The sequence below is a fragment of the Triturus cristatus genome, chromosome 4_1, assembly GCF_964204655.1.
Source record: "Triturus cristatus chromosome 4_1, aTriCri1.1, whole genome shotgun sequence".
NCBI classification, from domain to species: domain Eukaryota; kingdom Metazoa; phylum Chordata; class Amphibia; order Caudata; family Salamandridae; genus Triturus; species Triturus cristatus.
In genome coordinates this window covers 1,000,144,189-1,000,288,367 of record NC_140585.1, presented here as the reverse complement: position 1 = coordinate 1,000,288,367, position 144,179 = coordinate 1,000,144,189, and positions in this window count along the sequence as shown.

The following is a 144,179-nucleotide window of genomic DNA, read 5'->3' as shown; positions in this document are numbered from 1 at the left end:
TGACTGAGAAAATATTAGGGGGTATTCCACCCCTTCCATCACCCCCCTGAAGATATGCCCCTGGTCAAAGTGTAGAACTCATGGTAGTATCTGTCATGGATGACCGACAGAGGGCGATGGATGCCAGAAGTCCTAGAGCCTGGGTTCTCCTGGACCTCTCGTCTCATTTCCTATATCTGACCATAAGATCGTATTTGAAAAGACTATCTGAATTGGAGCTCCGAGGTCCTGTCATTCCTACACAATAAAACACAACCTCTCTCTTCCTCATTTTTTATCTTTAGTTAAATAAGCTTGTTATGCTACAGGGCTTGATCTTATCCCAATTGGTTTCCAACATTGATGTGCACTCTGTCACCACATTACTGCACCATCTGAGTATGACACACACATCTGATCTTTAGACTGTCTCCAGAAACAAATGAATCTAATTCATTAATTGCGATCTTGGAAGCTACCAGATGGTGGATGTCTACAAATTACGCAAAATGAAACCCTGATAAATACTAAATATTTTAAAGGTCATCTAAAATTGGCATCAGGGACTTGAATTGGCCAACTACAATGGTGCAATCACCTGTACCACCTTCTCCTGTAGATGGATTAGGAATCTACCTTGATTCTAACTTTAGCCATTCTACTCAGGTAGCTAATGTGAAAATGTCCTAGTTTTTTATCTTAAATCACTTCAACTCCTCTTACCGGTTTTAGATAAGGAGTTAAGATTGCCCATCATCAATGCATTCATCTAGATATTGTGTCTTGTAAGCCGGATGAGGCAAGCAAGTACCTGGATGTGAGAATCCAGTAACAGGCACACGTTTGAAAGGTGCTCATTATTCATGTGGGACTTCCTCCATTAAGTGAACTGTCAGCAGTTCTACAAATACCGACTGATTACAGGTGATTATGGTACTTCTGCATCTCCACTAACAATCGTTGGTATTGCAAATCCCACTTCAACCTCAGGAAACCCCTGATGCATAATGTTGGGATATCCATGACAACCAGCTATATCTATGCTGCTGTGTTATAGGACAGAGTGCACAGGGTCTCCTATGCTGCTCTACCATACCAAGGAGGTGGGCATTTCTGTGGCAATAGTTGTATACAAAGGTTATAAACTTAGGCAGCTGGCATGGGGCTGCGGCATGTTTAACAGCTTAACTCAGTGCTGGCTTCCATTGAACTGACTTTGCGTGCTGGGACTTGTTTAAAATACATAAGGGGTTTAAAAATCCCATAGTTTTGGGTGTGGGTGGTATACCTGTCAGGTTTCAAGGTCCGTGAGTGATGTGTTGCTCCAGTCCAGGATTTTGCCTTTGAATTTTGGGACTTGTAGTCCTGCTTAATATTAGAATAAACAATAGTATAGGTCCCAGTATTCAAAGATTAAAACCTAGGGCCAGATATACGACCCTTTTTTGTGGCCACAAATGGGAAATTCTCTCGTTTGCGACTGCTAGAAAGGGTAAGGGCATATAGAAATGCTATTTTGCGAGTCACTGACTCTCAAAATAGCATTTGCGACTCCCGCTATTAGGAAGGGGCATCCCTTCCTAATAGCGAGTCACCATGTTATGTACAATAGTTTTGTGACCGCATTTGACCCCTTACCCTTTGTGAATATGGAGAAAACATTTTTAAGAGCAGGCAGTGGTCTCAGGGACCACTGCCTGCCCTTAAAAAAACGAAACTGAAAAGTTTTCTTTTTCTTTTTTATATGCATCCCGTTTTCCTTTAAGGAAAACAGGCTGCATGTTTTTTTTTAAAAGACTGTTTTATTTACAAGCTGTCCCAGACATGGTGGTCTGCTGCCGCAGCAGGCCACCATCCCTGGGAGTGCTAGCCATTCCTAATGGTGTCGCAAATTGTGCCTGCCTCTTTTATATTCATGAGACATGCAATTTGCGACCGCATTAGGAATCGCACACAATGTCTGAGACACTGTTATACATCCCAATTTGCAAGACGAGACACAACTTGGTGGGTCGTACATCTGGCCCCTAGACTGGTGCTTAACATCACGCATAGACCTGAGAAACGTGTAAAGGCTGGGGTGGATAGAAAGTCAGCACTGACTTAGAGTGTCACACATAAAATAATGGTCTCTTGACATATATGGCAGTTAAGAAGGTTTTAACAGTGCTCTTGAACCTGGTTTGTGAATCACTTTCCAAACTCTGTTCCGTCATCCAAGAAATTCTTACTTGTGCATTCTTTCACTGCTTTGACTACAACCCATGTCCGTGCTGTTGCAATGAAGACTTCAATGTCAAACCTCTTATGTGGTGCTCTGATTACAGATTGCTGCCAATGACCACGATTAATTCTGTGTTACTCAGAAACAAGTCACTCCTGATGCATTCTGGTAATGTTATGGCTTCTAGACATGTTGACGCTGCTGTCATAAATACTGCATTTCCCAAGCTCCCTTGAGTGCTTCGCCTCCACTCCTGAAATGCCACAAAGTAGGAGTCACGTGTTTAATGGTAAAAAACCACCCGTCGCTGCAGTCGGTAGGCAAACAGAGAAGCAGCTACTTAGGATGATAATAGGGTTGCAAACATGGTTTGTTGACCTTTTCCGGATGGGTGCACAAAGTAGATCTTGAGATTTAGTGGACGTGGACATCCTAATGTCAAAGGGAGGGGAACTCTTTGCTATCAATCTGGAGAAGCCATTAAAGAAACAGAGAAAACAATCTGATAATCTACGGGATCTGCTTCCTTGGCCAGTTAGGAAGAAGGACCCCGAGTTCATCCACACTGCGGGATCAGTACGCACTTTTCTGATAAGCACACTCATGATTTACTGTTGCAAGGAAATAATGGTTGTGGTTCTCTGACCCTGTAACACTGGAAGACTGAAGGACTGATTATGTTTCTCTTATACTACAGCTTTATAGCCAGTACATATAAAAATTAGCTCTGAAATGATTTGTTTGCCCTCAATGAATATAACATTCTAAAAAATGCTGTGGTTCCTAAACAAAAGCTTCCCTAGGCTGCTTGATCCCATTCGGAAAGGGCAAGCTAGTCCATAGCTGCCAAGTTTCCCTGGTGCACGCATGAGGTGTTCAATCAGTCCCGGGTACGTTTTAGCATTCTGGGACTTGAAGTTCTGCTTGTTTCCTAGGCTACGTTTCTAAGTAGTTATTTATTAATTGTTATTTATTTATTTAGTGCATTTTTATAAAGCGCGGACATTACCCGAAGGTGTCAGAGCACTGTACAATAGAACCAATCATCCACAAATCCACCCTCCACCTGAGCACACTCCCCGATGAGCCCACAGACCTGATGGAACACCTTCACTTCAAGATGCTAGCCAGCCCCACCTCCACCCTCAGAGGAACCCTCATCTACCGACCCCCTGGACCCCGCATATGTTTCGCCAACTCCATCAAGGACATCATCTCACTGCATGCCATCGTGTCCACCAACTTCACCCTACTGGGAGACCTCAACTTCCACCTCGACAACCAACTGGACCCCAGCACAACATCCCTCCTGGACAACCTCCACAACATTGGACTCTGCCAAATCATGACCGAACCCATGCACTCAGCAGGACACACCCTCGACCCCCTCTTCACAACAGGAAACTCCATCACCTTCAGCCACACCACCGAACTCCCATGGACTGACCATTGATGCGTCTACTTCACCTTCAGAACACCCATCATCCACAGACACCAGCACCTGCTCCCACGATGAAACTGGACCAGAATCACCGACGACCAGCCAACCTCATCACTCAGCAACTCCACCCCAACCATCGCGGAAAACGAGGACGCCAACACCGCAGCCCGAACAATACACAGATGGATCTCCAACAGTGCCAACACCATAGCCCCCCTCAAGAAAAACAACAACACCCACGCCAAGAAATCTAGATGGTTCACCACCGACCTTCGAGAGTCCAGGTGCACTTGCTGCCGCCTCGAAAAGGCCTGGAGGAACACCTAGTCCACAGAAGCCCACAGCAACTTCAGAGCCGCCACCAACGCCCACCACCAACTCATCAGAAAATCGAGAAAAAAAGCGATTGAAGACAGAATCTCCACTCATGCACACAACAGCAAAGAACTCTTCAACATCATCATGGAGTTCGCCCAACCCACCGGCGAGTCCACCGACATCCCTCCCTCACAAGACCTCTGCGAGAAACTCAGCACATTTTTCCACCTCAAAATCAAGAGCATCTACGACAACTTCGACAAAGACAACCAACAAACTGAACCCTCACCAACCACCCCAGACACCCTGAAGCCAGAAATCGACAACTGGACAGCCCTCACCACCGAAGACACACTGAAGACGATTAAGTCAATCCACTCCGGGGTACCCATGGACCCCTGCCCCACCACATTTTCAACAGAGCCGCCGACACCATCGCACCCATGCTCTGCCACACCATCAACCGCTCCCTGGGAACCGCCTCGTTCCCAGATGACTGGAAACTCGCTGAGATCAACCCCCTCCTGAAGAAGCCCTCGGTGGACCCCACCATCCTCAAAAACAACAGACCCATCTCCTTGCTCCCGTTCCCAGTGAAAGTCATCGAGAAAGCCATCAACAGCCAACTCGCCACATTCATCGAAGAGCACAACATCCTCGACTCCTCCCAATCGGGCTCCAGTAAAAAACACAGTACGGAAACCGCCCTCCTCGCCGCAACAGACGACACCCGTACCTTACTGGACAAAGGAGAAACAGCAGCCCTCATCCTCCTCGACCTCTCAGTGGCGTTCGACACAGTCTCTCACCGCACCCTAATACGCAGACTCCATGACGCAGGGATCCAAGACAAGGTCCTCGACTGGATCCGCTCCTTCCTCTCCGGCAGAACGCAGCGGGTCATACTCCCCCCTTTCCTCTCGGACCCTACACCTACCACCTGCGGAGTCCCACAGAGGTCCTCCCTCAACCCTACGCTCTTCAACATCTACATGGCTCCGCTCGCCCCCATCGTCAGAACCTACAGACTCCACATTGTGTCATACGCAGACGACAACCAACTCATCCTCTCCCTAGCCAACGAACCCAATACCGCCAGACACAACTTTCGAGAAGGCATGTAAGCCGTCGCCAAATGGATGAAATACAGCTGCCTACAACTAAACACCAACAAAACGGAAATACTCATCATGGGCCCAAACCCAGACGCCTGGAACGACACCTGGTGGCCCCCCGCCCTCGGAAGCCCGCCCACCCCTACGGACCACACACGCAACCTGGGAATCATCCTGGACTCAGAGCTCAAAATGGACTGCCAGATCAACTCTGTCTCATCCTCCTGCTTCCATACACTCCGCCTCCTACGTAAGACCTTCAAATGGATCCCCCTCGATCATAGAAAGACCGTCATTCACGCCCTGGTCATCAGCAGGCTCGACTACGGCAACGCACTCTATGCCGGAATAAACAAAAACCTCACCTGCAAGCTACAGAACATCCAAAACTCCGCCGCAAGACTGGTCCTCAACCTGCCAAGACACTGCCACATCTCCCAGGCCCTGCACACACTCCACTGGCTCCCCATCAAAGCTAGAGTCACCTTCAAGATGCTAACCCACGCTCACAAGGCCCTCCACGACACCGGACCAGCATACCTGAATAGCTGACTTAAATTCCATGCACCCGAAAGGACCCTACGATCAGCCCCGCTCTCCTACGCCGTGGTCCCCTGCACCAGAAAGACCACATCCGGAGGCCGCTCTTTCTCCTTCCACGCGGCCAGAGCCTGGAACGACCTTCCGCTCCACCTCAGACAGATAACATCACTCCCCATCTTTGCAAGAAACCTCACAACCTGGCTCTTCGACAGACCCCCTCCTTGATGGACTGGAACCTGTGAACCCCCCCCACACCCCCTAGCACCTTGAGACCCTTACGGGTGAGTAGTCACGCTTAACAAACACCTGAATTGATCTGAACCAGTTACGTTAGCTTAACAAACACCTGAATTGATCTGAACCAGTTACGTTACAAGAGAAAAGTGTTACACAATAGAACATAACAAAGATAAACAGGAGACCTAAAAGGAAGGGTACACAAACACAAAATCCAACACAGCACACAAGGGTGAGGAATGCACAAGAAAAAATACAATTTACAATGATGAGCAAATTTCCTTGAGGGGCCAGAGAATGAACGTATTACTTCTGAAAGTGTCTTTGGAAGAGAAAAGATTTGAGGTCAGCTTTGAAGATCCGGGTAGAGGAGGTGGCACGGAGCAATGGGGGAAGCGAGTTCTGGCCCTGGGAAAGTTGGTAAAGGTAGCCGTCTCATAGGACAGTTTCACCTTTGTAGATTAGACACACCCCAGTTTGAAACCCAATAAACTCAATTCATTGCACTCTTGCATTTTGTTGTCGTGAAGAAGGTGAATTTGTGGATCAATGGATCTGTGACTGTGACACATCGGTGCAAAGGTGCTTCAGAATTTGTCTATTTGTGAGTGTGATGTTGGCAGTCACATACTTGCCATTATAAGCTGGCTTTTAAATGTTTAACCATTCTGTTCCCTAAGAATTTCAAAACTTGTAAAAATCATCACCGTCCAAATGTATGTTTCAATTCTTATTTCATTAGAAGCCGTTTTCTGTTGCAAACCACGCTTTTTGTAAATTGTGACTGCGGCGTTCAAGGGCAGTTTTGAAACTCACATTTGAACAACCATCGCAGCGTCCGCAAGAGCAATGTCTGTTTTAGTACCAAAACGCTAGTTTTATCATGTAAATAGATGGTTGAATTCGGTCGGTCATGAAAACAAATCGTTTCTGTTAAAAATGAATATTCGACCAGTTTAAAAAAAAAAAAAAATAACACCTCGTGGTTGTAGTCTTTTTAGCAATCTCCGAATTGGGCAGAGGTATAACATCGGTAAACAGACATTTGATTCTAGCATCAGTTGGTGTAAAAAACCCAATGGAACTGAGAAGTTGAATTGTGGTATTTTGTTGTTAATGCTTTGCTGGCACTGTTCATAGCTGTTCTCAAAAACTCGCTGAAAGTGTAGGACGTGGTGAATGACTAATACCTCAGCTGATGTCAACGGAGTGTTTTCAACACGTCCCTATCGGCAGTTCTCGTTAAAATCAGGAGGCAACTCGCATATTATAAGGATCGAAAACATTATCATGAGGTTACTTTCGAAAAATGATTCCAGTTTGTTTTTCTTACATTCAGTCGACGTCTGTGCATTAGATCATAGGCGCTGAAAGTAGGAGCGTGAGGGTGCCGCACCACCTCCAAAATAACCATGCTGGAATTCCGAGGGCGAAAGAGAAATACAGATTGCTTCATTTTTTTGGGATGTCGTCTTGCTGTGCGTTCGAAAACAGAAATCAAATATCCGTCTGTGTCATCAGTCTAATTGCTGCTTACTCCTTTGAAAATGAGAGTGATATTTACTTTCTCTCACTGAGTGAATGTTATAATGTGTACTATGTGACAGTTCTGCTGGGTTACGGGGAGTGGTCGAAGTGCATTAAAAATGCATGGGGACTATGATGCTGCGTGCAAGGGGGTAGGTGAGCGTGTGGGCGTGGCTAGTAAACAAAATACTCTGTAACTTTTTTCAGTGTTTCACCGTTCAGTACCTATAAAATATCGCACAGCTCAAATAAAAACTAAATTCGAGCTATGTTAGTCAGTGTGAAATCCACTATTGTGCATTATGAAACCTCTGTTAGTTAACGTACTGTCCCAGAATTTAATCCTGGTTAGTTCAGTGGAGAATAGTGACTTGTCTATGTTTAGTGCTTTGAGCTCCCAGTCTGTGACAAGAAACACTGTGAACATGTAGGCGTTATTTTGAACTTGCATTACACATAGTATAATTTAGGCTGCTGCAAAATGCGCAACGAGGTTTAAGAAAAAAAGTGTTTATAGAATATAGATTTTTTGCAGACTGCAGGTAGTGCATTTTTTTTATATAACTGTCTTTTAAAAGCACACACTTCACAGCTTATCTGTCAATAACTCTCAAAAAGGATAAAGGCCTGATTATGGTTTAGGTGGTCAATCGGACTGCTGAATCCGTGGTGGTGGTCCCTGGACAGACTGGCCGTCCACCCGCCATACTATGAATACGGTTATGGGACCACCACAGACCCACTGCAATCACGGATCCTGCAGCGGTGAGAGGCTCTAATAAGCTGGCACCACAGAGCATATTAAGAGCTTCCTCACCACAACAGTTTTTATGGTGGTGAGGCCGCCATGAAAACTTTGGGGTGAGGAAATAAAAGGGGACATGCAGGGAGCCCTATCACCTCAGGGCCATTGTGTGCCTGCAGGGGGACCAACATTATGCCCCCCTGTGTGCAATCACCCAGTTTCCTGCATGGCATGGACTTTACAGTCCATGCCATGCAGGAACGGGGTTTGGCGTTCTCATTGCGGTGCTTTTTTATTCGACACCGGTGTGGGAACGCCAAAGGACTGCCCACCAGTCCACGAGATTACTCGTAATCTGGCGGGTGGCCAGGGGTCGAGTGTGCCAGTCTTCGAGCAGGGCGCTGGCATTGCGGCCCGCTCCAGGACCACTAAACTCTTAATCATGCCCTTAATGTGTGTCATCAGTAAGCTTCAAGGGATTCCATCAATTAAGGCCAATACCAGTTTCAAGGCACCCTTTACATTTGCAGATTAACCATTTGCCATGTTTACATTTCTTCCAGAGAAGCAGGATTCCTGACAGAAGGCTTCTTTATCTGTCTGCTTCTCTCTCGGTCACACAGTGCAGGATACTCCCTGCCTTATATTTCAGCTGAAGCTTTTCCTCTGTCAGAATTACCTTCCCCAGGACGGTTGTCTTTTGACAAATGTAGAGAAACTGTTTTTCTAAAATTAAAAAATGTGGGAGCCTCGTGCAACTCCCATCCCCCCCCACTTCAACCAGTGGTTACAGGACATGTGAAAGGAAAGGCTATAGCACATCAATGAAATATTTCAAAATATATCAACCATAAGGAAAGCACACAAAAAGAACATTTGTTTTGTAACTTTTAAGTGTGAAGGAAAAAAGGATAGTTTTTAAATAGGATCAATGTATAGTTTTGTCACCAAAATTGCATGTCTCTGCAGATTTAGCGACCATTTAAATGGAAAGTGTATTGTCTGTAAATTGCATTGTGCTACCACATTATGCTTTAGTGGTATGTTTGCACAGTAGGCTCCAAAATGCACCACTGGTTACATACCAAACCTATTCTACTGTGATGGTAGCAATTCCACTCTGAAAATTGTTCCAGCACCACTGTTAGAAATAGCTCGAGAAGGCTGGGAATGACTAGTGATAATGTACATATACATGCCGGATAAATGCTATTGTCTGTCAGGATTACATCAGTGCATGTCAAATCCACTTGACTTATTTACTCAAGTTATGAAGGACTGCAATCATTTTCATCATTTTGGTCAATGTTTGGTAAAATTAACTCTTACAAGCTCTCAGCAACTGCAAAGTGTTTGAACTGCCAGAAATCTTCTCACATACCTCACAAGAGAGTTCAAGCCACTGATCATAAAATAAATAGGACAATGACAGGAACTTGGTTCCTAATTAAAGTATATCACTTTACCCTTAGTGTATTGAACTTGCAAGGCTGACATTTTGCTACTTTTACTGCCAAGGAAATTAATTTCAAACAACAACAAAATTCCGACCTTTACAAACAGAGCTCCCAATTTTCATGTCATTTGTAAGTAGGTTACCCTTAATCTTTGCTGCCACTTGCCAGTATTCCGCGGGGGGAGCGGGACAGGACCACACAACCCAGGATCCTCAGCGGCTCCAGCCACCATCGACGCTGATCCCACGCGTCCGGAGGTGCCTTAATACACCAGGAGGGCTCCTGCAGGGCGGGAAGCCCTTAATCTTTGCTGCCACTTGCTGGTATTCCGCGGGGGAGCAGGACAGGACCACACGTCCCAGGCTCCTCAGCGGCTCCAGCAGCCACCGACACTGATTCCCCGCGCCCGGAGGCACCTTAAAACACCAGGAGGGCTCCCGCACCATGAGAAGCGCTGGGGCGTGCCCGGGCCATGCCCGGGCCAAGGGCGGGCCCGTCTGCACCCATCAGCAGCCGAAAGAGGCTGGACTGGGCCAGGCCCTTTGACCTTTTCCATCGGATCAATCTACTCTCGGGTATATCGCCTGGCCGGAGTGACTTATCAAGGGCAAGATCAAGGTACTGTGTGTGCTTCCTTTGTTTAGGGGACTGACGTCTTATTATTGTATTAAAACCCCGGCTTATATATCTGGTCACTTTACATTGAATCAGGAAGTTACTCATGTGTCCGCCTTTTTGACCCCTCATCCCTGAAGAGTCTGTTATCTTGTACTTCAAACCCCACAGGAAAAGCATCTTTTGATCACTTAGTTATTAGCTATGGGTAAAAGTAAACTGGCCATCAGACAAAGGGGCCTGCAAGGGTTTAATGTAGCGGGTTCAGCTGGGACAATAGACTCCTTCTTAACTAAAGCAGCTAATGTTATTACAAAAGAAATAGCCCTAACTGGGAAAAGGCTGTCCTTGGAGTCTGAGCAATTAGCTCTGGCATCAGTAAGGGAGGGTGACATGACAAGAGTTATGAGGGAACTGGCAGGAGAAGGGCTTCTCCCTATGTCTCTAATACCATCGATAGCAGGACAAAGTGAGGAGGTGGAAGCACCAATCTGCATCCCTGCACCTGCTATGACTTTGGTTGAGGATTTAGGCTGCCCACCCACCAAAAGAAAGAGAACTGGCGGCAAGGGAGCACTGAGGAAATCACTGTGGCCAAAAATCACTACACCTCCTGCTAACTGTAATATTGAACTGTTGTTGGACAATCTTGCAGCAAGGCTAGAGAGCCTGACTAAAGATTTCTTAGCACCCATATTTTTAAAATTGGATGAGATTGAGCAGAAAATGAATTCTATTGTTTCCTTGCCCACAATTTGCCCCTCTGGAAGTAACAGAAGCGTCCCCAAACCTATAACCTCCTGCCCGCAAAATCTTCCCTCACATATGATTATTGAAACCTCTGCAAGGGCCCACTACATTGGTCGACTTAGCCTCCCCAGTAGGCTACCAGCACCTTCCATCAGAATCGCTCCCATATCATCTGCCTCCTGCCCACCAGAACTGCCTTCTTTTAGGGATAATGATCGACTTAACCTCACAACTAAGCTATCAGCACATTCCATCAGAATCGCTCCCATACAACTGGCCCCCTGCCCGCAAGAACTTCCCTCTAATAGGAATATTGATACTCTCCACCGCAGAGCTACCGAACTCACCCTGAGCATCCACAACTCCATTCTGGATCTAAAGAACCTCCTGCACCTCACCGAACTCTCCTTCTCGAATCTCAGGCTCTCACAGAACACTACCCCCTTACACCGAGCCCCTCCTTCACCCATTTCTGCTATCCCTGAGACACCTGCGACCCCGTAAGCAATCTTGCCACCTCCCAGAGGAGGAAGCTCTAGCCCTCCGCCATGCCTACAAACCTACCCCTGTCAAGCCTAGCCCTCTAGACCTCATGGAGGAAGAAATTGTAGACCTCCTCATTAGCTACGAATCTGCCTTGACAACCTCAAGCCCCTCAGACCTGAGTGACAAACACCCTAACCGCACGGTTGAAACCAACCCAAACAGATCAGCCACCCTCCGTGACAGAGGAGTGGTCAGTAGCAACCTAGCGCTAGTAACCATCTCTGCCCCTACCCACGACATTCACTCCGACCTCCCTCTAGCCTGCCTTCTAATTAACTGCCACTCAGCAGTAAAGCATGCCTCTAATGTTGCAGATATCATCTTGAGCCAAAAATCGGACTTAGCGGTCTTGACTGAATCTTGGCTCAATGAATCCTCATCGCCCTGCCAGGACCTCTTAGTCCCACCCAATTACAACATCGTAAGGCTGGACAGGCATTAAAAAAAAAAGGGGGAGGCATTGCCTGCATCTACCACTCTAACCTCCATGTTACTGAACTTCTGGATGACCCTACAGACTCCTGCAAATACCTTACACTCTCCATTTGAAACAACACCTCCCAACTGTGCAGACTACACATCTTTTACCACCCCACAGGCAAGAATGACACCTTCACTGACCACCTCATGGAAATCATCACAGCCAAGGCTTCCCCCAACTCTAACGTCATTTTCCTTGGCAACTTCAACTTGCACTGGAACAATCCCAAGGACCCTCAGGTCAAAGCCATCAGAGACTTCTTGGCCGACCAAGCCCTTACCGAAGCCTGCTCACTCCCTACTCACTCGAAAGGTGCCACCCTAGACTGGATCATCACTAAGGAATCTGTGGTCAAACTTATCTCTATTGACCCATGTGATTGGTCCGATTACCACGCTATCACCTTCCTCCTGCCGGGCACCCACAAGACATGGACACCACAACCCGTGATTCCCAAATGATGGGTTAGAGACACTAAGAACCTTGATCATGGGAAATTGGCTGCGCGCTGTGAGACCGCCATCCCCCCCCCAGTGCACTTTGGTTAACAACCTCATGGATCATTATTCCTCAACTATGTCCGACATTCTTGATGACCTTGCTCTGCTAAAACTAAAAAGAACCCAGATCAAAGATAGGAATCCCTGGTTCAACTGATCTCTCAACAAGGGGAAGAGATCCCTTCGGCTGACTGAACGTAACTGGAAACAACACCCGTCAGCAGCCCATCTAAAACTTCTCCGCCAGGTCAGAAATGCCTACAATAGGAAAATCCTCAACTCAAAAAAAGAATTCTTCAGAACAGAACTAGAGACCGCCAAGAATAGACCTCGCAAGCTATTTATTTTGGTCAAACACCAATCAAACAAACTAGCAAAAACATCCAAAGAAACCCCTAAAGCCCTAATATCATGCAAGGAATTTCCCTCCTTCTGCGACAAAATCGCTGCGCTAGGAAACTAACTTAAATTTGCAACTTACTCTCAAACTCCGTCGGCTCTACCTCTTTTCTCCGCACTGCCCTCCCAGACTTCACCCAAACACCAAGCACACTGGTCCAACTTTGAAGTCTATGATGAACACTCTATCTTGAAAATTCTAGCCTCCTTAAACCCGAACAATTACTTCAATGATCCTCTCCCCTCTAACTGCCTAGCCGCCACCTCTCAGGCTGTCATCCCTTCCTGGACTGCAATAATCAACGCTTCCCTCCTACAGGGTTTGATACCGGACTATCTTAAAGCCGGCCAAGTTGTCCCCATATTAATAATACCTATGCTGGATCCTGCTTCTGCCAACAACTATAGACCTATATCAAACATCCCACTCCTAGCCCAAATTCTGGGGAAATGTGTGCAACAGCAGCTAAGCCTACACATCACCAACTTCAACCTACTAGATGACTTCCAATCCGGGTTCAGACCTGAACACAGCACTGAAATCACCCTCCTCCACATCGTGGATGATGCCCTCCAAGCCCTTGACCAAGGCAAAACCTGTATCCTAATCCTCCTAGACCTATCCTCGGTGTTCGATACAGTTAACCACGAAACACTCCTTGAACGCCTCAAACTCAGGATGTGTTTGGATGGCATCGTCCTTGAATGGTTTAGGTCCTTCCTCCAGAATCGCTCACAGAGAGTCCTGATCAACGGTAACCTATCCGCTCCCTTTCTGATCATGGTTGGAGTCCCCCAAGGGTCAACCCTGTCCCCTACCCTCTTCAATCTTTACCTTGAGCCGCTCACAGAGGTGCTACGCACTGCCAATATCTCCTACCACATGTATGCCGACGACAGACAGATCTACATTAAAATTTCTTCCCCTGATGACATTCGCTCCCTTAATGAAGCCTTGAAGCTGACTGTTCACTGGCTCACCTCTAACCAGCTCAAACATAATGCAAATAAAGCTGAGTTTCTTCTAATCTCCCCACCCAGAACAAATCTAGACGTCTAGGAATGGATCAAGGCCATCACAGCGCTAGACTGTCTTCCTACCATTGTGGACTCTGCACAATCCCTTGGAATAACCCTAGATGGCAGCTTGAACATGCGGGCCATACCAACTCGATGGCCAAAACTGCCAGATTTCACCTGAGTTACCTAAGAAACATGAAACCCTTCCTCTACACTTCCGACCTAAAAACTGCAATCCAGGCACTAGTCATCTCCAGACTAGAATGTGGATGCTCTACTCTGGCAGGTCTACCCAAGAACTCTGTGGCCCCATTGCAAGCCTGCTTCAACGCTGCAGCCAGACTCCTAACAGGCTCAAAGAAATTCGACCACATCCCTCCCTACCTTAAAGCTCTGAACTGGCTTCCTCTCGAGGTCAAAATCCAACTTAAGCTGGCCTGCATTACTCACAATGCTCTATACTCCGATTCCCCTGCATTTCTCACCCAGAAACTCATGATATCCGGAGGAGCCAGAAACTCCCGATCTGCCAGAGACCTTTTGCTCCAACCAGCACACTTCCAACAAAAAAAACCATACAATCAGGCCTTCTCTGGGGCCTCTGCAAGAATATGGAACTCTCTCCCGCCTGCCATCAGAAGACTTCCGTCTTTGGCCTGCTTTAAAAAGGAGAACAAAACTTTCCTATTGGGCAAATTCCTCGCCTAACGATCACATTAAAATCACCTCAGCGACCTGTTCTACCCACCATTTCGTCATTATCCTTGGGTTTTCCGGATGATACCTTCCCGGCACTTCTGGGCATCCCATCCAAGAGTTGAGACTGTGTGTTGTTTTGTATAATGTATCTACCTGTTTTTATCCCAAATGTATCCGGGACCTGAGAATGCTTATTTTTCCTTGTATAATGTATCTGCCTGTTTTTATCCCAATGGTATCCTCCCCTCCTAAGTCTTTTGTATACAACCCATCAATCCTGTAAAGCGCTCTGATACCCTCACAGGTCTGTTTCGTGCTCTATAAAACTTTAAAATAACTAAATACTACAGCCAGGGGGAGGGGGGACTCCTGCCTGGGTTCTGGTGGTGTGATCCAAGTTCCGCAGACGAGCACTTCCCAAGAAGTGACAGCACTATCTTTAACTAGTAAATCTAATACTAATCACATCAACTACACTCCTGGGGAACCGATCATTGTACCCCTGATGGCCCACATGGCAGGACAGGAAAATTCTAGATTCTGCTGCTAAAATATTGGGGAAAGTAATTCTGGAACAAGATATCTTGATCAGGTTAACATCATTTCTGATCTGCAATATGGCTTCAGGCAGGGGAAAGGGACCCTGGACCAGTGTCTTAACTTGCATTTAGTTATCGGGAAGTACACCATCGCCAAGAGGGGAGTCTTACTTTTGGCTTTCATGGACTTAACCTTGGCTTTTGACTTTGTCAACAGGTCTATGCTATGGCTGGTGCTACATGATCTGAGGATAGAAGCGGAGCTGGTCTCTTTTTTACAAACTGCCCATGAAAACACCACAGCAACTGCAAGGTACAACACAGACGGCAGCTTGACAAGTTCTTGAGAAGTAAAAAGGGGTTTTCGCTAAAAGACTGGGGTCAAAGCCACTTCCCGCACTATTAAAAGTCTATAATGCAAAATGTATCCCGATGGCACGTACGGGAGTGATATTTGGGGTTATAAGGATGTGAAGGGGATTCAGGTGGCCAAGAATAATTTTATGCGAAAACTCCTTGCGGTCCCCACTGCAACCCCTGTTTTTAATTTGCATGAAGAATTGGGAGTGAGTTATATATCAGACCAGATTGCGGTTGCCCCACTGCTGTGCTGGCTCAGAGTTTGGGGCAAGCCCGACCCCAAATCTAAATCAACTCATAATTACTGACTGCATTGCAATGGAGGGAGCACTATCTATTCCCTGGCTGAAATACATAATGGAACAGACCAGATGGCTCGTCCGTCCTGATCTGTTCCCGAGCCCAGAGGTCTTGGTCAAGTCTGCCATTAGAGATTTTAAAAAGCAGTTTCTGGATAAGCTGCAGAGTCTAAGGGAGGATGCGGAATTAACTAAACCGTCTGTGAGAACATTTGCTATATTGAGCCTGGGCCCACAGATGCAGCTGACTTCAGGGAAGGTGCTGAACAAAAGGCAGGGGACATATTTTTATTCTACCTCCAGTCAAGGCTAACCACAGGGAATGTGCTGAATAGTGATAACCACAGGAAAATTAATATGAATGTTCTCTACTCCTCATAGCAAAAGTACCCTTGAGTCCTGTGAAATATGGACAATCGCTGGAACTTTCAAATCTACTTCACATCCATTTGCCCAAATATACACAATGCAGCTTTTATTTCTAATACTACTGTGCCACTAATGTATGCATTGCTGCCTGACAAACATTCAGGAAAAAAGTCCTTGGAAATGTGCAGTTGACTGATATCCTACTATCCAAATTTAAGGCAGTTTTTATCACTTTTCTCAGGCCTATTGGCATAACATTTCAAAAATAATCTTAGTACAAGAGTATATCTCAAACAGTAAAATGAAATTTGAGCTTAAACAACTAACACCTTTGTGCTTTTTCCCACCTGAAAGTGTAGATGCCTACTACACTTTTATTTTGCCATCAGATTACCTTATGCAAAACAAGGAAAAAATGTCCCCTTTTTTACTAAATAATTTTGAAAAATGTGGATTGGGTATCTGAACAGGTCTAGTTGTAGAAGGAAACCACATCTTCCGAAACAGTGGTGGAACTGCTACACTATCTAATTGGAAGGAGGGTCAAACACAAATATTGACATTGAGGGTTGACATAACTCTTTCAATGATGCAATTGGAAAAAGTTACCCCAACTTGTACCATTCATTGAAAAATTTGAAAGAAAAGAGGCATGCACAATCTTTGGCAGGTAGCCTAAAGCCTCGAATATCTAAAAGAAGCAAAACAATGTCTCAAAGCATTTTATTAGAATTACAAGATGTTTAGTTTCTGGGGGCAGACTACCTAGAAAATATTGGGGCAGATTTATGGTAGACTTGTGCCACTTTTACGCCGCCGTTGCGTCACTTTTGTGACGCAGTGGCGGCGTAAACCATGCGCCATGTTGCGCCTTATTTACAACGTGACGCATCTAGGGAGATGCGTCATGTTGTAAAGCCCTACGCTACATTAAACCTGCGTCAGGTTTAATGTATGCAGGGTGGGCGTTCCATCGGAAAAAGCCTCGGAAAAGTGACGCAGTGCAATCTACAAGATTTCACTCAGTCACTTTTCCGACGCTGCTGCGTCAAAACCTTGTGCCTGCTTGAAGCAGGCGTAAGGCATGACGCAGCATGTTAGGTATGGGCAGCCCCTAAACATTGCTGGAGTTGCGTCGTGCTTGCGACGCGACTCCAGTAATGCGCCGCCCTTACGCCATCAGATGCGTCACGCATCTGTTTATCCTTGCGCCACGATGCGCTGCATTGTAAATGCGGCGCATCTGTGGTGGCGCAAGGGTAAACTTGCGTGACGCATCTTTCCTGGCGCATCCCTGCTGATTTGCAGGGATGCGCCAGGAAACATAAATCTGCCCCATTATATACATTTCACACAACTAACTCCAAATAATCTTTTGATATACTTTGCTGTATTACTAACCATAATACAATCTAAATTGGTTTCTTTTTTTAAAAGTAAACATTACATTTACGAAACTTTTACTTGCCCACAGTTTTCTTCTTTTTCAATTCTTGGTAATATTCTTACAAAGTAGTATCACCAAGAATCACATGGTCCAATAATCCAGATTAAAATAAATCCAATTATCTTTATTTGAAAAATAATATTTCCAACAAAAAATTATGTTTATTTCTGAAAAATAAAGCATCTTTCCTGCCTAATCTTCATATAAAATCTTGTTTCAATCTTCTTTTCATCTTTCTTTTATTTTTCTTTGACTCATCTCTGGTTCACTTTTTTATTTTAAATGTGATCCCCCCAAAAAATGTTGTAATATGCAAATAAAAAAAACAATCTCGATCAATAAATCAAGGATTTATAAAGCTCTGCAAATCACCCATTACGGACTTGTGGAGCTGGAGCTGCTAACTGCTCTGTCCCTTCTTTTTAATGAGGAGAAAGCAAGGAGAAGGTACTCAAAAATGGGGGAAGAAAACAAGGAGAAAGCAGTAAAATGAAGGGAATGTAAGGAGAAGGCACCCAAAAGAGGGCAAAAGCAAGGAGAAAGCAGTGAAATCGAGGGGAAAGATAGAAGGGGCTAAAAAAATGGGAAAAAGCAAGCTGAAGCAAAAAGCAAGAGCAATGCAGCAGCATGGGGAGAGCTGGGCCTGGTGCCTTCTCAATGGGGTCATGCTGCGACCTCCATTAAGTAGGGCCTGGAAGGAGGGAGGGTGCTGGAGGTGGTGGGCGAGGCTAGACAGAAGTGGGAAAAGGCAGCAGGCAAGATCAGCAATAAGGGAAAAAACAAGAAGAAAGCAATGAAAACAAGGGGGAAGCATGGTGAAGGCGTTTAATAACCAGGGGTAAAACAAAGAGAAAGCAATGAAAATGAAAAGAAAGCAAAGAGAAGGCAATCAAAAAAGGGGGAAAAGCAAGGAGAAAGCAGTAAAAATGAGGGAAAAGCAAGGAGAAGGCACTCATAAAACTGGGGGGAAAGCAAGGAGAAAGCAGTAAAAATTAGGGAAAATCAAGGAGAAGTCACTCAAAAAGCAGAGAGAAGAAAGGAGCAAGAGCAATGCAGCAGCACGGGGAGATCTATATATTTAGGTCAAGTTGTAATGTTTATTCTTATCTTACATTGCTTTGTTTCATTTTCATTTTGTTTTTAAAAAAACATGACCAAGACATTGTGCAAATACTACAGTAAGAATAATTTTCAAGTTATCACACATCAAAATATACAGAACTTTTCTAATTGGCTTTACTCTACCTCCCTCCCTCTCTCTTTGCAGTTAAAGAAAGTTGAGTATTTATTAAAAGTATAAAGACTTACCTGACCACAGCTATGGCTTCCGTCAGTTCTCCTTTGGAGCACTGCACCAGCTATAGATGCATAACTATGTTCCATGTTTCTATGAAAAAAGCAAAAGGACACCTTTTAACATTGAACTGAATCAAAAACTGTGAAACAATGGGTACAGCAGTTTTCTAATACTTCTCATTGTTTAAAAATTAAAACAAATATTTAAAAAGTAAATTATTGTAATGTACTTTTTATTCTTTTAAATTAAATACATTCTTTTGTTGAAAATATTTTTAAAACTTGTTTTTCTGTGTCTTTTCAGATTGTAAATTATAATCATTGGTTGTATGTGTTTATTAAAAAAATGATTTCATTATATTTTAAAAGTGATGATTTTTTTATTCTTTAATATATTGGTATGATTTGTTTCTAATATTCTTTTCACTTTAAAGGTTTTCTATAGTGGAAATCATGTTTTATTTTAATGTAATGACTATTTAAGTATATAAATTAGTATCTGTGTAATAATACACTTACCCACCCTTAGTCTCGATATCCCAGGCATCCCATCCTATTAGTTGAGTGCTGCAAGACCAAAACATGATAAAATAATTTTACAATTAATTTCTCATAGTGTCACAAATATATTAAAAAGTAATACTCTGGTATTTGAGTTAATACCTGTGTATTAAATCACTTATGCACCGATAGACACTATTTACCATGCATCCCATCCCAGTTAGATTGTGTTGCAAAGCCATTAACATGTCATTTATTTTTACAACTAAAACTCAGATATAAAAATTTAAAAATGATTACTACACTTCCCCACCTATAATCCCTATATCCCAATTCTAATGGCATTACCTACATTTACCTTAATGCGTGGTAAGGCATGCATAGAAAAGGTATATGGATTGTCACAACTTTGTTCTAAATGTCAGTTGTGATAATAGCTTGATTGAAAAGGCTGTTTACCGAGCACTCAGTTGATGATAGCCAGCTAACCAACACAGCTGAATGAGCTCTCATCTGAGTTTGATACTAGATGGTGGATGATGCACGACCAGCTCTGCTTGGCAAATATTTACCAAATCCCTGCACATTTTTTGTACCACCCCACCTGCAGAGTGGCTGAGTTTATAAGGCCAAGCGGGGAGTGGGATGTGCAAAGAATTTAAGATGGTCTGGACATTTGTAGTGTTTATTCTATCACATTTGGAGGGTAAAGCTTTTAGGAAAGGATTGTATCAACCAAGTAACAAAGGAATGACAAAAAATTGGTGCAAGTAAATTTAATCATATTACTTTATGTGGACATTTGGTGCCTGGTGATGACTGATTCTGAATAGAATGCAAAAGACACACAACTGGAACAGCATGGTGAGCAAACAAACGATGGATTTAGGCCCAGATCTATGTACTGGGGTGAATGCATGACATTGTTCTGCATTCTGTCCATCAACTGTTGATTTTGCATTTGTCACCCCGAGTGGGAAGGGTATGCCCAGACGAGGACCTGGCTTGGCAGTTTGGGCTGGACTGTTCCCATGAGGCACAGGGTCAAGACTGATTTGCATATAGCTGGGTTCAAACTGGAACGGCATGCATGGTGAGCAAAAAAACAATGGATTTAGGCCCAAATCTCTGTACTGGGGTGAATGTATGACATTGTTCTGCATTCTGTCCATCAACTGTTGTTTTTGCATTTGTCACCCCAAGTGGGAAGGGTATGCCCAGACATGGGTCCCGTGCTCTCCATGCCACTGGAATCAAGCTATCCTGGCTGAAGAGGGGTGAAACCCCGAAACCGGTCCTAGAATGCCTGTTTCCAGTCCAGGGAGGACCTGGCTTGGCAGTTCGGGCTGGACTGTTCCCATGAGGCACAGGGTCAAGACTGATTTGCATATAACTGGGTTCAAACTGGAACAGCATGGTGAGCAAAAAAACGATGGATTTAGGCCCAGATCTCTGTACTGGGATGAATGTATGACATTGTTCTGCATTCTGTCCATCAATGTTGTTTTTGCATTCTGACTAGAATAGCAGTTTAAAGCCTCACTCTGTGGCACCTGGGATGGGCTGGGAATGATAACCTATGCTTATAAAACCTAATAGAATGCTAGCCTCTTCCTAGATATTCAGAGATTTGTTTGTTGAGTACACTAATTTAGAACAAAAATATATTTCAAACTTCAGAAGTATAATACCATCAAAAATAGCCAGCCTGTAATAAGTGCTCACTCCTTGGTGTAAATATTATTGCTTTAAATATTTTTTACGTTAGGGGAATTTGCATACATAAGGAACCCATCTAAACTTATATGCAGAGATGTGCAGCGCAACAAAGAAAGGAAAAGAACAAGTACACCATGACATTCATAGATCATGCCTACATTTATATACTCCTAAAATGTTGAAATCTTCTGCCTCAGTATAAAATATTGATGCAGATTCTCTGCCATAAGGCATGCCACACAATTGTTTATCTAACTGAGGCCAAATATTGAACCAATTTACATATGTCATTTACATGTAGAGAAAGACATTTTTTGAAAAAAATATGCAGCTCAACAAATAACACTACTCAATAATTGTATACTTAAGGGTATGAAACAAAAAAAAAATTGATTAATATTCTCAGATGTCCTTTGTAATGAGTAGGTCCCATTTTCTTAAGAAAAGTCTTCTTCCTTGTCCATATTTGGCTGATTGTAATGCTGCGTCTTGTTTTTACTTGTGATGAATTAGGTTTAGCCATTTTTCAATGCTAGGGGAGCAAATATTAATCAACTCTAGGAAAATAACTAGTCTAGCCACAGCATTAAAATGAGTAGAGCATTGTGGTAAATATAACCAAAAAAACGGTTGCAATAGTGATATCTTGGTAAAGTAGATCCAAAATAGCACATGCTGCTTTAGTCCAATATTTGGTTAGGCACTTACATTGTACAAACATAAACTCTTAGAACAATGGAGAATAGGCATTTTAAAAATAGCAACAACAACTAAATACAATTATCTGGGGGTTTGGATCATGAGTAATGGCAAGCCCACAGCACACACTGCATCCATAGAATCAAAAGCTAAGACGGTGAAGTACGCCCTATGCAAATTGAACTCCAAACTGTGCAGCACGACAACTAAGCCTGTCTGAAAGGTCTTTAGAGCCAAGTTACTTCCTTCAATTACATATGGCCAACTAGTATTTCCTGCGGTATTAATTAACACCATGGAGCTTGCCAACTGCTGAGCATTCAAATAGAGCTTTCAGATACCCGCCCATGCCCGGAACTCTTTGTTACAGCTGTAATTTGGGTTAAACAAACAATCTTATGAACATTGCGCATTGATTGTTCGGTACTATCGGGGGCCCCGCGCAGCACCACCAAATACAATGAAAGCAAGTTTAAAGGAAATGTTCGCGAAAGGTAAAAATTTCTTACTGCCTGCACTGAGCTGCACCTTGACCTTTCCAACTGGCAGGATGTTATCCACCAACCTGGAATTTTAAAATCCATTTTAAAGAACCAAGTTAGACTATTATCTAAGGAAGATGACATGAAGGTAATCGAGTCCTCCAGTAGTAATATAGGGCTCTTAGCTAGTTCCTTCCAGGGTAAACTGAGACAGCCATACCTTTAATCAGCCTTAAATAAAACAATTTTAAAGCAAATTCTGTCAGTCTGACTTATGGTACTGCCAATAAAAAATATAAATACTCGTTGGAGGCAGTCACCACCGCCAGACTGTTTCGTCAGCACTAGGAATCTATTGCTCACTTGGTTTGCATCTGCCACCGATTGAATCATGCACGTCGCACTTTACTGAAACCTCTGTTTTCAAAATACTGCACTCGTGCCTGCACAGATGCAATAACACTTCTCTTCAATTTGGAGATTCCAATAGAACTGGCCAGACTAGTGAGATTTGCATACCAGCTGTAAGAACTTATAAGTAAAGACTCTGCCAAAGAACTAGAGGCCGAATACAGCTTTAAATCAGTGAAAATATATCTAATTTTATTTGTCACTTAATGTTGTGCATTGTGATTATTAGACTTGCCAAATGAAATGATATAATTAAGTTTTATTCATGATAGCAAAAGGTTCGCGGATGGAGACACCTTGCCCAGTCTTTTTGTAACAATTTTAATGAATTGAAACAATAAATTCATTCATTCATTTATTGTACAAAAATAGGTAGTTCATCAACTTCTTCTGTGTAACATCTTAAGAATTTTGAATCGTCATGACAGTCCCATTTAAAAAGATTTCTTTTGAGAATGATAAATTATATTAGGATATATACTGGCGGACCTGAATGTAACAAATCCCACTGTTGGTGATTTTATGAACTCATTAATGATTTCTTGGACAAATTTGGGCAACCATTTCAAGAGAGGTTTCCTAAGTCATCATCAGTGAAGAATATGAAGATATTATAAAGGTCTTGAATCTTAACTTTACTGTGACTGCTATATAATGATTCCAATAATTGATTTTTAGCATTACAAATATTACCAATACTGTGGAGAAAATAATCGTGCACCTGTAAACACTTAAAACATTTGTATTTTGATAACCAAGATAAATATTGTAGATCTGAAAAATTCCAAAAACAGTTGCTCAAATATAGTAAGGGCGGATTTGGCCCATTGTGTTATAGTGCAATCTAGAAATATGCTAGGATGAATATATAACATTACAACGCATACCATTACAATGCTTACTTTTATAACGCAGTTTTTACAACACGACTACCATTTCTTTGCATGTTTTTACAACGCATGTCATTACAACGCATGTAGATAGGGATACATTGAAACTACCATTACAACACCTACCATAACTGCACATGCTAGCTCAATGCATGCCATTACAATGCATAATGAAAAGCAATTTACAACATTAATATTGGTTTTTCTTTTGTCGCCCACCCTCTGGAATGGGATGCAAGGGAAACAGGGGTTTTGGGTGGGGGAGTGTATTAATAATTGGGTATTAATTGTAATACTCATGTATTAATTGTAATACTTGGATATTAATTATTATATATTTTTTATGTATTCACTTAGCCCCCAAAATATTTCACCTTGATGTAGATATACAATACAGCACCATACCCATATAAGCAATACACGGTATGCAAAGCAAGACAAAATTGGTGTCCTTCGACTATTTCCGCTACAGCAACCAAGCCATCCTCTTCTCAAAATGGCTGCAATTCTAAGATTAAACGTAAACACTAAACCTTCACACACATTCTAAAAATACATTCTATCAGGTTCTGAATCACGAGGAATAATCATTTTTGAAATATATTTTGTTTTAAATTTTCATTTACTCCTACCAAACGTGTATATTAAGCCGACCACCATTTTGTACTCAGTGGTGCTCAGACTTTCCTGGTAACCACATGCATCTGGAGTTGCAGGAGAAAACTGCCACTTTTGACTTGAAACACTGCCATCTATTGACTAAAGTTAATGTATGTTAAGCATGAAGCACAATTAGTTAGAAAACAATTGATTGGCAAACCTAAAATAAAACCATGATTTTTTATTTTTTCGCAGATCATGGAAAACATCCAGCGACAAATTTCCCCTTAACTAACTAAAGTAAGTGAATATTACAAATAAATCTGATTTTAAACTAAAAGGAAAAAATGTAAAAGTCTAATTTAAGATTTGTAAATTCTTAAACGATTTTTATTATAATATGTTATAAAAATGTTGTATTCCCAAAAAATCATTTTTATTAATGTTTTAACAACAAATAAACTTGGTTAGGTGAATGAAAAATAAGAAAACATGCACATGAAGCTGGTCAGTGGTAGGGGCAAAATTATTATTCTTACTCTGCAGGGTGCTTGCCTCACAGAAGGTGCAAGTCAGTGGTGAGTCGCAAAATTATTATTCCAACTGCGCACGGTGCTTGCCTCAGGGAAGGTGCTGGTCAGTGTTGGGGGCAAAATTGCTATTCTAACTCCACAGGGTGCATGCTTCAGAGAAGGTGCTGTTCAGTGGTGGGGGCAAAATGAGTATTCCAACTCCATAGGGTGCTTTGCTCAGGGAAGGTGCTGGTCAGTTGCTCTATGAATTGCAATCAATTAAAAAAAACACATAAAGTCCTTATACTTTTTTTCACAGCTGAATTAAAATATCATATAAAAGCATTGCATTCAAAACCATCAACTGGACAGCAAACCATCATACAAACAGAGGTTTAACAAACAGAAGGCCTATCACAGGTATAATAGTTCCACAACCTTACATGAAACCAAAACAAAGCAAAAGATTTCCTCTCACCAAGCAGGATCGCAAATAAACAATAATTTGCAACTGAAATCCTAATAACATTTGTCAAATTGAAGCAAAAATGAGAATGTTTTTTAAAACATCTGTGTAAAAATCCACTTTACTTTTTAGACCTACCCAACCTCACACAGAAGAGAAGGAGGTAAAACAGCTGCATCACTTGACGAAAAAAAAATCAAAACCAGCAAAAGAACAAACAAGTAAACCAAGCAAGTTTACTAAGGTGAGGCAAACTACATTTACTATTATAAATGCCAATTTCTCTTTTCAAAGGAACCAACTACAAACCACAGCAAACAATCAAACCTTGAAAACTTAAAATCAAGGCAGAAAATAATCAGCATGTTCTTAATACAGTCAATAGGCAACCTACAAAATTATTAACCATTTTCTTCACAGGTTGTAATCTATAAACAATGCCAAACTTGATAAGCACATAACAACAGCAACAGAATAAAAAAATATTTTCAGAAATGTCAACAACCAAACGTAAAAATAGCAACATTGTCTTTGCTGGTTAAAAAAACAATTAAAAAGCAATAACACAGAAACTCTTTTTCAATCATTTTTTTCCAGAAAACAACATAATGGCATCAAGAAGACAAGCCAGCTATTTTATGTCCCAAAGGGGAAATCGTCTTCTAAAGTATGGTGGCTATCTTCATTTACTGAGCCCAGGAGTCATTGGAGATGTGTGCAATATTACTCATCCCATTGAACAGGCAGAGCGGTTACTCTTGGAGATACTATTGAAAGGACCACAGAGCATAACCGCTCTGCCTCTGCAGTGGAGATAGAGGTTAGAGAAAACATTGCATTGCATGCACCTAAAATGAACCACGTGGCTCAGTTTTGATGGAGGTATCCAAAAACATTCCATTGCAGTTGCTAGTTCTATGCCCACAATCCCTAATTTAAGAAGAATTATTCACAGGAAAAAACAGGTAAGTAACCCCCAACATGTAACATCCCAAACATACTCTGATATTAACATTCCTCCTGTACTAACTGTCACTGTTACTAATGTAACTTTTCTTTTGCACGACAACAAAAACCATCAAAAACGAATACTAATCATTAGCACACCCCGTAACCTTCTAAAATTTGAGAGTAGTGATATTTGGATGATAGATAGGACGTTTAAATCCACACTCCATCCATTTAGCCAAATGTACACTATTCATGCCTACTTTCATAACACTGTAGTTCTCTTAGTGTATAGTTTACTCCCTGATAAACAAACCTCAACATACACTGAACTTTTAACAGTGCTAAAATCTAACAGCATTGTGCTTTGTTCCTCCTGACTGTGTGGATGAATACTACACATCGATTACTGAATTAGACTATTTTACTACAAATGAAGACAAAATGAGCACCCTACTAACTTACTTCAAAAACACATGGATTGGCCATCTAAGCAGGTCAGGTCGCAGAAGGAATCGGAGGTTTCCTGTCAAGTGGGGGAACTGTTACACAACCTGCTTAGAGGGAGGAGCAAAGACTAATAATGCTTTAGAGGGATGGCACAACTTCAATAAATCGATTGGAAAACCACAACCCTAACTTTTATAATTTGGGGGAAATGTTAAATAAGTTTCCAAGAAATGAGAATAGCGCAATCATTGACTGGTAGTCTGAACCCATGAATTACAAAAAGAACAAAATAAATGTCCGAGGGACTATTGGGTCGAATCCAACAGTTTTCATTGATGGTGGCTTCAGACTGCCTAGACAATATTGCACACATACTACATTTCTAATTATCACTAACACCTATTCTATCTTACTTTCCTGTTAAGCGATTTATGAAATTAAATTGGATTTTTTCCCAAAAACACATTTTTACAAATATTCAAAAAACAGGATCCTACCTTCAGTTGTCTCCCTTCTTCAACTCTTGTTCCTCCATAAAAATACAAAGTCCAGCAAGAGTCTGCAGCTCCCTAAATTTCCAAACTGTTTAATTATAATCCACAATCCATTTAAAAGCACGTGCATAACTATAAAAAAAACTCACAGATTGGCATGGACATATTTATTTGCACATCAAGTAAATCTATGTTAACGAAGAACAAAGCATCCCCAAAAAGAATCCCAAAAAAGAAATAATGATTGGCAAAAACAGAGCCAACAAATCCAGCATTGCAATCCTCCTTCCATCCATTTTCTTTCCACGGTGTGTAAGAAATCAAAACCCAACATTTAAATGCTTCAAAAACAGTTTTATAGCAAAAAAAGAATTCAGGCGAACCATCCTATCTGCGTAGTCATTTTATAATTAGAAAGCTAATCATTTTTTCTATTTCACAATATATCACATTTTTTGTAGGTTCCATGTTCACCGGGGACACGATGCACGTTTTTTTAAATACAATTTGATGTTCCATATAAAAAAACTGTTGCGATTACAAACATTGTGTGGTATATGGTCTTTTCTTCTCTTTTGGACATCTACGTAACCCTTTCCTATTGCCACAGAGACTTTGGGGCAGTGGTGTATCTGACCAAAACTATGGCAGCAGCGGCTCAGGCCCATGCCTCATGCGCTGCCTCCCTGAAGCCCCCCAGGGCCTCTTGCGGAGTGCACCCAACTCCTCTCCTGGCAATAGAGGATACCCTTGAGCAGTCCCTGGGTGTTGCCAAAGGAGCAAGCAGAACCGGGGCTTGAATGGGGCCCCTGGTGAGTGAAAGGACGCACCGGAATAGTGCCAGTGGGCAAGTGTTTTGCGCACTCTGCAGTCTCCAGAACCCTGACTCAGCCCATCTACCAGACAGCGTGAAGTTGGAGGGTGCTGCTTAAGCATCCTCAGCGTGCAATCCTTTGCCTAGGTGTTCTGCATGGACTTTGGAGCAGCCGAGCCCCCGAATGCCATTGCATAGAAAATGACTTGATTTCCTCACAGGCATTAACTGAAGACCCTCTGGTGAGAGTAAGAACTTCTCCAATGAGCCTTTGGCCCGTGGAAAAGTATTGGAGTGACTCCTGTTCAAAAGCAACTGGACCGTCAGACCCCATGACCCAATTGGGCCCCTTGTGAGTCACAGGGGGCCCCAAGATCACTGGCACCTGCCCAGCCTGCCTAACAAATTGCAGGGGGTGTCTTAGATGCATGGGGCCCTGAGAGAGAGGTGAACTGTAGACTGCTATGCTGGAGTGAAGACTACTTGCACATGATCAGGCCGAGAGGCCTTGCTTATCTTATAATTGACTCAAACTGGCCTGGTGCACAGCACAATGGCAATGTTGAACCATATGGAGGCCCTACCTTATTGATTGGCAAAACTGCAGAGACACTGCCAGCCTCATTGTGTGACGCCTTGGGCCTTCGGTGCTGATAAGCCCTCTGGGAAATCTGGGCCTTCTCTTATTTTATCCGTCTCCCTCCCCACAACTCCTGAAGAAGTCTGAACTGAATGGGGGAGTGGCGACCTGCAACACCTTTTCGACTGTGTGTTGGCAAGCTTTCTGCCCTATTACACAGTATGTCTCATTGGGCCCTACGCTTGACACAGGACACCTGGAGAACCATGGTGGAAAACCTGACAGGCCACAGGGAGGTATCCCCTTGATGAACACTCACTGGCTGGCAGCAGTGAGTACCTCTGTGAGGACCCTGCCTCATTTCCTCTTGGACATGGGCGTTGCTGCTCCTCATCACCGATGACTGGGGGTTGAGGCATCTGAGCTGCCCATCCGACTAAACTTGATAAATTCAGACGTGCCCACATGGGCACTGGCGGACCAAGAAAGGAGAACTCACCTAGCCCTGTGGAAAAGGCCTCATCCGAAAATGAGACACTCATGCTTAATGTCAGTATGGTGTTGATTCAGGGAATCTCTTGATCCCTGGAAACCAAAATAGACACTTTGTCCATGAAAGTCACACTGGTGTGGGCAGATCTCCGCAACATGGGTGCCTGGTTTAAGGAAGCGGAGGACTCCCTTACACCCTCAACATGTAAACTACCACTGGGAAAGTCAAAGAGCTGTGCTCCACAGTGGTGGTCCCGGGGAGCAAAGCTTGAGGATTTTGAGAGTCACCCGGGGAGAAAAAATGTAATTTAGTCAGGGCTCCAGGGAAGGCAGGGGGTCCAGGAGTCAACCTCTTCATTGAAAATCTCATTTTAAAATTCCTCCAGCCTTTTGGACTATCTAATTATTTCTATGTTGTGCGGGCCCATAGAATTATTGGCACCGTGCCCAAACCAGGAGCACCACCCTGCTCGATAATCACCCACATCTTCAACTTCAGGGATCATGGCGTCATTTTGCAAGCAGAGCAAATGTTCCCTCCAGGTAAACACGAGAATGCAACCATCAGTTTCTTTCCAGACTTAACGCTCCAAGTCGAATGGCTGCGCTGTAGCAGTTCTAGAAGTGAAATGTGCCCTACAAGACCAGGGTTTAAAATACGGTATGCAGTTCCTGGTGCAAACACCAGTGGTGACAAAGGGGAAGACCTGGCATTTCATAACCCCTGAAGATGCATGGGACTGGTTTGATGGTTGGAGGCCAGCCGGTGGTGCAAGTCCAAGCAACCAGTCCAGACGACAGCAACATGATCTTGACACCTCGCACCCAAGGGATGACTTGAGAGACAGGCAAAGTGAGCAGCGGTCACAGCAAAATCAAGCCATGAGAGTGGAGCCTCAACACAAATTGCACAATGATGGACCGATGGCATAGGTTGAAAAAAGAGCCACTGAGACCTGTATCAAAGCAGTGACTTGGAGCGAGGGCTCTTGCCCCTTGTTCCCCTTCTTCTTTTTTCCCCCTTTTCTCTATAGGACACTGGCCCAACTGCTGATGTCACCAGAGCCAATCAAGTTATTCATGCAGACAGATAACGTTTGGTAACATTAGAGCACTCTGAATCGGGGGTGGATGGGTGGATTGTTGTTGGTGGTCACCACTGTTTCAGTACTAGCTTGGGGTGACAGGCAATCTGCAATATTGGTGGGCAGTTCCAAGTCCTCTATGCAGGGAGGCAGGGAAGGTGCTATAATTCAGGGGCTTTGTTCACAATTTAGGGGCTGATTATGATGGCAGTCGGACCTGAGTCCAGGAGGGAACGAGGCCTGTTAGGGACCCCCAGTCACTTTCTGCCTGCCTTTTCATGGTGAGTTAACTGCCATGAAACAGCCGGCTGAAAGGGACAATGTAATCCCTATGTCAGTGCCTGAGCAGGCACCTCCACTATTGTAGGGATTGCTGTCCCTTCGACAGCCCAACGGGTTCCTTAAGCCCATTGGAGGCATGGTGGTCAGTCTCTTTGCCATCCCTCCATCCATCCACCATAGGAATGCAGTGGGCGGCCCTACAGGGTCCGACGGCGTTGGGACCACCAACGACTGCCTGACGGTGGTGGTCCAACCCCCATCGTAATCAGGCCCTCGTTTTTTTGTTTTTGACTGTGAAGCTATTGTATGATTTACTAGAACGAAAAGACACACATATTACTGCACGTCTCCCTGAGCACTAAGGCGTAGAGGTAGGGAAGCTGGACAGTTGAGGCCTCCTGATCTCATACATGCATGGGTGACCCATCAAATACATCTAAACTAAAACTTCTCTTCCCGAATGTAAACGGCGTGGGAGACAAAATAAATGTGATGCAGTATATTAAACATCATACACCCAATATTAATTTCCTCCAGGAGAGCCACATGCTGGACAACACATATTTTGGACTGGATAGATGTGGATATAGGATGGCCATACATGTGGGATAGACTACTGGTTCCAGGGGAGAGGGGGTTCTCATATGGAAGTTACTCCCGCTAATCAGCCACCAAGCCTGGTTAAATAGTGTGATGATCAATGTATGCTTGGTTTATGTCTTGCCACGCCTCCACAACTTACTATTGCTGATTTAAGCCTCCTATTGCTCCAAATTCCGGAGGGTAAATTGCTGTTGGAGGAGACTTTAACGTAGTCCTGTGTGAAGAGCAAGATCACTTGCCTCTGAGACATGCAGGTTCCTCCCACTGCCCATTATCAGATTTTTCTACAATCCTCAGTTTAACTGATCTTTGGCACACAACACTTCACTTTTCACTCGGGGTGCATGGCAGCCTCTTCCAGATTGATCATTTCTTCACCCTCACACATTAACTCTATCATTTTTCAGACATAAAACATCTAGTATGAGGTAGTTTGAATCACTCCCTGATTTGGGTGGCCTTTATTCTCCACAGGGACCCGAACATCGTGAAATATCGCTCAGTCCCTGGTACTTCAAAGTGCCATGTATTAAAGAGGACATTCTAGAGGCAACAGAACACTATTTCAGCTAAAATAAGGGCTTGGTTGACTTACCACAGACCCTATTGGTGGTTTATTAGACAGTCATTAATGGCAGGGCATCTCCCTGATAGTAAGCCACAAAAGAGACTAACAGGCTAAACTTGAAACACTTGAAAAAGATTTGCAGTAGTTAGAGAGGGATCTTCTGATATGAAACTCAACTGACACTCTACATGCTTTGCAACTAAACAAAATAGAAGATAAAGACAAGGCCACTGATGCTTCCAAAGCTAGTCATAGAGCAATACAGCACCACCCTGTATGAGGTTAGTAACAAGGCAGGCAACTCCTAGCCTGGTTAGAGAAGAGGGAACAGGCAAGCCGCTGGTCACAGAGTTGCAGACAGGCCCTGGAACCACCAGGTGTAGCTAATGCCTTCACCACTTACTACACCCAGAAATACTTCCTGGCAGCTACAGCCATGGAGGACAAATCCAGGGAGCTCCTCACCAGCATCCACCTCTCAACCCATGAGCAGTTTGACAGGGATCTCTTAGAAGAAGAGTTAACTGAAGCTGAAATAATGCAAGCAATATGTGATCTTAATCTGGGCAAGGCCATTGGCCCTATCGGAGTGACAATAGAGCTTTACAAGCTAATGGCTTCCAGACTATCCCCTTACTTGCTTTGTATGTTCAAGGAGTGTTGGTATCTTGGATTGCTGCCCAGGGACCAATGACTAGCAACAATAGTGATTTATAATACAATTTAAAAAGTGTATGGTTACTCCGAAATGGAGTGTCCCTGCGCTAGGGAACTGACACAAATGCCCTAAAACCCAGATGAAGGGGGTATTTACTCTGAACAAAAGAACCAGGTTTTTAGTTTCAGGAAGGGCATTCCATGCTTTAGGAACCAGCTAGGCAAAAGAACTCCCTCCTGCTTTCACCCTTTTGAATTTTAGAACAGTGGCAAATGTGGCTGCCCCTGATCTCAGATTTCTGTAGGGCACATAGAAGTTCACCATGGACTGACTGCAGTCAGGGCTTTAAGAAAAGAGAGCCCTAAAGAAATTACAAAGTGCTTTAAAAAGGACCGTACAGTTATTATTAAGTGCCTGATTGAGCTTCTCAGACATCACTTATGACCAGCTCAAGTGCCAAAATGAAGGAAGGAACTGGATTCCCTGGAGCCCTAGTACAGGATACACTAACCGAAATTGCCAAATGACCAAACCAAATCAAGGGGATGGGGGGCAGTATCTCATCATAGTGGTCATCCCTAAAGAGGGGAAGCTACCTGATGAATGTGATTCATACCGGCCTATATCACTCCTCAACACTGCAGTCAAGATCCTGGCAAAGGCGTTAGCTTCCCATTTACTCAAGGTCATCACAACTTCAGTCCTTCCAGACCAATGGGGCTTCATACCGTGCCAAAGTACCACTCTTAACTTGCGGCGCCTCCATGGTCTACCAACGTCCAGGAGAGTGTCCTAGTACTCTCTCTCGATGCCAAAATGGCATTTGACACAGTGGAATTACAAAGGCCCATTGGCTCAGGTGAAGGTCAATGGAGGGCTGGCCTGGCTTTTTAGCCCTCAGCATGGCATCCTTAAGGGTTGCAAGTAACCCTTCAGGTGAATGTTCACCAGTATACTGGATGCACAGCGTAAAATATAGAATCAATACTCCACAAATTTATGAACAAAAAGCAGACAATTCATTCAATTGTTTTATACAAAAATATATTGCAACCAATGACAATAAAATCAGATGAATATCAGTATCTGATTGCAAATGTTAGATAAGGAGTGAAAACGAATGAACTGTGATTGAAACAATAATACACGATCATTTGCAGCTCAAAAAAAAAATCGAATACATGTTGTGACTAAATTACCCAGCCCAGCCCAATGTATTTTGGGATTCTATTCATCCCTTCTTCAGGGGCCACTGTAAAAGAATGTAAAACATGTAATCAATATTTCAATGCTCAGTCCTACTCATGAATGTTATACAAAAATTATACAAGAAAATTAATGCTCAGTCAAGGCAAAATTGAATTACAACACCTGAATATGTTTACACATGGCAATGAAAAAGTAAATTACCGAAAGAGTGAACCACAATAGTGCAAAAATGTTCAAAAAAAGGTTGTGATCAAAAGAGAGATAGCGTGATTATAGAAATTAAACTAGATGAACAAGAAGCACAGATTCCTCACCATGCGATAAAATCTAAGATGAAACATGGTTGTGCACGAAAGACCCATGCGATGAGTCCACTACCAGGTGTAGAGAATCATTAGAACCATATGACCACCATGTGTGTTAATACATGCTACACAGAGAAGCTTCAAGTGTTCTGAATCGAGACTTACTGTGAGCTGTGGCAGCTGGAAGCCACTGTCTACTAGAATCTAAAACAACGGGGACAGTGTCCAAACTGTGAAAAAGGTGAAATGCCCAATGTCATATCCCTGAGTCTTCGCATAGTTGCATGTGACATGAGTGGAGAATGTAAGAATTACCTCGGAAATAAACGATAATGTAATTGTTCCTTCTTCTGTCTCGAACTGCATGATGACCTCTGGAATCTAAGAGTTATAAGCCGTAGCCACTCTGACTTGAAGACTGTGAAAGACACTATGATAATGTACTCAACAATTGCTACTCATAAACACCCAAACGATACCAATACAAATGGAGCCCTTGCAAGAATGCACATTACAAAGTATCTCCTTACCAGAACTACAATCGCTGTTGAGCGTAGGATACATTTCACTCAAGTGCGCTCCGTCACGCTCTTAAGCTCCGAATACCTCATTTCTACAAAGAATTACATATACAACCTTACTCGAGGTCTCTATTATATGCTCATGGTATACATGCACCGTGATACCACTGTGTTCGCCTAGCTCGTAGCCACTACTCACCAGAAGCTTGTCAAAGCACCGCCGCTATCGTCGCTGTTGGACTTGGCCCTTTTTGCAGGGTCATCCCTAAACTTTTTGCCTTCCTCCTGCATTTTTTCTGACCTGTTGTTAGCTGTTTTATGACTCTGGGCACTTTACCACTGCTGTTCAGTGCTAAAGTGCATATGCTCTCCCCATTGTAAATGTATATGTTGGTTGGATTCCATAATTGGCTCATTTGGTTTACTATCAGACCCCAGTAAAGTGCACCAGGAGTGCCAGGGCGTGTAAATACAAATACCGCTGGTGGGCTTGCAGCACTGGTTGTGCCACCCACAGACGCAGCCTGGTAAACTATGTTTAAGGTCTGCCATTGCAGAACCTGCATGCAGTCTGGTACTGACATGCTGACTGGCAAGTGCACCCACTTGCCAGTCCCTAAACCTTCCCTTAACTTCATGTTAGTCACCCCTATGGTAGGCCCAAGGGCAGGGTGCATTGTAGCATAAGGTAGGACAAGTTCTGATGTGTGTGGCATGTCCTAATAGTGAATTACAGCCATTTTCGTTTTTCACTATTTTTCACTATTGTAAGGCTACCCTGTTCTCATGGGCCAGAATGGGCTGTTAAGATTGTTACATCCTATGATCCTAACAGACCCAGGGAACATGGTAGAAAATCGAGTTTAGTATGCCTGAACTCAGAATAAGAAGGTACATCTTTTAGTAAGGTTTATTTTAATATTCTGCGTTGGCAAATGCCACTTTTAGAAAGTTGGCCTTTGCTTGCCTAACCATTTCAGTCCGCCTCTGCGTGATGTGTATCTGCTGTCTGGCTTGTGTGAGTGACAGGGCTGGGGAATCCCAGATGGGCCGGGCTAGGTAGCCTGGTGGTGAATAGGAAGATTGACAGATAGATGGGTGGGAGGAGTACACCTGGACTCTGAATAGGGCTGTGCTCTGCCACCACAATGCTGGCACTGCCCCCTGTGGAGCGTCTGATGGCTCTGCCCTGCACCCTGAAAGAAGAAGCCTGCATCGCATCAACAAAGGGCTCCAGAACTGGACTGAACTAGGCAAGGGCCCCCCTGGCCTGAGAGAACAAAGGATTTGTGGTATAAATGTAGGAGCCCTGCTCCAAAGAAACTAGATCCTGTCCTGCCAAGAAGAAACCTCTGTCCGACCTGAAGGAACTGGAAAAGCTGCATGGAGGAGTACTGTCCCTGACCTGGGGGATTGGCCTGCAGTGGTTGCCTTGCTGCTGAAGAAGAGGAAGAAAAGACTCAAGAAACTTTTATTGGACTTGTGCTGAGAGATTTCCAAGGGCTTGTGAGTGAGCTTGCCCCCTGAACGAAGTCCCAGGACCAGTGGACTTCACCGCCGTGAGATCGCCTTGGAAAACGGACCGTTTTCCCCACATCTTTGACTCGAACTGCTGTGTACGTCTCGCTGATCGCAGCGTACCCCCTGAAAGCTGGTATCCCGCTGTACGGCCCGAACAACGTGGCTAAGGCCCCTCTATGAGCCGAAGCTCGCACCGCAAAGGAAGGTATCGTCTGGCCTGAGCGACACGACTAACAGGCCCCTACGAGCCGTAGCTCGCACCGTAACGGAAAGACTGCGAACCGTACTTGCTGCTATCCCCTACAAACCGTATTGCCAGGGTAAGCTCCTTTGCCATGCTTTGGAAAGGCTGCGGTGTGTACGGTAGTTGCGTACGTCTCCCCTGTGCAGAACGTACTGTTCGCTTGTATCCAGCGCTTCGAATCAAGATTGCCGATCTCATGGTACGGCGCGAACGCCGCGACGAACATTGAACGCACCGTACCTACGCACCGTCCCCTGAAGCCATGCACGCCCAAGGTCTAACGTACCGTAGTACGCAACGCACCGTACATCGCGCTTGATGTCAGCGCAGCATCCGGGACGAACTCACCAAGTAAAGGTACTGTGCCTGTTCGCACCGTAGCTTGTACGCTTCATCCCGAAGCGCCTACAGTACGTGTGAGACCCATTCCCAAGCAGTTTTTACTGCGTACGAAGCGTACGGACAGGAACAAAGCGCACAGAACTTTAAAACTACGCTAAAACCAAGAACTCTTTGTTTAATAAGTATTGTGGGCCGTTTAAACGTTATCTGGTCTTGTGCTAAGCCTAAACTATATATATAAAGTATTATTTTTCTATATCCAAGTGTGGAGTCCATTTGTAGGGTTATCACTGAGTTACTGTGTGTGTGTTCACAAATACTTAACCTGAACGCTCTGAGATAGGCCTTGTCTGCTCGCGCCAAGCTACCTAGAGGGTGAGCAGGGGTTTTTGTTGGAGTGTACCCCCCTACCCTGACTAGAGGAACGGTTCCCTGCTTGACACAAGTACCTACCTGTGTCAACCAGAGAACCCGGATTCTAACAGTCGCCAAAACGCTGAATACCATAGTACCCTCTACGTGAGGTGAACGCTGTCTCTTTTGCAGATTTAAAGTTAAAAGGAATCCTCGCGGCGATGACTGACGAACGCGTGTCAATGGAAACAGAAAAGGGACTACAACAGGACCATGAGCGCCATCGTAGAGTAGTTACAAACGGGACAAAACGGATTTTTACCGAAACACAACAAAAGGGTAACAAAAAATTGGAGACGAAAAACATGAGGAAAATGTAGGAAAAATCAAGAAACCAAACTGGTACACGTTCCCTAGAAGAAGTAGCGGTGTATAACAAAGGAAAAGTTGCCAAAGAGTGCAATGTAACAGACACTGCAGGGGGATATAGAGTGACATTGACATACCAAAAGGCAGAAGCTGCTGAGTAAAACTAAAGAGAAATAGAGTGAATGAAATAAAAAATAAAAAATAATAGCAATGAAAAAATAAAAATAAAATGTAATGCAAATTGCCATGCGTAAGCCATATTGAAACAATCTAAACAATGTAAATGACAGCAACCTACAAGAATAGCACAATATATAAAAAAGAACCCTTTTAAAGAAAGCACGTAATTTTCAATTTGTCATTAAGACCACCTAGCATCATTGTCTGTAACAATTTAATCCGCCACACTTCCCGTTGTGACAATAGCCTAGCATTGTCGCAACCTGCTTTGCAAGGTAATATTGCTAGTATGGTGAATCTCAATTGTGCAATTGTGTGCTTGTGTTCTAGCCAGTGTGATACAAAATGAGATTTGATGCTCTGTGTGCGTATTGTGATCTTGTGTTCTGATATGCGCACCTTTATTTTGCGTGTGGTTTTACCAACATATAAAAGACCGCACGGGCATTTGATGCTGTATGCTACGTAGCCAGAATTGCAATCTCCAATGTATCTCAATGTGATTGGTTTCCCAGAATGTGGGTTATTGATTGTGTTACCGATAATCACGTTGTTACAATTAACGCAATTGTGACACTTGCGCATCCCAGTGTATTTAAGTTGCGTGAATTCAGATGTGTAAGACAATTTTTTTTTAATGTTTCTGCTGCACGTATAGGCAAACAAAGGTTCTTAGGCAAATAATCCATTGAAATCAGATTCGTGTTTGAGTAGTTCCCATCTTAATTTAATGATCTTCTTGATTTTGGATGCTTTAGTTGAAAACTTGGAGACAAAGACATTACGTTTTTCAGTGAGCTTGGGTCTAGAGACAAGTAAATCCTCGCATCTCAATTGCTGTGTTTTTACCAAAGCTTGGGCAAGTGTAGTTTGAGGATAGCCTCGGTGTTTAAACTTGTTGCATTGTTCTTCTAAAGTTGATCCCAACTCTTCCTCCTTAGACATAATTCTCATGATTCTAAGCATTTGTGAAAATGTCAGATTTTGTAATAATGAAGGAAGATGAAAGCTGGAGAACAATAACAAATTGTTTTTATACGTTGTTTTTTTGTACACAGCCATTTGCAATTTGTTATTGACCTTCGTGATTAACACATTCATGTATGACAAACTCTTGGCACTGATGTTATGAGTGAATTTGATGCATGCATTCTTTGAATTTAGTTCTTTGATTTTTAGTTCCAATTGCACTGCCAAACTGTTCCATATTAAGAATATGTCGTCAATAAATCTGGCATAGAAAAGCAAATTTGAACTTCACGAATCGTCGTAAAAAATGTGATCAAATTCAAACATACGCTGGAGCACCAGAAAAACCCATGGAGGTTCCACTTATCTGTGGATTAAATCGTTACAGACAATGATGCCAGGTGGTCTTAATGACAAATTGGAAATTACTTGCTTTCTTTAACGGGGCTCGTTTATATATTGTGCTATTCTTGTAGGTTGTTGTCATTTACATTGTTTAGATAGTTTCAATATGGCTTATGCATGGTAATGTGCATAAAAGTTTATTTTTATTTTTTCATTGCTATTATTTTTCATTTTTTATTTCATTCACTCCATTTCTCTTTAGTTTAATCAGCAGTTTATGCCTTTTGGTATGTCAATGTCACTCTTTATTCCCCTGCAGTGTCTGTTACATTGCACTCTTTGGCAACTTTTCCTTTGTTATACACCACTACTTCTTCTAGGGAACGTGTACCAGTTTGCTTTCCTGATTTTTCTACATTTTCCTCATGTGATTCGTGTCTCCAATTTTTCGTTAGCCTTTGGTTGTGTTTTGGTAAAAATCAGTTTTGTCCCGTTTGTGACTAGTCTAAGATGGCTCTCATGGGCCTGTTGTAGTCCTTTTTCTGTTTCCATTGACGCGCCTGCGTCAGTCATCGCCGCGAGGATTCCTTTTAACTTTAAATCTGCAAAAGAGACAGCGTTCAACACTCGTAGCGGGTACTATGGTATTCGGTGTTTTGGCGACGATAGCGGCGGTGCTTTGACAAGCTTCTGGTGAGTAGTGGCTATGATCTAGGCGAACACAGTGGTATCACGGTGCATGTATATCATGCGCATATCATAGAGACCTCGAGTAAGGTTCTATATGTTTTTCTTTGTAGAAACGAGGTACTCAGAGCTTACGAGCGTGACGGAGCGTACTGGAGTGAAATGTATCCTACGCTCAACAGCGATTGTAGTTCTGGTAAGGAGATACTTTGTAATGTGCATTCTTGCAAGGGCTCCATTCGTTTTGGTATCGGTTGGGTGCTTATGAGTAGCAATTGTTGAGTACATTATCATGATGTCTTTCACAGCCTTCAAGTCAGAGTGGCTATGGCTTATAACTCTTAGATTCCAGAGGTCATCACACAGTTAGAGACAGAAGACGGAACAATTACGTTAGCGCTTGTTTCCGAGGTAATTCTAACGTTCTCCACTCATGTCACATGCAACTATGTGAAGACTCAGGGATATGACATTGGGCATTTCACTTTTTTCACAGTTTGGACCCCGTCTCCGTTGTTTTGGATTCTAGTAGACAGTGGCTTCCAGCTGCCACAGCTCAGAGTAAGTCTCGATTCAGTACACTTGAAGCTTCACTGTATAGCATGTATTAACACGCATGGTGATCATATGGTTCTAATGATTCTCTACACCTGGTAGTGGACTCATCGCATGGGTCTTTCGTGCACAACCATGTTTCATCTTAGATTTTATCGCATGGTGAGGAATCTGTGCTTCTTGTTCATCTAGTTTAATTTCTAAAATCACGCTATCTCTCTTTTGATCATAACCTTTTTTTGAACAGTTTTGCACTATTGTGGTTCACTCTTTCGGTAATTTACTTTTTCATTGCCATGTGTAAACATATTCAGGTGTTGTAATTAAATTTTGCCTTGACTGAGCATAAATTTTCTTGTATAATTTTCGTATAACATTCATGAGTAGGACTGAGCATTTGAATATTGATTATATGTTTTACTTTCTTTTACAGTGACCCCTGAAGAAGGGATGAATAGAATCCCGAAGTGCATTTGGCTGGGATGAGTAATTTAGTCACAACATGTATTAGATGTTTTTTTTGAGCTGCAAATGATCGCGTATTATTGTTTGAATCACAGTTCATTCGTTTTCATTCATTGTCTAACATTTGTAATCAGATACTGATATTCATCTGATTTTATTTTCATTGGTTGCAATATATTTTTGTATAAAACAATTGAATGAATTGTCTGCTTTTTGTTCATAATTTTGTGGAGTATTGATTCTATATTTCACGCTGTGCATCCAGCATCCTGGAGTACATTCACCAGAAGGGTTACTTGCACTACGAGGCTGGCTGCCTCTCACTGGGTAGCACACATCATTGATCTAAACTTGATGGTGGTATGATGGGGGTAGCCCTGCCTTATATTCAAAAGTACTTTTGGATGCCGCAACTTACCACTTTTAACAGTTGGGTCTATCTCCTCTTAGACGCACCTGCGTTTCAGAAGGATAGGTTAATTATCCAGGCTGACCTTTAGGTACTTATGGTCTGGTAAACAACCCTTCAAAGGGTTAGACTCAGGTGATGTCCTCTCAATTCTGAGAAGCTGACTGTTCAAGCGAATACCAACCAGGTTACAAAACATTCCTCTGAGTTTTCTATGGACCACTCTCTTCCACGGTCATCCAGAAATTTTAACTGGAATAACAAGTGGGGCAGTTGATTCCACTTTTATACAGCAAAAACCGATTGGAGATGTTTATTCAGTGTCTGCACTTTTAGAATCAGTTTGCGGTAGTTCTCCTTTCAAGCGTCTTTACTACCCTGCTCTCCAGACACTTTCTTTGTTTAGAATGATGCCTCACACAGGTTTGACTTAAGGCTAGAACACCCTCAACAGAGAGGTACCAAAACCTTTGAGGTTTTTTCATCTAGCTGTCAGCAGCGAACTCTAAAGTGTGAGCAGGAAAAGGAAAAATGCTGGGCCTCACCTAAAGGTTCCCCTTCACCTTGTGCAGCAAAGTCTGCATTTGCACCCGTCAGCTTTACAATCTGCCAAATAGCGGTGCTTCAGGAAGAATAATCAGCAGCTCTGACTTTGCGAAAGGCCTTTTAGACTTTTCAAAAGGGCTTTGTCTCCTCTTCTCTGAATTCAGTGGTTAGGTATTCTTCCAGCTTCAGGAATATCAGCAATATATTTCCACTCTCTCTCAAATCAACCTCACCACAATCTTAGGCAAAATGCAAAGTCAAGAAAATACCCCAAATTGATCCCACTGGCCTCCATTCCTTTGGTGCATCACACACACAACATTTATCATGCAGGCTGCACACATACTTTACACTTTGAATGTAAACACTAAGGGGACGATTGCGATCTTGCTAGGAAAGCCCTCTGTACGACTCTGATCCAGCAGGCTTTCCTAGCGAATCTTGCTGTGCGAGTCCGACCCAACCAGTATGAAGCAGTCTCATGCTGACAGACTTGGTTCACTCGGACTCCCATTGAACTCTATGGAAGCCTGTGTACCAACGCCTACATAGGCTCCCATAGCAAAAAGGGGTGGGTGGGGAAAAGCATACACCCTGTGGTGGGCACCCCATGTTGCCCGCCATACTGTGCATGCTTGGATCGGGGGGACCCATGTGCACCCCCTCGCAACCAATTTTGAGGGCTCCAAGTGAAGGGGGAACTGCTATGGCCCCCCGAAGTCCAATTTCAACAGTTGTTTCAGTCGATACAGTCGTCTGAATCGTGCATCATACTCGCTCATTCGGAACCTGGCTCCATTGCGCTGCACGATTCAGAGTCGGACGGACACGAGCTGGTTTGTAAACAATTTGTTCAACGCAGACCAGCTCTACGCATCGTACTTGGTCATTCGAAATGGGGGAAGACTCGGTCGGGTACATAGGCTCCAAATCGGATTTGCTCATTCCGGAACCAATCTGGGGGCCTTCCTAGTGAGACCGCAATCTGCCCCTAGGAGGTGGGTAAATGCATAGAAGTAAAACTTTGAAAAAGTGATGAGTTGGCCCCACTATGTGCTAAACCCATAAGACAGAGAGTAGTTTAAAGTCTGTTAAAGAGGGTGAGCTTGGATGTACTTGGTGCATTTGATGCAAACCTCCACGTTATTTAATTAAAATATATAAAATATGTTAACAACCTTTTTTTGAACTTCTAAATGATTGTAACATTATTTTGATAAAAAAATATAATGACATACCATTTAATTAAATCTTTACATCACTTCTAGCAATCACTAATTCATAATAACAATGTATTTTCTTTTACTTCAGGTGGAAATTTATTTTCCAATGTAAACTTGAATGTAATATATTCAAATTCTTTAAATATTTAATTCTAAATCAAGTTGTTTGTTTTGTAGCATGTTTTTGTTTTAAATTTACAAAAAATATATACATCTAATTTACATTAATATATAACATTCAATATTTTTACTGATTGTTTTTGAATTATGTAACCTTGTTTTTCCTTTTCCTTATACTTTACTATAAGGACAGCCTACTGGCTGGTTGGATTGGTGCAATGTCGTACTTTTGGTAATTTCATGTAAAAAAAAACCAAATTATTCGAATTATGCTGGCATACTTTAAATGTTGCCAGTCCTAGTTTTTACACACTTATGTTCAACATTTGTAAACAAAAATGAACATTTTGAGTGATAAAGTTGCATTCTTTAATTTGTCTTTTTTACTCTTTTAAACGGGTTTTGGCAATGCAGTAATTCAATCAACATGATGTCATTTGCTTATCCCTACATTGATGATTGAGAAAGTGTTTATAGGAATTTGAGTGGGTCTACTTGATAGAACTGGTTAACACCCACAAACACATGCATTTGTGAGCAACTGTGAGTGATATTTAGAAACTATTCCACTTGAAGAACCCATGTTTATTTGCTACTTTCCATAGCAAAAGCATTGTTTGACTGTGGCAGTGATTTGGTCGGATAGGCTATGATTTATTGTTACTCAGTTGTACATTAGTGTTGATGGTTGGCTTCACATCAATTTAGCATGTTTAAAGCCACCTCATTTCTTCCCAGGCAGCACCTCACATATACAACACTTAGGGGCCGATTACGGTGTCAGTCGGAAAGGCTCCGAAGGGGATTCAGAATCTCAGAATCCGACTTGGAAACTATATTTCCGACCGAATTGTACACATTTCCAACTGACCGATTATGATGCCCATAAAATGTTTGGGCTGTCCGATTCGGTTCTGAAATGAATTCAGACAGCCTAAGTCTTTCAAAGATGAATCGTACAGCTCTATGGAGATGGTTTCTAAGTGAGCGATTACAATGACAGATTTGGACAGCTGTTCCGATTTGGTCTGCCCGACATGAAACAACTGTCATAATCTCATTTTGGGGGCCCGTAGCAGGTCCCCTTCACCCTAAGGCCTCTGGTTGGGGCCCATGGGGGTATCCAAGAGACCCCTCTTTCCAAGCATGCACAATGTAACATGCAGCATGGGGGTTTCCCCAACCACTGTTTTTTTCAATGGAAGCCTGTGTTCTCGTTCGGAACACTGGCTCCCACTGAAGTCAATGCAAGTCCGACCGAACGATGTTGGGAAGCTTCGTAATCAGTTGGTCGGACTCGCAGAACCCGATTTGGTCAAAAACGATTCCAAAACCGATTCGGTCGGAAGAGTTTCGGCCCCTTAATTAGGTGGTCAGTACATGAGGGTTTTATATCATGCTGACCGTAGCGGTCCGTGGAGGGAGTTCCGTGGGGCGGTGAGGCGGGGCGGGGGAGAGGCAGGGTGGGGAAATGTAAACACCGGAATATGGATGAACGGAGGTAAGTACATATTTAAATAAATAAAACAAATTTCATTGCGCGCGCTGCATCGCATTTTGCGATGCAGCGCGCGCAAAGGAATTCAGTTTATTTATTTAAATGTGTACTTACCTCCGTTCATCCATATTCTGGTGTTTACAGTGCCCCACCCCGACTCACCACCCCACGGAACTCCCTCCACGGACCGCTACTGCATGCTGATCATGTTTTACTGCATGACCATATTACCTTCGTTTGTCAGCACTGACAGTTTTCTCCACAGCAAATGACTCCAAAGTCAACTTGGACGAAACTCAAATTCTAGCATTTGGCAAGTCAAACTTTGTATCCTATTGCATCCGGGATAATGCACACCCTGAAACAGTACCAACTTTTCGATATTCAAATAAATTGCTGGAAATTCCCGTCCCATTGCTGTCTGACATTTCAAGTCCACGAGTACTTTGAGGGACAGGGTGTTTATTTCCTTTTTTGAAACAGTAACAAAATATATTTAATAGTACATTGTTTAATGGATATTTCATTTTACTCAACAACTGTTGTGTCAGTTTATGGATTTTTCACTGGTAGTTTTATAATATGATTAGTTCATGTTCAAATATAAGATTTTAGTAAACCAAGAAAATTTAAGAAATTGATTATTATAAGGTTATAATTATGTCCTTGGACATTTGGTACAAATATCATTTGCAGGAGGGTGCTGCTTTAGAATAAACTCCAAAACATTATTTTCTTATTATAGACATGTTTAAATGTGACAAAAAACTGTTAAAAGCAAATCACATCCATACTCACTATTAATAACGTATTAAAGTTGAGTAGTGATGCAATAGTTACTCTATACTCCACAGTGCAAATAGCAGACAGCTACAGGTCCCTTCAGAGGCTGGTAGAACAATGATGGCTGCTGCCCAAACACTAACATGCTCTTGAAGCAGCAAGAACAATTTCCTACCTCCCCCACGGCACAGAGACTGTGCTTGGATGTCTGTGCACCATGTCCCTCATAAACACTGACTGCGCTAATCCATTGCCTCGTTTCTATGTTTAAAAGCACATTTAACACTGACTGACTTTAATAACTCTCCTCCCTAAAAGCAGTGTCACAGTTTGGGGGCAGAGAGATGCAGCAGCACTTCGATCCAGGCTGGAGCAGTGACCGTATTGCATTTTTCTTTGCAACTACTCTAAGGATCACGATGGCAAAACTTGCCAAACGTGAGATTTCTACCTAAAAGGTATTTTAATTTCAATCACTCATTGCTGTTTAGCTAACAGCATGTTTCGTTGATGGGACTCGTAAATTAGATTTCAGAATTGCAAATTTGGGCTAAAAAATCACTGCATCTGAAAGTACTAAAAATCTACAACTAGCTGAAAGGTACGGTATAGGGAAAAGCAAAAAGTAATGGGTGGATTACTAGAATTATTCTTAGTCGGAGGTAATTACTCAGCCGCTCTTTTTTATTTTTTGCCTACTGTGCCACTCTAGAAAGACCAGCAAGATGCAAATCAGCGCTGGTCATTCTCCACAAAAGCAGTCTAGCCTTAATGGCAGGGCTAGGTCCCTTCCACATGGGAGCACAGGCAATTCAAGTATTTCTAGAAAGGCATTGTGGGCAAAACATTAAATAGAATGGAAGATGGACCCAAGTAACTATAAGTAGCTGTGATTAATCTAGGAATTCAACAAATGAAGAATAGTTTATTTGTTTTCCTAACTATGTTTGACAGGCATGCCTAAATATGTGTCCCTTACTTGGAACTCTGCTGAACTCAAGCTCCACCTCACAGTTAATGCCCAAAAGATCTAAAACTGCATAGGTTTGCTTGTGTTCCTGTGTGGACTGGGCTCAGGTTTGACATTCAGGCTGGACTGCTTCTAATAGAGCACGATCAAGACTGATTTACTTATGGCTGGTCTCTGTCAAGAAAGGTACAGTGGGCAAAATTCCAAGCTATATAAATCAAAATTTTTAATCGAGAACACAGAGCAATAACAGTCCCAATCCATTTTAGTAAACTATGTAGGGGCCTAAAAGACACCCAAATTATTCAAATTGGACAAGGGAAAGTAGAGATGATGTTTATGAATGTTTTGAGTAAACAGTGGTAAGAAAACTCAAGATGCAGACTAAAAGACCCAGATTGCGGTTCACCAATACCTAGGGCAATCATGATGATACAGGGGAGTCGCATAAACTGAGTTAACCACACTGTGGAAGGTTTTAACCTTTTTTTTCCTTCTGAAATCACTCCAATAAGCAAACAAGGATATTAAAACTGGGAGAGTCCCTTATATCAGATATGATGTCATTGCATTGAGCTCCTACTGAAGCCTTCAGTTTTGGTACTGGGAACTCAGACTGGGACAGAGCTGGATTTTGCAACCTCCGATGTTGCATCACTATTTGGATAGACTCACCCCCTTGGCAAGTCTAAGGTTTTACCTTCAGATATAGTCACTTTTTTGGTTTTGAAATTCTCCAATGGGCAAAGCTGGTTGCTGTAGCTGAGCATAATTCCCTGAGGCTGTGCACTATCCTTGTGAGGTCCTCCTTCGTTTTTTTTAATTGCTGCAAAGGTAGGACAGACCTGGATGTTTATCAACCATTGGGTGTGCCAACACTGGGGATGTGTACACATATGTTTGTTTCTAGCATGGTTATACCTGATAACTTCTGTAGTCTGCATGGTAGACTTCTGGACACCAGGTCTCTCTCTAGCAAGGGCTCTCTCAGGGTCCTCTCCAAACTCATCTGCGAAACCTTTTTCAAATCTGGGAGCCTTTCTGCCATTTGTGTGCAAATAGCAGAAAGAGGAGTACAACTGCTTGATCCTTGGATAGCAGTCCAATCCCTGGATGCCAATAGCATTCAGGAGTCCTTGGGATTTATTTCTTCCAGCATGTAGGCAAAGTCTTCTGTTTTTCAGGTGTTTCTTCCCAATTCCATGAATGTTTCGAGGCGGTGGCAGTAAAGTGTCTGTCTTATTCCATTAGCTATCCAACAGTTGGAGAATTTCATACACACAATGGGCCTGATTCAGAAAGGTAAACTTAGACGTTTTGGTATGAACTTAGACCAAATGTATTAATACTATCTTCATGTCCTGACTGGGGGCAGATCTCTCCGGCCCATGTACAGACTGAAAGATAGTACTAGTAAAAGCCCTTTGTGAATTCCCAAAGTCGTAAACGTGGACCTTTGGTCCAAGCTTAGACCGAACGTCTTAGTTTACCTTTTGTGAATCGGGCCCACTGCTGGCAGCTTTCTGTGCAAACTCTGACGTTGTTGTCCAGCACTTCATTTGTCAGTAGACTACTAATCTTCCCATAGTCCCTCATCTAAAATTGTCTATGCCTTCTTCTAGTGACAAGAGCCTTGTTCCTCTTTCTAGACACTCTCATAAGGAGACATGTTTTCCTCCTTGTGCAAGTGCTGGTACTTAGCCACTGGCAGTAGCACACACACAGGCAGAAGCTCTTACATGGCTCTAGATATTTATGGTTTCATTTTCTAAGATTCCCATTTTGCAATTACACTTTAAAAAGACCTGTCAATACTGTCTTTTGTATGACCAAATATACCTATCCCCCTCCAGATGGGCTAATCCTCCATAAGTGGTCATTGTAACACCACTCCAGCCTTCCTTCTCCCACAGGCGAGTAATTGTCCTCCAGAAGGGGAGTCATTAAGAACAAGTCTTACATGTGTATTCATTCCCTGGCACAGGTTGATCGGGCAAATCAAATCAAAACTAGTTTGCTATCAGGTAGAAACTGGTACAATTTTAGAAAGTTACTTTCCCACTAATCGTATCACAAGTCTACTTTTACCATTGAATTATTATTATTTGTAAAGTGGAAAATAATTTTAAGAGAATGTTAAAATATTATCCAATGTGAAGTTATTGAAATGAGGCTTTTGCTTATAATTAGTCTTGTTTAGGAAAACTTTAACTACAAGGTGACCTGTAGCTTTTTGGTTCACTGTAGGGACATACTTTTACTTCTAACATGTTTAACATTTATCTTTTAGGTACCCAGCCCTGTGGGCTAACCTGGCACACTTTAGGGGTGACTTAGCTAAGTAGAGCATTTAAACTGCAGTCTAGCCAGAACTCACTTACTTCATGCCACTGGTGCATTTTCAGTGAAACATTAGTGTAGTCTTACTGGAAAGTTAAATGCACTAATTTGGCGTACCTTGTTCAAAAGTATCATTTTAGTGACAGATCATATGCACTGTCACGCTGAAAAGCTGTGTAACAGAGCACAGACAAATAATACCATCAAAAAATAGGGTACATAAAAGGCAAAAAATCTAATTAGGGAAGAGTGTAGAAAATGGTAAATTGAAACAAATGCTATTTCATGCACTGTACAAATTAACTTTAAAATAATGGTGACAAATAATACTTTTTGTGTTAAATTTCACCACCAAAAAAGTTTGTTTTATTTTACTTTGTTATTATTTGTATCTAAATGATTAACAACATTTTAGAAGTTGTTACTAATGCATGACCTCTAGTTGTCACTCACGCTTTTCTTCTAAGAGAAAGACAACGATTTAAAGGCCAAGATCTAAGAATTCCTTTTATTCAACCGTTTTGGTTGCTGTCACCAGCTTGTATTACATCCAGCCTTTAGGGCTTCCATTAGAACAAGCTTTAAGATTTTGACATTATCCTTTCAGCTGCACATAAGCTGCCCGTAACCTTTACCAAGGAAGGGCGTATTTATCTTGGTTATATGTACTTTGTGTTGAAAAGTAGTGCAACTGTATTCGGAACGTAAAATGTCAATGGTAAGTCTTCTTAGAATAACGTATCAAATGCCAGAAGTGTTGCTTACTAATACAACAAGAGAACAAAAATATATTGTATACACCACCTTCAAACTCTCTACAGCCTTGATGTCGCAGAGAAATAAATGCAAAGCATAACTGTCAAAATAGCCTACATTGAATTTATTATGTTTTAAATTATGGAGCACATCAATGAACATGCTTGTGCCACATTTACAATTGTGTACTTTTGGGGACTGTGCCTCACACTGTGGAAATATGGATTTTCCTGGTCAGTTATGTCCCCTATCTTGGACCCCAACGGTTCCATGTGTATATCACAAGTACATATATGTCCCCTCCAGTTCCAGTTATGAAGACGCAAATACATGTATGCCCACCGTCAACATGTCCTCTGCCAGATCCGCCATGAATAGGCCGGATATACCATTCTTAAATATGAAAGGCCACCGGCTTTATATGGTTCACTTATGCCATTTTTCAGTCCAGGCAAGTAGGCCCTGATTCTGTCATCAAACTCTTCTTGCCTTCTGCCTCTAAAAGCTCCAGCCCGAGCCTGCATCTGTGACCATGAACTTTGTCTCATTCTCTGCGCGGCTCACGAAGCCTGACATCAGCTTACTCTCTGCCAAGAACTGTATTTCACCTTCGAATTATCTGCTTCCCCCTCAGCCGATGCATTCCTGCCTAGTAGTTTAAGTAAACATTCCTCCAGTTACCAAGCAAAAAGGCCCATCTTCTCTGTCCTCATGCAAGTAATTCATAGCCCTGTTACCATGGAATATTCCTACCCCCTCGCATTCAGTGTAGACACTTAGACGCTTGTACACGCACAGTCAGTATAGAATAGATTCTGTCCGAGAGTCCTTCTTTTATGGATAACATAGTTCTTTAAACATAGGATGTTAGATATGATTTGGGATTAGGTTGACTTGACCCCCCAGACTTCTTGTCTCCACATATAGAGCTAATGTCAAGTCCCCGTCACCCCCTAGTTACACGTCAATTACACGTCATACTGCTGCGCGCGCATCCATGCCAAGTATTATCTTCTAGACCCATCTATATATGACATCACAACCAATCATGTTCCTTTTTACTCATTATTACACCCATTTTCGGTTACGCAAACCAAACGTCAATGTCCTTATCAATTGTTACGCCTACTATATTCACTTCATTATAATGTATGGACTATAAAAGTTACTTCTTGTCAATAAAGTATGTACTTCACTTCCTGAACCCCCGTGGTGATGGAACTTGAAGCATCCGATTATAATCGACCACCGGAATAAAGTCCATTCCGAAACTCTAATATCACGGATTCTGCCTCTCATTTTACTGAGCTATTTTATAATGTTTCTGTATCAAATTCAGTCCCGGTAAAGGAGAAATATTTACCACATGATGGCGCCCGAACAGGGACACTTTCTCATCTCACGCGCCGGCGGTGCGTTGCAGGCCCGGTCTCCTGCCACAGCTGGACGGACAATAACGCGTACCAGCAGGATTTCCTGTATCTCCCTCCGGTCAAGCGGGGGCGACTGAGACTGCGATCAACACCCAGACGAGGCGGTGAGAAGTGCGAAGTATCCCGACCAGAGCCTAGCTGAGAGAGCAAGATCCGAGGTATATAGAGACCCACCAGTCCGAAGTCAAGCCCAGTGTCCGACGAGTCGAGTCGAGTCGAGTCTGGTCCGGTTCAAGTTCAAGTTACTGAGGCCTTCCGTTTCCGAAGCTACCCGGTGAGTACCATTGCTGGGGAGGCATTTCTGACGTGCACATAGGTTGTGCCGGTCAAGACGGGTTTGGGTACACAAATCCGGTCTGCACTGTTTTAGCAGTGTATCTGTACTGTTTAGCAGTATATCAAGTATTCCGAAGTATTCCGAAGTGTCTAGTTATTGTCTAATTATTGTCGAGAATTAAGCTTGGTGATTAGTTATGCAGACGATCATCATTGTTGTTTCAGTTAATGGTTTAATGTTAAATGTTTAAAGTGTTTAAGTATGTTCTGAATATCGTGGTATGAATGACTGTTCATTATCGTGTTTATTGTATTAAGTCTGTTCAAATTCAAGTATCAGGTCAAAATCAAGTATAAGGTCAGTTCTCAATATGCCGCTCTTTTCGAAATTAAGACAGATCACTACCAGAAAAGGGGTTCTCGAAGAAGCAGTCCCTATTCCTCCTAGGGACACTCCAGGGCACTTTATGTATCACAAACATGGCTTAGACGCTATATTATTTCTTGATTTATGGGTAGACTATACCAAGGGATTACCAGAAAGTCAGAGGTGGCCCACAGCGGGGACCTGGGATGCAGAGTGCATCATGAAAGTCGAGGAAGAGTTATGGAAAAAAAAAGTCAGACAGTCACAGAAAGACGCCGTTGAATTATGGCGTAAAGAATCACATAGACGAACAGAAAAAGCACGTAGACAGGAGGAGAAGAGTAAAGAGAATTCCAATAAAGTTCGAGAGAATCTATTAATTGAGGAAGGGATCCGAGTAAAATCAGAACAAGTAGACAGACAAAGAAATGCCCTTATGAATGGTATGTATCCCCTTCTGGCCGAAGGATTACCTAAGGCTACTCCAGAGACACCAAAAGACTTGCCAACCCCATTGTTCCCAATAAAGGTACATCCTAAGGGGCATCCTAGAACCGCAGAAGATGTTTTTCTTTCCTCATATTTAGATGACGCAGCTCCCGAGTATGCTAATTCCGCCCCACATAGATCGCATACCAGGGAGGTTCAACGCCAAGATCCAGTACCCGTATCCCTGCAGCAACAAATCGAGTCACAAGTTCCGGCAAGCACATCTGTTTCTGTATCCGCTCCTACAGCTACTTCTATGGCTGTGTCCACACCTGCAGTTGCTGTGTCACGTTCGACGAATCCTTTTACACCCGACGCCCCAGATGGGGCCGCGGGAGGAGCTACCAATGTCTTTTCTACACCACCCAGAATAAATAAACTTACTTTTCAAGAGTCAGCGCATTCACGTACACCCAAACTCCTTAGTGCTCGTGCGCTTAAGGAACTTCTTATAGATTGTAGATATGACCCGGTGCCTGGAAAGGAGGACGAAATGACCCTAGCATCATTGCGTATCAGACGAGCCGCAGTGTATTTAGCGAAGTTACCAGGAATGACTGCGCATCTAGATAATATATATCATTTTGTCCAAACGGGGCGAGATCCAGAATGTATTTACAGAGCTATGGAATACCAGAAAGTAGAGATACAGGGGGAACAGAAATCAAGACCGACCGGGGGTAGACCCGGAAGCAATGAAAATTCTTACAAGATGGAGCCAGAATATATCGGAAGGGAGACATGATAAACAAAACTGTATAATAGCCATGTGCCGAAAGATCCGTAAAGAAATAGAACGCCTACACGAAGAGCGATTAGAGGTAGACGAGTTCGAACAAAACGAGGAAGAAGGGTCAGGACTGCCCACAGGACAGTCAGACACCATAGCCTATGTAGGTAGAGGAAGATCTTGTAATAGGAATCAGACTAGATGTCATACTGACCCAATACGTCCAATATGTCTAGATAATAACAGGAATTTTCAAATACCTATAATTAATATAAGGTCTAACGAGCATTCGTTCCAAACCGCCGACAAACTACTCCGAGAACGAAGGGGTTATCATTTCCTCGATTCTATGGATGAACAAGATTTAGCCAGGGCAGCTGTCCATTGGGTGGACAGTCCCGGAAAATATAGTGATGATACAGTAGTACGCACATTTTTGAATCTTACCCCAGATGAACAAAGGTTAGCTGGGATTTATATGATTCAACAACTCATTATACTATATCGGAGTCAGCATTCGGACCCTGGTCCCTTGCCTGACATACTGACTGAATTACTTATGAATAAATGGAGAGGTACTGAATTAATTAAAGAAATTCTAGAATCAAGAAAGCAGTATATTCTTTTTGTATGTTCAGAACATGTTCCATTGTCCGTCAAGGAAAGAACTACGTATCACATAGATAGACAGAATCCCTTACGAGAAGTGCACCCAATAAAGGGTGAGGACAATCAGTTTAAACGCGTATTTGTATATACGCCCATATCGAAAATAGAATTGTTAGAAATGAAGAAAGTGGTACCCAGTCATGACAAAGACCCAGCGGGTTTTCACCGAGAAATTAAAGACATGTTACTCATGGGAGAGTATACCTACCCCGACATTATGACAATATTAAAGGTGTTGATGCCTGCTGGCATTTATGAGAAACTCAAGGAAAAAGAGTGGGAGATAGGTGATCAAAAGATAGAATGGTCAGCATTAGAAGCAGAAGAAAGGGCCCGAGGTCCAGGTTCGGGGCTTGGGGACAAAACTAAAGCACTACCAGGTCTACTAGTACAGGTACTGCCACGTTTATTAACTACGAAAAAGGAAGATTGGGGTACAATTTCAGCCTGTAAGCAGAAGCAAGATGAAGACACTAGTGATTACTATGCCCGATTTGAAAAATGTTTTGGTATAAATAGTGGCATAAAAGCAAGTAGCGAATCATACCCACATCTGTTTGTAACAAAATTAGTAGAAAATGCTCTGCCCCCAGTAAAGAATAGAGTATTAAAATTCGAGAGTACCTGGCAAGGTAACACTCCAACACAAATGTTACAAATGTTACAGTACCACCACAATAGAATTAAAGAGGAACAAGAACATGAACACAGACGCATGAAAGACACGAAAATGAAAATGCTAGTTTCCCAGACAGTTCCAGCTGAAGGACATAAAAAGGGTATGACACATTCCGATTCAGCAGGACCTGTAAAGGGGACATGCAATTATTGTAAAAAGCCAGGCCATTACGTACACGATTGTCCAGTTTTAAAACATAATATCGCCATAGGTAAAACACAAGAAAGATCACGGCCACTAAGACAAGATCAGAATGAACAAGGAGCTATGCAGCATGCCCAGGCCATGCCAGCCGCACAACAGCCAATACAGTTTGTGCCAGCTGCACCACCGTTGCCTGCTGCTGCCACACAGACAACAACACGACAAATGTATCAGACCGCACAGTATGAATATCCCGAGTATCAGCGTTACGCATGAACAAGCCTAGAGAGGGAAGTTGACTTACCCCTTATCGAGATTCCTGTAGATCAAGAAGGACCTTATGTACATAGTAAATTATTAGGTCAAGATAGAAAATTTTTACTCGATACAGGGGCAAGTCGAACAACTATAAAACGTAGTGAAGTTCCAGGGGCACCCCTCTCAGGCTCACAGAATATTTCCCTTGGTTTTTCAGGAAAACCTATTGTTAATGAAGTGTCACAACCTCTGCCACTTACGATAGGACCTTTGACCCGAACTACAGATTTATTGCTTACTAAATCATGTCCAGAAAATCTATTAGGAATAAAAACGTTAAAAGCTCTAGGAGCTATAATATGTTGTTCTCCGGAAGGAGTAAGATTGTTTTTACGTGATTTTAAAGGTCACTATGTATCTAGAGACATGGATCCCCGACTGCAGACCTTACCTACACGTCTATGGGCACAAGGCCCTACTGATGTTGGTTGCATGAATATTACACCATATCGAGTCACACTAAAGGCAGGAGTGGTGCTACCACGAATGCGACAATACAAGTTACCACCAGATGCTGTAGTGGCTTTACTACAAATCATTGACGAACTCATTGCCCAAGGAGTAGTTGTGGAAACAGACTCCAATATATGTAATTCACCGATAATACCGATTCTTAAACGAACAGATCCTACAGCGCCGCCAGTATATCGATTGGTTATTGATCTGCGCGAGTTAAACAAATGCATTGTGCCACAATTTCCTGTGGTCCCAGATATCTCGTCATTATTGACAGCTATTGATTCCGAAGCAACATTCTTTACTGTAATTGATCTCAAAAACGCCTTTTTCAGCGTCCCAATAGATCCGGAAAGCCAATATTTGTTCGGATTTAGTTTAAATGGACGTAGCTTTAAATTCACACGCGCACCTCAAGGATTTACAGAAAGCCCCAGCATCTATAGCCAAGCACTGAAACGAGAACTTGACAGTATCCACATGCCAGTTAACACTGCCTTGCTTCAATATGTCGATGATCTGTTGATCACCGCAAGAAGCGAACCTGAATGTGAGAAAGCATCACTGACAGTTTTACAATTTCTAGCCGAAAAAGGGCACAAGGTGTCCCCTTCTAAGCTGCAATTCTGTGTCCAGCAAGTTGTTTATCTTGGACACTCGCTGGACAAGGAGGGAAGGCAGCTTACACCCGACCGCATTCAGTTAATAACTAACATGCCAATACCCAAGACACAAAAGGAGGTGCGGGCTTTCATAGGCCTCACTTCATACTGTAGACAGTGGATCCCGCAGTATGCATTTCTAGCAAAACCACTCATTCAATTGACAACACAGGAGGCAGCCACATCGACTGTTCTCCCTTGGACTCAGGAACACACACAAGCTTTTGAAAGCCTAAAGAAAGCTTTATGTCAAGCACCCGTTTTAGCAACGCCATGTTACAGAAAACAGTTTACACTCTTTGTTACAGAACGCGAAGGTACTGCTTTGTCAGTACTCACACAGGATCAAGCAGGAGCACACAAACCATGTGCCTATTTCTCTAGTACATTAGATCCCGTAGCTCAGGCTTTGCCTGCGTGCCTGAAATCAGTAGCAGCGACAGCTTTAGCAATCAGACAAAGCGATGCCATAGTGTTAGGACATCCATTGACAGTTCAAGTACCCCACGCAGTAGAGGTTCTTGTAAATAGAACGCAAACACAACACTTGACTATAGCGCGACTTACAGGATATGAACTTACATTGTTTCAGCCACATATAGAAATAAGACGCTGTAACACATTGAATCCTGCCACACTTTTGCCAGTAACCGGAACAGACCCACTAGCCCATGACTGTATTGAAGTTATTACTGTAACGACAAAACCCAGACAAGACTTGACCGATGTTCCATTGTCAGATCCAGACTTGACATTTTATGTCGATGGTTCATGCATGAGAACAAGTACAGGAGAGTTAGTAGCCGCTTATGCAGTCACAACAGATACTGAAGTCATTGAAACTAATCGTATAAATACTTTGTCAGCTCAAGCCGCAGAGCTCATCGCTCTGACACAAGCCTGTATTCAAGCCACGAATAAAAAAGTCAACATATACACTGATTCACGTTATGCATTCGGAGTTGTACATGACTTCGGCGTGCTGTGGCGAGAGAGAGGTTATTTAACTTCCCACGGTGCCCACATTCAGCACGGACCCCTCATTCACGCATTATTAGATGCAATACATCTACCCACTGAAATATCAATTATGAAATGTAAGGCCCATACGAAGGTTACTGATATCATTTCCCAAGGCAATGATCTAGCCGACAGAACAGCTAAACTGACTGCTCAAACTCAGACCCCCGACATGACAAAGACAATAGTCCCGACACCGACACATTGTATGACCGTTAAAGATCCTACTCTTGACGTAATTGACATACAGACACATGCTACACCAGACGAAATAAAGAAATGGACCGAGTTAGGAGGGATCCAAACGGACCAAGGATGGATGATGAAGGAAAGGTCTGTATGGTTCCTTCCTGATTCAATGGTCCAAGTCGTAATTAACACTATACATAGTCCGGCACATCTAGGAGAAAAAGCTATGCTAGACAGCATTCAACACATTTGGTTCAATAAACATTTACGAGCAGCAGCAAAACAAAAGGTCCGTACCTGTATGATCTGTTGCCAGTTCAACCCAGGAAAAAGTGTTCCCGTAGAACAGGGTGGATTTCATCCTCCTGATCACCCTTTTGAAGTCCTACAGATGGATTATATCCAGATGGAACGATGTCGAGGATTCAAATATGTTCTCGTAGTTGTCTGCGCTCTGTCCCGTTGGACAGAGGCGTACCCGGTTTCAGATTACACTGCCCCGACTACTGCCAAACAGTTGGTTCGAGAATTCTTCCCACGATACGGTTTACCACGTGTTGTCTACTCAGATAACGGCCAGCCGTTCTCATCCGAATTAATGAAACACGTTTCACTTCTGCTAGGATATCAGTGGAAATTCCACTGTGTCCGACATCCCGAGGCAGCAGGTCTCGTAGAAAGACATAATCAGACACTGAAAATCAGACTGTCCAAAATATGCAGAGAGAAAGGGGTCGACTGGATAGTAGCATTACCAGTTGCACTTTTTTACATGAGAATGGTAGCACACTCTAGAACAGGGCTATCCCCGTATGAGGTGATCTTCGGTAGACCACCGAATATGTGGGGGACGCCTATACCACGCAAAATAACTGATATTGACTGTAATATGCTGACAGATTACTTGGCTTCCTTGATGTCTGCACTACAATCTTCTCGTTCACAGGTAGCTGCAGCCTTTCCCGACAACACTGAGGTGAAACCCCATGACGTTGTTCCGGGTAATCTTGTCTTTGTGAGGAATTTCGACCGAAAGACTCAGCTGGAGCCCAGGTGGAAAGCACCCAAGTTGGTCCTGTTGACCACAAGAACAGCCGTGAAGATCGAGGGCCGCAAGGGCTGGATTCATTCAAGCCACATCAAGAAATTTCATGGACTATCTTCGGATATAGACACTGTGCCCTGCACTCCCTCACAGACTGATACAAAACTCCCTTTTGTTGAACCTAACAAATCTGAAAATTATAAACTAAAGCTTAGGCCCAACCAGTCGAGCAATTTGATTGTTTAAGTCCTCTCCAAGGTGAAGCGGTTGAATTGTCTCTGACATGTATCCCTTGGACCTGAGTAGAGAAAATACCCGAAAAATGTTGAAACGACAGGCGTATTGTAAATCACTGCGTAGCCACTGCATAGTGACATTATTAATTTTGTTTTTATTGAGTCTTTTAATAATTATTACAAGTATGTTGTTGCACATATATTACCCTATTTCTAGACATGTTTATAATGTTGCTGCTGAACATTCTTTTAGTGACTTACCTCCGCATGAATTGTCTTATAGACTTGCGCTGCGCAATAACACTTTCATTAGTATGTTACATCATTCCCATCAGACTAGTAATGCCACCAATTGTTGGGTGTGTGGCCGACTCCCTCCCTATCAGAATTATGAAGGAGTCCTGCCTTTCTTTCCACATTCATTCACACATAATGGCTCCTGTGGAGCATGGTTTAGTTTAATTAATTCCAAAGACTCAGACACAGCAGTTTACCAAGACCATTGGATATGGGGAAACCTGAACCTAGTTTTACTCAAAGTCTGCTACCCTGACAAGGAGGGTCGCCCCAAAAGAACAGGAACTGATCTAGAAAATGAAGTGTATGGATTAGGTAATTTTACACCTAATCTCATGATTCTAAATGTCGTATCCGAAGTTGAGCTAGTCTTACCCACCATGTCAGTATTCCCAGCAAAAGGTGAATTGTGTGTAAGAAAGGTTGGTTCCATACATATGGGCCATAGTAAATGCACTACTACAGTAGAATTCAGTGATCAAGGAAAATCTTCATTCAGAGCTTCTCGCCACTCCTACTTTATATGTGGTCAGACTGCATATATGCGTCTACCCCTAGATTGGGATGGTACCTGCTACATTGCATTCCTTTTGCCACCTGTTTTCCTAGCTCCTCCTGATTATTACAGAAATATTCATTTAGTACACAACAGAGAACGGAGAGATCTCCCCATTGTCGATTACACTGAGACGGCATGGGACAAGTATGTAGATTTTAATAAAGGCATCTTTCCCTATATAGGTACTGTTACTAATAGTAAGCTGATACGTAGATTAACTAGAACCCTTGAAGCAGTAGTGAATGAGACTATTTCCGCCTTAGGCAATTTAACGGAAGAGCAGTCTGCTATGCGGATTGTTGTGCTTCAAAATCGTCTTGTCCTTGACGTCATCCTGGCTGATAGGGGCGGAGCTTGTAGGGTCATCGGATCAAGCTGTTGCGTATTCATACCAGAAAATTCGCCATCTGTATATAAAGCCATCACTCGCCTTCATAAGATTGTAAGCCAGATACACCAGAACCCAGGCACTTGGACTTGGTCCAGTTGGTTTTGGAATGCGGTATCAGCCTGGGGATGGAGAGTTCTATCCTTCCTAGGTATTGGCCTTCTCATACTATTCAGTTGCTGTCTATGTCTACAATGTGGACCAGCGATTTGTGGTCTGTGTGCCACATCGTGTATCCCACATCAAGATTTTCATTCAAGATCCCGGAAGAAGAAAGAAGAACAAATGATGCTATATGAACAGATCAATGGATTGATGAAGATTGATATCTCTTGAAGGGCAAGTAGGGGACAAGGAGGGAATGTGGAAATATGGATTTTCCTGGTCAGTTATGTCCCCTATCTTGGACCCCAACGGTTCCATGTGTATATCACAAGTACATATATGTCCCCTCCAGTTCCAGTTATGAAGACGCAAATACATGTATGCCCACCGTCAACATGTCCTCTGCCAGATCCGCCATGAATAGGCCGGATATACCATTCTTAAATATGAAAGGCCACCGGCTTTATATGGTTCACTTATGCCATTTTTCAGTCCAGGCAAGTAGGCCCTGATTCTGTCATCAAACTCTTCTTGCCTTCTGCCTCTAAAAGCTCCAGCCCGAGCCTGCATCTGTGACCATGAACTTTGTCTCATTCTCTGCGCGGCTCACGAAGCCTGACATCAGCTTACTCTCTGCCAAGAACTGTATTTCACCTTCGAATTATCTGCTTCCCCCTCAGCCGATGCATTCCTGCCTAGTAGTTTAAGTAAACATTCCTCCAGTTACCAAGCAAAAAGGCCCATCTTCTCTGTCCTCATGCAAGTAATTCATAGCCCTGTTACCATGGAATATTCCTACCCCCTCGCATTCAGTGTAGACACTTAGACGCTTGTACACGCACAGTCAGTATAGAATAGATTCTGTCCGAGAGTCCTTCTTTTATGGATAACATAGTTCTTTAAACATAGGATGTTAGATATGATTTGGGATTAGGTTGACTTGACCCCCCAGACTTCTTGTCTCCACATATAGAGCTAATGTCAAGTCCCCGTCACCCCCTAGTTACACGTCAATTACACGTCATACTGCTGCGCGCGCATCCATGCCAAGTATTATCTTATAGACCCATCTATATATGACATCACAACCAATCATGTTCCTTTTTACTCATTATTACACCCATTTTCGGTTACGCAAACCAAACGTCAATGTCCTTATCAATTGTTACGCCTACTATATTCACTTCATTATAATGTATGGACTATAAAAGTTACTTCTTGTCAATAAAGTATGTACTTCACTTCCTGAACCCCCGTGGTGATGGAACTTGAAGCATCCGATTATAATCGACCACCGGAATAAAGTCCATTCCGAAACTCTAATATCACGGATTCTGCCTCTCATTTTACTGAGCTATTTTATAATGTTTCTGTATCAAATTCAGTCCCGGTAAAGGAGAAATATTTACCACAACACGCTTGTGCCTCCTCTTGCTCTGTCTTATGGTGGGTTGCTTCGCATATTGTATTCATGGGAGGAAAGAGATCTGAGAGTTTTATTTGCCCCATTTAAAAAAAAAGAATCCTTTTTTTTTATTTACATATGTGCATACACTCAACAAGATCAGAAGTGTCCATGCATCAAAAAGTGGAACAGTCTACGTTTTTTAATTCACTTTTTATTTGTGTTTTACCTAAATGTACATTTTTATTTCAAAGCTTAAGGCAGATAAACATACAAGGGACATGACCAGGCAAATATTGCATTCCACCAGATCACTCCAAAGACAGGTGGGAGTGGTGAGAAACACTGATACATACAGATTTTTTTGTAGTGTTGAACTTTTGCAGAGAGGCGGCTCAGACATATGTTGTATGTTTATTGTTTGTAAATAATTAGGCCAATTCTATAGCAAAGCATTTTTCAAGATTTTCTTCTTTATTGGATAAGCATAAAGTAAATAATTTGCTTCAATTGTAATTGGAGCAGGGTGCAATAAAGAACATAGCTGCGACTAAAAGTATTTGAACATGATCAAGGATAAAGCAATACATTTAGGGTTGTGAGAGAGTACGACTTTTGCCCCCAAAGACATAAGTAGTAGTGAAACATTGCCCTGAGGAAGGTTTTTGAGAATTTGTTTTAATGAAAAGTTGTGAAAAATGTGAATATGAAGCAAATATTATGAAAGCCTGTAGCCTTTAAGAGTGAATTGTTACTGCACAGTAGTAAAGTCTGCAGACATGTATCTTGTAAAATGAAACCTCATAAATCACATTTGCGGGTAAGGAATTTGGTGTTGACTACCCCCTTTTAGAAACTCTAGGGTAAAAGATTTGCATTGTGAGCATGCTTGCTAGAAACTCTCCATCAAGTCTGACAGGCCAAGATCTTTAAACCCAAAAAGAATCAATAAAAGTAATTACACACAAACACACACATACATTTTCACCTGAAGCGGCGTCTGCGTCAGTGCCATGGCTGGTGAGCCAATGGTTTAGTTTTCTATTTTCCCCTGTTGAAAGGTCCCCTTCATTTTATTTTCCACTCCTCTTTTTATTTTCATGTTGCTACATCTCCCCAGACATTGCTAATCGGAAGCTTGATTGCCACTCATCTCATTAGCAGTGCACCACATCCCGCTCAGCCATTGTCCCCCAGCCCCGACAACCATCACCGTATTGGTCATAGTGGGTCAATGTTTTAACCATTCACAGATGGCTAACACATTGGTCCTAAACCTAGTGGCAATCTTGGCAGTTTACAAATATAATACACTAGGTACAACACCACTGAAAGACACATTGCAATGCTATGTTTAATTTGTATTTCTTTTGCCAGAATATGCCAGCAAAGTCTATGAGTATGTTTTCTTTTTTCTTTTATTTTATATTGCATGTGTTGTTGAGTTTGTGTGTGTGTTTTATTGTGATTCTGTAGTGGGTGAATGTTAGAATCAGTCAGTGAATGAATGAATGAATGAATGAATGGATGAGTGTAAGGGTAAAAGACAGAGTGCATTTATGATAACATATTGAATGCATAACCCATTAATGTCTGAAGAGCCACTTTCATTTATAAGCCAGACCTATTGCCACTGCCCATGTTTCCTTAACCTAAGCAATGTTCACATAAAAATATATATATATTTGAAGCTGCAAATTGCTTACATTGGCATAGTCACATACCCTCCCAAATAACTTACAAAACAGAGCGAAGAACACATTTTGAGCAATGAAGTTTAAGCAGTCTTAGGAAAGCGAGAGGTTAAAGCAACCCGTCAATTGCAGGGATATTATGTCACTTGGCTGACAAACATAAACACACACAATTATGCCTTGGGAAAAATACGATAGACTGGTGGATACGATTGTTTCTAGATTTTTGCTTGCACAAGTTATTTACAATAATTGGAAATTGAGCCATAAGTGCGATTTCATGTCACAACATGTTTTAAAAAAACAAACAGTTATTTGCTTCGTTGTTAGATGTCACGCTTTCATAGCAATGTTGTTATAAAATAATATATTTCTGCGTTTTGTTAGGAGTTTTATGTTTATTATAGACTTCTGTTTCTTCTTTGTGGGGTGTCAGAAATGAATTTGAGGTGGGGGTCTTAACAGGAAATAATGAAAATAATTGTTTTGGGATTTTCTGGGCATTTGGTTATTTGTTACAAGTTACTTTGACACCATTTGCCGCTCTAGTGTTTTTATGAAGATTGCAGGTTTAGAATCTGCTGAATTTAAGCTGCATACTATTTTCATAAACTAATTATCCGAAAAGGTATTTTTATTTTGTGAGATTCAGAAATATTCACGAGCGGGTTAGGGGGGCGAGGAGGAATGTTCGTGTTGATATGAATCTTTTTAATGTCGCAGCTACCTTTTCTTGTTTTGCTGGCTGCTGTGACGTCGCACAGTGTCTAGCAGCATGTTGTAGCACTGCAGTGATGAGCAACCACTCAGCAAGATCTAGCCTTTGCAGAAATAAATGTATTGGAAAAATGTTAGTTTTTGAGGCAATGGGAAGAATCGGTGCACAAAGCTGCGTACCAGGAACCTTCAAGCAATGCAGGGCCTTCTGCCCTATGTGGCCAATTATTTTAAATAGGGACCGAGAGAAAAGTGCAAAGTCCGCGAGGTAAAACCACAGAAATGAACGTAATTATCAAACCAATCTCAAGTATTCCCATATTCACAAAAAAATGCTGGTCTGTGTTCACTGCATGGCGGCGAGGGTGATTTAAGCTGAACAAAAACAGAGTGACAGATTGTTTAGCCCTAGTCAAAGCAAGCACTTTTCTTGTCCAGAATATGGTCGGTCTGTGAGTTTAGTATTAGCTCATAATTTGAAATAACAGCGCTTGCTTCCTAGCGTTCCCTTTCTTCAGTGCTGCAATCAACATAATTGCCCCAAAAACTCCATTTGGCGTCTTAGCTGAACTATGCAGTCGGTGCCCTCAATTTTCACTTCATTTTCACTTGGTGTTTCTTCGAATTTGGGCTCCTGGTTCCCTAACCTCCCCCTGCACTTATTTTGACAACCTGTGCGACTGCGGGTTTTTTGCCTTAAAGGACAAGCCGTACATGCTTATTCATTTTTGTTACCAAGAGAGATATAGAATGCCATCAAGAAATATGATAACTTTAAATCCGTCAATTTTGTAAACACTGCACTGAACAAAACGTGTATTTATGTAAAATGTATGTGCACAATGTTATTGATTAGATTAGATGTATGGAAGTATGTATGTTGTATTTTAATAGCGTTAACCTAGTCAAATCGTAGCGGGCCGCTGTACAGGGTCAAAAACAAGTATCAAGACAATCAGTGATAAGAGAGGCAGGGGCATATTATCAAGCCAGGCGATAAAATTTTTGCCGCTTTGGCGGCAGAAAACTGTCGCTAAAACGGCGATAATGGGCTTGATAATATGCTCTATGCAATTCCAATTGAAGCCCATGTTAGATGTCCTTCACATCTAACATGGGCTTCAATTTGAATTCCATAGAGCATATTATCAAGCCCATTATCGCTGTTTTTCTGCCGCTAAAGTGGCGATAATTTTATCGCCTGGCTTGATAATATGCCCCGTAGTTAGGGGCATATCAGCAACAACCGGAGATAATTATCGCTAAGCGCACTTAGCGCTAGGATAATTATCGCCGGCTAGCGTGGATTTTTATCGCTGAGATAGCGTGCTATTAGCAACGCTTATCTCAAAAGCGATAAAAATCTTAGCGCTAACTGCCTAACGTGAGATTATCGCTGGAAACCCAGCGATAATCGCACGAAATGTGGCATTAGCTTGTTGATAGGGCCCCACAAACTTAGCCATGATATCCACCTTCCATAGGATAGCATGGCTAAGTCAGTCCTGAAGCAGGCGTAAGGAAAGTAGCGATAACAGGGGTTATCGCTACTTTTCCTGCCGCTATGCTTCATAGCGTGGGTCTTGATGACAGGAGAAATGTCGCTTAGCGACATTTCTCCTGTCATGTCAGGTCAGGAACGCCCACTTTGCATCTCATTAGAGGTGCAAAGCTGGGCGTTAAGAATTCGTGCACTAATGCAAGGTTTCACGTGTTAGCGTGACCTTCCTAATTAGGCAATAACATTTTCGCCGCTTTTCGGCCGAAAACGGCCGTAAAAGCGGTGATAATTTTCTATCGCCACCTTGTAAATATGGCCCCACAAACTTAGCCATGACATCCACCTTCCATAGGATATCATGGCTAAGTTAGTCCTGAAGCAGGCGTAAGGAAAGTAGCGATAACAGGGGTTATCGCTACTTTTCCTTCCGCTATGCTTCATAGCGTGGGGCTTGATGATAGGAGAAATGTCGCTTAGCGACATTTCTCCTGTCATGTCAGGTCAGGAACGCCCACTTTGCATCTCATTAGAGATGCAAAGCTGGGCGTTAAGAATTTGTGCACTAATGCAAGGTTTCACGTGTTAGCGTGACCTTGCTAATTAGGCAATAAAATTATCGCCGCTTTTCGGCCGAAAACGGCTGTAAAAGCGGTGATAATTTTCTATCGCCACCTTGTAAATATGCCCCTTGGTTTGTGGATCCTTAATGTATTGTGATGTACTGTTCTTTAAAGAGGTGTGTCTTGAACGTTTTCTTTAATTGGAGCAACGTTAGGCAATCCTGATGTACACAGGGATGTTGCTCTAGATCCTGGGAGCATAGATGGAAAAGTCCTCCTGTCTGTTTTTTTTTCTTTCTCCATTTTACACTTCTTTGTCTGCAGTCTGAAGGTGTCCTGGCTGCGGGTGTGCGAATACCACAAGAGATAGTGAGCTTGTCTTCAAGATATGTGGTGGGTGCTGGTTGTGATGACATTGTGACTGAGTCAAGCTGAAGCGTCTCCTGGAGGGAGTGGTGCGGGGTGGTGGGGCGGGGAAGGAGCAGGGTGGGGGGGTAGTAAACTAAGGAATATGGCCGAATGGAGGTAAGTAAACATATAAATAAATAAAACAAATTTCATTGCACGCGCTGCTTTGCATTTGGCAATGCAACACGCGCATTGAAATTCATTTTATTTATTTATTTGTTTACTTACCTCTGTTCAGCCATTTGCCGTAGTTTACTACCCCCACCCTGCTCCTCCCCCACCCCGCCTCACCACCCCGCAGCACTCCCTCCACGAGCTGCTACTGGATGCAACTGGTTTTGAGGGTGGTGCAGGTCAGCAAGGGGAGCCAATGGAGTTTTCATCAGGATGGGGGTGATGTGTTCGTATTGTGTCAGGCCCTAGATGAGATGTGCTACAGCATATATGATGCCCTTAAGGGGTAACAGTGTAAAGTCTTGGGAGGCTATGGAGCAGGGCATTATCACCATGCAGATTGAAGAGGAAAAGCCAGGACTTAAACAGCAGCTATGAAGTTTTGTTTCGGGAAAAAACAATTTCACTTTCTTTAGATGAGAGAGCTGGTACCAGATTCTCTTTTAGATTTTTAGCAATATGTTCCTTGAGGGAAAGGCTAGTGTTGAGTGTGAATCCAAGTGATGTGGCATTCAGTGACAGTTTTGGTCTAAAACCTTCAATGTTCATGTCATTAAGCCAGTTTTATTCTGTTTCTTGTATGTTTCACTTGGCAGATAACAAGACATCCAAGTCTGGATGAAGTGCAGGCAGTGTTTGAGGCATTGGATGTCTGAAGCAGAAGATACTTTCAAGTAGAGTTGTGTATCATTGGTATATTGGTGAATCTTAGTGTTGTTATTTGTGAGTCACACCAAGCATCTCTATGATGAGGTTGAGGATGAGAGAGGACAGTATGAAACCCTGGGGCACTCCACTGGCGATAAGAATCTTTTGGGACATGAGGTGATCAAATTGGTGTTGGTTGGAAAGGTAGGAGTGTAGCCAGTGAAGGACACTGCTGGTAAATACTCTTTGAGGCTCAGTGCATATGAGAGTGGAATGAGGTGGTATGGTTAACTGTGTTGAAGGCAGCTGAGAAATCCATCAATATCAGAACCAGGGGCCATCTTCGTCTGTGGTCCCAAGAGCAATGTCTATGATGTACAAGGTTAAAGTCAATGTTGCGCTAGATACATCTATATCAACATAAATAGCATACTAATACCTTGAGTCAATAACTGATTTTGCCTCATACAGTTATAGACTATTCTTATCTTTAGAGGTTCATGGGCTATCAAGATTCTTTTCAATGCACAAAGATCCGATCTTAAGATGACACATGCATGTTTGTTAGACTATTAACAAAAAAGACAAGGGTACTTGTAGTAGAAAATTACTAGCATAACACAGAAGGACCACCGTAAAAGACGAACCTAGAAGGTGATTATCCAAATAATGAGTGCGATTTTTACTATGACATCAAAAGGTTTTTCTAAGGATTCCTTATTACTTTACGATGAGACTCGGGTAAGAAGCATAGGGCCAGATGTAGGTGGCTAAATACCGGTCGGTAACGCCGAAATTCGTTAAATATCTGCGTTACCGACCGGTATTTAGCCATGTGCGTTATAGGGAATACCGAATGCCATCGCAAATAAGGAATCGGTAAAAATAAGGGTAACCAGTTACCGATTCCCTATTTAGCGATTAGCAGACACCGAAAACCCCTAAATACTGAATTGGTAAAGAAGAAATCCTTAAATAATCGCAAATGCGATGTACCAAAAAATCGGTAATACCGAATTTTCGGTATTTAAGAGTCGCTAATTACCACTGACTCAAAGCAGGTGGTAATCAGGTGCACTGCATATAAACAGCCCCAAAATGTAACAGTGTGAACACAATGGCGGCCCTCTACGTGATGGCAAGGCGGCTACATTTGCGAGCAGCAGGACTGAGGATCTGGAGACGGGAGGAGCACGTGTACAGACTGCGTGTTACACTGTTCCAAATGACTGAGGCTGAAATACATGAGAGGTACAGGCTACACCCTCAAACCATCCTAGACCTGATACGGGACCTGCACCCACTCCTGGAGCATCAGACACCAAGGGCGCACACCATACCAACACATGTTCAGGTGCTATGTAGCCTGCACCAACTTGCATCAGGAAGTTACTAGGGGGTGATAGCTGTGGCAGGTGGTGTGTCACAGAGTTGCCTGTCCCGTTTCTTCAACTCCTTCTTGGATGCCATGATGCAGAGAATGCATCACTACATAAGCTACCCCAGCACACAGGCAGAACTGCAGAAGACAAAACTTGATTTCTACCAAAAAGCACAGTTCCCACATGTAATAGGGTGCATTGATGGGACCCACACTCCAATCTGCCCACCTGCAGCTACAGAATACATATACCGGAACCGCAAATCTACGCATTCCATCAACGTGCAGGTGATATGCGATACGGACAACATCATCACTGACATCGTGGCCAAATTTCCAGGGAGTACCCATGACTCCTACATATTCAGGAACAGTGGGATCTACACACGTCTGGCTGCGGGGGAATTTGGAGAAGGATACCTGCTAGGTAAATCAATGTGACACACCCTGATGTGTACCTTGGATGAATGTGTTGGTGACTCTTATTAATGGCACTTCCTTTCCCATTTAGGTGACAGCGCATATGCCATGCGGGCATTTATCCCAACTCCATACCTCAACCCTTCCACCCCAAGTGAGAGAAGATACAATGTGGCACATAAAAGCATGCGCAATGTTGTGGAGCGCACCTTTGGACTTCTAAAAAGCAGGTTTTGTTGCCTCTACAAAAGTGGAGGTGCACGTCGGTACCGCCCCATCATCTGCTGCATAACCTTGCCACAAAGAAAGGAACAGCAGTGGAACTAACTGACTCTGAGGACGAGGGTGAGGACTGTCCACAGCCAGAGCACAGCGCAGCAGGTATGGCAGAAGCACCAGATGGGAGGTACAGACGGGCTGAGATAACACGCAACTATTTCTGAGTAAGTAAGGAGACACAGCCAGTTACTGTAAGTGAGTGACGGTGTTTAATTATCATAGCACACCACCACAACATGAAGGGCATCACATGACAGGCCTAATATAAATGCAGTTTCCAAAACCAAAATGGGTTACACCACCCATTTCGGTAAACCATGTGATGGCTGGCATTACTTCCTGTGCCCACGCGCTGCACTGCTGCGTTCCTTGGGCACAATGTCCTCACTGCCAGTCTGTCCTGTGGCAGCACTGTGCCGTTCACTGCGCCTCCTGGACTCTGTGATAGGTGGCGTGATGCTACTGCGGCTAGTAGCCTCTTCACTATCACCCCCATCACCTGTAGTGGCTACCTGGTTGGTCTGTAGCACAGGTAGTGCCCTGGTCACTGTGACCAGGCCCCTTACCACATCACGGCTGCAGTGGGCCATCTCCTCCTGCATGGCCACCAAGTGCCTGCAGAGCAGAGAGTGGCAGTGGAGAGGCGGTTCACCGCCTTGGTGTAGTTGTCAAGTTTCTGCCTCTCCCTGCACCTTGCCAAACGGTCCTCATCCAATTTGCTGCACAGCAGCCTCACTGCCTCGGACATGTCCCTCATGCCCTCAGCCACAGTATTGTTCATAGAACAGATGTCCTTCTCTATTCGCAGCATGTGCCCATTCATCTGTACCATCTGCCGCCGGACTGACCTTATGGCTTTGCTTTGCAGGCGCTGCACCTTTAGCATGTTCCCCTCAAGACCGGCGAACACACTCTCATCATCGCCCTGTGAAGCTGGACTGGCTGCCCTTGCCCTGTGGCGTGTGGCACGTGTGTGGGCGTGCTCTGTGGGGGACTGTGAGCCTGCACCGTTGGCATCCTCAGCCACCGTGGACTGTTGTCCTCCTATGCTGTCCTCCTCGGACACCTCCATCTGAAGGAGGCTGGCCAATGGATGCCTCCTGGCTCCTGCCTCCTGGCTCTCGGTGTTGGTGGCGTTGATGGTGGCGGTGGTGGTGATGGTGGTGGTGGTGGTGGGGTGGTGTGCCCTCCTCCTCTTGTGTCCTCTCTGTCCTGGGTTCCTTTCCTTTGCTCCCCTCTGCAGACCTGCTAAATTTCTCGCCTGTGAAGACAGAATGTACATTTGCTCACTTATCTGGCAGCATTTGTGTAATAATACATTTCATGCCTGCCAATCAAACTGACTGTCCTCTGCTTGCTAATTGCTGATGTAAATGTAAATGTAAATGTGCAGATATTTATATAGCGCAAATCACCAACCGGTCTCTAAGCGCTTGCTTAGGGAACCCGTCCTGGTATTCCCCTGTGAGATAACCCAGCAGGGCATCCACAAGGTGAAAGCCAGGCATCCCGCCGCGAGGGGCCATTGTGGAGATTAAGCAAGCTATTGCCCAGAGTCGCAGAGTGTGAACCCATGAATCGAGTATGCACTGGAGCGAGAATTATCGAGTCCATGGACAATTTATGGACTCAAGACCCAGCTGAGCCGGGAATTGAACCCTAGTCCCGATCTCTGCTTCCAGGTCTGCCTACTCTAACCAGTGAGCCACACTTCTCACTGTGTGTCACATGCCTTTGGATTCAGTGGACTGACTGTTCTGACATGTGTTACTTCTGACTACATCCCCCATAATGCATTGCTGGTTTTTAGTAAAACATTTACTGGAGTGGGATTCACAATGCCTCATTGGGGATTGGGGTTAGGGAGTGGGGGGCACAGCAAGCAGTGCATGCATCTTACCTTGTTTGTTCCCAGCTCTGGCTGAGCTGTCTGCATCCCGAATCCTACTCACACTCTCCGGCTGGAGGGTGGACTTGACCAGGGGATCCAGGGCAGTTGGTGCAGGTGCTGTGTTTCTCCCTCCACCTGTGCGGTTGGCTTGCTTCTGCCTCTCTGCCAGCCTCTCCTTAGCACGCTTCCTCAGGTCATACCAGAGTTTTTTTAGTTCCTCAATGGAGCGCTGGGTTACTCCAATGGCATTGATTTTTTCTTGTATGACAAGCCAAATCTGCCTTTTCTGGGATTCAGACACCTGCAGAGACTGTTTCCTAAAAAGTTTGTTGTGGTCCTTAGTGACATCCTCAATAAGGACCTCCAGCTCCCTCTCGCTGAATTTGTGCTTCCTCTTTCTTTCAGCTGCATCTTCTCCCTCTCCTGGTTGTCCATAGTTGCTCAGTGTTGTCAGCAAATAGTTTGTTGAGTTGGTCCTGGTTTGTTTGCTGTGCTCCCTGCCTCACAAACAGCTTCAGCATCAGTGCAGCTGCTTGGGTGTGGCCACTTCCTGTTTGGGAGTTAATGAGGATGCACAGGATTGGCTGATTTGACAATTACAGATTTTTTAAATTACCGAATCGCTAATTACCGAATCGGTATTAAGGAATTAGTGCTACCGATTCGGTAATGGAGAATCGGGATTTATTTTTACCGATTCTTTCCTAATCGCTAATTTTTACCGCTTATTACCGAATCGCTAATTTTTAGTGAATTTTTACGTACATCTGTAATACCGAGTTCTTAATAGCGATTCAGTAAAAATCACTATTAAGGACTGGGTATTTCAGGATTACCTACACCTGGCCCATAATGTTCTATTTTTTAAAATTTTTTGGTTTGATTTAATATTTCACTGGGTGTTGGGTGCCACTCGCTGGTTAGAGTACAATATGGAATTGGATTTTAAACTCATAAATGTAAATAATGATGGCATTGTAAAGGGGAAGATAGTTACTGAGGGAAGTAAATCCTATAATAATGGGATGCATTTTATCTTTGTAGGTACGCCTTGTGAGTGTGTCTACTGAAGGCAAGTATTGCAACATACTTATCCCTACCACTTAGTCAATAACTATGAGGGATTATAAAAATCACAAGGGATCTGTATCGTGAGGAAGGCCAGTAACTCAGTAGGGCATTTGGAATAGTCTGAAACATTTCGGTACATGCAGACAGGGTAACGGAGATGTTGTTTTTCCCATATACTCGATCATTATAATTTTAATCCCGCCAAGGGGTACCTATATTAAAAGAGACGGGGGACCCATTTAGACAGTTTTAATCATCTTTCTTTCTGCAATAGGGATCCCTCGCATGAAATAATTTGTCTGAAAAATATGCGCTCCACCCTGCGTGTTGGTCTACACCAGAGTGCTTCAGCAGCCCTGTGATGAAGCATGCCACTATTTAGTGGGTGTAGGGAAATTTTAATAATCCTAGAGGTTTTCAAGTATGATTTCCCTTCTTTACTTCTTTTTTCCCCCAACTTTCTGCCCCAGAAGCAGGGTTTTTTTTGGTCCTTCTCATTGATTGGCTTTAACATCATCCCATAAACTTTGAGAATTGGGTTCTTGATTATGAAGTCACCTTATTTAAAAAATATTTTCAGATAGACTTGTTCTTAGGTTCGAACCAGGTTTCTATCCTAATATATTGACTTCATTTAATCAGTAGGTCACAGTACTATAGATAATGTGAGAACTTGTTTGTAAATCTTGGTATATTTCAGCATGGGCAAAAGACTTCTATACACACTTTGAGTATATGGGTGAGAACACTCAACAACAACAACACTCAAGAACACTCATTTCTATTGTGTATTCTTCCCAGAATACAGTGTCATTGGGTAGGGTACATGACAAGTTACCCCAATGAGTGGCTGATTTGTGGTCTGAGCTTGTGGGGCTCTTATTTTGTATATATGCAAAGATGCAACTTGAAGGACACCATATACCCTTATTTCTTATTATAGACTGGGTGTGGAAAATGCTGAGCCTATGAACTATGGTTTTAGAGTATTGACAGCCACTATAGCCTGAGCATTTATATATCTTAATATTAGCATTGAAAGAATTTTTGTTTGTATTGTTTGGGAGTTTATTATTATATCCCAGGGAATTAGGATGTGGTTAATAGCTCTGGTATATCCTCATATACTAAGGTGCCAATTCGGATCCTGGAAAAAATTTCCCCGTACGACTCGTATCCGGTCTTTTTACCGTACGAATCGTACAAGTAGCGTACAAACTGCCAAGTACGATTTGTATGGGAAAAAGTCCATACGAATCGCATTGGGAAAATTTCCCCACACGTCCTCGGGTCGGAAAAAGTGTCCGACACATCCCCGGACGATTTTACGTACAAATGTGAAAAGTGAAGTCCGAGCGCGCAAGTACGATCCGTCCCGTGCATCCGATTGTAAAACCGTAGGGAAAAAGCACCGTACGAACCTAACTCCCATAGCAACCATGGAGACATGTGCCCGCATACGCGCCAAACCCCCCCAGCCCCTGTAAGTACGCGCCGAACCCCCCCAGCCCCCGTAAGTACGCGCCAAACCCCCCCCAGCCCCCGTAAGTACGCGCCAAACCCCCCCAGCCCCCGTAAGTACGCGCCGAACCCCCCCCAGCCCCCGTAAGTACGCGCCGAACCCCCCGTGTATGTACACCAGTGTACGTACGGACCGTACCCCCACCCGTGTATGTACACCAGTGTACGTACGGACCGTACCCCCACCCGTGTATGTACACCAGTGAACGTACAGACCGTACCCCCCGTGTATGTACGGAACGTACCCCCACCCGTGTATGTACACCAGTGTACGTACGGACCATACCCCCACCCGTGTATGTACACCAGTGTACGTACAAACTGTACCCCCACCCGTGTATGTACACCAGTGAACGTGCGGACCGTACCCCCCTGTGTATGTACGGACCGTACCCCCACCCGTGTATGTACACCAGTGTACGTACGGACCGTACCCCCACCCGTGTATGTACACCAGTGAACGTACGGACCGTACCCCCACCCATGTATGTACGGCACGAACCCCCACCCGTGTATGAATGTAGCGTACCCCCACCCGTGTATGTACGGACCGTACCCCCACCCGTGTATGTACGGACCGTACCCCCACCCCACCCGTGTATGTACGGACCGTCCCCCCACCCGTGTATGTACAGACCCTACACCCAGCCCCCCTTGTATGTGTATGTACCGTGCGAAACACCACCATCGATGGACGGTGCGGACCAACACCCTGCTCGTGTTCGTACACACCCTACCCCAGGCCCACACACCAGCACCCTCACCCAACATCGGGCATGTACGAGTCGTACTAAGCCATAGCAAAGGACAGCACTGTACAACAACATGGCCCATGTACGCACCGTACAGACCCTAAAAACACTCCTACTGAACCAGAACTAACCAAAAAAACACAAGGACAGTCAATCCGAGGCACACAACACCACAAAACATATCCAACAAGGCCAAATACGCGCGTGTACGGGCCGTTTCACTATGGCTTTGCTCGCGTATGCGTACCCATAGTAATACGCCCCATACACACGCGTGTACGGGCCGTTTCACTATGGCTTTGCTCGCGTATGCGTACCCATAGTGATACGCCCCGTACACGCGCGTGTACGGGCCGTTTCTATGCATATGGGGTGCCCTAGGGCCCTGGAACTCACCGTACCTGTGTGTGAATGTCCAAATTACATAGGGGACACATGAGGGACAAGTATAAAGCCCTACATGCATGCTGGTTGTCATGGAGACCGAGTTTAAAGTTTTAATTTTTTTCATCAGGTGCCCAGCTAAAGTCGTTTTGAAAGAATCTACTTTGTTGCAAAGTGGTTGTTGAGTTGACATCATGCTCAGAAAAAAAAAGCAAAGCCACTGACTGTGGTAGATTTAAAGGGATTGGAGGAAACATAGGATGCAAATGTGAGTGACCAATCACTCTGTACTCCTGTGAATGAAACAGGGCAGCAAGGTAGATATAAGGCAGCCAGGTCCCATGAGAGAGCACTTGCCTGCACATCCTTTGATTCAACTACACTGCTGCTGCTCGTGAATCCTCTGGCACCATGTCCAGGTCTGTGGAGAGGGCCCAGCCTTTCACCCAGGAGGAGATCCAAGCCCTGCTGGATGTGATCCTCCCACAGTACCCCATGCTGTATGGTCGACCAGGGGTTCAGGTGAGTGCTGAGTCCACTAGCAAAGACTGTGCCCCTTTTTTGTGACTGTGACTTCTGCCATTGTGTCCAGGTGTAACACACATGCAATGTACTGTAGGGTGGGTCCCAGGTGGGGGAATGCCTAATGTCTCCCAGCCAGAGCATGCTGTGGTGCATGTCTGCTCTCCTCACTTGCATTGTGTGTACTGTGACAATCACTGCATGTGGCATTACACATTCTGCCTGTCTAATCCTCCTGGGAATGTTGTTACTACAGTCCTTATGTGAATCTGTGCTCCCCCCAGTGTGACAGGTGGCAGTACCCACAGATGTGTGTTTGTTTAGTGTACATGTGCTGAGAGTGTACAAATGATGTGTTTGTCCCCTGGACATTGGTGTGTGTGTGTAAGTCCCCTGTCATGTGGGTGAGTGCATATGTGGAGTGTAGCACCCCAGCTGCATGAGGGATGGATATACCCTGCCCATCTGACGTGAGCAGGGAGCAGTGCTGTGTGACTGCCGTGCTGAGCCAGCCCCACACCTGTGACACCCCCCAGTCTAGTGGCACATGTGCAGAGTGAGGTGTGTAGCTGCAGTTGGCAATGGCAGGTGATTGTCCTGTGGCTGTGTGTGTCTGTGTACTCTGCTGAGGGCGCCTCAGTGTCCTGTGGCATGTGACTGCATTGAGGTGCTGAACATAATCCTGGTGTCGCTTGTGATGCACAGTGTGAGCCTGGATGATTGATTGTGTCATACCCCTCATGCCACCTGTGTACTCTACAATGCCACCTAGTGCTTTTTGCCTTCCACAGAGGAAAGTGTCCCTATGACACAGGTGTAATGAGCTTGATGCATTCTGTGCCCTGTTAAAACCAGCCAAATTGCTCTAATGTGTGTCTCTGTGACATGTCGCAGGTGTATTGATGTTGTCTCACTTTTTCATCCTCACAGGTAGGCGCCTGTGCCAAGGAGCAGATCTGGAAGGACGCCGTCAGTGCTGTGAGGCAGACAGATGGTCGGAAGCGGCGCCTAGCCCAGGTGAGGAAACGCTGGCAGGATATCCGGTGCTGGACGTGGAGGATCGCACGGGCCCTGCTGTGGGACTCACCTGTGAGCCAAAAGAACCATGGGCGCCGCCGTCTGACCCACATCCACAAGCGTGTGCTGGTGGTCGTCTTCCCTGACATGGACAGGCGCTTATGGGAAAAGCAGCAGCAGAAAGGGGGTAGGTACATTTGTGTTTGTTGTGTGTCACCAGCATTTGTAAGTGCACAGTTCCATGGATACACTGCCAGGGTTTACATGTGCAGTGCAGTTCCTGGTCCCCAAAGTGTAGTGGTGCTGTCCTTCCTCCCTTCCCCTCCTTGGCATGTGTACCCTGGTCTGTGTGTAGTCACACTTGCAAAAGGTTATCTAGGCTGCCAGTTTATCGATGTGCCCAATGCTTGCAGCTTCATGTGTGGGGGTGGTGTGTAACAGGTTTTGGGACCTTGCCTGTGCCCTGTCCAGTTCAGTACTTGTGGGGTTCATGTCAGTTGTCACTGATGCTGAGTCCAGACATAGGAGTGTGTCTCTAAAGTGTATTGCTATACAGCATGCATGTCCTATTTTGTGGCCTGTGACATGATGTGCATGAGTGTGAGATATGCAGGGATGGTGGCTTGTGTTGCAGTCATTACCATTCAGGACCATGGAGTAGTGTGGCCACTACTGTCCCCTGGGGCATCTTTTCCTAGGTATCATGTGTGTAATCCAAAAATGTCGACAATCTCTGTGTCTACAGCATAGGTTGTGCTCTGTGCCATTGTACCCTGGCACCATTTGTGTTTACGTAAACTCTGCTACATGTGTCCACTGTACAGGCTGACCAAATGTCCCTTGTTCATACTCACGGGGGCCAGTGCCTGTGTGTCTTGGTACAATGATCTGATGATGGCCATTTGTAGATGATGTATTTGTACCGGCACACCAGGGGTATATTGTGTCCAATCTGGATTTCTTGCAGGCCATGTGTTTTAATTCCGGACTTAGAGATGTAAGTGCTTCCTGTGTCTCAAAAAATTGTCTCATGTAGGGGGTGGTTGGTGCGGGCAAGGCCTACATGTCTAGACCTGAAGTCTCCTTGCTAGATCTGGTCAGTGTGTGATGTTTGTCTGGACATACACTCAAGGTGCAGTGACCCATTAATGTTGGGCATGTTTTTTAGTATTGCCTTTGCAGCATGTGCCTACAGTTAATAGACATGGTTCCTGCTCTTCCCTTTTTACGCCAACGCTGTGTGCTGCAGATGCTGTGCTGGATTGTCCCCAGTGCCTGGCTCCTCTGTCCAAATCCATATCATGTTATTTGCTTTTGTGTCATGCTCTCCATAGTTGGTCACTGGCATGGTGGGTCAACCAACTGTGTGTTGCAGGGCCTACATATGTACATTGTATTGTAGATGTTACTCATGTTGCTTTTCAGGCTATGCACTGTGACCTATGTGGATTTGACTCATGTGACATATGTATATAGGTGTCTGATTATTTCCTGTCTCTTCACCTTGCCCACAGCATCGTCGGGGGACTCCGAGGGAGACACTGGCACGGAGCATGAGGAGGGACCAAGCACCAGTGGCAGCAGTGCCAACTTGTCTGCCACATCGAGTGGCACGGAGGCCAACGGGAGTGCAGCGGAGGACCTGTCCAGTCAATCCACCACCGACTATGACGCAGACGGGTCCGAGGCTGAGCACTCCGAGGGGGCGGTGGCTGGTCCCACAGCTGACACCAGCACTCCATCACTACCCGCCCCCTCCATTCCGATCACCGGCCTCCCACTTGCTCGTGTCCCTTCCCGCCGTGCTCGGTCACCACGTGTCTCCTTCTTGCCAGGCACCGCACCCCCTGCCCCTGTCTCCACTGCTGCCACCAATGCCGAGTCTGTGGACATCCTGCGGCAGTTGCGGGTTGGTCAGACTGCGACGCTTAATGTCCTCCATGGCCACAGCCAAGTGCTCAACCAGATGGAGGCATACTTGGAGGGAATTTCAGCCGCGCAGTCTGACCAACGCAACTTGCTGAGGTCCATAGACTCGACACTGACTGTAGCAGTGGGTCTCCTGCAGCGCTACGTCCCACCCCCTACCCCTGCCCCATCCACACTTCCCACTCCCATGCCTGTCCCACGTACACCCAGACGTCAGCATGCACGCACCCCACCAGACACAGGCACCACACCAGCAAGGCAGGGCAAGCGCACACCTCCTGGCACGCACACACAGGGTGAGGTAGGCACACCCACTGGGTCGGGGGGCAAACGTAAGTCACGCAGCCAGAGTGGGAGTCCGCTTTCCGCAAAATCCACTCCCTCCAAATCCACTCCCCTCAGCTCTCCTGGCCACGAGTCCAGCAAAGATTCCTTCATGGCCGCTCTGTCCCTGAGCCCAACAGTGACACCACCCCGCAAGCGGGCAAAGGAGTCCCCGGTCAGGGTAGTTGAGTGCCCCCCTGTCCACACCCTCCCCCAGTGGCGCTGCGACCCATTCCTCCGCCCCCCCCCCTCCTTTGGGCCTGTGGTTCCTTCGGGTGCAGGGGATACGCTGGGGGACCTTGCTGACGTGTGCAGCGCCATCCTCACCGCCTCCTTTGGCGCTGCCCCACCCCCTGTGGTGGGGTCCTCCGTCCCTGCACCCACAACGCCTGCCCTTGCCCCTCCTGTCCCTGCGGTGCCTGGTCCTTCCCCCCCACATGATGCTCCCCCCCTGTGGAAGACAGGGTGGTCTGAACTGTGCAGGCAAGCTAGGGGACACGCGTCCCACTGTGTCCCCAATCCAGCTGTGACTTATGGACTGCCCTATGGGCTTTGTAAATATTGAACATTATCCACACAAACATTTTTTGATGATGCTGAATAAAGCCATTTTTTTTACCTTAGAACACTACTGCTTTTGTGGTATTGCTGTTGGTGGGGCTGCTACATGAATTTGGGTGGTGATCATGTGTTGGGTGTGTGGGAAATGTAGTAGTGTGCTGGTCATAGGGGGGACCCTGGTATCTGTGTGCCATCACAAGGTGTTAGCTAAGTTTCTTTGTTCATGTGAGCAGTCACTGCATGGTGAAATTGTCCCAAGGTGTGTTCCTTCCTCTGTGTACCCTGACATCTTCCCTGCAGGGTGTTTCCATTATGTTGTGCTGAGCTGTGTCTACATTAGCTGGGTGTATGACGGACCCCTTCAACTTTGGCCATGCATGCAGAGCGATGTCTCCACCTGCATCATTCGTGGCATCCTTAGTGATCACTGTACTTGTGTATGTAGTCTGTTGGCATGACTTCATGTGGACATGTTCCCTTTTAGGCAGTATGCATGTGTGTACTCCCAGCCTCGCACACATGTGTTACATGTACTGCAGGGTCTTTGTTCACCTGACTGACAATTGTGGCCATTGGATCTGTGGGTACTCCACCCTTTTTCTTTCCATGGGCACTGCTGGGGGCCTCTGCACCCACCCCTCCTGCGTCTGGGCACTGCTGAGAGGACTCTGCACACACCCCTCCTGTGTCTGGGCACTGCTGGGGGGACTCTACACCCACCCCTCCTGCGTCTGGGCACTGCTGGGAGGACTCTGCACCCACCCCTCCTGTGTCTGGGCACTGCTGGGAGTGATAGGCACCCACCCCTCCTGTGTCTGGGCACTGCTGGGAGGACTCTGCACACACCCCTCCTGTGTCTGGGCACTGCTGGGGGGACTCTACACCCACCCCTCCTGTGTCTGGGCACTGCTGGGAGGACTCTACACCCACCCCTCCTGCATCTGGGCACTGCTGGGAGGACTCTGCACACACCCCTCCTGTGTCTGGGCACTGCTGGGGGGACTCTACACCCACCCCTCCTGCGTCTGGGCACTGCTGGGAGTGATAGGCACCCACCCCTCCTGTGTCTGGGCACTGCTGGGAGGACTCTGCACCCACCCCTCCTGTGTCTGGGCACTGCTGGGAGTGATAGGCACCCACCCCTCCTGCGTCTGGGCACTGCTGGGAGTGATAGGCAAACACCCCTCCTGTGTCTGGGCATTGCTGGGAGGACTCTGCACCCACCCCTCCTGTGTCTGGGCACTGCTGGGAGTGATAGGCACCCACCCCTCCTGCGTCTGGGCACTGCTGGGAGTGATAGGCACCCACCCCTCCTGCGTCTGGGCACTGCTGGGAGGACTCTACTCCCACCCCTCCTGTGTCTGGGCACTGCTGGGGGGGACTCTACACCCACCCCTCCTGCGTCTGGGCACTGCTGGGAGGACTCTGCACACACCCCTCCTGTGTCTGGGCACTGCTGGGGGGACTCTGCACCCACCCCTCCTGCGTCTGGCACTGCTGGGAGGACTCTGCACCCACCCCTCCTGTGTCTGGGCACTGCTGGGAGTGATAGGCACCCACCCCTCCGTGTCTGGGCACTGCTGGGAGGACTCTGCACACACCCCTCCTGTGTCTGGGCACTGCTGGGGGGACTCTACACCCACCCCTCCTGTGTCTGGGCACTGCTGGGAGGACTCTACACCCACCCCTCCTGTGTCTGGGCACTGCTGGGGGGACTCTACACCCACCCCTCCTGCATCTGGGCACTGCTGTGAGGACTCTGCACACACCCCTCCTGTGTCTGGGCACTGCTGGGGGGACTCTACACCCACCCCTCCTGTGTCTGGGCACTGCTGGGAGGACTCTACACCCACCCCTCCTGCATCTGGGCACTGCTGGGAGGACTCTGCACACACCCCTCCTGTGTCTGGGCACTGCTGGGGGGACTCTACACCCACCCCTCCTGTGTCTGGGCACTGCTGGAGGACTCTACACCCACCCCTCCTGTGTCTGGGCACTGCTGGGAGTGATAGGCACCCACCCCTCCTGCGTCTGGGCACTGCTGGGAGTGATAGGCACCCACCCCTCCTGTGTCTGGGCACTGCTGGGGGGACTCTACACCCACCCCTCCTGCATCTGGGCACTGCTGGGAGGACTCTGCACACACCCCTCCTGTGTCTGGCCATGTACGCTCCATACATACACGGATGGGGGTACAATCCGTACATACACTGTTGGGGTGGGGGTACGCTCCATACATACACTGTTGTGGTGGGGGTACGCTCCATACATACACTGTTGGGGTGGGGGTACGCTCCATACATACACTGTTGGGGTTGGGGTACACTCCGAACATACGTGGGTCTCGGTACGCTCCATACATACACGGGTGGGGGTACGGTCTGTACATACACTGTTGGGGTAGGGGTACGCTCCATACGTACGCGGGTGTGGTTACGGTCCGTATATACTCGGGTGGGGGTACGCTCCGAACATACACGGGTCTGGGTATGCTCCATGCATACACGGGTGGGGGTACGGTCCGTACATATACTGTTGGGGTGGGGGTACGCTCCATACATACGCGGGTGTGGGTACGGTCTGTACATACACGGGTGGGGGTATGCTCCGAACATACGCGGGTCTGGGTACGCTCCATGCATACACGGGTGGGGGTACGGTCCGTACATACACTGTTGGGGTGGGGGTACGCTCCATACGTACGAGGGTGTGGGTACGGTCCATACATACACGGGTGGGGGTACACTCTGAACATACGCGGGTCTGGGTACGCTCCATGCATACACAGGTGGGGGTATGGTCCGTACATAGACTGTTGGGGTGGGGGTACACTCCATACATACGCGGGTGTGGGTACGGTCCGTACATACACGGGTGGGGGTACGCTCCGAACATACGCGGGTCTGGGTACGCTCCATGCATACACGGGTGGGGGTGCGGCCCGTACCCAGGCCTTTGGAACGTGGGTACGGGCCGTACCGCCATTATTGGGGTGACGTAGGGGTGGGCGTGGTACGACTCGTACCCACGCTCTTAAGGCGTGGGTACGGTACATACCGGACTTGTTGTGTTGCCGGTTCGCGTGTACATCCACTTCCGTTGCTGGACACGCCCCCACCCCCTCGAAGTGACCAGGCCCTGAAGGTCAGGTATGTCCAGGGCATGTATGAGTTGTGACTTGGGGGGGGTTTTGTGTCATGCCCCTGCCCCCCCTTTGCCCCTGGGTGTTGTTCTGACCTTCTGCGGCATCTGCGTCGGTTCCTGTAGAGCAGGTGGACTGCTATGAGGGCTGGGATGACACGTAGGTTCGGGTCCACGGCTGTCCGTCGCGTACAGGTGCTCCTTGTGCGCGTCGTCCTGATTTCCCGGCAGTTTTTGGCAGGCGGAGAATTTTATCCATGCGGGGTGACGTCGGTGCGGATCGTACTTCCTGGTTCGTGAAACGCAGCCTGCATGCGTCCCGACTTCACGTCGGCGCTTTCCCGGATCACATTTGTATGTATATTTTCGTCGGTCGGTGATTTTTACGATTAGTACGGAAATGGTGTTTCCGTGCGAATCGTACTTCCATGTTTGTAATATTTTTTTTCCCGGGTACGAGTCGGACGGAGAAAACGCTCCGACCGACGGTTCGTACCCGGTTTTACCAGGATCGGAATCGGCACCTAAATTGGAATAAATTATTTCTACCAATTTGGTTCATTTAGAGATGTCCTTAAGCCCATAGAGTTACATTCCCAATTTAACTATCTATCAGCTACTGAATACTGAATAAGTAACTGTCCCATAAGTAAACCAGAAAATAATAGTTTGAAACAGAGTAATGTCCACAACAGATTAATTGTAGGCAGGGTTCTGGAGGAGGTTGGACAGTTCAATTAGACTGCTAGTAAAAAGTCCACCATTGTTGTGGTCCAGGCACACATTTTATCTACTACTATGTGGTAGATGCACTGAAGGCAGAGTAAATACCAAGATGGTGCCATGTGTGTTTGACTACCCTCAGCATTCCTTTTTTCCTTTTCTGAACCAATTCCCAAAGTGAACGTCTCTTTCAGATGTTTCAGAAAAGTAAAACACAAATGATGTAGAAAGTTCTCTCTAAGCCTGGGCGGAGTTCTGCTACGCAGATCTCCGTGAAGTGCAAAAATAACTGTGCCGCGCTACGCGGTGCTCCACAAGCGGCGGAGTTTCTTTAGATAAATGCCGTTCGCGGTGATATTCAGTGCCAGGTGCTTGTCCGCAAGCGGGCACTGCTTCCTTTCTGCCACTCGAGTAGATTTTTACTCGAGCGGCAGCTTTCTCAACTCGTGCTCGCCAACTTGATATTGACGATCACGAATGAGGAAAAATCTCACCGGGAGGTTGATTTTACTCGCTCGCACTCACCAACTTGACATTGATGACTGCTAGAAAAAGTGGGCATAACTGGTGAGTACCAACCAGTGAGCTCGTTTGGTGGTGCGCATGTGAGGGGTCATCTTGTCTCTTCACAATTTTTTTGAGAATTCTCTTGAACTCTTCTGAATATTTCTGCACTTTTTACAATTTCTTTTGTATGATGACATATAAAAACGTGGTGACTGCAATCTGTAAAACCATTTTTAGTTTCAAATGAAGGCATAAGAACGGTTGGTGACTACCTCATTATGGAAAAGAGAGGAGTATATGGCATTTACTTTTTATGAATCCTCAACTCCGTTCGAAATTATATTTTTAAAAAAACAAAAAAACAAAGTGCCTTGTAAACCAGGTCTCTATGTTTTTTGATTGATTGTTGAGTGGAGGGCGACCTGCTGTTTCTTCCCTCTAGAGCTCCTATTTGTATGCATGCTCTGCCAAGCTACCAAGGGGGGTGAGCAGGGGTTGTCTTCAGCGTGTAACTCCCTTGCCCTGACTAGAGTGGTGGTTTCTGCCTGGCTTTGGTGCACGCCCTAGCCAACCAGAAATCCTGTTTCTAACAACTGTCCTTTATAAAGAATCGATGTGCATAGCACCACAAAGAATATGCAAAGTTTCCATACTGTAGACATATAAATGCAACCTTTGGAAATGATATCCAGCCCAGCGTAATGGGGAAAGAAGGGGGAGAAGAAACACTGATGAACTGTTCAAAGAACCAATGGAGCAATGAAAAACCAGCTGAAAGAGTGAGATACATAAGTAGGCAGTGTCTGGTGGTGGGTGAAAGAGGAATGAGGTGAATCAAGATGAATCCTGCCTTGATATTAGGCACCTCCAACATTTGCTAACGCTTCTGAGCAAAACTTTGGGCCCGACACGTATTCATTTAAAAAATGAAACACTGACCGACAATAATTGTTTCATTAACTTAGCCATTGGGGCTGCTCTTTGTGCTGGACATGCCCGCAAAAATGGATTACGTGAAAAGTAGTGTGGTAATCCACATCCCAGGAGCACTTTTGTAACAATTCAGTTTTGTTCTGCACTCTACAGCCTTCGATTTTCAAATCTACAAAAATCCGCATTACAAGATATACAGTAATCCCAATTAGGCACCCAACACGAGTTTCCAACAAAATAGGGATTCCAGGCTGCTGGAAATTCCTCACTCCAGGTGTCTTTATCTCTGGAGGTTTTCGGTGGTAAAATATGTACAGGAAAGCAGGCTGTAGTTGAGGAAAAACGTTTGGGAAATGCAGACACACCCACTTCTTCGTTAGTCCTTCCCAGTGGTAACAGTGTTTGTCTGGGTGCTCGGTGCATGATTAGTGTTACAGTTAGCGCTCTAGCCGGAGGCTAGAGCGCGAGTGACATTGCGCGCATTGTGCTCACGTCCGCCGACGTGGGCGCGTAGTATAAAAAATAAATGGGCGGGCGAACTCGGCAGTTCACGCCCGACGCTAACACCGCGTCTGTGTGTTTATTGCGCGCTGCGAGCGCGAGGTCCAGATCGGGTGGTCTGCCCCCACCCTAGGCCCCCATAGTACAGCGCGAGGCCTACCATTACAACACTGGCGACGAGGGTGGGCCCCGGCCCCAATTTGGTGTGAAAAGACACGACACTTGGCACTTTCACCAGCGCTGCAGCCAGGAGGCACACACGACCTCCCTGGGGACCACAGGACCACACCGCCAGCCACGGTGCGACAAGCACACCCGGAAAGGCAGGAAGAGTGCTCCACCCGGCGGTGAGACAAGGCGGCGCTGCCTGAGCGAGGGCACTGAAGGCAAGTGGGTCACTGAGCGTCGTGCAGAAGTAGCTGGCACGTGATTCCCGCGCCACGATGAGCGATGATTATCTGCCAGGCCAACCAAGGGCGCTGCCCCATCACCCCCCTTCAGGGGTACTGCCCCCGTTCAGCGAAGCTGCTGACCCCACGACTGCGGCACCGCGATGGCAGACCTGGCGCGGCAGACTGGAAAACTATTTCATCGGGTCAAGGGAGACGGATGGGGCGGTCAAAAGGTCCCTCCTCTTACATTACACTGGGGAAGAAGTGTACCTCCTGTTCAAACACCTGCCAAACACGGGGAACTCAGATGACTACACGGCAGCGGTGGCGGCGCTGAACACGCACTTTGACCCCCAGGTCAATCCAGATTATGAACATTTTAAACTCCGCCAAGCGAAGGCGCGCGAAGGTGAATCGGTGGATGCGTTCCACACGAGGCTAAGGGCCCTTGCCGACACACACCTCGTGGGTGACAGGGCCAAAGAAGAAATTAGGGCTCAACTGATACTGGGGATCCGGAGCAAGACGCTCCGAGGGTTAATACTCCGTCAACCCAACATCCCGATGAATGACATCCTGGTCCTAGCCAGGACACATGATCTGTCGGCGGCGCGAGCAGAAGAGATGGACCAGGCCCTGGTGAGAGGGCCGGAGAAAGGCGTGGAGGTGAAGATAGAAAAGACGGATGCAGTGCGGGCAAGAGAAAGACCACAGAGGCCCCGTGACCAGCAACCAACAGCACAAACCCGGCAGTGTGGATACTGCGGGATGAAGATCACCCCCTCAAAACATGCCCAGCGAAGGGGAAAATGTGCACCAACTGCGGCATCGAAAACCACTTCGCGTTGGTTTGCCGGAGGAAGTCGCAGAAAGGCAGGAGCAAACGATATAGGCCGCTGAGGAAGATGGTGAGGCAGCTATCACACACGTCGCTACCGTCACTGCATAAGCCGAGAAATGAGAAGACCAGGGGCTACCAAGAGTCGAGCACCGAGTCCGAGGACGAGGGAGAAACATACCTCATATCGTTCACCAAGGCTCTAAAGAGCACTAGATGCCTGCAGCTACGGTGTGACATACTCATAGCTGGGTCAGAAGTGAATGCGGTGATCGACACGGGTGCATCCGTGACAGTGATGGGCATACAACAATACCATCGGCTTAGGCCAAGATCTGAGCTCCGACAATCCAAGGCCAAAATCTTTGCCTACAGGAGTGACACGCCGCTACCACTGAAAGGTAAAAATGACGGTAGCCGTGCGTTCGGAAAAGTCCGAAATCGTCATTGACATCCACGTAATTGACCAGGAAGTGGACACACTACTCAGCGGCCACGCCGCGGAAGATCTAGGGCTGATCGCATTCCTCCGGAAGGTCCAGGACAAGCAAGTCGAAGACCTGCTGGAAAGGTTCAAGGGCCTATTCGCGGGACTAGGGAAGATAAAAAGGCCTCCGATACGCCTCCACATCGATCCCGCGGTAACACCAACAGCCCTCAGACACAGGCGGATACCGTTCCACCTACGCCCGCTGGTAGAAGAAGAGCTCCAGAGACTGGAGGAACTAGGGGTAATCGAGAAAGTCACGGGACCAACACCGTGGGTGTCGCCAATGGTGATTGCCGAGAAACCGCGCCAACCCGGGAAGATACGGCTGTGCATCGATATGCGCCTCCCAAACAAAGCTATCAAACAAGAGAGGCATATCACACCAACCATGGATGATATCGTGTCTGATCTGAATGGCGCCCGATGGTTCTCAAAACTAGACTTGAACGCGGGGTATCACCAGCTCACCTTGGCGAAGGAGAGCCGGTACATTACCACATTTAGCACGCATCTGGGACTGCGGCGATACAAACGCTTAAACTTCGGGATCTCGTCGGCAGCTGAAATCTTCCAAAACACCATTAGAGACATTCTGATCGGCCTGCCTGGCATCCTAAACGTGAGCGACGATATCCTCATTTATTCTAAGACGGTGGAAGAACATTACAGACACCTCCGGGCCACACTAGCACATCTGCAGGAGCACGGTGTCACCCTACACCGAGAGAAATGTCAGCTATTCCAGCAGACAATCGAATTCTTTGGCTACGTTTTCACCAAGGAAGGTATCCAAGTGGACCCCCGGAAGTCACACGCCATCAAGGTGGCCGCAGCCGTAGCGTCAGTGGCAAAGGTCCGCAGTTTCCTGGGGATGGCCACTTACTGTGGGCGATTCATCCCGAATCTAGCTACCCTGGCCGAACCTCTCAGACACCTCACTAAAACAGATGTGATGTGGCAGTGGACAGCCACGGAGGAGACAGCCTTCGAGGCGATCAAGGAGGCGCTGCTAGACCAGAATACGCTGGTCTACTTCGACCCGAGCAAGAAGACCGAGATCCTAGTGGATGCCAGTCCCGTAGGACTGGGGGCGGTCCTGACACAAGAGCAAGGACCGGGACAGTGGGCAGCTCTCGCATACGCCAGCAAGGCCCTCACAGAAACAGAGAAATGATACTCCCAAATCGAGCGTGAAGCCCTGGCGATCCGGTGGAGCTGCCGCCATTTCCACCTGTATGTGTGCGGACACCCTTTCACCGTAGTGACAGACCATCAGCCGCTAGCACCACTCTTCCGAGGAACAGCACCACACCCGCCTCCCAGGATAGAGCGATGGGCCATCAACCTCCAACAGTATCACCTCAGCGTGATATACAGGCCAGGATCCAAAAACCCGGCAGACTTCCTATCCCGACACCCCGAGACAAGTGGCGAGCCTATGCCGATGGATGAGGAGGAAGAGGCCGAGAGTCCTCTAGACCTGATAGCGGCGCTAGCGTGTCCCCGCGCAGTGATGGTGGAGGAGGTTTTGGAGGCAGCTGCACAAGACCCGGTGATGGTCAAGGTCAAGAACACCATCCTCGAAGGAACCTGGCAGCACTTCCTACAAACAGCGAACTCCTGGACCAACGAAGAGAGAGACGACCTCCAACACATGTGGAGGGTACGTCATGAACTGAGCGTGACCAGAGGGGGACTCGTCATACGAGGATCCAGGATTGTTGTCCCGGACGCCCTGCAAACGAGGGCCAAGCAGCTGGCGCACAAAGAGCACCAAGGGACGGAGAGAATGAAAGCTCGAATGAGGGAGAAAGTCTGGTTTCTAAACATGGACGAATATGTAGATGACGCAGTCTGCAGCTGCCAGTCATGCCAGATAATCAGTGGAGCCCCGCCGCCAGCTCCCATCATAACCGAAGAGCATGGGCGGGGCCCGTGGGAGAAAATCAGTGTGGACTTCGGGAGCCTGCCCGACGGGCGAGTCACGCTGGTGATTATCGACAGCTACTCGAAGTATCCGATAGCCGAAGCGTTGCCATCCACCGCTTTCACGCACGTGGGCCCAGCCCTGGAAAAGGTGTTTGGGATGTTCAGATGCCCCGAGGAGCTGCGGAGTGACAACGGGCCCCCGTTCCAAGGACATGAATTTGAGGAATTCTTAAGGTCACATGGCATCCGCCATCGGCGTATCACCCTGCAGTGGCCCCAAGCCAATGGGGAGGTAGAGCGGCTCATGCGCACCATCAACAAAATCCTGCGCATTGCCGTGTCCGAACAATCAGACCCTGAGCAAGAACTACAGCGGTTCTTAGGAGAATACCGAAGCAACCCTCACTGTTCGACCCGCCAAGCGCCATGGGCCCTGATGTTTAATGGAGCTCGCAGAGAGGGGCTACCAGCAGCCCCCGGCTGGACGGCCCCGCCCTTCGATGAGGAGAGGGCGTTCCGAAGGCGCCAAGAGCGAAATGACAAAGTCAGCAAGGCGCGGAGAGCTGCGCCCAGAGAGGTCCGCGCAGGAGATATAGTGGTGGTAAGAGAGCGACAGCCCAGGGGGAAATTCAAGACAAGGTACGAGAAGGGCCACTGGGTGGTGGTCAACCGGCAGGGGACCATGGTGATGGCGCGACGAGGTGGCGAGCTGGTCACCCGGAACATATCGTGGTTCAAAGTGGTGAGGAGCCTGGCTGAGAACCAGGAAGCCACGGAGGTCGATGAAGAACTTGACCCAGGGGCCCTCCCAGCAAGCATAGCCAGCCCAGCCCCGAGAGCAACCCAGAGGTAGGCCAGAACAGCACCGAATGCCCAGTCAGTGAGCCAGGGCAGAGGGCCACACCAACAACCCAAACCCCGGCCCCTCCGGGGACCTCGAGGTATGTGCTGAGAGATAACCCCAGGCCCAGCAGCCGATTGAGAGACTTTGCGTGCCAAGTAAGTGACGCTATTGATTAAGGCTTGAACTGTTGTCAAAGACCAAGTTGGAGAGGGATGTTACAGTTAGCTCTCCAGCCTCCGGCTAGAGCGCGAGTGACATTGCGCGCATTGTCCGACGTGGGCGGGTAGTATAAAAAATAAATGGGCGGGCGAACTCGGCAGTTCGCACCCGATGCTAACACCGCGTCTGTGTGTTTATTGCGCGCTGCGAGCGCGAGGTCTAGATCGGGTGGTCTGCCCCCACCCTAGGCCCCCATAGTACAGCGCAAGGCCTACCATTACAACAATTAGCAGTGTGGAGTTACTGCAAAACCTGTACTGAGAGCCTACGTTTTCTCCTGTTTAGGGAATAACTACCCGACTGTTTTTAGCCAGTTTAACGGAAGGAGCCTGAAAGGCAGACCTATCGATAAGCTGAGTTTCAGGGTCTATAGGCAGATGGACGAATATCATCATACCGAAATGACTGCATTTCAACAGCAGTCGCATTTCAACAGAGTCGCAACTCTTCAGCCGTTTGATAGATTGGTTTAATTTACCTGACCCGGTTTTTATTTAGAAACTAATGTACCTACAAATATGAGCTACTGGCATTTATGTTTTCTCTGATTCGAAAACTCACGCTGCTACATACAACGAAAAGAACATTAAAAATCCCTGCTATCTTGTCAGCCTGCTTTTATACTATGATGCGCCTTTGTCAATCCAGTCCTTTAAAATTGTTAAGTAGCCCTTTCATGCCTGGTCTTTTTAATATGTGACAAAACCTTCAGATAGAATGAAGTAAAGGATGGGTGTAACTGAGACTCTCCATTTGAATAAATGGAAACAATTTGGGCTTTACAGAAAAACACTGAAGGAATTGCGCGCAGATGCAATTGTTGTACACCAATGCATCCTGACAGCCTAATGAACACTCTGGGATTTATTAGGCCTGTCAGATGCCTCGGGCTCTGGATAGCACTCGGATCTCCACCACTTAATTATTATCGCAACAAAGACTGTAGGAAGAACACAAAACTAATTGCCGCACTTCGTCTTAACCATTCAACGCCATTAAATCCGTGGTAAGCATGTCAGGGAGAAGAATCACATCCACCCTCAGCACTGTAATTTGATGTCAATTGCATCAAAGGGATGATGCACGTGAGGCACACAAATTGATCCTCATTTCTTATGAAAACTGATGTTACATATTTTTAAGTAAGATCGACATAATCTACGCACCTTTCATTGATATGAAAATAAGCGGCTTGAGAGAAACTTTAGGTGTGGTGATTTTATTGTCCAATAAAGTCAGGCAGTAGCGTGATGACGTTTTTTCAACGTGCCATGCATCCGTGTCCTAAACCTATCATTTGCAGAGCTCTACTTAGTAATCGAATAATATTATAAGCATCAGTGTTGTACATTAAACGCCATCATCTCCCTGTCCCTAAATTCCAAGGGTTGTTCGCATCGTATTAGCAGCAAGTTGGATGCCATGAAACCTGCTCCACACTGCTCGAGTGTGGCATGGTTTGATCACAGCAGCTCCCCCAAGCCCCCCCTCTCTCTCACCCCCGACCCCCGTAACCCAGCAGGAAAATGGCAAAGTGGCAGAATGTTACCACGAACCCCAGAAAAATGGGCCACTTCGGCGCAAGTGGGGTAGTAAAACACAGCCACGAACATCTATGTGCCATTGTGCCACTGCACCTGCTGCACTAAAGCTAGTTGTACCCTTATCCAGAGCTGCCTCATCTCGTATTTTATTTAAAGCCCATGCAGGCAGGGTCCGATGAATGATTGCTTTTGCTCTGACCACATTGCCAATAAATGAAGAATTTATTCAGACATCAGTATCTTTTTGTTCACTTGTCAAATATGATGGTTAGAGAAATAGTTAAGCCATTGTATGGAACTATGATATATTTGTCCAAGTTTTCATTGAAAATGAAGGGGCAGAGTTACAATAAACTAACGCAGGGCGGTGCAGCAAGTCATTTTGCTGCGCCGATCTGTGTTAGTTTGGAAGCAGTGGCGTCACTAGGGTTGGTGTCACCCGGTGCGGGTAACTCATGGTGTTACCCCCTCACGAGTTACCGCATGGACCTCCTCCGCTCCGAGTCCGCCAGTGGACACAGTTGGCAAATAACATGACCATACAGAATCCTTAGTAACGTTTGTAAATGTAGGTCCTATATTTACAAAATGTGCCTGTTAACAACAGTGTGATAATGACTCATTAATCAGGTTGTACAGTGGGCTACCTGCTAGCCAACCGTTTATTGGAATTTATAATATCATAGGTATGGTACTTTGTACTGTGTTCCCACTATCCAGCAACACGATATATCAGTGGTCGAAGTGGGGGGAAAAAAGTAGGGGAACTGTTGGCGGAGAATCAGAGGGCGGGAATAACCCAAGGATTGGATCAGTGGGCGGAGCCAGAGGTGTGGCCAGAATGTGCAAACATCCCAATTTTTTGTATTTGTTTGGTTTCTCTGCCCAGTTTTATCAACCAATGGATACACATGATTATTTAAGGTTATAATGAGTTATTGACAGTAAAATGTATTCACAAAGTGGGATATACTTCTAATCACAGAATGTCCCCAAATACGATAAAAAGCACAAGCCATTTGTCTCCAAGCCATAGAGTTTCTGTCATCAGCACTTCATCCTTTTCCACAACAGCAGTTCAAACATGAATGACTAAAAATCCTAGTTTGCAAATGTTTTCTAAATTAAAATGGCTCTGCCATATTTGCCTCATAATGCAAGATCTGCAGCATGATCTGACCATTTCAACTTATAAATTGTTTGTAGCTCAAACGTATCAAAAGTTAATAAAAAATGTGACTTGTGTTGCTGCGGAGTAGATGGCAGTTAATAGCTCACTGTTCTATGTTAGGATTTTAACTTATAAACTGCAAGAAACAAAAGGATCTCTCTGACAAAAGCAGTAGCCCACTGGCCTATTTACATTATGTGCACTTTGTGATCTGCATGGTACTTGTTCTTTGCAGCAGGTACATTAACCCTCTGAGCTACCTTTCCATGAGTCAAATCTTCCATTAGACAAAATTCCGATCTCTCTCTAGGAAGAACATTAATCACCAGAGTCATCATGACATTTTTATTGTTACCGAAAATTGCTGGAGGCCAGGAAGGAGGCAGCAAGCGCTTTTAAAACCATAATAGACTTGCAAAAATGATGCCTCCACCTAAAGTCACCACCTGGTGCGGTCACACCGGTTGCACCGCCCTAGAGCTGGCCCTTCTCAAGGGTCCTGTGATCTCGGTGACAGGGTCACTGTTCTAGGGTGTGCTGCTTCATAGGCCTGCCCGCAAGACTGGAGGTGAACTTCAGTATGAATAGTGGTGGACAAGCCTTGAAGGTTAACCTACATTTGTCATGCTAGGGTGCACCTGCTGGTGCTACGACACCAGGGATTCTAATGTCTTGCAAAGCCTTCTAAGGTCTAGCATGAGATAGTGCTCTCTCAGGAGAGTGGTCTGGTGGACTGGTTATTAAGGCTGAACCAGGTTCCCCAGTTCCAAATTCAGCAGCTCTGGCCACAGTGCCACATCCTCTCCCCCACTGAACACCATACTGCCCCACTGAGAAAAACTCAGACTGCCTTCAACTACAACCCTATTGTTGCCAGCTATAAACACCTGGATGCGGCTCAAATTAAATTACACACTGGGCAAGAGCAATATGTGGCCTACAAGTAAAAAGTGACAGCATCCTGGAAAAAGCAAACAATCATAGGGAATGCAACATTTTGCAAACCATGTGAAATGTAAGCAGGAACAACATGCTTACCTTAATGCTTTTACACTCACTGTTCAGAAATCCGTGAGTGCTTTTGCCTGAAAAGTTAAGGACATGACAACAGGGCCCTGAATGGACCCATTTCAATGACCATTGCTTATATCCTTACAAAACGTAAGCAGTATGGTAAAAAAAGACAACATCCCTAGATGCAGAGCAGCAGTACAAATTTTGTTTTTCAATGCTCCCATTGCAGTACCTCCAGGATTGGTGCACTAGTTCCAAGCCCTGGGAAAACAAGGCCAAGACAACAAAAATAGCGCTTCACTGGCAAACTCTGTAAAAGTGGCGCTAATGTGTTTGGGTGTGAATAAAATCCATATGGCCAGTTTGCTACCACTCTGTGTTACTTTATTTAGTTATTTATTTTGCATATTTTTAAACTTTTATTCCCGATGCTGCACTTTGGAATTAAATGTCAGAAAAATACGACATTGATTTGCCAGCAAAAGTCATTTTCTTTTTTGGATCCATTTCACAGGGAAGCAAATAAAAGAAAGGAAAGGAAACAGAGTGAAAACCCCATCTTGCAGCCACTGTCTTCAGTAAGAGAAGAACTGCCGGGTTAGCAGGCGAGAGGCCTCAGCTTGTACACAGAGCTGCTGTGCCTGAATGTCGTCTTCGCAGGACTCCCGACAGCTCAAAGGATGGGCCCACAACTCGATGATCAGAGGCAGGCAACCTCGCTCCGCACTGCCTTCGCCCTCCCCCTGCGCCCTGGAGGGTGTCACCCCATGTGAGGGTGTCACCCGGTGTGGTCCGCACCCCCCGCACCCCCATAGTGACACCGCTGTTTGGAAGCACAGCAATGTGATCTATTTACATATCTCTGTACTTCCCCCTGTGCTGGCACACAAACTGCTGTCATGCACCGACGCAGGCACCCTTGCACCATGGAACCCTTCCTGCACATAAACAATCAGGAAAGGCGTTTTACAACTTACATGTGTGCTGCATTAGCACATATGGAACTTGTAAAACGTCTTTTTTTAAAGCATTGTTTATGTTCAGGAAGGGACACCTTCCTGCACATAAACAGTCACCAGAGGTGATTTTATCTTTCTATGTGTGCTGAAGAATGCAGCACGCATAGAAAGAGGGAAAAAAACGAGGAGAAATGAATACATTTCTCCATGTTGTGCCTCTCTCCGCCTAGCATTCGGACGCATTTCCAGATATACGATTTCTTGTAAATCTGGAAATGTCAGTTTCCATGGGTGTTTCGTTGGAGCACCTACAGCAACACCCATGGAATGCCCCTTTCACGCAAAGTGCTGCGTGTAAAGGGGCCGTATGTATAAGGATATATGGACATATATAACGGTCGTCGCCGGGTATATGTCCCTATTGGACATATATAACAGTCCTCCTGAGGCGGAAGCTTGGAGCAGACCTTTAGCAATTTTACCCTGATTAATAGAGAGAATTGTGTGTATTTTACTCGTGTACTTGCTTTTTATAAAACCTACTTCACCTGCTCATTTCCGGTTCCCCGCGCAGCCGATTCACCGCTGCGGCGGGAGGTCACCGACCTTTGGACAATACTTCACGCCACTTTGGCGAGCGCCGAGGCCACGCCCCCTCTCGGAGGCCACGCCCACTTTCAGCGCATTTAAATAGACGCTGTTCACGAGCGTCCTGCCCAGTCTTGCGAGTCCTCCTGAGGCGGAAGCCGGGAGCAGACCTTTAGCAATTTTACTCTGATTAATAGAGAGAATTGTGTGTATTTTACTCGTGTACTTGCTTTTTATATAACCTACTTCACCTGCTCATTTCCGGTTCCCCGCGCAGCCGATTCATCGCTGCGGCGGGAGGTCACCGACCTTTGGACAATACTTCACGCCACTTTGGCGAGCGCCGAGGCCACGCCCCCTTTCGGAGGCCACGCCCATGTTCCCCTTCCCTCAACTCCCATAAATCATGTGCCATTACCGGACGCGCAGCGGACGAGCGCAGCTGGCGCGCCGATTGCGCGCTGAAGGCGCGCTTAAGGCAAGCCCGTCTGCGCCCGTCCGCGACCAAACGCGCCTAGGGCCTAGGCCCCTTCTCCTGCCCGGCCCATTACAATATTCATCGGCACAGCTACTCGCTCTTCAAGCCAGCAGGCCCATTGAAGCCTCCCTGACCATCCATATCAAGAATCTGGGCATCACAGCCGCAGCAACTCCAATCGCCCCTCTCACTCCGCCCCTCCCTCCCCCCCTGCCCTCTCCTCCCTGTCCTAATCCCCCAGCCGGCCCCAGTCAGGTCCCACTTACCATATTCTACCTCAACACGCGGTCCGCGGTTAAGCATTGCCACGAACTGTCAGTTTTGCTTGATATCCATAAACCAGACCTCCTATTCCTTACGGAGACCTGGTTCCGCGACAGCTCCCTCACTAATCTCCTTGCCTCCCTTCCAGCCACCTACTATGCCCTCCGGGCTGACCGCCCAATGGGTAAATCCGGAGGGGGTGTCGCCCTGATCGCCAGAAAGGATCTACCATTCCAACCTATCAGTTTTCCCTCGATAGGCACGGCCGACTTCTTAGTCGCTCGCTCTCTTTGTTACCATACTCCCCTCACCTGCCTTCTTATGTACCGCCCTCCTCAACCGTCGCCTACCTTCTTGGACGGATTTCAAGAACTGGTGGCCTCCCTAGCTGTAAACAATTCATCCGTCCTGCTCCTGGGTGATTTTAATTTCTGGCCTTCCGACCCAGCTGAATGCTCCACTTCCAAGGAATTTTCTGAAACCTTACGCTCTCTTAATTTCATCTCGCATATCAATACCCCGACCCATATTCATGGACACACGCTCGACCAAATCTGGTCTCTGAACTGCCCTATTTCTTCTCTGTCCATCTCTCCCTGCCCCTGGTCTGATCACTCATTGATCTCTTTCTCCTTTCAACTCGGACCGCCTATCAAATCCTCGCACCCCAAAAACATCTGGGCCCGTTCCTGGGGGCGGGTAGACCTGGCTGCCTTAGCCTCCTCTCTCTCCTCCTCCTGCCCCGATCTGTCCGGCCTGCCCTCAGCGGATCAAGCTAATTCCATCAACTCGTGGCTACTCTTAGCCTGCGATTCCATCGCTCCCCTGAGGCGCATTTCCTCCAAACGGACTAATGATTCCAACCTGTGGTTCAATAACGATCTGAAGGCACAAAAACTAGCGGTCCGCCACGCAGAACGAGCATGGAGAAGACAGTACTGCCCTCAGCTTAAATCACACTACACTTCCCTTTTGCAGCAATATAAGAAATCCATACTGTCCACCAAAAAAGAGTACTTCTCCTCCAAAATCCTAGTTGCGGAGAACAAATCCAGAGAAATTTTTGCCATCATCAAGAAACTCGCATACTCTGATCGAACCACCCTTACACCCTCCCCCTCTCAACCTCTTTGTGATACCCTGAACTCCTACTTTTTGGACAAAATTGCGACAATCAGGGCCAATATTCCTCCCCCTTCCCCCTCTTTCCGAGTCCCTCCTTGTCCCCCGATAGACGCCCGCCTTCACTCATTCCCTCCTTTAACAGAAGATTCTTTCCTTTCCCTCCTCCCTCTGGTCAAATCTGGCTCCCCTCACGACCCTTGTCCTGCTCATATTCTTGCTCATGTCTTCACCAACTGTCCGCTACCCCCCTCACCTTTCTTAACAGTTCCTTGGCCCAAGGCGTGGTCACCCCCGCTCTCAAATCTGCCATAATCCTGCCCATTCTAAAAAAACCTGGATCAGATCTTTCCGTCCCTGCTAACTACTGCCCCATCTCCCTCCTCCCCTTCCTAGGGAAAGTCCTGGAGCGGCATGTCACCAAAGCACTATCTTCCTACGTAGAAGCAAACCGAATCCTGGCGCCCCGTCAGGCCGGCTTCCGACCGGCTCACTCCACCGAGTCGGTCGTGCTTTCTGTACTGGACAACCTTAGAGAGGGAATGGACACTGGCATCCCCCAGGCCCTGGTGCTACTCGATCTCTCGGCCGCTTTCGACACGGTAGATCACTCCATCTTACTCTCCCGTGTCGGAGCGGCGGGGATCGGAGGCACCGCCTTGGTCTGGCTGTCCTCCTTTCTAAGCGGACGCACCCAGGCAGTTCACCTGGGGGACTTCTGGGCTGAACCACGGAAGGTAGTGTGCGGGGTCCCCCAGGGCTCCTCCCTTCCCCCCTACTGTTTAATTTGTATATAGCCCCCCTCATCTTTGCTCTTCAACAGATGGAGGTCTCCGTATACAATTATGCGGATGACCTCCAGCTCATTTTTTCTCTGTCTCACTCCCCTGACTCCAAATCCAAATTCCAATCCACCATGCTTTTCATCCGGGACTGGATGAATCACAACCACCTGAAACTAAATCCAGATAAGACAGAGCTTGTTCTGACAGGTGGTTGCTCCAGTCCCTGGTCCCCCCTCTTCTGGCCCTCCTCACTTGGTCCTCCCCCACCCCCTACCTCCTCCGTCAAAACCCTGGGCATAAAAATCAATGATCAACTCACTATGCACTCCCAGGTGAGCTCGGTGGTTTCCTCCTCTTTTCTATCTCTCCGCACTATCCGTAAAGTCTCCCGCTTCTTCTCCTTCACAGCCCTGAAACTTATTGTACTGGCCATGGTCATCTCCCGCTTGGATTATGCCAACGCTCTTTACCATGGCATTCCAGCCTATAGCGTACGTCGTCTCCAGCTGGTCCAAAACCAAGCGGCCCGCCTGGTATACAACCTGACGAAATCCCATCACGCCACTCCCCTTTTGAAATTCCTGCACTGGCTCCCTGTGCGCGAACGCTCCCTTTTTAAGGTGGGCTGTCTCGCCTTTCAGGCCCAGCTAGGCAGGTCCCCTGCTTTTATTTCCTCGGAGATCATACCTTATGTCCCCCCCAGGGAACTTCGCTCCTCTTCTCACCACCTACTCACAGTTCCTCGCTTCCGTCGTAAGAAATGGGGAGGGTCTAAATTCTCCACCCTCGCCCCTGTGTTCTGGAACTCCCTTCCGATGCAACTCAGAACTTCCAATCAATACCAGCCCTTTCGAAAGGCCTTAAAAACCTTTCTTTTTTCCAAAGCATTCCCCTCATAAATTCTCCTCATTTTCTCTGCCCGCCCCATGACCTCAGAGACTCTGCCTACTGTAGCGCCATGAAACCTTTGGGTGTACGTGCGCTGTATAAATATTTTAAAATTCAAATTCAACATGTTTTGCGCTGTATGTGGCCTCAGAAGGAGATCCAAAGCGCTTCTTCAGGACCAAAGAAAGTTCTATTATAGTATCAGCGGCGGCCTAAACTAACCAGTGCCGCCGGATTTGTAGAAGGGAGTAGCGTTTCCCTTAGTTTTAGAATAAGGACCACCCTCTAGGATCATATACCCAGCGGCAACTGTTATATATGTCCATTAGGGACAAATACCCATCTACAGAGGGACATAATATCCCTTAGAGCAGCACCACACACTTTGTTTTAACAATGACAGAAGGATCACCCTAATAAACAGTATCCACCCTCCCTCCAGTCATTTTTTAACACACCACTTTGGACTTCACTGCCACTTACACCCAGGCACCCAAACTTTCATCAAAAGATCTCAGATAAAAAGACCCTTCGGGGGACCCATAGGGCATTACAGCACCGGCCCGGTGAGGAGCAAAGCCCAATGATGAAGCATGACATCGTTCGGGTGTGTGAGGGCATCATGATGAGGACACACTGTCCCCCACAGACAGAGTAGCACACGACAAAAGTTATTTTCCTTTTTCACCTTCTACAAGGAACAGTGACTCCCTTTGTGTACATAGCTCCATGAACCGCCTACCCCCATTTTAAGTTGCGCCACAAGCCCTTCTTAGTGAATCATTTTCCAGAAATATCCGGTACCATTCCATAACTTCGGTACAGACACAAATAGGGAAATAAGATTATGTATTAAATAGGAATGAAAAGAATAGAAAACAAATATATGCATGATATCCACTTAAAGGAAGAAACATGTACAATGCCATATATTTTCCAAAAACTATTTTAAAAACATTCTTTCTTTTTCTAGTTCAGTGTGCCCGTGCCTGATGGAGCCAAAGAAGACAGATTACCTGTCAGAGGCATAGCATCTGATACCCAACACTACAGAGAACATGATGGTTATGAGTATGCGAGTCTGGGTTGCAAATTGGCCTTTAAATCAGGAAATAAGGCTGTGCTCTGTTTGTGGTTGTTGTGGATGCACACCAACTTTTATGGCTACAGATCATATCCAGCATTGTCAGAAACAGCCTCATAAGATGAAGTCAAATGCCACTGAACGACATGTAAGAAGAAGTAGGGAGGCACCCCACACCAAGGAGATTCATCTTTATGGCAAGGAGGCAGTGGTTTGGAGACCTAACTACACAATCTGTGATAGTATGTGATGGTCGAGCGAGGAGGGACTATGTCAGGCTGGGCCTGGCAAACCTACATTGTTCAGTATAGGACACCCCATCCTGACCCTACGTATTGGCATCAGAGCTTGATCACATAGAAAAAACAGCCTTTCGTAGAATGCAGCATAGACATGCAATGTACAGAAATGTAAGTGTATTCTAACTGCCTTTGTCGAGACACATGCGGCCAATCATTTTGCATAGCATGGTGGTGTTGTGCAAAGTGAGGGTCTCCCTTTTTTATACCTGCTGATCACGTCTGTGTCTTGCACATTTGCCCTCTTGGCATGAAACCGGCTAGATTCATAACCCTCTCAGTCTGGATATCACAACCACACCCTTCCCTCACCAAAATGAGAGGACAATATGAAACAATGAATGAACAGCCAATGCCACACTAGCCAAGGTAAGCACTGAAGTGAGATAGCCCAGAACCATGTGGAAAGGTGCAACTGACTACAGACATTGCTACAAGCAGGGACGTAACGCAGGCCCCTGCGGCCCCTCAAAGCAATTAGGACCCAAACATTCAGTGACCCTGAAAAGCTTCAGTTAGCCCCCATTCAGCCTACAGCCAATGAATACTAAGGGCCATCTTTTTTGTGTTACTTCACTGGTGACAAGGTAGAACTAATGGCAATAAAGCATTGCACCACTAACATAACATAAAATAACATTTATAACATATAATATTAACATACTCTCGAGCCCTTTCTTTCTCTATCACTAACCTGGATTTTCAGCAATAGCACCATGACCATATGTATAAGTGCTAGCTCCTCAAAAGAAAGTGTTGCTATTTATAAACTATGATACCAGAAATAGGGGCCATCTGTTTTGTTAACAAGTGTTAGAAATGGGGGTCTTTAGTTGGCAGGGGTAGGTACCTTTGTCCGAATAGGAACCCTTGCTTCCAGTCAGGGTACAGGGGATACACACTTTAGATAACCCCTGCTCACGCCTGGGAAGCTTGGCACGAGCAGACAGACTTATCCCAAAAGCAATGTGTAAAGTATTTGTACTGAAAACACACATGGATACCACAGCAGTTAAGGGAAAAAAAGTATCTTTATCTGAACTCAACAAAACCAAAATGACAAAATCCAACATACATGTAATAAGATATGACTTTAGGACAGTTATTGCAAAAAGAAAGCTTAGAAAACAGATAGCTCCACCTGGGGCTTTTACGACATCGTGACAGCAATATATCCAAAGTACGGCGCTGACCACGAGGAGTGCGGCGTCGGGCATGGAGTCACATGAACGCCTGCGGCGTCAGGCACGGAGTCACGTGAACCCCAAACAAACAGTACCTTGGAAACTAAGTCAGTGACGATGTACGGCGTCGTGGAGGTGAGGCGTCGGTAGTGAGTTTGAGGCCACCGGGGAGGCGAGGCGTCGTGTCCACGAGGAGGTGACATGTCATGTCCAAGACTGAGGAAGACGGTTGCGTCATCGGTGAGGCGTCGTGACGATACGAAGTCAGCGTGCTCGTGTATCGGTGCTGTGATAACAGGATGCAAGAGGGGCGATGCCAGAGTCGGTGCGAGCGCTGGCATCAGGCATGGCTGATAACTTCAGGCGTCGGCGGACATCAAAGGGTGTCCGAACTACGGTGCAGGCCGGGCAGTGCATCGTTCACTTCAGTGCCCCAGGCCTCAGTGCAGGTCGTGGCATCAAAGCGACATCGCTGACGGCATCGAAACAGGTTTTCTTGCTTCTTTTAGGTTTCTTCCAGCTCCCAACAGCAGGAACAACCTCCAGGGGCCTAAAACTGGAATAGGCACTTCCTGACAGGTCAGAACTCGGAGGACGAGGGTTCAGGGGAGCTGGGGGTGAAGTCCTTGTGTCCCTGAGACTTCAAAATAGGAGGCCAGCACACTTCAGGACCTTGGAGATCTTCTTCAAGCAGGTTCAAAGCAAAGTTCCTGTCTTTGTACTCTCCGTGGCAGAAACATCAACTGCAGGCCAACCCCCCCCCATAGCACACATCAAAGGGGCAGTACTCCTCCTCACAGCTCTACAGTTTTTATCCTTTGCAAAGGTTCCTCTTGAGCCCAGACGTAATCTAAATTTCTGGGGTTTTAGGTCTAATACTTATACCTCAAAATGTCTTTGTTTTCTTTGTGAAAGGGACTCTGAGCCCAGTCCAAACCAGTTCTGTCCTCACTGGTGCAGTATGACAACAGGGGGTGGAGACAACATTGTACAAGGGAGACAGGTCCTATTCAGGTCTAAGGAAATCTCCACCCACTACTCTAAATTCAGCCAAGCTCTTTTCAGCTCAGCTCTGAGTCATCCAGGAAGAGCCAGGCACACCTCACACCCCCCCCAGTATCTGTCTACAGTGAATGCACATACCCAGGCCCAGTCACTCCAAAACCAGACAGTCATTACACAAACAGGCAGAGGCACACAAAATGGTTAAACAAGAAAATGCCTACTTTGTAAAAGTGGCATTTTCAAACGCACAATTTAAAAAACATTTCTGCTAAAAGATGTGTTATTAAATTCTGAGTTCAGAGAGCCTAAAGTTAATTTCTCCATCTTGTCCCAATGGGATGTTATACTTGTACGTATTTCCCATTCTGTCCTATGTGGCAGATATCCTTTCAATAGTGAAAAACTAAATTGGCAGTATTTCTCTATCAGGACATGCCACAAACGCCAGTGCATGTCCTACGTTTCACAAACACTGCACCCTACCCGTGGGGGTACCTTGGGCCTACTATAGGGGTGCCTTACATGTAACAAAAGGGAAGGTTAGGGCATGGCAAATGGGTGCAATTGCCAGTTTGACATGGCAGTTAACAACCTGCGCACAGACACTGCTGTGGCATGTCTGAGATACCTTTTCAGGGCTACTCATGTGGGTGGCACAATCAGTGCTGCCCACCCACTAGTAGCATTTGATTTACAGGCCCTGGCACACTCAGTGCACTGTACTAGGGGTTTACCAGTAAATCAAATATATCAATCTTGGATAACCAATCATGATAACAATTTACACAGAGAGCATATGCACTTTAGCACTGAATAGCAGTGGAGAATTGCCCAGAGACCTATAGCTAACAAACATAGGTCAAGAAAAATAGGAGGAATAAGCAAAATGTTTGGAGGTCAGACGGCAAAAAGGGCCAAGTCCAACACAACCCCCTTCCAGGCTAAAGCCAAGGTAGACCAATCCACACGTCAATGGGCTTCCCTGCTGTGGGCGATAGAACATGGAAACTGGCCCGCAACAGCAGGGGTCTATTCCTGTTCTACACCTTCCTGAACCCAGTTGGATCACTTTATCCATACTCTCAGGGACCACTACTCTTACCCATGGGGAACCCTTCTCTTCACCTGTGGACCCGTCTATGCAGCGCCTAAACTTACTTTGCTCACAGATGTGTCCCAACAGATAGTCAGTACCCACATAGCCAACATAGTGGTGTGTCCTAGTCCACCCCGGGGTGTGACTCCAGTCCCCTCTCAGCGGAAACTGTCCAATAGGACAGCCAACCACAGTGGCCACTGACAACTGTCAGTGATGAGCGACAGGCCTCATGCCTTTCAGGACTCTCTAACCTCTGTGGCATCTGACAGTGGGAGGCGGCAGTCCCAGATGCCTGGCAGTCTTTCTCTACTCTCCCTCCTGCCAGATCAGGTATGGCATCCTGAAACTGGCCCACCAGCCCAGGGTCTGTACCCTGAGACTAGACAGGGGACTGGGTGGGCTCTCGCACACCCTGTCCTCCTCCCTGGGGTTCTGCACCCTCCCACCTGGAGTGCTACCCCCAGACTCCAGAATTGTCAGTGCACATGCGACAGGTGTCCAGCACAATTCGACCACCAGTACAGGGGTGCTATCCTGCAACTGGTACACCAGCCAAGGGTCTGTTCCCTGTGTCTGAACAAAGGACTAGGGGGGACTCTCCCACACCCTGTTCTCCTTCCTGGGGCTATGCCCCCTCCCACTTAGAGCAGTACCCTCAGAAGGCAAACTGGTAGGGGCACTGTTAGCAGCCGTCTCTTCCTCCAGGTCAGAGGGGACACCCTGAACCTGGCCTTCCAACCCAGGGTCTATACCCGCAGGCTGGACCTTTGCCTAGCATCCCAGGACTTCCAGGGGAGTACACCCAACCCCCAAGAAAAACACACTTCTCATGAGTTGTGTGAGAGTCTGCCTGATAAAGGTGTCCAGCCTCCTGTCCCACTGACAGTGCACAAAGACCCCCCAGGCCAGAAGTGGCCTCACCAGGGTCAGTCCTGGGGTGCTCTGACATCATGACTTCCAACCCCTGACCTACTGTACCTTCCACTGGGTACTGCATCCCCCCTCACCTTTTTCTTTGAACTCATGCACACTCCCAACTGAAGCAGTGCTGCCAGACACCAGAACTGGTAGGATGCATGTTACAGGAGTCCCCCCAGTTCACCTGACACTTTGGGATCCCCCTCAGGGATGGATTCCCAGTACAGACTAGCCCCTCCTCCTCGTGTTCATTCATGGAACCAACCAGGCCGGGGACTGGGTTTCAGGCACCTTGGGACACTGCCCACTCACACCCCTTCTCCTCTGAGACAGGGCGTGGGAACCCTACACCCCTCCCACTACACTAGGCCCTATCTGGGCTACCATAAACCTCCCCTACCTCACTTGGGGGCATATTAATAAGGGCTTTATATACGCTTTTTTGGCTTTAAAAGCCAAAGAAGCGGAGATAAAAATATCGCCCTATCAACAACAGGGTGCTAACATGCAAAATCGCATGTTAGCACCCTTTTTCACTATGCTTCCCGTTGCATCTCTAATGAGATGCAAAGTGGGCGTTCCAGAGCAAAATAATAAGAGAAATGTCGCTAAGCGACATTTCTCCTATTATCAAGCTTAACGCTAACCCTGTAAGAGACAAAAAAAGCAGCGCTAACCACGGTTATCGCTGTTTTTTTTACTTCTGCTAATTTTCAGACTTAGCCATGTAATCCAATGGGAGGTGGATTACATGGCTAAGTCCACCATGGGCTATCAACAAGGATATCCCTATCCTTGCAGTTTTATCGCTGCATTACCAGCGATAGCCTCCCAAAATGCTGCCATCGCTGGATTTTTTATCGCCTAATAACGCGATAGCCAGGTGATATTATCCAGCAACAGCGGGCGTTAAAAAATATAACACCAAGCGCCCTTAGCGTTAATTTTCCCTGTTCCTTGTTAATATGCCCCTTGGTTGGAGAAAACCTGAGCCTCTCCATTCAGGATCACTCCCAAAAGCTTCTTCAGACCCTGTGAAATCCACAAAAAATGTCTGCCTCCAGCGCAAGTTCCCTGGGGTCAGGGAACTCACACTTCATCGGCTATTGGCATAGCTCTGGAAAACAGGGACTTAAAGTTTGCTCTTCAACAATTGAATCACGCAGCCCCACACAAGTGTTAACCAAGCTACTCTTTGCCTCCCAATCAAGTGTCTCACACAGCTACCTCACATCACTCTCCTGACACTGGCGAGGCAATGTCTGACTGTCTCTCACCCGACCCACACTCTTCTGGGTGATCTCAATACTCATATACCAAGGTTTCTACCATGGGGGATCCAGTCTCCCTGCACCTCTCATCTAGAGTCAGTAGAGTCTCCCTCCCACCAATCTACCTCAGGGACACTGTGCACCACTGGAGCTACCTCACAACCCTGAACCCCTTTGGTGCATGTCAACCCCTCCTTCAAGTCAGGCGCCCCATCTCTGGGTGTGTGTACTTCTCCCTCAGCACTAAACACTACATTTGTGCTGCCACCACCTGAGCTTGACTCCACCTCCAACCCAGCCAAGCTCACTTCATGAGCTGCACACATTTCCTTTTCAGCTAAGGCTCGCTCCATCTCCTCACACTCCAGGTCCAGCTGATTCAGCCTCTGGTCACGAGCACGGCTCTGATACCTGTCCTCACGAGACAATCTTCCCCACAATGTTCCCTTCTCAGGGCCACTGCCCTCTGGATATTCTGGCTGGGGATCCTCCCTCTCAGATTCCTCCTCAGAGTCATTTGACAGCAGTTCTTCCCAGCATGATACTTCCTAGCTATACAGGGCTACCTCAAAATCCTGCCTCTTGGATCTGTTCTTCACAGGTAGCACCCTCCCATTGCAAAATACTTTTAGTTCCCTCATTGTGAAGATATACAGGTGCCAAAATTTGATTTCCATTTTGAGAAGAACCCACAGGTGCAACAACTAACCAGAGTTCCAACCACCAAATTCCAAAAGAAAACAGGGAAAAAAATGTATGTAGTTGCATAATGGTCTGCACAAGTCCAGTGATGTACACCAATCACTGTGGGTCAAGTACAAATCTGCACCGCTGAACACCAATGCCAGAAATGGGGGTCTGCACTTGGCAGAGGTAGGTACCTTTTTCCAAATTGGGACCCTTGCTTCTAGTCAAAGTAAGGGGGATACACACTTTAGATACCCTCTGCTCACCCCCTGGGTAGCTTGGTACGAGCACACAGACTTATCCCAAAGGTAATATGTAAAGTATTTGTACTGAAAACACACAGTAATACAGTGATAAAACCACAAATGGACACCACACCAGTTTAGGAAAAATAAAGTATCTTTATTCAATGTCATATAATTAAAACAACAAAAACCCAACATACATGTTATAAGATATGACTTTAAAACAGTCATTGCAAAAAGAAAACTTGTAGAAAATAGATAGCTCCACCTGAGGCCATTACATCATCGTTACAGCAATAAATCCAAATTATGGCATCGACCGCAAGGAGCGCAGCATCAGGCGCAGACTCACACGGACCCTCAAACAAACAGTACTTTGGAAATGAAGTCTGTGACGATGCACAGCGTCGGTGCCGAGGTCGGGGTCTGCTCCCTGGCTGCCACGGGGGAGGCGAGGCATTGTGTCTGCGAGGAACGACGTGCTGTGTCCAGGACAGGGGAAGCCAGTTGTGACGGCAGTGAGGCATCAGTTCCAGTGACGATGCGAAGTAGGCAAGTTTGTGGAGTCACCCTCAGCCTTTATTGGCACAGTGATAACAGGATTCAGGGGTTGGTGAAGACGGAGTCAGTGTGAGCACTGGCGTCAGACATGGACAGTAACTGCAGATGTCGGCAGGCACTGAAGGGCGTTGGAGCTGCGGTGCAGGCCAGATGGAGCGTCGTTCACTTTGCGAGTGGTGCTCTGGGCCTCCAATTTTAATCCAAGCAAGAATTTCCCTAGGAAGGGCGGTCGCTTTAGCTGCAACTCTGTGTTTTTCTTTTTTCAGGTACATAGGCCCTCATGAGTTGCCAATCGTTTCCTTTTTCGCACTTGGAGAGCTTCACTTTCTGCCGTTCTCAAGGGAGAACAATAAAACTGCCAACCCAGTTTAGAAACATGAGCCCACACTATTCAGATCACAGCATGTCACAGCCCTGAAGAAAGTCCCATGAATCAATCTGGGACTTGAAAGGCGTCAGCACTTCTTCTTCTTCCATTGAGGAATGAATAGTTATTGAACTGACACAGTGTTGAGGGATATGCAATGTTGATTTAACCCCACCTGTTCTTAACAGCGAGCATCTCTCTAAAGTAATTATAACCTTTATGTAATGAGAGGGCTTCATATCTAATGGTTTTGAATCAACCGACTGGTGTACCATTTCTTGTGTTTTAATGTGAAATTATTTGTTTGCACTATTTGTTTCAGCTGTCTATTACGCACACAGAGTTTTTGATTATATTTGTACACAACTGTTTTACTGGTCTGTAAGAAGCAGTGTACCCTTATTTCAGACGTAATGAAATTTAAAAATGATATAATGAAATAAATGAAGTAATGGTTAAATAAATAACCACGATAAAAGAAATCAAAGATTTGGTCTGCAGTCTGCTTAAGAGGATAGCAGCATTTGAAATGGTAGCTAGGCTCTTTATTGCACTACTTTCTAAAAGTGGCATTTTCAAACACACAATTTAAAAACCATCTTTACTAAAAGATGTGTTATTAAATTCTGAGTTCTGAGAGCCTAAACATTATTTCTCCATCTTGTCCCAATAGAAAGTTATACTTGTAAGATGTTCCAAATAATATCCTATTCTAGCCTATTGGGCAGACAGCCTTTCAATAGTGAGAAACGAAATTGGCAGGTTTTCACTATCAGGACATGTTACACACATACCAGTACGTGTCCTACCATTCCCATACACTGTACCCTGCCCATGGGGGTACCTTGGGCCTACCAGTGGGTGCACTTGCCAGGTCGACCTGGCAGTTAACAAACTGCGCACAGACACTCCAGTGGCAGGTCTGAGATACCTTTTCAGGGCTACTCGTGTGGGTGGCACAATCAGTGCTGCAGGCCCACTAGTAGCATTTGATTTACAGGCCTTGGCACACTCAGTGCACATTACTAGGGGCTTACCAGTAAATCAAATATGCCAATCATGGATAACCAATCATGAAAACAATTTACACAGAGAGCATATGCACTTTATTACTGAATAGCAGTGGTGAAGTGCCCAGAGTTAAATAGCCAACAAACATAGGTCAGAAAAAATATAGTAGTAAGAAGCAATATGTTTGGGGATAATGCTGCAAAAAGGGCCAATTCCATCAACAAGTTCCCAAAAAATATCTGCAAGGTAGCTCAGCATGTTAAATAGGCCTGGGCGAAGCACTACGCTACGCTCGCGTAGTTTGCGAAGTTCGCGCTACTTCGCACTACGCGAACTGCACGTAGCACAGTGCGAACACGCGTAGCGTAGTGTTGCGTAGTGCTGCGGTCATTTTTTGCTTGCTCGCGGTCCTCAACGTCAAGTTGGCGACCGCGAGCAAGCAAAATGACATCCTGGCGAGACTTTTTCCTTGTTCGCGATCGCGAGCATGGAAAATAAACCTCCCGGCGAGATTCCCAACGCGAGAAGGTCAGGTTTCTCATTGCGAGGGGTCGCGTATGCTCGCGACCGCTCGCGATGAGAAACTACCAGTTCGCGTTGAGAAAGCTGCAGCTCGAGTAAAAATCTACTCGAGCAGCAGAAAACTACAGCTCGCACTGTGCAAGATGCCATTTTCAATGATTGCACAGTGCCGGTTGCTTGTCCGCACTGTGCAATCATTGAAAACAACATCTTGCACAGTGCGAACATGTTACTTCGCAGTTCGCGAAGTGCTACGCGTAGCTCGCGTAGTGCGAACTTCACTTTGCGTAACTTCGCGAAGTGCTACTTCGCAAACTACGCCCACCCTTAATGTTAAACCCTTGCTTGCTCTTGACATCAGAAATCTGCATGTTGCTGGTTGCAATATGAGAAAGTTTGACTCTGTCTTCCATCTTTCCAAGATTAGTGCAGTTAAAATGGGTTTTATTAATTTGTGACATTTTCAGTATTTGGGAAAAACAGTCACAAATAGCTCCATATTAAATAAATTACTACTATTGCTGAAATTCAATTAAATGAGAAACAAACATGGCTTTCTGGATAGCTGTCCAGTATTTGATATGATTTCAACTTTGGTTTTTTTTCTGCATATTATGAGACTGATATGAATTTGCGACTATAGCTTCCACAGTCAGCTGCCAGATAATTAAGACTTGATCCAATAGTATCCAAAAAGGGGCTGACAATTGCTCTATTTTCTGAGCGCTACACTTCCTAGGAAGCAATGATTTTCTCAAACTAGACATTTGTTTAAACTCAGTCACATTCACTAAAGCCTCAGTAAGAGTGCAGTAGGCGGTCTCCTCTTAGAAGCATCGGGCATTCTTCAACATCTTATATTGGAGATGCTATGTTCTTCATGCCATTTGATTGGTGGTGGATGGTTAATCCATCATCAAAATGTGGACTTTTATCCCTGAAACCGTCGACCCTTGACCCAGGGCACCATAGGAATGCTCATGAGATGACCCAGAGTCACTGTCCTCACCAAAGTACGTAAGAGACTACAGACTTAAAGGGAATGCTAAAACATTTAGCCAGTAGATCAGGCAAGGGTGACATATGTTTTCTGGAAATTATGTTAAATTCCTACATCTTATGTATAGGGGTCTGGAGAGGAGCAAAAATTAGCACAGAGGGAAATATATGCAACTAATGAAGCCAAGACTGCCCTACTGTCCCATCTAAGGGTTAATCTGGGTGCCATGCCCCTGATATATCTTGAAACCCACCAGACCCTTTTTTCCTGCAGTACCACCAGTCATAGGAATGGAAATGTTTTTAATATAAAATTAAGGTGTGTATACTCACTGACAATAGAATTCAAAGAATCAAACTTTTTTTATAACCAAGGTGTAAGGTGTGAATGTCACGGCGTTGTATACATGTGTTCTTGCGCTGATTCATTACAGCTTCAATCACTGTCAAGGTAGTCTTCAATTTGATACTTGGATAGCAATGCGTCTTGAAGAATGAATAAAATTATAATTTTATTACGGGCCAGGTGTGCGTTTCACCGCTGCATTTAAACAATGTGAATTTTTTTTTTAGGTAGTTTTGGATCCTGCTTCTAGGCATCTCACTGCTTTTGTATCGCCTATTGGTTCTTTTCAGTACTGCCGAATGCCCTTCGGGTTAACTTCTGCCGCAGCTTTTTTTCAGCAAATAATGTCATCTATGCTTAAGGGGATCAAAGGTGTTGTTGGTTTCCAAGACGATGTCTTGATCTATGGTGACTCCAGTGATACCCATGACGAGTCCTTGTATCGTGTTCTAAATGCGCTGCAGGATAATGGTGTTGTCTTAAAAAAAGAAAAGTGTATATTTAAAGTCCAGAAAGTAGAATACTTAGGGTATGTCCTCTCAGAACAAGGTGTGGAACCTAGGCCTGGTCTTGTCAAAGCCATTGTTGAAAGTCCTCCTCCAAAGGATAAGGTTGGCCCTTAATCTTTCATTGGGCTCTGTGAATTTTTCTCACGGTTTGTGCCCGATTATACTGCGAAAGTTCAACCTTTGACGAACATGCTTAAAAAGAGTGTTGCTTTTGTGTGGATTGACCGTTGCCAAGGGGTGTTTGAATGGATCAAAGCCCAATTAGTCAGTCCCAAGGTTCTTAAACCTTTTGATCCCAATGCTATGTGCATCATCACCGTGGACGCTAGTGGTCTCGGTTTAGGTGCTATTCTTACCCAATGCATCAATGGATCTGAACACACTTTGGGTTATGCATCCAGGGTATTGCGTGGGCCAGAAATGAACTTTTCTGTCATTGAAAGGGATCTTTTGGCGTGCTGGTGGGCTATCAGGAAGTTTCATCCTTACTTTTGGGGTAGGCATTTCCAATTGCGTACGGGTCAGAGTCCCCTTGTTTCTATCCTTTCAGGGGAAAAGCTCAAGGAACACACCCCTAGGATTGCTTGGTTATCCACCAAGTTGCTTCAGTATGATTTCAAGGTTTCGTATATTCCTGGAAGTAAAAATGGTAGGGCTGATTATGTTTATAGATTTCCCATTGAGGAGGAGGATGTTGTGGATGACAAAGATGACTGTTTTGTTGCCAGTTTGGTTTTGGATGATATGCGCGGTGAGTGAAGAGGAATGGAGAGATCAACTCTCTAAAGATGCCTTGCTCTGCCAAGTAGCTAACTGTGTCAAGAATGGTTGGCCAAGAGAAAAAAATGCACCTTACTCTTTACAGACTTTTGTGAAGGTTTCCATGGAGCTTTCTGTGGAAGATGGTTTGTTGGTGCGTTGTGACAGATTGGTTCCCCCAGAGGCGCTGAAAGCAAGATTGGTCAAGTTTGCTCATGAGGGACACTTGGGCAAAACGCTCACTAAGAGGAGGTTGCCTGAATATTTTTGGTGGCCTCAAATGGGCAAAGATATCGATGTGTATGTTGGGGAGTGTGTGATATATAACAATGCCGAAAAAAGTTTTAATATAAGAACACCACCTCTTCAACCTATTGTATTGCCTGCAAGACCTTGAGAGAAGATTGGCATTGATCTTGTTGGGCCTTTCAATGTACTCTCTTATTCTTCCAGGTTTGCAATCGTAGCCATTGATTATTGTTAGAAATGGCCAGAGGTACATTTTATTGATGAGCCTAACACGAAAAATGTTATTGATTTTCTCAAAGATCTCTTTCTGCGTGAGGGCTTTCCTTCCACCATCGTTTCTGATAATTGTGTGCAATTTGCCAGCCAAGAATTTGAATGTTTGTTGCAGCAAGGGGGGATTTCTCATTCCAGAAGTTCTCTCTATCACCCACAAATGAATGGTTTGGTGGAACGCATGAACAGGGTTCTGAATAACTGTGTGCAGTGGGCTCTTGCGGGAAAGTGTAATGTACAGAATGCTATTCAGTCCATGTTATGGTTCTACTGCACCACGCCCCACTCGTCTACCAAAATGTCTCCCTATGAACTTTTGCGCGGAAGAAAACCGTGTTCCAAAGTGTGTCCAGGATGGATGGCCAAGTGGGTGAAAATGGACTCTGTATCTGAAATGGACTCTGTATCTGATGCAGATGGTTTTGTTAGGGATAATGTTTCTCACGCACAGTCTCGACAGAAATCCTATTTTGATGACAGTAAAAAATCTGCTCCTCACTCGTTGGTTGTGGGTGATGTTGTACACGTGAAGAACCCTGTACCATGTGCGAAGGGTAATCTAAAGTACTCAGATCCAGTGGTTGTTGATAAAGTTTGTGGTAATGCTGTCAGGGCCAACAACAAACACTGGTGGAATGTGTCCAGGATTGTCAAACTGTCTGGGCATGGTGACAGTGTAAATTTGAAGTGTGGTCAATCGGATGAAACTGCAGTTTCTCCTTCCAGTGCTTCTCCACTGGTTTGTTTACGCAGAAGCAGCAGACAACGTTTTGTTCCCTTCAGATATCGTTGATTTCCTTTTATATTTTCTTTTCCTCTTTTCTTCTTGTCTCTATCTTCTTCCTTTCCTTTCCTTTTCATTTCTTCTTGTGACTTATTTTGTCTTACTTAAATTGCTTCCTTTTGTTTATTAGGAAGAGGATAATGTAGTGATCTTGTGTACAGGCTTAGCTGAGTGGAATGCTCACGCCATGATGTTCTGGCATGAAAATCATCTTCGTGTTGTGAGCACTCACTACACTGACTTTTTTCAAACTTTCAACAATCCTGTATGGACTAGGAGAGGGCATTTCTTCTACAATGTAATAAGTATTCTCCTGTGTGGGCAAGCCTTTGGTGACTTCTGAACATGCTTTCATTTAAATGGCATTTTGTAACATGCCGTAGTCCTAAATCGTGCTGATTCTGCTTCTTAGTGCAAGGACCAATGCCATCAATGTACTATAGTTACTCCTGTTGGAGGGTCAGATATTTTTTTCTGTCATTGAGCAGTCAGTTCACTTACTCTAGGGTATGTCATTTGCCAAAATTCCTTTCAACGGGGAGCTGTGTTGACATTCATCTTATCCGCACCGGAGAGTCTCAGAAAGCGTGACTCTGATGCTCAAAACACTATTTCTGGGAACAAGATGGACACGATTTTATAGGAGGTTCTGGGTTTGCTCATTAAATGCATTCTCTGTACTAGTGGACAAAACCAGTGTGTTCTTTGTGGGGTTAATTTTGACAGTTGATCCTTTGCAGAATGAGTGCTGGGCCTCCATGTCTTAACACAAGATCCTTCAGGGATCCCTAACTATTTTCTTTCCAACAATTCCTTCTAGAGTGTATCTGGTTTTAGAGTACATCTGCTGTAGCATTCTCTGCACTGATGGGTGTACTGTAAACTTTCCATTTATGTTCATTATTGTCTTTTGTACTGAGTTTGGAATGCATTTGTTTTGTGCATTAATGGAATGGCGTGGGTTAATTGTTTTCCAAGTTTTCATTTTGCGTGCACGTTGTTGCGAAAAAAGTAACGCTGGGGCACTGTCCAAATGTATTGCAAATGTATTGCAAGTGATCATCATTTCTTCTGCTCCTAATATCAGTGGGGCTCGAACAATGTTTAGAGCTGGCATCAATATTATGTCACTGTAGTCATTGGGCTTGTAGAAAATCCAAGCGTTAAACAGAGAAAGAGTGTAGCAAATTAGCTTCATCCACTCAGCAGGAGACTGGCAGTGGAATAGTATGCATCCAGTGACGCGTTTTTTTGTCCCAAATATACAACTAAATCATGGTGTGGTATGGTACTACCATCTACAGAGAGTACATTTTCCATTGATAATGGACTCTTGAGACGGCTTTAAATTTGCCTCATTATATTTGCATCAGAAATGTGGTATTAGTGCTGAGCATATTTGGCCCACACACAGTAAAGAGCACAAATCTGATTTCTGTGCATATTTCTCTTTTGTACATCACACAAGTAAAGTGTATTAGTTTGTGTTGATCCTATTAAAATTATCGTCTGATACACTTCAGAATAAAAAAAGCCTCATTTTTATTTTGCTTGCTTGTTAGACCTGATAGCATCTGGTGTGCTCTTTCCCTAAACTTTTTGCTTCATCATTTCCTACTTGCTGAAATTCATTTTTGTTGGCTTTAGGACTCTGTGCACTTTACCACTGCTAACCAGTACTAAAGTACTGGTGCTCAGTCCTCTAAACATGACAATTTTGGCTTAAACCCGATCAGCAAATTTAATTTACCTGTACGTCTCTAGTATACGGTGCTACCTGTACTCAGGGCCATGTAAATTAAATGCTAATATTGGGCCTGCAGCACTTATTGGGCCACAGGCTTAAGTAGCCCTTTTACAACATGTCTCAGGTCTGCAATTGCAGCCTGTGTGCAGTTTTAAAGTGTCAAATAATCCTGGCAAAACAAACCTTTCTCCAGGCCTAAACATGCCTTTTTAATACCTTAAAGTCACCTGTAGGCTAGGTCATACACAGCCCACAGGGCAGGGTGCATTGTATTTAAAAGGTAGGACTGGGTTTTCAGGTTTTACATGTCCTAACGCTGAAAACGTCCAAATTAGTTTTTTTATCACTGTAGGATAACATTAGATGACCTTATTTTGTTTAATAAGTGCTAACGTTTGATTGGGAAGAGGTAGCAATGTCATGTTTGGTCTCAAAAGACTTTTAATTAAAAATCTCAAAAACAGCAAATACTGTTCAGCAGTGACCTCTCCGGAATGGTAGCCAGTCTCGTAGAGCCCTTGTCGGCTACAGCATGCAGCCTCATTCCACTGGAGATTTTCTAATTCCCAAAAAGTGACAATGTTAGCACATAGAAATCTTCACACAACTTTGTCCAGCTGTCCCCCTGACGACGACGCATTCTCCTTGGGCACTGCTGACTGCCTTACCCTGTTGAATTTTACCTTTTTTGGGTCTATTTCCTGAAAATTCTCTATGTAAGCCGAAACGGACTCAATCCACCTTGCATATTCAGACCAAGCTCCAGTGCGGTTGGCCACAACTATTGACTTTGCCCCGGTCTTACATGCCTAGATGTCTGCAGTTGGTGCTTTGATCTTTTAGGTGTTATTTTTTACAAAAAAAGTTTAAAAGTCATACGTCGGATTCTACTGATTGGATTGGATTTGTTTAGGTGTCAGATTATTGATTATATTTTACTCTATTTTTGTAGATTGGTGTGGGATTTTTCTGTGCTGTGTTTGCACTGTATTACCATTTGTGTACTGCATAAATATTTTACACAGTGTCTCTAGGTTAAGCATGATGCCTTTGTTCCAAGCTACCTGTGGTTTAAGTACAGGTTAATTTAGTGACTTTGTGGTTCACCCTGAAATGAATTGTGGTTTTGTGATTCATCCGAACATGAATTGTGGTTGTTGTTTGTGGGGAGTTTTCATCCACTCAATCAATGGCCCAACATCTTACAGTGCTTCTAATATATGTTTAAATACGTTTAAATATTTGCAAATGTTTTTATGCAGTGGTGTAGCTAGAACTTTGGCCACCTATGCTGTCCTCTGCATTTGCATCCCCGCAGCAGCCCGCATGTAAGGAGGGATGCTGGTGATTCCTGCTAAGGCCACAGGTTAAAGCGGGGGCATGCTGGTGATTCCTGCGTGTCTGCCGCCCCATGACGGCCGCAGGTATGAGAGGGGGGAGGCCACTGCCCCCAAAACTCATGGCTCCCGGGGCGGAACACCCCCTCTTGCTATGCCTTTGCTTTTATGTGTTAGATACATTTGACAATCTACAGACTTTCACGCTTCTTGTACCCCATCAAGATTGTCACTTGGTACCCATTGTCACGTTCTCACACTTTGCAGTCACCCAAAGGGTTAATCTCAACGTTATATAAGGAGAAATTTGTCAGCAGACATTGCCTGACACTTGAAATCTGTCTGTGGGCTCACAGAAAATGCTATAAGATAAAAACAAAACTTAAATGCCTCTCAATCATTCATTTATCTTCTGAACTCCTGCAAACTATTTTGGGTGTGCTGCAGCACCTCCCACATTTCTACTTCCAGCGACCCTGCCTCCTTTTGCTCGTCACAGTACTCATGCCCGTACGGCCATCTGCTTGGTGATCTCAAATGGAGGGACAGCGACTGTCTGATTTAAGTAGTTAGAAATGTTCAAGAAGGAACAGTATTGGCTCCTGGAGGGAGTGCGGTGAGGCGGGACGGGGAAGGGGCAGGGTGGGGGTAGTAAACTCCGGCTCACGGCCGACCGGAGTAAAATAAATAAATAAATAAATACAACGAATTTTGTTGCTCGCACTGCATCGCCATTTGGCGTTTCAGCGCGCGCAATAAAATGTGTTTCATTTATTTATATATTTACATTACTCCAGTTGGCCGTTTAGTACCCCCCGCTCTGCCTCTCCTCCGCCCCACCCACCGCCCCCAGCACTCCCTCCAGGAGCCAATAAAGAGTAAGATACGATTTTCCTGTTGAATGGCAGCTGTGTGCCTGTCTAAAAGTAAGACAGTACGAATGACGCAGAGCGATTATTCTATGAAGCCATAAATAATTCAAATTGATAGCTTCACCGTGTAGGCATTTTTATGAATATGTGGTCCATTCCAGTGTGCTGTAAAGTGTGTAATTTTGATTAGTTTAGATTTATTTTACTTTTCATATTTTAAATTTTTGGGATGTAAGTAGGTTGCTTTAGAGTGCTTCTTCTCCGCTTGAAGCTGCTGTGGAAATCCGAGTTCTATATTCATTTTTCTAAATGTTTCTCTCTCTACTTTCACTAGATTTTCGTCCTCTTCGCTTGATGTAACTTTAGAAGAACCACTTCCATTGCCAAAAGTATAAGATTTCCTGTAATAAACTGCGATTATTTTGAGAAAAATGTTTAAGTAAAACAAATCAAACCTGCAAAGAAATGTCTCATATTTTTAGTTAAGATCATAGCAAAGAAGAAAATCAGATGCAACACTGAAAAGTCACAAAGACCAACCCTTTACATTCCTCCTACCATTCTAGCCCGTTTTCTTTCCATTACCGACTTCACACCACTGTGTCCTCTGCACATAACCTCTTCTTTACCACTTAGCTGCGAATCCTGTTGCTTTGACAAGTCTCTGATGCTCTTTGGGGTTAGGTTTATAAGCAGTCATGCCAAAAATAAAATACATTCTTGGCATGAAATAAAATTAATTTATCTACGTGTACAAAACTCTTTTTTGTTTAAAACTTAAGAACATCCATTCATTTGCATACCCTTGTGTATCCATTGATTCGATGCTGAAAGCTTTGAAACTCTAAAATGCATTTAAAATCCCTTTGTACGATTTTAATTGGAAAATATAATAAAAAGTAAAGGCGATGTGCTTTAGACATAACTCTGAAGACTGTAAAAGGAATGAACAAGGTAACATAATCGAATACACTCAAACAATGACAGAACATATGAATCCTGAAGGGCTAAGGGTGACTAGAAACACTGAGTCTATGTACCATCTCAACAGTAGGCATCTCTGTTGAAATGAAGCACAAAAGCTCTCGTGTGTTTTAGTCCTCCTGAAATGTTCATTGACCCAAATGAAAAGTACATCTGAGATGGCACGGCCGCTAATGGAATGCCAGCTAAAGTAGGCCACTGAATTAGATATGTTGGACTTTATCATGTCTTCGGCCAGACAGAAATGTACTTTTCATCTCTGTCCGTTTGGTTATTTTTAGCTATTAAGTATGCTGTCAGGAGTCATCACTGGCATTGAGTGGGTTGGATACCCAGGAGACAACACTGTGCTTTCAAGAGGCATGGAGGAAGTGAAATATAGGCCTACAACATTTATAACATATTTCTGAAAGTATGGTACACTATAACTAAAAGGTTTCTTCTTCACGGATATCCTTTCACACAGCGCACATAATTCAAGTTTTTTTCAGCTATTAGAGAATTGCGGTCACAGTCAATGCTGTGAAACCAGTGATTTGTCTCTGAAAATGCATGAGCCCTGTGTGAGCAATGGTTGCAAATCTTTCACAGTAGACCATGGTGAAAGGCAAGACTGCAGCATCTTCAATGCTCTTTAATTTGGCCAGCAAATGACTGGCAAATTGGATTCGGAGGGATCAATTTATCCTTAGGATAGATACTGAGAAATGGGAGTACATGATCCTAATACACGACTGGTCTCCACAAAAATTAGATCAATCTTCTTCAAATCAAGAGCTCCACAACAGACTTATTGGAGCTTGGGAACGTCTTGCCCTACACACTGACATCAATTCAAAAACAAATCCAGGGAAGTGGAAATGATATCACAAAGTCTTTGACCACAAAGAACATGTTTGACCAATTGTTACACCTTTATTTCCTCTACTTCCACCTGTTTGCTGTTGAGGCTCTAGGAGAAAAACAAGGAGTATGAACTAAAGAAAACAATCAGGGTTCTGCCTTCATAACCCATAAGACTAGGTTTAGCAGGAGCAGTGCTTTTAACCCTAGCAGGTTAAACCAAGGATAGTGTCTACTATCTTCTGCCCACTGGTAAAATAAATTAAGTAGTCTAATTCCAGTGCCAATACACTGCTGACTGATAAGACTAAAATTAATATGAAATTCTGGTTAGGGTTGATTATAAGACTCACCTTAGCATATGTTTGAAAAAATCTGAAATTCACATAAAAAGCATAGATACATACAGTTATGGATATCAATAAAAAGTGAAGAACAGTAATATTCACAAGGTATGTCTACAAATGCAAACCATAATTTGCACAACAGCACGGCAAACCATATTTTGCATTCCAAATACAATTCTGATAACCTAGCAATATTTATACCAATAAGTAACAGAACCTAAAAAAACACTATAATTAAATGACAAAACATATTCTAAACACCTAATAGTGCAACATCCATGGTTATCTGTTTCATAGTGGGAAGGGTAATGTGATATGTAATCTCATCTGTAAGAGTATATAGGACCTGTGTAAGTGCATGTGCCCATCCAACTTTTGTCTCAGTATTGTGTCTGCTTGCTGAGTTACATTTCAGTGCCAGGACACCCCATTCCTAGGGTACTAGAAGTAGCTACCAATTCAATTCAATTGCACTGCTTTTGGGGTGTGTGTATTTTTGTTTGAAGGGTATAGTTGTGCACCCTACCCCAACTTGTGATTAATATATTTTTTCTGATTTTAAAAATTGTGTTTTTTAGCAAAAAAGGTTATCTTAGCACTACAGAAAAATGCACAGCAAGGGAGGTAGGGCACTGTGAGACATGCCCTCTACAGGGAAGTGCTTGGTGGCACTCAGAGTATTGAAAAATGAGATACGAAAACAATTATGTTAACTTAAAATCTCAAATCTGATTGTGATCACAATCATGTAAGCACCATTAAGTGAATTAGGAATGAGCGCCATTTAGAATAATTTAAATTTTAGAAAGGCAGAAAATCTCATTCAGCACCCCACTTACACACACACACACACACACACACACACACACAGAAACATCCATACATACAAGCGCACAGAGAGATACAGTTCAACTCACCCAGTTATACCACTTGTAAGACATTGGATTATTGATTAAGGGTGGTGGAAGCCTCACTCAAGCAACAACCACAATCCTTGTCAGGGTTCACCACAAAAGACACAAAATTAACCTGTGCTTAACCCTCTGGTACAAAAGCTTAACTTAGAGGCAATATGTAAAGCATTTTGCAGCACACAAACAGTAATAATGTGAAAGCACAACACAAGAAAATTAAATCTAATCAGTAGAACTGAAGTTATGTCGCACGATTATGGGGCAAAGTCAAAAGTTAAGGCTGACCGTAATGGAGCAAGGTTCAGAGACATGGGGTAGATTGGGCCCAGTCTTGCCTAACCTTTGGGCTTGGATGACATTTTGCTGAAAAGTCCCTGAAAAGTTAGAGTTCAGAGGAGAAGGCAACAGACTGTGTCTGAGTGTTGTCTTTGGGGAGCCGCTGAATGGAGTTTGAGTGAAGATTTTTACCTTTGGGCTTAGTCACTTTTTTCGATGTTGAAAATCTCCAGCAGGACGAAGCGGCAAGCTGTGGCCAACATGGGCTCCATGAGACCAGACACTTCCAGAGTGATCCAGCTGAACAGGATTTGCTGCTGCGGCAAAGAAGGTAGTTGGAGCTACTACAAAGTTAGATAGACTGGCTATGCTCCTTGAGTAAATAAGCTGGTAGGTAGGTCCCAGTCTTCCCTTCTCAGGGCATCCTCTTCTTATGATGCTAAGCGGTTCACCAGAGCAGAATGGTTGAAGGTTGCAATCTAAGAGGTTTGGGGAAAATCCTAGAAGTGATACAACAAGACCTAATGGCAGTTAGAGAGGAGGATGAGGCATTACATTTAGAAATGGATGCATCTAGAAGAGAAACATTGGAGTTAGCAGTTAGGATAAAAGAGGGAACTTCTGGTGTTGAAATTACCCCATCATCCTCTGACAGTGGAGACTCTGGTTCAACTCACATACCTACACCTAGTTTGAGCACTCAGTTAGTACATTCTTTGGCTCCAGTATTTCCCTTAGCTCCACCGGATCATTTTAGTGGGGATCCTTAGACAGCCCAAATATTCCTAACTCAGTGTTCACTACATTTCATTTGCCGTCCAACGATTTTTTTCGATGCACAGTCTCGTATAGCCTTCATTCTGTCTTATCTCAGTGGAGATGCAGCCTTGCGGTCTATGCCCCTGATCACTCATGATGTGCCAATCCTGTACAATTTTGAAGAATTCAAGAAGTAGTTTCTATGAATATTAGATTTGAGGAAGGTGGCTCAAGCTACAGATAATGAATTACTTGAATTACGGCACAAATTGTGCACAGTTCAACAAGTTGGTGGTCAAGACGTAATGGACAGAAAATAAAAGAGCGGCTTTGTATTATCATGGTTTCAAGGATGCCCTAAAGGATGCATTGACACAAATTCCCAATCATCCTACAGAAGTATTTGCATTGATTGGTTTAGTCCTAGAAATAGATTACCGTCAAACAGAAAGAAGAGGAGAGCAAGGGAGAGAATTCTATCCTAGCATTCCCAGATTTGACTGAGTAAAAATAGAAGCTACAAAGACATCAGAGAAAGATTTGGGTGTAGATCCTGTGCAAATAGGAGTTGGCAGGGGGCCTCTTTCTAAGTAAGAGAAAAAAAATGCAGACAAAATAATCTATGCCTTTACCGTGGACCTAGTGGGCATTATGTGAAAATTTGTCCAAAGATGCCAAAGCATTTGAAGAAGGAAAACTTGCAGCACCACCAGTAGAGGGTGTTGGACTGGTGGGTTCTATTGAAGAACCAACTCCAACGAATCACCAAACTGCAAACACGTGACAGTCTCCGCTCCACATCTCATCTTATCTATGACCCTTAAATTCACAGAAATTACACTTCCAGATGTTGCAGTGATGTTGGATTCTGGAGCAACCTAAAATTTAATTGATCCCAAATTTAAAGCTAAAGTAGGTCTAGAAGCAATCCAGAAACTTAAGAGTGAAGCTGTGAGAGCTGTGGATGGAGCCAATCTATTGTCAAGCCCCATTGTAAGTTACACAAAACCAGCTAAACACATCGCTACTGAAGGACATCGGGAAGAAATACTATTTAACCTAATCAACGCTCCACAATTTCAGGTCATTCTGGGGTTGCCATGGTTAACTGAACATAACCCCACAATAAACTGGATTGAAAGCACCTTAGCTTTGGATTCCAATTATTGTAAAGATCATTGTCATCATGAAGAGGCTTGGGACAAACAAAATTATCCTGCCACTATTTTATGTGAAAATTAGATGGTTGTATGTGTAGTACATACAGTGGAGATTCTAGAACAGTATTAACAGTATGCAGATGTTATCCTTGCAAGGGGGTACTGTCAGGGCTCTCTCAACAGATTTGCCCTCCTGGTTACTGAAGTTGTGTGCTGCTCTGCTTAAGGAATGAAGTGACTGGCAGACCATACAAGAGTCCTACCTGGTGTCCTAGGACTCGCAGAAGAATAGGGAAGCAGAAGAAGACATGCAGGAGTAGTTGCAGGTCTAGTTGTTTTTAGTTCGGAGACATCGCAAGAGTTTGTGGGAAAGCAGGGAAGTGCACATGTAAAGTTTCGAGCCACACACTTCACTTCAGACTCCTTAACAGCAGTGTTATTGTATTTGTGCTTCCACATTTTAGTCAGAGAGAAAATAGTGTAGTGTCTTCATGTATACGCGTATTTTTGGCAATAGGTTTGTGCCTCCTGAGTGTGCAGGTTCAATTAGTTTGTTTTGTGGAGCAGAATATTCTAAAGTATTCGGTCATAGTGTCTTATTAAGTGAAAATCCTGTCCCTCACAATTCCTGTTTAAAGAGGATAAAGACAAGCAGAATCAGAAGAGAAAGTCAAGAAAAACTTACCTGTGTTGGGTGGTCACATTGAGAAGAAGAAGAACCGATCGTTGGAAGTATAATGCAAGTACTGAAATCTCTGAAAAGAGAAAAAAATAATGCAATTATTAAAACTTGTTTGAGAAAGATAAAGATACAAATTTGAAGTTGTAATGTCTTAAAAACCAAATAGGAACTAGAGAATATGTAAGAAAGGTATACTGAATTCAAATAAGAATAGCAGTGAAAGATGTCATGAAAAATACAGTTGGATAAAAGAACACCTATAGTAAATTGCCATCTACATTTGACATCATAAGAAGAGGAGCAAATGACCTTAGTCTAGAGGGTAAGAAGAGTTGCAGACAGAAAGGTTGTGGGAACAAGTAGAGATGGGGAAGGTGTGGAGAGTGTTAATCAGTGTTATTTATATTACAACTCACCCAGCGACTATCTAATTTTTAACTCAGATTAAAAATAACAGAATGGAGAGAGGTGGCGGTGTGCCCAAGAAGCTCTAGACAAGGCTGTCTTTTCTCTGTCCCCATCCCCTTTCCCACCTGGGAATTTACTTAGATCTCAATCACAGTTTGGGGGCTGACTTGGGTTCTGAGTTGGGAGTTGGGAATTACGCATTCTTCTGTTTCCTGTGAATCTCCGTTATCTGTGAGTGCTGTGCTCCTTCACACTTCCAAAGGTTCAGGACCTGGGCTTAGGACCCACTTCACCAGAGACCTGGTGCAGGGTCCAAGGTCTCTGGAGCTGGCTATTTCCCTGTAGCTCACATAGGAGGTCAGCCAACAAGCCCATCGAGTCACTTCAGGTGGTCCTAGATTCAAGGAGATGGTCCAGTTCTCCTTCAAGTGACAAGGTAGGACTTCAGGCAGCAGGGTATTCCTTAGGTAGCAGCAGGGCAGTCCCCTGGGGGTTCAGGAAGTACATTTGGAGACTTCCACAGGTCCAGGAGTGTACTCAAAGGTTGCTTTTAGAGTCCACTATTTATACCTGGCACCAGCCTTTGAAGTGTGGAGACATCCTGAGCTACCCTCACACCTGGTTCTGGATCTTTTTTCCCTTTCCCGTCAAAGGCTCCAAGAAGTCTGGGGTGACAAAAGACTAGTAACAGGGTCCTTGATGTGTGCTGGAGGAAGCACTTTGAAGTGTAATTGGGATAGGGGACAGCTCCGCCCCTAGCAATTTAGGCAGGATTGCACATGCTGCCTACACCCAGTCCCTTTTGTCTCACTGCCTGGCAGGAAAACACAATCCCCAACAGCAGAGCCATTCACAGTCATGTGACCCGGGGCACTGACAGAAGCACAAAAATGGTGAAGGCAGTAAAATGCCATCTTTCTTAAAGCAGCATTTTCAGAATTGTGACTTAAATCTGTCTTTACCATTAAAGAAGAATTTAAATAACAATTCATTTGAGTCTAAAGATGACATGTTTACTAATCAAAGGTTAGCACTTATTAAATTTGATTAGGTAACCCAGTGTCAGGATATGTAAAACTTAAGGCCACATGTGCTGTTTTTAAATACAATGCACCCTGCTGTATGGACCTTTACGGCCTACATTAGAGATGACATATCTGTCGAAAAGGAGGATTTAGGTCTGGAAAAAGGTTTATTTTATTAGGGCAAAATGGCAGTTTAAAACCACACTGCAGGTTGTAGTGGCAGGCCTGACACAAATTTTAAAATGCTACTGTAGAGGGTGGCACAATGAGTGCTGCAGGTACATTAGTAAACATGAATTCACTGGCCATGGGAACCATGTATTACCATATACTAGGGACTTGTAGGACAATTTTACCATGCTTGAAGGACAGAGCACTTATGCTTTAGCCCTGGTTAGCACTGGTAAAATACACAGAGTCCTAATGCCAGCAAAAACAAATTCAGAGAACAGAAGGTTAAAGGCAAAACATTTGGGGAAAGACCACACCAAGGATATTAGATCTACCATCGCTGCTATCCACACATGCATACAAAGAAACGCAAAGCCACCACACTCATTCACACACAAACTTCTGTAGTGCTAAATACATTTAATGCACACCACATAAGAACCCATATGAACTATCATATAGAGAACTAAAAACAAATACCACCAGAAGCATACACATTAACCCACACTGTGAGAAAATGGATTATTAGTTCAAGTGATAATGCCACTATTCCTTAATAGGTCCAGTTAGGGCTCAATAATTTAAAGCTGCGCTCACCCCATAGTAGTGTAACACAGAGCAGGCAGGCTTAACTTGAGAGAAATGTGTATAACATTTATCAGTATCAAACAGTTAAAAAGAAGAACACAATCAAAATCCCAATCCAATTTATAAGAAATAATATACATTTTATTCTTTAAATAGACATCAAAACAACTCAAATTTGATGTTGGAGATATGATTTTCCAAGGTTTTTGTGGTTTCCAGCACCAAAAACATAAAATGCCAACCACTGACATCTGGTCGCACTAGACTGGATGAAAGTCAAACGTTAAGGCCGGCCACGATTGAGCATGAGTCGGATACAGAACCCAGGACTTAGTCTGTTTCTCGGAGAAAATCTTCATCAATGAGGCTGTCCGTGGCTTGAGGTACCAGCTGTATCCGAGGAGAGGCTCATCATTGTTGGCTGGCTGAAGCACAGGACCTCAGTGGGACCTCAGCGGGACCTCAGCATTGGCAGAAAGTTTGAGACTTGTGATAACTAAAGCAGGAAAACTGCAAGCGGGCAGAGTCTAAAGATCACCACTCTATGACCTCCATTAGGATGCTAGCTGTGATGGGGCCGGCTGCCAGTGGTGCAGCGGTCCCGCACTGCCAATTAGGATGCGACCACCACCCTGGCGGTCGCATCCCACATCTTTGACATTGCGGCGGGCGGTGCTGTAAGCAGCACTCGCCGCAATGCCAAAGATGCATGTTGTGCATTGCCATGCACAACGTGACAGGCACCGCCACAGGCCCCCAAAGTCATTTACTGCATGCCTTTCCATGGCGGAGTCTCCGCCTTGGAAAGGCATTCCCACTGCAGCCATCATAATATTTTGGGCTTCTTCCGCCCAGCCGTCAATCGTGATGATTGCTGATCGGCAGAAAAGCGGTGGACGGACTTTCCGGCCATTGTGGTACCACCCGCCATAGTAATATGGCGCGGGAAAATTGTGATGTGATGGCGGGCAGATCGCCATCATAATGGCCCCCTATTTTCTGACTTAGAAACATCTTTGAAAGGTAGGATCCTTTCAGTGGGGCAAACCAGTAAGTTGTGTCCGAATGGCAGTTTGATGTTGGTGGCTGAGGCTGAGCAGCAATCTGGTTGTAGCCTGTGTTTTTTTCTGCAAAAATCTTTGTCTCAGTCCTGACTACAAGGAGGAGCAGGTCTAGCCCCTAGTTCCACAGGTTCAAAAGCAAATGCAGTGCACCTTCTATTTTTCACTGGACCAGCTCTTTCCTGAAGAAGGCATCCAGAGGTACCATTTTTATGCCTGACACTAGTTTATGGGTCAGGGAAACACACTGTTTAAGAGGGAAGAAGTTCCCAGGGGCAACCCTTCCCACTTTAAGATGATTTCCTAGGGTTTGGCCCTAAGCAATCCCTCAGTGTCCTGCTTTGCCAAAATTCAGCACATCAGAGTTGTTTTCTCTTAGTCAAAGTTCTTGCCACACCCCTAAGGTGTATCTAGGGGATTGAGGAACTCTCCATGCAAACACGTTTTGAAACAGGATTTCTGCTCACTGGGATTGGTGTCACTCTATTTGGAGAATGGTAGGGACATGCCTAGGTGTGACGTAAACATGCCTGTGACAGGGGAGGACCCTTTAAAGCTTGTGCAGTTGGTGGGCACATAAACCAGGCCATCCTGTCAGGAAGAGGTCACAACTCCTCCCAGTCAAAGCCATTTTGTTCCTCTTCCTGTGAGCCAGTTCCACATCCAATCAGGATGCCAGTTGACAGTTGGGTAATAATTCTGAAAAGGCTATTCAAGACTTTAGGCAGAAGAATGGCAACTTTTTTAAAAGTGGCATTTTAAAAAGAGTAATTTAAAGCTAGTGGTGGTCATAACTCACTTAATTCCGTGTAGTGTAATCGCGCATAATTACCTACGAATTCTGCAAGATTTATTACACGAGAAGAGTATTTAGGTGTTTAGCACTATTTCTTTGTGCCAAAATGCCCCCTCACATAATTTTGTGCTAAGAAATAGAACTAAATGCAATAGAACATTTATAGGGAGCATGAGAAGCTGTTAGTGCTCACCAATTGTGCTCTTTTGTTGTAAGATTTACCCCGAAGTTCACATTTTTCTTCCTGAAAAATGCACCCATGCATCAAAAATTGAGGCAAAGATTAATTTTGCACTGAAGAAACAGAGATAACCGCAACAGAATATGAATAGCAAGTCGATGGATTTTCCCCCAAATGACTTAATTAAGCGAGCGGGAGTAATTACATAAATATCGGTAGTTCTATGCCAAAGAGTAATGCGGTGTTACTTAAATTACTCCAATTGCTCCGGCATACTCAAAATTCTGGCTAGAAATATTTAAAATCTGACTAGACCATCAAATTGGATTTTTAATTCCTATTGACATGAACCCCTGAACCATGTTTCTAGCTATTCTCAAGCAGAAGTTATGCATTATAAGCCTTGCTGTAGTGAAAAATGGCTCTGGGGATTTGTCACTGCCAGGACATGTACGACTTTAGAACATGTATCCTACTTTTTAAATGCTATGCACTTTGCCCCCTCAGCATTTAGGGCATGACTTATATGTATGAAAAATTAATGTTTAGGCCTGCTAAAATGGTGATTATGAAACTGCCATGCTAGGCTGTGGTGGCAGCCCTAGATACATGTTTTACTGTTACATGGTCTCTTTAGTGGTAGCACACGGAGTGCTACAGTCCACTAGTGCCATTTACCTTAAAGGCCCTGGGGACACAAGGCCCCATTTGCTCAGACGTACAGGAAAACAAAATGTGCCAATCACGGATTAGTTCATTTTACATGTGTTAGGGGTTAGAACAGAGGTCTTCAAACTTTTGGATGCAGAGACTGCCCCGTCAAAAAGTCCAGGCGTAAGGACCACTTCCTGACAAACATTTCTAGAACTTGGTACTCCTCATCAAAGAAAACCACAAACGCCTCCAGTTCCCATGGCAAATCATTTTAATGGTGTGGGAAATATTATTAAATAGTGTTTAGCAAATTAAATGTTTGTGGGAGACTGTAGTTCAGAGTTCTGTAGTTCAGAGTCACAGGCTTATTACATGGTTCAAACAAAAAGTCTCCAAAAAGAATTGCCCAAAAAAGCACAACAGCACTTTATTTCTCGTAAACAAAACATAATTTGACAAAACTTGATAACACATTTCTGAACTAATGTAATGGGTGTGCCTGTTTTTCTCCAGAGAGACTGTCAATTTGTCGATGTATGTTGGCTACAGCCATCCTCAGGTTGTGTTCCACCTCAAGTCTTGAACGGTACTTAGTCTTTAATACTGCCAATGCTGAGAACCCAATCTCACAGAAATATGATGAACTAAAAGGCAGAATATTCTTTACTGCAATTTGTGATAAACATGAATGTTCTTCAGACATTTTCAGCCAAAATTCCCCCAATGAGATTTTGCTGAATTGCATTTGGAGAACGCAATCACTCTGGACCTCAATTAGGTCTTCCTGAAGGTGCACTGGGAGATGAGTACCTGCACCCACTAGAGAAGGTTGAAAGATCCAGTCATTGTGATGATCAATGTCCTCAGGAAAGTACTTTTCTAAACTGTCCCTGAGAGAAGTCATGTGATTTCTTATGACCTCAACAGCACTTTCAAGTTCATATCCTGTGTCCTCAACAGCTTCTAATAAACATGGTAATAAACAGGCCATCTTGGATTAGTCTTTTCCACATCTCCAGCTTCTTCTTGAAAGCAGATTTTTTTTGCACATTGTGAAAGATGTACTTTCAGCTCCTTGCAAAGACAAATTCAAGGAATTTAAGTTATCAAAGATGTCTGCATGGTATGCTAAAAAGCACAAGCCAACGGGAAATACACTACTGTTCTGCTTTGTATAGATTCAAATCTAGAAGGAAACGCCGTACTTCATTTTTCAATTTAAAAATACGATTCAGAGCCTTCCCTCTGGATAACCATCGGACCTCTGAATGGTAAAGCAAACTATTATGTGCAGCTTCAATTTCTGAACACAAAATTGCAAACAGACAAGCTCTAATGGGCTGAGCCTTTCTGAAATTAACAATTTTCACAGCATAATCCATCACATCCCTAAGTTCTCTATCCGTGTTTCAGACTGCAAGGGCTTCCCGGTGTATAATACAGTGGGTCTATAGAATATGAGGAGCCACTTTTAACAATTTGGCTTTTAGGCCTGCCCTAGCCCCACACATGGATGGAGCACCATCCGTACAGATCCCAACACAGCTGTCCCATTTTAAAACTATAGGAGCACAGGAAGTCAATGAGAATGTCAGACAGGGTTGATGCTGTTTCCTGTGTCCTTGATTGGTTTACAGAATAAAAAATCTTCCAATATTACACTTTTGTGGCAGTATCTGACATAAGCAATTAAATGAGCTTCCTTAAATAAGTCCTTTGCTTCATCCAATTGCAAATCAAACATACTCAATGTCAAGCATGCAAGGAGTTGTCTGTGGATATCCTCTGACATGTCAGCGATTCGGTGGCAAATTGTTGTGTCTGAGATTTGTGCCATTTTCAACTTCTCTGCTGCTTTTTCACCAAGCATTGTCCTGGCCACATCAAGCATTGCTGGAAGAATCACTTTTTCCCCATCTGTAAAAGGCTTTTTGTATTTGGCAATGTGGTACGCCACTTGGTAAGATGCTTTCAATACATTTGTTGGCGTGGAGAACACATTTTTTACATTGTCTTTTTGGTGGATGATGTCTTTCTGCTTTCTGGCAAAAAATCAGTATTCTTTCCTACCAGTGACCAGTGTTTAGTTTCCAAGTGGAGCTTCAATTTGTTTGGTTTCAGACTTTCGTTAGCCAAGGTCATGCCACAAACTACACACTGTGTCTTTATTTCACCATTTATGGTGACGCAGACAAATCCAAGGTCCAAGTGGCATCATACTTTCTAATTTTTGCAGCTCTTTTCTCGAAATCTGTTTCGGCCTTTCTTTTGAGTGACCTACCATCTTTTGGCAGCAGGAAACAATCCATGTCAAATGTGCGTTGGACCTATGATACAAAATTCCAAAGTCCAATATTAATGATTACCACAGACTTGCTGCTGCATGCAATATGGTTATCTTTTTTTAAAAAAACTCTTTGCAATTTCACACGAAGTGTAAAACATCTTTTTATCTTATCTAAAATGTGAATAACACATCAGGTTCCTTCCACATGCTTAAAACAGGATTTGCAGCTGGTCAAAGTCATAACCAGTGTACAGTAGTAACCTTAAGACTCATCTGGATGTCAAAAACACAGTATAAAGGCAAAGTATTTACAGCAAAAAAGATACATCTCGACTGGTCACTGAGATTGTGTGCAAAGTCTGGATTGTCTATCACTGCAGTGTACACTGGTTATGACTTTGTACCAACAATGTGTCGCTACCATATCTCTTCATGCCTTTTGTTTTACTTACATTAACATTTGGTTCCATGTGCAGTCCTACTTTACGAGGATCTGTAGCTCAATGTACACCCACTGAGTACTGTTGCGGTCTGGACTGATACTGAATAGGGTGAGTCTCCCTAGATTATTTTCTACTGCATTTTCGCGAATCCGACACAGGCGCAATAGCCACTTTTAGTTCACCGTGGGGATCCACCACCAATGAACACGTTCTGATGCATTTATGCATTTGAAGCCACCACTACCTGTTTTTATGAAAGCTTGAAGAGTCACGTTTTTGGCTGTTTCTCTATACCAACGTGTTAACTGTATCCCGTTTTAACTGGCATCATTTAACCTTTTCCCTTACAGGTAACACCAGACACCGACAGGTATTTTAAAAAGGAGTTACTTACTCACTAGATACCACCCCACTGAGAATATTGTTACTACCACATTATCTCAGGTTGTAGATAGTTTTTTTGCATAGGTCCTGAAGAATCGCGAGTGATAACACTCCTAGCGAGAAACATGTTGACCATTTTTACATAGTTCACTCACATAGGAGACATTATACTCTGACGAGTGCTACACCTTCACGTTTTTAATTAGGGAAGGAGGCCCCCAGAATAAAACTAACTCTTAGCTGGCACTCCTAAACCCTGTTTTTATATCACGTATTCACATCTACACCACTTAGGCCCCCTCACCCGCACTTCACCATACGGCTGTTGGATTGAAGATCTCCGACAAAGTGCCCCTTATAAAGGGAGCCCGTTAGGCATTGCACCGCCGGCCCGACGAGGAGCAGCCCATATGATGAAGCATGACACCTGAAAAGGCGTGTGAGGGCATTATTATCCAACAAATGGATTACCAACTCTAAACACACAGTGTATGTAGTTGGTTCCAGCCTTCCCTTGACTCTTCTTCTTCTTTTTCCTTACATTGAGGAACAGCAGAAACATCCTTATTGGTTATGTGCATCCTTGGGGCATCTCTTCCTGCTGGACCTCCCGCTCCCCTGTGAGCGGAAATAGCCCCTTCCGTCCCTCCTTTTGTTATTCATGGTAGACTACATGCTCTTGTGATTCCTGCAGACAATATTTGTGGTAATAGCACAGAAATTAAGAGTAAAAATAGTCCAACAAACTGTAAAACAGGTCAGCAAGCAGCAAAACAAAGCACACACACCAATCTGACTGGCCAGCCCTTTGGGCACTGCCAGACTGCCCTATAGGAAGGGCTACTAAAATTATGATGCAAGGGAGGACCAAATAATGCAGCAGGGTTGACTAAATTGTGTAGTAGGAAAATGTAAATAATGCTATATAATGCGCATATTTTGGAATACTACTGTTTCATTATTTTGAAATTATTTACACACTGTAACACTGGGCAAAGGTTTCACCTCATCAGTACCAGTTTATAAACAAAATACAGCAATGAACAGCAGAAATATGTCTAGTCAACCTTTGTAAAGGGCCTTCCACTCTGCAGGAATCCGTGTAGCCACATGAGAAGCTCACCTGGTCCTGGCCGGGAGAAGTAGGGGGTCCCTTAAAACCCTGGAGTTCTTGTGCAGAGTTAAACAGTTCACACACGCCTCTTTTTTCCCACCCCCTACCATCCATCCCTCTCATCTTTGTCAGTTAAAGTATGTCTGGTCCTTTCTCTCAATACCTAATAATCACATAAGGCCGGGCATTGTCTGGCCAGGATCTTCACCTTCATCCCATCAATTTTATGACTCCTCCAAGCCCTTCAACCACCCAGGCCCCCACCAAGCACACTGCCTTTCTGTCAGCTGCATAACATAACATGTGTATTTGTAAAGCGCAGGTATCACCCAAGCTAGGGTTTTCAAGGCACTGAAGAACAGATGTTTATTGTTACCCAACTCAATGGTACTCATTTTATTGACCTCAGGTGGATGAAAGGCTGAGTAGACCAACCGGGATTTGAACCTGTGACCATGAGATCGAACACAGGCCCCTACATTGGATGCATTAGTCCACTAAGCCACCGGACCCGGCTTGATGGCAGGGCAATTTCAAAAGGGGGCAGAGCACCTGCAGCCTGCACCACAGTTGAACTGCTCCAACCCTGCCTCTAAAAGAAAGTAAAAGGCACCCCCTAGCCCTCAGAGACCTTGAGTCCGAGTGCACACAGCATGTGATGGTTCTGGTTGGTTTCTGCAACATACAGCTCACACTTTAAATCCATTATTGGGATTGGAACCATAAACCAGTACTCGCTTCTACAAATTCAATTTCCAATGAGCCATCTCAGGACACAAGTGACCTGTTAAATAAAAGTTTGAACTGCTACAAGCCATTAGCTTGTAGCATGCACTTATATCTGTATGCCGCCTTCTTCGTAAGAAAGTAGGTTAGCCTTACACTCTTGTTTTGATTGCGCCTATCAGATAATCTCAGAATCTTGCACACAGTAGCCCAACACCCGGCGCAGTCAAAACACTTTAACACAGCACCTTTAGAAAAGGTTTTTTGTTTTACAATATGCAATGACTCTCTCTCTTTTGAATAAGGTTTGGGGTTTATTTTACACAATGCTCTGTAACAGAAAGGCTTTCCCGGATGTCAAATGCAGAAGGTTCAAATATACAAAGATATATATATATGTTTATATGCAAGCCATAACCTAAATGCATGAATAATACTGATTAATAAACAAGCAGCAAATAATATGAGATAAGATTCAAGCAAATATGCTGGACGTCCTGCAAGAGATCAGAAAGATATATACATATGTATACATCAGATGATTACTTTGGATGTGCACTTCAACACGCTCCTACATCACAAAGAAAACACCTCAAATGATCAAAGCCACTGGCCAAACATCACAATGACAATAACCAAAACTCAGTACATCACCTGGTACAAAACACCGCATCTCAGACTGGGGAAGTAAACAGCCGTGATTGAGAGCCTCAGCAATCAGGGTCCACGCTCTGAGATAGACGCGCCTGTCCTCGCCTGGATTCCAAACTCCCAGTTTCCAAGTCCACAACCCTCAGCTTTAAACACACTAGAAGGTTCGAGAAAGACCTCCACCTGGGCCAAAGGAATCTTACCAGAACTGGCCTGGTTCCAAGCAAGCATTCCCATGGCAGGAAGGAGCTCTAAGTCCCCTTCTCCAAATCTTGCATGTTCCTGCCTCTATCTTGACGAAGCTCACAGTACATAAACAATCCCTCACAAAAACAGGAAAACCTTGAACGTGAATAACCCAAGCAACTTGCAAGCACTGCTGTGCACACAGAAAAGCTGAAGCAAGGCAAAATCAGAAAACAAGATGACATGAGGCCATGTCAAAGCCAATAGTAAGCACTTCATACTTCTTATAACCCAAACAACTTGCAAGCAATGCTGTGCACAACTGAGATTCACATATTTTATTTCTCAATGTACAACACCGAGCACATGTTTGCATCACTGCCCACAACACTGCACTTCAAGACCAAAAAGTACATTCCACAGCTCTCTCTCCCTTTTATGCTTTCAAATGCACATCCCACATGCTCTGCTCTTGGCAAGACAGCTCCCACTGAAAGACAGCAAGATTACAAGAAAGAAGAGAAGCAGGCATATGCAGGACCGTCTCATACATCCAGGCTAGGATAAAATAACACACTAAAGTCAGTTAAAATAATGGTAGTCAAAGGTCATCACAGGGTCTCAAACCACAAGAGTGCCTCTAGCACTACAACTCTGTGCAGTGGACAAATGAAGAGTGATACATACTTTGACACCTTGAGTCATACCGTTTTTCTTACACTTAACTTAACTCTGTTGGGAATGCATTTGACCCCCTTCAACCATTGCCAATCCCTTTATTCTATGTGAGGTTTCTTCCATCTGAGTGCTATCTACCTCAACCGCTATGTCTAATGTTAAATTTATTGTGAAATGTGAGTAATTATTTTTCCTGCACCTTTTTGTTATTTGCTAGCTGAACTAACACGTTTCTTACTATCTCATCAGGAAGGAATTACAACCTGGCACGGTCTCAATGCTGCCATTTGGCTATCAACTGGTTGCCCCACAATGTACCTTCTGTTTATAAACTTGTGCCTCTCTACAACGTATTTTTCTTTTGCAATAATCTAAATATTTTTGATATACAGCTAACTAAAGGTGATACATTTCCTCATTTTTTCTCTATCAGTTAAGAAGGTAATTGTTTGAAATTGCTTGGTTTCTCTTTTTTTGTAAACTTACCTACTTTAACTGTTATTACATACACATCAAAACAGTCCCTCCATTCATTCCAAATAAGTGCAAACGGTAAAAAATTTGGTGGTGAAATCGAACTTTACAGCATGACACTGTGAGAACTCCCACTGGGTATAGTTTTCAGCCCCTCCTGCCTCCTATACCTTTTGCGCTGTTTTCTTACAACAGTAGTTATCCTGGCTGCAGAGTGCCAATTACAAATCAATAGTGGCTGATTCCAATCAAGATTCAGTTTGTTTATTGATTATCCTTTTTCCTCATTTAATTCCAATGTTCACTATTTCAAGAAAGTGCAGTCTCTGTGTGATGCCCACAACTATGATTTCCTCACAATTGCATTCATAAGGCACCTTTATTTAAATTATCACTGGGTAATTCAAGTGCCATAAAACTCTGAACCAAATTGCCACAAGCCAGCGTAGATCGCTCATCAGGTTGCTATTCTCAAAAATGATGTGTGTGCAGCAGCTTGCTAGAAATCACATAGCTTCAGATATGCGTGCCTTCAAAAATGCCTCCACCACAGTATGATGATGTAGGTGCGTATTTGCACTTTTAGAATCCAAAAGGAAATTCACATCCTTTGTGTGTGTGTGTCTCTGAGGAGTGAAAAGCCAGGGTGGATGCGGAGGAAGGCGGGGGAAGAGGCAGCTTACTCACAAGTTTTGCAAAGCTTCAGGTGACTTGGAATCCAGGAAACAGCCGGAAGATTGGATTGAAGAGGCAGCCAATGAGGTAGAAGCATAAAGAGGACACCAGCTGGAACAACACAGCAGCAGCAGCAACTAGGAAGTCCAGGAAAGGCAGCAGGAACAAACAAATATTGAAGCACTCCAGAGCCTTTCACACTCCACAGGTGCATATTTATGGCTCCAGTTCCCTGCATTTCCTGGTGTGCATCCTGCAGTTTCTCTGATTGGAGGACAGTCGTCAATGATGTTGTCTTCTTTTACAATGTCCTCCAATCAGAAAGCTTGTTGAGATGCACTGTTTGGAATCCAAAATGACCTGTAAACATTTTGGATATCAGATTTAGGCAGTTCCAGGCAGAAGTGAGCATAATATATAATGGTGAGGAGCCTGGCTAACCTGCTCCCCAATTGAAGTGAATGAGCATTGTGACACACTTGATTTCCACACCACGATCTGGGATTTCTGTTAGCCACTGTTTTTCAACTTTGAAGTTCTCCCCTCCTTTTTGCGCTCGAACACCCATAGAGCCCTGAATTTTTCTTATTCTACCAATTTGGCACTCTGCTGCTCCTGGGGCAATTAAACATTGAACATATATTGCGACTCTTGGCCACCGAGGTAAACCCAGTGGGGTGTGCATCTGAAACTGGGGGAGAGGTGTGTATGTGGTTTGAAAGCCGACAGGCCACATTGGGTGAGGTTTCCTACCCACAGGCAGGTTGCCATGAGTATCCCATGACCCCGGTTTCTCTCCCATCTCGAGCGTGCCCATCACTGTGATACGAAATGCGGCAAAGGCAGGCATGATTCACACCAAACTAAACTGGATAAATTCACGATGCCTAAAGACCCCTGGATGCCAAGAGCATCTGATCCCTGCTGTACCACTGGACACCGAGGGAGTACCCTTAACACTAAATGACATCATGGAGGCAGTCCAGGGGGCGCAATCTTCATTAGAGGGGCACATAGCCTCAGTCACCACTGAGGTATCACTGATGAGAGCGGATCTCCGCACCGTCGGCTCGAGAGTCAAGGAGGTGGAGGAATCAACAGCCATTTTTCACCAGGATAGATACAGAGGCCCTCAAGGCTCAAGTCAGCAATCTACAGGCTTCTAGCACAATCACTGAGGCCCTGCTAGAATATTATCCAGGTGCAATAATGTGCACTTACTGGGGGTCCTGGAAAGGGCAGAGGGACCAGGCAATGGAAATATTTGTCGATGATCTTATACTCAAGGAACTGCAGGCACATGGTCTCTCTAAGTATTTTTGCATAGAGTAGGCTATCGAGGTCCTGGCAGAAGACACAAGCCAGGTTCCCCTCCTCACCCAATAATGATGTAATACTCCAGACAAATCGTACCGTTTCACTGGTACTTTATGAAAATGCAAAAATTACTTTCTTCCTAGACTTTACACTTAAAGGTCAGAAGTAATGTCATTGGTTTTGGACGTCAAAAGGACCCTGAGAAATAAAGCAGTGAAATACCCAATGCTCTTTCCTGCACAGCTGTGAGTGGAATCTGAAGGAAAGACTTGGTACTTTTCCACCCTGGGGAGGCATGTGCGTGGCTTGAGAGATGGAGAACCATTGGAGGTAGTGGCATTACAGACAACAGCAAGGACGACGTATTTGAAAATCAACCAAGCAGAACACCAGAGACTCGACTTGCGAGAGGAGAGAATCGCCACAAAATCGCGCTTCATAGTACTCACTATATTCCCACTGATGACAAAATTCAAAAGCTAACTGTTGTAAGCTCAGTAAGGGATTTATGTTCTGATTTGCTACCTGTGATAATGTAGAACATTGATGGTTAATCAAAAACCATTGTAATTTGTATCCCCATAGATGTGAGACACAAACTTAACGAGAGCCTGTGAAGATTGATGAGTTAAGGCGGCAGACAGTTCAAGGTTCGTCATGCAGAGAGACGGGGTGGGGGTTTAGTTCTTATGATATTGTTATGCTCTGTTCTAATGCACAAGGGAGGGAAGTGGAGGGTGGGGGGGTCAATTCATTGACACAGTTTTTCTAGTTCACATCATGGCAGAGCATCAGCCTATTCACACCGCCCCAGCTGAGCATGATTTGTTGTTTGTGTGAGGTCCATTTTTGATTAGCCCTCTAGGCATGACCTCCGTAGTGGGAGATGAGAGATATGAGATAGCGGTAAGTTCCCCAAGATGGCTAAGGTAACTCCTCCTGAAATTCGACTTGAACGTAAATGGCATGGGGGACAAAATTAAACATGGGGTATTGCTCCAGTATATTAAAAGACACTCCCCCGATGTACTCCTTTTACAGGAGAATCATCTTATATGCAATGTTTATAGGTCCCTGGATCTATGGGAATATAAAATGGTGGTACACGCTGGGTTCACTTCCAGTTCCAGAGGTACAGGTATACTCCTCAAACGATCTTCCCCTTACTATTAACCGCACCTCAACTGATCAATGGGGTAGATATACAGTCCTTTCTAGGACATGGGAGGGTGAGACGATAAATATCATCTCTGTAAACAAATTACTGGCCATGCATGGTGCCATCTTCCCAGAATTGGGCAAGCATTTGCTTGAACTTCTGGTGGGAGATCTTCTAATGATCATATGCCCCACATAGTACAGCCCCTTCATGAATCCTTTTGATGGACTTCCTCACAGCCTTTGGGATAGCTGATGTTTGGTGTGCACACAACCCAAAAGCCCATAATTTACATTCCACTCAGGAGCTCATGGTAGTCTTTCCCGTATAAACGTTATTTAAAATTTAGCCTACCGCATTCCCTGTTCTCGTGATGTACTTCTTGGCAAGGGGAATATCTGATCATTCACTAGTGTGGATGATCTACATAAGCAGTCTAGATTAGCAGCAAACACAGAGAGTCTTTACACAGAACCTGTGGTATTTTAAAATCCTGGGTGTTAGGGACAGATTGCCGAAAGGCAAAGAACAATATTTTAAAGATGATGAGACATCTGTGGGGTCCTCCAGAACTCTTTGGGAGGCTTAGAAAACTGTCATGAAAGGAAGCGAGTTCTCACTAACTATTGCACACAAGAAAGAGACAAAGGCATGTTGTCGGGAAGCTCGAATGTGATATTCTCGCCTTAGAGGCTACTCTGGTGGGAGACGAGACTGGTACCAATAAACATGAGTCGGGAATATACATAGATCTTGTTACAGATGCAGCTAAAACAGGACACAGCTAAAACAACACTTCATTTGTGAAGTAGGTGACAAGGCTGGGAAAGTACTGGTGTGGCTGGACAGATGTGAGAGGGTGAGCCGCTGGTTACTGGCAGCTGCTTAGAGGGAGAGGAAACCCTCAGAGACCCACAAGATATTGCGGACGCTTTTGCGACATATTACCCCCATATTTATTCACCTGCCTGTATGGCTATGATGGATAAATCTCTTGACCTCCTTGTTGATTTGCAGCTTCCAACTCTCTCCACTGAGGATAACACACTTATGGAGAGCGATCCTGTTGAGGAAGAGGTCGTTCTTGTGATTTGTAACATAAAGTCAGGCAAGGCAATGGTGCCCAGCACCCTCCTGATAGAGCTTTATAAACTTATTGCACCTGCTATAGTGCCACATTTCTTCAGGATGTATATAGAGAGTTGGGAGAAAGGTGTACTCCCTATGAGCCAGAGACTGGCCTCAGTAGTAGTAATTCATAAGGAGGGCAGGCTGTTAATTTTACAGATTCATCTCACTTCTCAATACAGAGGCTAAAATCCTAGCTAAGCTTCTGGCATCGTGACTCATCTAAATTATAACCAAATTGGTACATCCTGATCAATCTGGTTTCATGCCTGGTAGGAACACTGCCCTAATTTGAAGCGCCTATATGGGAAGCTGGGTCAAGCAGGTAAGATTTGGGAGGATGCGGTGGTCCTGTCTCTTGATGCCTGCATGGCCTTCGATACTGTCGAATGGCCTTACATCTTTGCGGTATTAGAACAAATGGGCTTTGGCCCCAAATTTCTGTCTTAGCTGCAAATTCTATATGCAGAACCCCTAGCCCAGGTGATTGTGAACGTCAGGACCACTTGAGTATTCCCCACTCCTGCGCAAGACTAGACATGGCTGCCCTTTCTCGCCACTCATCTTTGCATTGGTTCTTGAGCCTTTGGTAGCCTGGGTTTGAATGGATCCATTGATCTGTAACCTGCGTTGGACAGACTAATGGGAAGATAGAATATCACTTTATGCTGATGATATAGTGCGGTACAGTGGAGTGGCGTATAGAGGAATGGCATAGAGTGGAGGGTTTTAGAGAGTGATTGCGTACAGTGGAGTAGCGTTGAGTGCAGTGGGGAAGAGTGAAGCAACGTACGGTGGAGTGAGGAACAGTGTAGTGGCATGCAGTACAATAGTGTTTAATGGAGTGTCTAGAGTGGAGTGGCATAGAGTGGAGTGGCAAGAGTAAATTTATATACAATGGTATAGCATAGAGTAGAGTAGCATAGAAGAGAATACCATAGAGTGCTAAAGCATAGTCTGGAGTGGCATAGAGTGGATTGGAATGTAGTGGGTAGGGTAGAGTGGCGTAGAGTTCAGTTGCATAAAGTGAGTGGTGTACAGTACAATATCATAAATTAGAGTGGCATGCAGTGAAGTGGCTTAGATTGGAATAACAGAGTTAAGTGCTGTTCAGTGGCATTGTGTACAGTGCAATAGTGTAGACTGGATTGGTGTACACTGTAGTAATGTACTGTGCAATGGCATACAGTGGAGTGCGTTATATCGTAGAGTTGAGTGAGGTCCTGTACTCACTGTGCCATTGGATTCAAGCTAGCCAGGCTGACATGTGGTAATACCCTGAACTGGTCCCAGGATGCATGTTTCCAGTCCAGGGAGGACCTGGCCTGGCAGTTCAGACTGGATTGTTCCAATGGGGAGCAAGGTCAAGACTGCTTTGAATATGGCTAGGTCCATACTGGAGTGGTGTGGCGAGCAAAATAAACGATGAATTAAACCTAGATTTGTTACTGGGGTGAATGTTTGATTTGTTCAAGCATTCTGTCCATCATTTGTTCTTTTTGTTTTTGACACCCTAAGTGCCTAGACGTGGGTCCCGTGCTCACTGTGCCACTGTATTCAAGTTAGCCTGGCAGAAGAGGGGATGATACATTAAAACTGGTCCCAGGATGCTTGATTCCGGTCCAGGGAGGACCAGGCCTGGCAGTTTGAGATGGACTGTTCCAATAGGGAGCAGGGTCAAGACTGATTTGCATATGGCTGGGTCCAAAACTGGGGTGGCATGGTGAGGAAAACAAATGGATTAAAACCAGATCTGTGACTGGGGGTGAATGTTTGATTTGTTCAGCATTTCGTCCATCATTTGTTCTTTTGCGCTGTAAGTGAGAACAATATTCCCTGACGTGGGTCCCGTGCTCACTCTGCTACTGGATTTAAGCTACCCTGACTGATGAGGTGTGATACCTCGAAACTAGTCCCAGGATGCTTGTTTCCTGTCCCGGGAGAACTAGGCCTAGCAGTTCAGGATGGTCTGGTCCCAAGGGAACAGGGTCAAGACTGATTGCATATGGCTGGGCTCAAACTGGGGTGGCGTGGTGAGCAAAACAATGGGTAAAACCCAGATCTGTGACTGGAGGTAAATGTTTGATTTGTTCTGCATTTCATCCATTATTTGTTCATTTTGCCGCCCACAGTGTAGTTACGTACAGTGGAATAGTGTACAGTGGAATGACGTACACTGTAGTGACGTTTAGCAGAATAGTGTACACTTGAGTGGGGTAGTGTGGAGTGGTGTAGAGTGGAATGGCCTAAACTGGATCATCATACAGTGGAGTGGTGTATGTACAGTAGTGCAGCCTACTGTGGAGTGGCGTCTAGTGGAGTGAGGTGTAGTGTAGGGGAATAAAGTGGATTAGCGTAGACTGGATTTGCTAGAGTGGAGTGGTGTACAGTGTAGTGCCTTATAGTGTAGTGGTGTACGGTGTAGTGCCTTAGAGTGGAGTGTTGTAGCATGGAATACCATAAAGGGTAGTTTTGTAGAGTGGAGCGGGGTAGGGTGTTGTGGGGTAGGCCATAGTGGCATAGAGTTTAAAAGCATACTGTGGTGTGAAAGAATGAAAGCTGTTGCCGAGTAAATGAAGATCAGCTGCCTGAAGCTGAACTCAGACAAGATGGAAGTCCTCATCCTCTGCTCCACTCCCTCAGCGTGGGACGACTCCTGGTGGCCGACCGCACTGGGAGCAGCACCTACACCCACCGACCACGTAGGCAATTTAGGGTTCATCCTCGACTCAACACTCTCCATGACCAAGCAAGTCAACGCCATCTCGTCCTCCTGCTTCAACACCCTCGCATGCTCTGCAAGATCTACAGTTGGATCCCCACCGAAACAAGAAGAACGGTCACACAGGCACTCGTTAGCAGCAGGCTAGACCACGGCAATGCCCTCTATGCAGGAGCCTCGGCCAAACTCCTGAAACGACTACAACGCATACAGAATGCCTCCGCACGCTCGATCCGCGGCATCCCTCGTCGTAGCCACATCACACCTCACCTAAAAGACCTGCACTGGCTTCCCGTCAACAAGAGGATCACCTTCAAGCTCCTCATCCATCCATACAAGGCACTCCACAACACCGGACCGACATACCTCAACAGACGACTCACCTTCTACACCCCGAACCACCAGCTCCGCTCCGCTGACCTCGCCCTCGCCACCGTCCCCCGCATCCGAATTGCGAACACCGGCGGCAGATCGTTCTCCCACCTCGCCGCCAAAACCTGGAACACCCTCCCCATCCTTCTTCGAGCAGTAGTAGCGCCCCTCCCCTCAGTGCCTTGAGACCCTCAAGGGTGAGTATTGCGCTTTATATATGTTATGATTGATTGGTGTGGCATAGAGTGGAGTGTTATAAAGTTGAATGGCATACAGTGGAATAGCGTACAGTGCAGTGGTGTAAATTGGAATAACGCTGAGCATTACACGCAGACAGTGGAGTGGCATAGAATGGAGTTTCTTACAGTGGAATAGGGTAGTGTGCAGTAGGGTAGAGTGTATTGACGTAGACTGGAGTACCGTACAGTGGAGTGGCGAAGAATGGAGTGATGTACAGTGTAATAGCTTACAGTGAATTCTGATAGAGTGGAGTGGCGTATATTGCAGCTGTGTACAGTGCAGTGGTGGAGAATGGAGTGGCATAAACAGGAGTGCCATAGAGTGGAGTGGGGTATATTAGTGTTGGATGGAGTGGCTTAAAGTGGAGTGGTAAATCATGACCTACAGCGAAGTGGCATAGAATGTCAAAGCATAGAGTGGAATGTTGTACAATGGAGTTGAGCACAATGGAATAGTGTAGAGTGTATTGACATATAGTGTAGAAGGGTGCAGTGGAGTGGTATAGACTGGAGTGTGGTACAGTTGAGCTGCATACAGTGGAATAGGATATTGGAGTGGTGTACAGTCCAGTGGCGTAGGCTGGAGTGTGTTAGAGTTATGTTATGTTAATTAAATTTATATCGCGCGCGGAGACTTGAAAGTGTCCCAGCGTGTACCTGAGGGGGGTCAGAGTCTAGTATTAAGCAAAGAAGTGTGTTTTCAGATTCTTTTTAAAAATCCGCAGGTCCTGAGTATTCCGTAGGCTGAGAGGAAGGGGGTTCCAAGCCTCAGCTGCCTTCCAGGCAAAAGAGCTGCCTCCAAGCCTCTTACATTTAAAACGCAGAACCTGAGCAAGTCGTTGAGACATGGAGTGCAGATATCGCGTGGGGGCGTAGAAAGAAAGCCGTTTTTGTAAGTAGCTTGGGCCATGACCATTAAGAGTATGGTGGGCCATAACTAAAACTTTAAATTTGACCCAAAGGGCCACCGGAAGCCAGTGTAAAGAGCCTAAGTAACAACTCACGCTCATCCTAGAAGGAATCTCAAGAAGTCTGGCTGTCGCATTTTGGACCACTTGGAGTTTTTTTAACAGATGGACCGGAATGCCCACCAGTGGAGCATTGGGATAGTCCAATCGGGACAGAATAAGTGCGCAGATGACTGTTTCTTTTTCTGCCCAGGGTAGGAGAGGAAGAAATGTCCTTAAAGTTTTCAAAAGGCCAAAACAGGTCCCCGCAAGTCTCTTGATATGCATGGAGAAAGACAAGTTAATCACGAACCACACCCTCAGGTTTTTGGTGGGCTTGCCTGTAGAAGTTGGTAGGGGGAACTCGGGCTGCCAGAGAGTTTCCTTAAAATTGGGAGGGAACTTCCCAAATAGGAGGATCTCTGACTTCTCTTCGTTGCACTTCAATTGTGCCCCAGCTAGCCATTTAAAAATGAAGGACAGACAGTGATGAGTAGAGGAGACTGAGTCCCCACTCCTATCCCAGGTAAAAAGAAGCTGAGTGTCATCCGCGTAGGCCATGACCTAGGCCCCAAGACTCTCTGCCAAGTACACGAGGGGAGTAACATAAATATTAAAGAGAAAGGGGCTAAGGGAGGACCCCTGGGAGACACCGGTTTGCACGGGCTGGGGAGCAGAAAAAGATGCTGGGAGCTAACTCTACTGGACCCAACCTTCCAAGAAGGATCTAAGCCAACCCACCCCAATCTCGGCCAGACGCAAGAGAAGGAAAGCATGTGGAACCGTATCGAATGCCGACGACGAGCAAAATTAATGCATCCCTCCCGCTGGCATCCAAACACTCACAAATTGGCTCTGAGACCTCCACCAGGGCCGACTCGGTGCTTTGAGAGGCCCTAAACACTGACTGAGTAGGGTACAACAGGCCCTCCTTCTCCACAAACTCAGTGACCTGTTTGTTAACCACCTTCTCGCACACTTTGGCCAAGCCAGGCAAGAGAGAGATGGGGCGATAATTAACTGGGATCAGTGGATCGAGGGATGGCTTTTTTAAGAGAGGCAGTATCTTGGCCTCCATCCAGGCCTCTGGGACTCAAGGTTCCTGGAGAGACAGTTTGATAATGCCATTCACTTTGGGATTAATGGTCTCTGCAACTGCTGCCAACAATCTGGCCAGACACATGTCGGAAGGCGAGTCTTACCTCAGGCCTTCAAGAATTTTAAGGGAATCCGACATGGCCACAGACCTAAAGGCTTGCAGAGAATGAGCAGGGTCCGTGGATAATGACCCTGGAGCAGCCCCAGTACCACTATCACAAGGGGCGAAAGCCATCTGAAAGGAAATAATTTTATCTCTAAAAAAACTAGAAAGAGTTTTGCACCAGGAGCCTGTGGAAGGAGACGCCCTTACTTGAGCAGTAGGTGACATAAAACTTTGAACAATTGCAAAAATGTATTTAGAATTTTTTTGGGTGGAGTCAATGCGAATTGAATAGAATTCCTTTTTGGCCTGAGTTATGGCCTCATAATAGGATCTTTGTTTACGTCTAAGCTTCCACTTCGCATTGGGACAGTAGTCACTGCAGCGCCACGCACGCTCCAGAGTCTTGCATTTGTGTTTAAGCGTTTTGAGGGCAGGGGTAAACCAGGGTTTGGAAGGAGACTCCCTTGACAACCGCCAACCCGGGGGCGAGGCGATTGAACCAGCAGCAGTAGCAACCCCGCTAGTAAATCCAGCAAGTTGACCCTCGAGGTCTCCCCAGAGATCAGGCCTGGACATATCCAGTACCTGGTTGAACACAAGGGGATTGATTTTACCAACAGCTGGTTTAAAATAGGATCGTGGTGAAGGCTTCACATTAGTGACTTCCCATGAAAAATATGTGAGAAAGTGATCCAACCAAGGTTCCTCTGTCACAATGGGAAAGTTTGTACAGATCGGGTCAAGTAAATGGCCCGCCTGGTGAGTGGGAAGGCTGATCCACTGGGAGAGATGGGCCAGATGCAAAGTATCCAACAAGTCAAGCAAACATTTGCTGGCACCCTGATCGAGGTGAATATTGAGGTCTCCTAGAACAATGTATTGGGAGAATTGCTGCGCATGAGGGATAACAGCATCGCCCCAAGTTTGGAGAAAGGGGCCAGCAGGACCCAGGGGCCTGTAAATCAGAGACCCTCAGAAAGAGAGTGGAGTGGTGTAGAGTGGAATAGTGTAGAGTAGAACGGCATCCAGTGGAGTGGTATATAGTGGAATAATGTACAGTAGAGTGGCGTATAA